Source organism: Oncorhynchus nerka, linkage group LG9a, assembly GCF_034236695.1.
Source record: "Oncorhynchus nerka isolate Pitt River linkage group LG9a, Oner_Uvic_2.0, whole genome shotgun sequence".
Taxonomy (NCBI): domain Eukaryota; kingdom Metazoa; phylum Chordata; class Actinopteri; order Salmoniformes; family Salmonidae; genus Oncorhynchus; species Oncorhynchus nerka.
In genome coordinates this window covers 3930285-4067640 of record NC_088404.1, presented here as the reverse complement: position 1 = coordinate 4067640, position 137356 = coordinate 3930285, and the positions used below count along the sequence as shown (strand labels likewise).

The window sequence follows — 137356 nt, the reverse complement described above, 5'->3', positions numbered from 1 at the left end:
TCTTCAACCTCAGGAGGCTGAAGAAATTCGGCTTGTCACCAAAAGCACTCACAAACTTCTACAGATGCACAATCGAGAGCATCCTGGCGGGCTGTATCACCGCCTGGTACGGCAACTGCTCCGCCCTCAACCGTAAGGCTCTCCAGAGGGTAGTGAGGTCTGCACAACGCATCACCGGGGGCAAACTACCTGCCCTCCAGGACACCTACACCACCCGATGTTACAGGAAGGCCATAAAGATCATCAAGGACATCAACCACCCGAACCACTGCCTGTTCACCCCGCTATCATCCAGAAGGCGAGGTCAGTACAGGTGCATCAAAGCTGGGACCGAGAGACTGAAAAACAGCTTCTATCTCAAGGCCATCAGACTGTTAAACAGCAATCACTAACATTGAGTGGCTGCTGCCAACACCTGTCATTGACACTGACCCAACTCCAGCCACTTCAATAATGGGAATTGATGGGAAATGATGTAAATATCACTAGCCACTTTAAACAATGCTACCTTATATAATGTTACTTACCCTACATTATTCATCTCATATGCATATGTATATACTGTACTCTAGATCATCGACTGCATTCTTATGTCACTAGCCACTTTAACTATGCCACTTTGTTTACTTTGTCTACATACTCATCTCATATGTATATACTGTACTCGATACCATCTACTGTATGCTGCTCTGTACCATCACTCATTCATATATCCTTATGTACATATTCCTTATCCCCTTACACTGTGTATAAGACAGTAGTTTTGGAATTGTTAGTTAGATTACTTGTTGGTTATCACTGCATTGTCGGAACTAGAAGCACTAGCATTTCGCTCCACTCGCATTAACATCTGCTAACCATGTGTATGTGACAAATAAAATTCGATTTGATTTGATTTGATTTGATATTAGGGTTAAGGTTAGGTTTAGCTGTGTATTAGGGTTAGGGTTAGATATGTATTTGGGTTAGGGTTAGCTATGTATTAGGGTTAGGGTTAGCTATGTATTAGGGTTAGGGTTAGCTATGTATTTGGGATAGGGTTAGCTATGTATTAGGGTTAGGGTTAGCTATGTATTAGGGTTAGGGTTAGCTATGTATTAGGGTTAGGGTTAGCTATGTATTAGGGTTAGGGTTAGGGTTAGGGTAAGCTATGTATTAGACTTAGGGTTAGCTATGTATTAGGGTTAAGGTTAGGGTTAGCTATGTATTAGGGTTAGGGTTAGCTATGTATTTGGGTTAGGGTTAGCTATGTATTTGGGTTAGGGTTAGCTATGTATCAGGGTTACGGTTAGTTATGTTAGTTAGGGTTAGTGTTAGATATGTATTTGGACAGTAGAATTTCAAATCATGTTATATCTGTGTACAAACTGGATTGTGTAAAACCCAACACCACCACAGTGTAAAACCCTGGATAGTGTAAAACCCAGCACCACCACAGTGTTAACCTGGGTAGTGTAAAACCCAGCACCACCACAGTGTAACCCTGGATAGTATAAAGCCCAGCACCACCACAGTGTTACCCTGGATGGTGTAAAACCCAGCACCACCACAGTGTTACCCTGGGTAGTGTAAAACCCAGCACCGACACTGTGTAAAACCCAGCACCACCACAGTGTAAAACCCAGCACCACCACAGTGTTACCCTGGGTAGTGTTAAATCCAGCACCAGCACAACACAGTGTAATAAAACCCTGGGTAGTGTTAAATCCAGCACCACCACAGTGTAAACCTGTCTACTAGTATTACATTAGCAATGAACACTTTCTGTTTCTGTCTTACAGAACAATGAGATCATACTAGCAGATGAATCTGTAAAAGTGATCAAACAAGAGAACGGGGTTGACGTACCATACCAGGTCCACTCTATCGGTCTCTATGTTGTTGTTGAGGCTGAAAATGGCCTGATCCTCATGTGGGACAAGAAGAATAGCCTGTTCATCAAACTCAGCTCTACCTTCCAGGTGAGTGACTAGAATAGGACATTTTGAACCACTGATGCCACTGTATCTTTGTTTAGCATTTGCATTGGCTTACAAAACAATGTGATGTTTGATTATCTACGGGTTATTATTTTTAAATGTTTAATTTCCTTCCAGGGCCAAGTGTGTGGTCTGTGTGGTAACTACGACGGTAATGGAAAGAACGACTTCACGTCCAGAAACCAGGAAGTGGTTGTTGAAGCTCTGGAGTTTGGGAACAGCTGGAAAGTGTCACCCAGTTGCCCCAACGCTGATGTCATAAAAAACCCATGCACTTTAAGATCATACAGGCAGTCCTGGTCTCTGAAACGCTGCAGCATCATCACCAGTAACGTTTTCTCAGCCTGCCACTCACAGGTACAGTACACAGCAGATACTATTCAATATAGATTCAATACTTTCTTGCCATACCAACCGAAGTTGTTAGGAAGTCGACGTAGTGCAGCTGATATAAACTAAGACATATAGGCACACGTATAAACACCTGCATTTCCATAACCTATACATTCAATAGAGACTACAGCAGATACATTCAATAGATACTACAGCAGATACATTCAATAGATACTACAGCAGATACATTCAATAGAGACTACAGCAGATACATTCAATAGATACTACAGCAGATACATTCAATAGAGACTACAGCAGATACATTCAATAGAGACTACAGCAGATACATTCAATAGAGACTACAGCAGATACATTCAATAGAGACTACAGCAGATACATTCAATAGAGAGTACAGCAGATACATTCAATAGACAGTACAGCAGATACATTCAATAGAGAATACAGCAGATACATTCAATAGAGACTACAGCAGATACATTCAATAGAGACTACAGCAGATACATTCAATAGACAGTACAGCAGAAACATTCAATAGACAGTACAGCAGAAACATTCAATAGACAGTACAGCAGATACATTCAATAGAGACTACAGCAGATACATTCAATAGACAGTACAGCAGATACATTCAATAGACAGTACAGCAGATACATTCAATAGAGACTACAGCAGATACATTCAATAGAGAGTACAGCAGATACATTCAATAGAGAATACAGCAGATACATTCAATAGAGACTACAGCAGATACATTCAATAGAGACTACAGCAGATACATTCAATAGAGACTACAGCAGATACATTCAATAGATACTACAGCAGATACATTCAATAGACAGTACAGCAGATACATTCAGTAGACAGTACAGCAGATACATTCAATAGACAGTACAGCAGATACATTCAATAGATACTACAGCAGATACATTCAATAGAGAGTACAGCAGATACATTCAGTAGACAGTACAGCAGATACATTCAATAGATAGTACAGCAGATACATTCAATAGATACTACAGCAGATACATTCAATAGACAGTACAGCAGATACATTCAATAGACAGTACAGCAGATACATTCAATAGATACTACAGCAGATACATTCAATAGACAGTACAGCAGATACATTCAATAGATACTACAGCAGATACATTCAATAGACAGTACAGCAGATACATTCAATAGACAGTACAGCAGATACATTCAATAGACAGTACAGCAGATACATTCAATAGACAGTACAGCAGATACATTCAATAGACAGTACAGCAGATACATGCAGTCGGCAGGTTAAAACAAGCTGTCTGTACAAAGGCTATGACTTGTGCATCTTGGCTACATTGGTATTTACATTTGGTGAAAATTGTAATTTTCTGTTAAAAGTCTACACCGTTGGGGGGAGGGGGGGGTTACATATGGAATTGTTTTAAAATAGTAATACTATGGATCATTTAGATATTTCATTTTGAATTGTAGGACCCCTTTATGTTTCAAAAATATATATTTCGAAAGAAAACATTTAAAATATTAAATTTGGCCTTTACTACTACAAACCTTAACAACACATTCATGAATGGCAAAAACAGACAGTCAACAATAAATCATAAGGAATAAGATGTTGAAGTGTCTGTTGTATATTTAGGAGATTTAAGAAAGCTCAGGAATAAAACCATTTTTTTTGGGGGGGGATGCATATTTTTTAACCCCTTATTTTTAGTTAGTTTTAGTTACCACAAAAACAACCTCCATACTTCCATTCGTTTGTGTGGCTTACCTTCACCATCTTGTTCACAGGAGTCTCCCCTTTCCATAGAGTCGTTTCTTTGGCATCATTAAAACTGAAGATTTATTTATCAAATATCTCTCTGTAATTATTATTACGCGATTAAACTGATTAATCATGGAACTGTAATTAACTAGGAAGTCGGGGCACCAAGGAAAATATTCAGATTACAAAGTTATAATTTTCCTAATATAACTTTCAGATATTTTTATATCTGATCAGTCTTCAAATTGATTAATTATTCTTTACCTCGTGTTAGTCTCATTCCAAACGTCATAAATTGTTGGTTATCTGCAGGAACCCAGTCTTCTCTCTGAGTCATTATTACATCAATTGTCTTAAATAATTTATTTACAAACTAAGTAATTCACAGAAATGCACAAACAAACAGTAGATATGGTTACAAGGAAACAACAGTGTAATGTGCCTAGTGGGCTAAACCGGCATCGCAGCTTGGTGGACAAAGGGAAGTGGGGTCGACTGAGATGAGAAACTACAAGGTTGATAATTATAACAATTGAAATGCTAATCCTTTGCACCTGAACGCTCACTCATTCGGGAATGATTGCAATCAATATATATATATTTACGCTCAGTATGTTGTCAGGATCTCTGTTGAAAAGTTTGTTTCTGTTGGAGAGTTAGTCCGCCCCTCTCTCTCGCTCTGCCGTGGTTAGAAAGGATAGTTCAGAGTAACATTCATTCGTTATAGATTAGATGTGTCGGCAGTTGTCGGTCTTCGTATTCAATGATACCGAATTCTAGCTGCAGACTAGTAATTAGTATCAAAGACTTGTTCTTATTCTGTCAGTATCGATAGTCTTAGAGTTTCAACAACCATTACAGCTTATACTCAGGTTTTATGGAAAAATCTTTCCAATAAAATTGGTTTGTCAATAATCGTGTGAATGTCCACACAGTCACCATAATAGACAACAACAAAAGTAGTACAAAACAGATAACAAAAACATAAAGTCAGCCATCCAACCCAATAATAATCATCGTCAATAGTTCATCTGTAGTCTCTTCAACAAGCTGAGCAATGCATGAATAAATAAATGATGGCTTAATGCATCTTCCTAAAAGGTGGACCCCACGCCATTCCATGATGCCTGTGTGAGGGACTCGTGTGCCTGTGACACTGGGGGAGACTGCGAGTGTTTCTGTACAGCTGTAGCAGCCTACGCCCAGGCCTGTAACGAGGCAGGGGCTTGTATCAAGTGGAGGACACCAGATATCTGCCGTGAGTCATTTGCTTTGAGTGGGACAATTGATTGATGGATAGGTGGGATTGTTTAGCTATCGGGACAAAATACCAATTTATGATTTCAATGTGTAACTGTTCAATCAATCTTTTAGGACCCTGGTTCAGTTAAAATGTGACATGTTTTTATTTCACCAGCTCTGTTCTGTGATTTCTACAACCCTATTGGTGAGTGTGAGTGGCATTATAATCCGTGTGGATACCCCTGTATGAAGACCTGCAAGAATCCCTCAGGAACATGCTCCAGTCAGATCCCTGCACTGGAAGGTAACTAAGAGCCCTTCATAACAGCTTGGCCGTTTGATTTGGACAATTTACATTCCAAGTTGTTAAACAAATGTACAGTATAAAATATGTAATAACTCCTCCCTCCCTTGTTCATCTATACTGAAAACTAAATACAAATATTGAAATATCATATCCATTACAGCTTTGGTGTTAGAACTAGATACCATGAGGATGATCTAATCTGTGCAGGTGTCCTGGATTAAATCGACTGTTTTTATCTTAAAGGTTGCTATCCAAAATGTCCTTCGCCCAGCCTTATTTGGAAGAAAGTACCATGAAGTGTGTCAGTAAGAAGGACTGTGGTTGCTACGATGGAGATGGAACTCATTACAACGATGGAGAGGTTATACCTTCCAAGGAGAACTGTCAGACATGGTATGCTTTCAGATCAACATTTTGATAAATACATAGATACTGTATTTACATTACATAGGATTTAATACAGTTGGTATAAGCCTTAAGGTAACCTGTATCTCTGGTCAGATAAGGCAATGTCAATAGTCCACCTACAAAGAGGCTTTCCTACTATTTAATTGATTATGATTTTCAAAGATTGGGATTTGTCCTGTTAATACCTTATTGGGATTTAGACCTGTTAATACCTTATTGGGATTTGACCTGTTAATACCTTATTGGGATTTGACCTGTTAATACCTTATTGTGATTTGACCTGTTAATACCTTATTGTGAATATAACATATAACATTGTTTTGTACTTCATAACAAATAGCTCTTCATATTTTATTCGACTTTGAAAGGTACTGTAACCTCCCTCTTTCTTTTTCAAGTCGTTGTTCATCAACTGAGGTCAGTTGCAGCTATGATGTCCAAGGTAAGGAAAACCACTACAAACTGAAACATCAACCTACATTATTACCAAGAAGTAACATGACAAGATGATTACATGATAATAACTGAAACATTAGCCTACATTATTACCAAGAAGGTAATATGACAAGATGATTACATGATAATAACTGAAACATTGGCCTACATTATTACCAAGAAGGTAACATGACAAGATAATTACATGATAATAACTTGTGTTCCTTGTGAAAATCCTATTGCAGCTTGTTATTGTTTCTACGACGGCAGAACATACCCGTATGGAGCGACCGTATATCACACATCTGACGGTGACGGGACCTGTATTACTGCCACCTGCAAAGAGAATGGAACTATTGTCCGGATTATGAACCCCTGTCCCAGCACCCCAACTCCAACAACTACACCAAGTGTTACAACAACACAGATATTCACTCAAGCACCGACCACAACAGTATTTGTTTTCTCATCTCCTACCACAACCACAACCCATACCCCTACCCCCACAACAACCCCGACTTCACCAACACCCACTTCACCCACTACTACTCCACACTGCCTGACCAAGACTGTCTGTGAATGGTCAGACTGGATTAGCAAATACTATCCCTCTGTTGGACCAGAAGGAGGAGATTTTGAAACCATAGAAAATATAAGGAAATCTGGAATTAATATTTGTAGCCAACCGAAGGAAGTAGAATGCAGAGCCAAAGACAACATCTATGTTCCTTTGGCCGAACTAGGTCAAAATGTTGAATGCAATCCCTCAATTGGACTGATATGCCGCAACAAGGATCAAGGCATCCCACCAATATGCTACAACTATGAGATCAGAGTCAGATGTTGTGTTGATGTTTGTGGCAATGAGACACCTCCCACCGCAGAAAGGCCCACAACAACCATTATAACATCAACAACTACCCCAACAACAAGAACAACAACAGAAAGTCAAACAACAACAGAACGTCCAACAACAACAACAGAAATTCCAACAACCACAACTAAGTCAACAACTCCATCCATAACAACAATAGTAACAGACGAAGTTACAACTGGTCCAGAATCAACAACACCTACCACCACAACAACAACAACAACCACCACAGAAAGTCCATCAACCACAACTACCCCAACAACAAGAACAACAACAGAAAGTCAAACAACAACAGAACGTCCAACAACAACAACAGAAATTCCAACAACAACCACCACAGAAAGTCCATCAACCACAACAACAACTAAGACAACAACATATTCTCCAACAGGTGAAACAACAGAGGAAATTACGACTGGTCCTGAATCAACAACACCTACAACAACCCCTACTACTACCCAAATAACAACCCCTACCATTACCCCAATGACAACCCCTACCATTACCCCAACTACTACCACAACAACAATTCAGACGAGGACTACCTCTGAGGTTACAACAACAGCAACCACCAAAGCATCTACCACAACAACAGCCTTCACTGTAGTCACAAATCCACCATACACAAAACCAACAGAAAAGCAAATCTCAAACTTGACAACACAGACAGAAGAAACTACTACATCAAACCCAACCACCACCCCTACCATTACCCCAACAACAACCCCTACCATTACCCCAATGACAACCCCCTACCATTACCCCAACGACAACCCCTACCATTACCCCAACAACAACAACAACAACAGAAAGTCCAACAACAACAACAGAAAGTCCAACAACAACAACAGAAAGTCCAACATCAACAACAACAACTATGTCAACAAAATATACCACAACAAGTGAAACAACAGAGGAAATTACAACTGGTCCAGAACCAACAACAACCACAACAACCACTACACCACCACCAACAACAACCACAACAACCACTACACCACCACCAACAACAACCACAACAACCATTACTTTGACAACAACCCCTTCCACTACGCCCTCAACAACCCCTACTTCACCAACACCCACTTCACCCACTACTACTCCACACTGCCTGACCAAGACTGTCTGTGAATGGTCAGACTGGATTAGCAAATACTATCCCTCTGTTGGACCAGAAGGAGGAGATTTTGAAACCATAGAAAATATAAGGAAATCTGGAATTAATATTTGTAGCCAACTGAAGGAAGTAGAATGCAGAGCCAAAGACAACATCTATGTTCCTTTGGCCGAACTAGGTCAAAATGTTGAATGCAATCCCTCAATTGGACTGATATGCCGCAACAAGGATCAAGGCATCCCACCAATATGCTACAACTATGAGATCAGAGTCAGATGTTGTGTTGATGTTTGTAGCAATGAGACACCTCCCACCGCAGAAAGGCCCACAACAACCATTATAACATCAACAACTACCCCAACAACAAGAACAACAACAGAAAGTCAAACAACAACAGAACGTCCAACAACAACAACAGAAATTCCAACAACCACAACTAAGTCAACAACTCCATCCATAACAACAATAGTAACAGACGAAGTTACAACTGGTCCAGAATCAACAACACCTACCACCACAACAACAACAACAAACACCACAGAAAGTCCATCAACCACAACTACCCCAACAACAAGAACAACAACAGAAAGTCAAACAACAACAGAACGTCCAACAACAACAACAGAAATTCCAACAACAACCACCACAGAAAGTCCATCAACCACAACAACAACTAAGACAACAACATATTCTCCAACAGGTGAAACAACAGAGGAAATTACGACTGGTCCTGAATCAACAACACCTACAACAACCCCTACTACTACCCAAATAACAACCCCTACCATTACCCCAATGACAACCCCTACCATTACCCCAACTACTACCACAACAACAATTCAGACGAGGACTACCTCTGAGGTTACAACAACAGCAACCACCAAAGCATCTACCACAACAACAGCCTTCACTGTAGTCACAAATCCACCATACACAAAACCAACAGAAAAGCAAATCTCAAACTTGACAACACAGACAGAAGAAACTACTACATCAAACCCAACCACCACCCTACCATTACCCCAACAACAACCCCTACCATTACCCCAATGACAACCCCTACCATTACCCCAATGACAACCCCTACCATTACCCCAACGACAACCCCTACCATTACCCCAACAACAACCCCTACCATTACCCCAACAACAACCCCTACCATTACCCCAATGGCAACCCCTACCATTACAACGACATCCCCTACCATTACAACGACAACCCCTACCATTACCCCAATGACAACCCCTACCATTACCCCAACGACAACCCCTACCATTACCCCAACAACAACCCCTACCATTACCCCAACAACAACCCCTACCATTACCCCAACAACAACCCCTACCATTACCCCAACAACAACCCCTACCATTACCCCAATGGCAAGCCCCTACCAACCCCAGACAACCCCTACCATTACCCCAACAACAACCCCTACCATTACCCCAACAACAACCCCTACCATTACCCCAATGGCAACCCCTACCATTACCCCAACGACAACCCCTACCATTACCCCAACAACAACAACAACAACAGAAAGTCCAACAACAACAACAGAAAGTCCAACAACAACAACTGAAAGTCCAACATCAACAACAACAACTATGTCAACAAAATATACCACAACAAGTGAAACAACAGAGGAAATTACAACTGGTCCAGAACCAACAACAACCACAACAACCACTACACCACCACCAACAACAACCACAACAACCACTACACCACCATCAACAACAACCACAACAACCATTACTTTGACAACAACCCCTTCCACTACGCCCTCAACAACCCCTACTTCACCAACACCCACTTCACCCACTACTACTCCACACTGCCTGACCAAGACTGTCTGTGAATGGTCAGACTGGATTAGCAAATACTATCCCTCTGTTGGACCAGAAGGAGGAGATTTTGAAACCATAGAAAATATAAGGAAATCTGGAATTAATATTTGTAGCCAACCGAAGGAAGTAGAATGCAGAGCCAAAGACAACATCTATGTTCCTTTGGCCGAACTAGGTCAAAATGTTGAATGCAATCCCTCAATTGGACTGATATGCCGCAACAAGGATCAAGGCATCCCACCAATATGCTACAACTATGAGATCAGAGTCAGATGTTGTGTTGATGTTTGTAGCAATGAGACACCTCCCACCGCAGAAAGGCCCACAACAACCATTATAACATCAACAACTACCCCAACAACAAGAACAACAACAGAAAGTCAAACAACAACTACCCCAACAACAACAACAACAACAGAAAGTCCAACAACAACAACTACCCCAACAACAACAACAACAACAGAAAGTCAAACAACAACAACTACCCCAACAACAACAACAACAACAACAGAAAGTCAAACAACAACAACTACCCCAACAACAACAACAACAACAACAGAAAGTCAAACAACAACAACTACCCCAACAACAAGAACAACAACAGAAAGTCCAACAACAACAACTACCCCAACAACAAGAACAACAACAGAAAGTCAAACAACAACAGAACGTCCAACAACAACAACAGAAATTCCAACAACCACAACTAAGTCAACAACTCCATCCATAACAACAATAGTAACAGAGGAAGTTACAACTGGTCCAGAATCAACAACACCTACCACCACAACCACAACAACAACCACCACAGAAAGCCCATCAACCACAACTACCCCAACAACAAGAACAACAACAGAAAGTCAAACAACAACAGAACGTCCAACTACAACAACAGAAATTCCAACAACCACAACTAAGTCAACAACTCCATCCATAACAACAATAGTAACAGAGGAAGTTACAACTGGTCCAGAATCAACAACACCTACCACCACAACCACAACAACAACAACAACCACCACAGAAAGCCCATCAACCACAACTACCCCAACAACAAGAACAACAACAGAAAGTCCAACAACAACAACCACCACAGAAAGCCCATCAACCACAACAACAACTAAGACAACAACATATTCTCCAACAGGTGAAACAACAGAGGAAATTACAACTGGTCCTGAATCAACAACACCTACAACAACCCCTACTACTACCCAAATAACAACCCCTACCATTACCCCAATGACAACCCCAACTCCACCAACAACAACCCCTACTACTACCCCAACTACTACCACAACAACAACTCAGACGAGGACTACCTCTGAGGTTACAACAACAGCAACCACCAAAGCATCTACCACAACAACAGCCTTCACTGTAGTCACAAATCCACCATACACAAAACCAACAGAAAAGCAAATCTCAAACTTGACAACACAGACAGAAGAAACTACTACATCAAACCCAACCACCACCCCTACCATTACCCCAACAACAACCCCTACCATTACCCCAATGACAACCCCTACCATTACCCCAACGACAACCCCTACCATTACCCCAACGACAACCCCTACCATTACCCCAACAACAACCCCTACCATTACCCCAACAACAACAACAGAAAGTCCAACAACAACAACAGAAAGTCCAACATCAACAACAACAACTATGTCAACAAAATATACCACAACAAGTGAAACAACGGAGGAAATTACAACTGGTCCAGAACCAACAACAACCACAACAACCACTACACCACCACCAACAACAACCACAACAACCACTACACCACCACCAACAACAACCACAACAACCATTACTCTGACAACAACCCCTTCCACTACGCCCTCAACAACCCCTACTTCACCAACACCCACTTCACCCACTACTACTCCACACTGCCTGACCAAGACTGTCTGTGAATGGTCAGACTGGATTAGCAAATACTATCCCTCTGTTGGACCAGAAGGAGGAGATTTTGAAACCATAGAAAATATAAGGAAATCTGGAATTAATATTTGTAGCCAACCGAAGGAAGTAGAATGCAGAGCCAAAGACAACATCTATGTTCCTTTGGCGAACTAGGTCAAAATGTTGAATGCAATCCCTCAGTTGGACTGATATGCCGCAACAAGGATCAAGGCATCCCACCAATATGCTACAACTATGAGATCAGAGTCAGATGTTGTGTTGATGTTTGTAGCAATGAGACACCTCCCACCGCAGAAAGGCCCACAACAACCATTATAACATCAACAACTACCCCAACAACAAGAACAACAACAGAAAGTCAAACAACAACTACCCCAACAACAACAACAACAGAAAGTCCAACAACAACAACTACCCCAACAACAACAACAACAACAACAACAGAAAGTCAAACAACAACAACTACCCCAACAACAAGAACAACAACAGAAAGTCAAACAACAACTACCCCAACAACAAGAACAACAACAGAAAGTCAAACAACAACTACCCCAACAACAACAACAACAACAGAAATTCCAACAACCACAACTAAGTCAACGACTCCATCCATAACAACAATAGTAACAGAGGAAGTTACAACTGGTCCAGAATCAACAACACCTACCACCAAAACAACAACAACAACCACCACAGAAAGTCCATCAACCACAACAACATCTAAGACAACAACATATTCTCCAACAAGTGAAACAACAGAGGAAATTACAACTGGTCCAGAATCAACAACTCCCACAACAACCACTACACCAACAACCACCACAGAAATCCCATCAACCACAACAACAACTAAGTCAACGACTCCATCCATAACAACAAAAGTAACAGAGGAAGTTACAACTGGTCCAGAATCAACTGCACCTACTTCCACGACAACAACAACAACAACCACCACCACAGAAAATCCAACAACAACTACTGCAACAACAACAACCACAACAACAGAACCTCCAACAACAACAACAGAAAGTCCAACAACCACAACTACACCAACAATTCCATCCACAACAACAAAAGTAACAGAGGAAGTTACAACTGGTCCAGAATCAACAGCACCTACTACCACAACAACAACAACAACAACAACAACCACCACAGAAAGTCCAACAACAACTACAGCAACAAAATCAAACCCAACCACAACTCCTACCATTACCCCAGGCACTCTCCCTACCATTACCCCAACAACAACCCCTACCATTACCCCAACAACAACCCCTACCTTTACCCCAACAACAACCCCTACCATTACCCCAACAACAACCCCTACCATTACCCCAACAACAACCCCTACCATTACCCCAACAACAACCCCTACCATTACCCCAACAACAACCTCTACCATTACAACCCAACCCCAACAACCCCTACCATTACCCCAACAACAACCTCTACCATTACCCCAACAACAACCCCTACCTTTACCCCAACAACAACCCCTATCATTACCCCAACAACAACCCCTACCATTACCCCAACAACAACCCCTACCATTACCCCAACAACAACCTCTACCATTACCCCAACAACAACCCCTACCATTACCCCAACAACAACCATTACCCCAACAACAACCTCTACCATTACCCCAACAACCACCCCTACCATTACCCCAACAACAACCCCTACCATTACCCCAACAACAACCCCTACCATTACCCCAACAACAACCCCTATCATTACCCCAACAACAACCCCTATCATTACCCCAACGACAACCCCTACCACGACCACAAGCCCTACCACGTTATGTTTTTGCACATATAAAAATCTAAATTTCCCTGCTGGTAAGTGAAAGCTTCCTTCATTAAAATGATTAATTCTGACTACATATTGCATTCATACACTTCATTTAATATCTATTTATTACTAATATTATGTTTATGTTTAGGTTCCTTGATATATAATGAGACTGATGGGGCAGGCTGGTGTTTCACATCCTACTGTAACTCAAGTTGTGTTGTTGAGAAACAAGCCAGACCATGTCCCTCTACGACCCCAGCTACAGTCAGCACTGTCTCAGCTACAGTCAGCACTGTCTCAACTACAGTCAGCACTGTCTCAACAACAACAGAAGCTACACATTCTACAACATCTACATTGTCCCCGACTACACCTTACAAGGGCTGTGAATATGTCATTCCACCAAGAAAGGTAATGAAATAAAATAAACAGAATTATTGTGTTTCTTAGTTCATAGTGTTGTCTAGTTCATAGTGTTGTAGTTCATAGTGTTGTGTAGTTCATAGTGTTGTGTAGTTCATAGTGTTGTCTAGTTCATAGTGTTGTCTAGTTCATAGTGTTGTGTAGTTCATAGTGTTGTGTAGTTCATAGTGTTGTGTAGTTTATAGTGTTGTGTAGTTCATAGTGTTGTCTAGTTCATAGTGTTGTGTAGTTCATAGTGTTGTTCTAGTTCATAGTGTTGTGTAGTTCATAGTGTTGTGTAGTTTATAGTGTTGTGTAGTTCATAGTGTTGTGTAGTTTATAGTGTTGTGTAGTTCATAGTGTTGTGTAGTTCATAGTGTTGTGTAGTTTATAGTGTTGTGTAGTTCATAGTGTTGTGTAGTTTATAGTGTTGTGTAGTTTATAGTGTTGTGTAGTTCATAGTGTTGTGTAGTTCATAGTGTTGTGTAGCTCATAGTATTGTGTAGTTCATAGTGTTGTATAGTACGTAGTGTGTTTACTTTCAGGACTAAAACACACATTTTCAACTTTAGGATGGTGAGACTTGGAAGACAGACAACTGCACTACTCAGACTTGCCACAGGGGTGTAATTACCACAAAGTTTGTGGTTTGTGAGTCTGTCGAAAAGCCTGTGTGTGAAAATGGATACCCACCAGTGAAAGTCTATGACGAATCAGGTTGCTGCTATCACTACGAATGTGAATGTAAGTTCAAAACGTAATGTTTTTAATTATCTTCTGTTCCCACCTTCTACAAATACGTATTACTCCAAGTGTACTTGTTTTTCCTCCAAAACATTTCCTGTTGGAAAGTGATATCCCAAGTATAAAACTTCAAGGAGTTGGTCTGATCCAGTGACGCAACTTTGGTTTTAGAAGTGGGGGGGGGGAGGCATAATCATTATCATTATTATTTGTCTCCAGTCGGATAAACACTCCAAACACCCTACTCGACCACTCAGAGGTGTCCGCATGGTCCTAAAGCGCAGCGTTGCCTTGTTTTGTATCACATTACAATGATTAAACTGGGGGGGAACAAAAATGAAATTTCAGAAAGTGGGGAGACATGCCCCGTCCACCCCCGTCCCCAGTGAAAGTTGCACCCTTGGTCTGATCTGATAGTGACATTGTGATGTTATCAGCTTGTGCCATTTCATGAGGATACCTCGACCAGCTGCTGTGTTCAGTAAATCAGGTGTTAAATGAGGTGAAAAGGAGACTGGAGTAGGACTTTAAACTCTTGTATTGATGAGAGATCTATCTATTTGTTTCCTTCTTCTGTTCTATCTCTCAGGTATATGCTATGGATGGGGAGACCCTCATTACGTCACATTTGATGGCCAATATTACAGTTTCCAGGAAAACTGCACCTACGTTTGGTTAAAGAAATAGTTCCTCGACAGAACTTCAGTGTCATCATCGACAACTATAACTGCGATCCGTCTGGACATGCGACCTGCCCTCAGTCTCTGATTGTCAATTACAAGTCTTACAAAATCGTTCTTACTCCGAAGAGATTAAACGTGACAACAAATATGGTAATTATAACTGTGCTATTATTCACATTTATACACTTTAAAAAGTGCAATTTGATATAGATATTCTTTGATGTAGACATTCTTTGATACAGACATTCTTTGATACAGGCATTCTTTGATACAGGCATTCGTTGATACAGGCATTCTTTGATACAGACATTCTTTGATACAGGCATTCTTTGATACAGGCATTCTTTGATACAGACATTCTTTGATACAGACATTCTTTGATACAGGCATTCTTTGATACAGGCATTCTTTGATACAGACATTCTTTGATACAGACATTCTTTGATACAGGCATTCTTTGATACAGACATTCTTTGATACAGACATTCTTAGATACAGGCATTCTTTGATACAGACATTCTTAGATACAGGCATTCTTTGATACAGACATTATTTGATACAGACATTCTTTGAAATAGACATTCTTTGATATAGACATTATCATACCACTTTAAGACTTAAAATAATCTAGCTTCATATTTTGAAATCTATTATTTACTTATTTACTTTTTGTAACGTGGGGGTATTGATTAATAGGGATATCTGAACTTGCCGACTACGACAAATGTAATTTGTACACTACAGTAGTTACAAATAGTTATTTAGCAACATTACATATTGGTTAACCACTTTGATGATGCCATCACATTAACTCAAGACCATCATCAAGGTATCTGAAACATTCCCATGACATTTCAAAGAATTTCATTATATTGACAAATTATTAACAGACTACCAACTCTTCTTGTGACTTCATTTAGTTCTGGAAACTGTTCATATCTTATCTACATTATTGTAATGTTATTCTGTTCTCTATTCTCATTCGTAATGTAATGTTTTCCTTATCATTCACCAGGTTTATATCAATGGAAATCAGATCTTCCCAACCTTTTCTAATGAAGACCTCATGATCACCAGCACTGGGGTAGAGTTACTGTTGAAGATCCCTGCCATTAAAGCAACAGTGATGTTTAAGTCCCTTATGTTCAGTGTAACCCTGCCAAACTCCTATTCCACAACAACACAGAGGGGCAGTGTGGTAAGTATGTAGGCTTTACTGCATCCCAAATGGGACACTGTTCCCAATGTAGTGCAATCCTTTTAACCAGGGGGATAGGGTCCCATTGTAGTGCACTCTTTTTAGGGTTCCAGGGGAATAGGGTCCCATTGTAGTGCACCCCTTTTAATCAGGTGGAATAGGGTCCCATTGTAGTGCACTCCTTTTAACCAGGGGGAATAGGGTCCCATTATAGTGCACTCCTTTTAACCAGGGGGAATAGGGTCCCATTGTAGTGCACTCCTTTTAACCAACTTTTAACCAGGGGGAATAGGGTCCCAATGTAGTTCACTCCTTTTAACCAGGGGGAATAGGGTCCCATTTGGGATGCATCCATTGTGTAGACCAAAAACACTTTAAGTATGAATCAGATGAACAGCTTGTAGTACTCTGTGAGTAAACTGAACGTTTGTTGCAATGATTTAACGTTATTTTGTTGCGTGTTATTGCATTTCTATGGCCTTAAAGAGTTCACTGTATAGTTACAATGATAGAAAAAAATATTAAAAGATACTGTAGGTAGGCTTAAAGTTATGAGCAGCTGTTTCTGACATAAAATAACTTGTGTTTTTTCTCATTCCCATATTTATTGTACCTTTATAAAGGTACCTGTGACAATATCAGGAAAAACGATTGCAGATTACCGAATGGAAAGATTGACCCATCATGTCCTGGGATGGCTCATGAATGGAAGATTCCTGATGTTAAAAAACCCTACTGTGAACGGCAACCCCCTACCCTACCTACCCCTAAGCCTCCAACCTGCCCGTCAGGAAAGACATCAATCTGTGACATCATACTTAGCCCGTAAGACGTGTAACCTTGTAATAACACAAAGAGACAGCTATATTACAAAGACAAGGGAATCTGATTGAGGTTGCTATGACACTGTTTACATACAAGTCTGTAAACTCTCCGGTAAAGCATGGGTTGTTGTTCCATAACTTAGACTGTTTATGCCGTCTAAAATATGTCATATTCATAGGAACTTCATAGATGCTTCACAAATAATTTAGCGTGTAAGGCATACAGTAATCAATATTTGTAAGAAATCTGTTGTGACATGTTAAATGCCCCATTTGGGTTAGTCCGATATAATAACTTAAATGGGTTCTTTATTTTGGAAGGGTCTTTAAGCAATGCCATGACGTTATCCCACAACAACCCTTCTTCGAGGCCTGTAAGTTTGATGTCTGCCACATGCCAAATATCTCAATCGGCTGCTCCAGCCTGGAAGCCTACGCTGTGAGGTGTGCAGGAGCTGGAGTCTGTATCGACTGGAGGAAATCAACTAATGGAACATGTGGTAGGGAAGGACTTTCATATCCAATAAGGATCTGTGTCCCCAATGGGATCCTATTCCCTACATAGTGCACTGCATTTGACCAGGCTCCTGCCATAAGTAGTGATCTAAGTAGGGAATAGTTTCCCATTTCGGATGCAGGATAGATGTTAATACGATTTTAAATAATTCTAATAACTTTACGATTTACATTAATTATTTGTATTTTGACAACCTGCATTTACAAATTGTGTACATACTGTTTTGCCTTTCATTCCATCTTGACCATAATATAGATCTGACATGCCCTAAGACCAAAGTGTATAAGGCATGTGGCTCTACTATCCAGCCAACATGCAATTCAAGGTATCCATCTCATTTCCATCTCATCTCATTCCCATCTAATCTGATACTCATCACATTCTCATTCCCATTCTCATCTCATTCCCATCTCATCTCATTCCCATCTTATCTCATGCCCATTTCATTCTCATCTCATTCCCATCTCATCTGATTCTCATTACATTCTAATTCCCATCTCATGTCATTGCCATCACATTTCATTCCCATCTCATTCCCATTCTCATCTCATTCCCATCTCATCTCATTCCAATCTCATCTCATCTCATTCTCATCTAATTTCCATCTCATTCTCATTCCCATTTCATTCTCATTCCCATCTCATTCCCATCTCATCTCATTCTCTTTCTCATTTCCATATCATCTCATTCTCATCTCATTCCCATCTCATCTCATTCTCATCTCATTCTCATTTCCATCTCATCTCATTCCCATTTCATTCCCATCTCGTCTCATTCCCATCTCATTATTTTATACCTCTACCTAATGAACATGCATTCTTAAAGGTTTCCATTCTATACCAAGGTTTCTAGTCTGTAAAAAAATGTTTTTTCTTGTCTTAGATACAATGAAAAATATGTGCATCCATGTCAAGGAGCACAAATGGCCCGTGACGTTGTATGTGACTCATTCATGGAGGGCTGTTTCTGCCCTGAGGGTACCATCTTGTTCAACACATTCTCTGACACCTGTGTTCGTGACTGTGGTAAGGATGTGTCAGTTTAAGGAATACATTGTTTAATTGTGTCTCAAAGTACCAGCATGTATGACCTAAGATCTTATTTTCCCTTCAAGGATGCACAGGACCTGATGGAAAACCCAAACAGGTAATAATGTGGATGTATACCACAATGAATCTGTCAGAAGAAATGGTTCAACAGCTCACTTCACATTATGGCCCACAAAAAGGTTCTGTATAGAACCCCCATTATTTTAATCAGTTTACTAGTTTCATTGGGGATTGTAAGTTGTCCAGCCCTGAAGAGGCTGGAGCCCTATTGTTATAATAATCAATCAAATGTATTTGATAAAGCCCTTTTTTCATCAGCAGCAGCAACAAAGCCTTTACACATACTCAGCCTAAAACCTCAAAGAGCAAGAAATGCAGAGGCAGAAAGACAGTGGCTAGGAAAAACTCCCTAGAAGGCAGAAACCTAGGAATAAACCAAGAGAGGAACCAGGCTCTGACGGGTGGCCAGTCCTCGTCTTAATAAATTTGAAGTCTCTGCTAACAGTGTTTGTTTTGTCCCAACACAGTTTGGTGAGACTTGGTACAGTAACTGCCAGAAGTGCACGTGTAATGCTGACACACTGAGTGTCCAGTGTGAACCAGTGAAATGTCCGCCCCAAGAAATTGTTACCTGTAAGAAGTACGGTGAGGTGTTGGTCAACGAGACGGTGGACTGCTGTCAGAAAAATACATGTGGTGAGTAGAGGCAGGATAGAGAGGCACCTTAACGTGCTACCAGGTAACCCGGGTACAAGTCTGCTTGTGCTAAATGTTTGGCATATGACAAGGAGTGTAATGTTAGCACCAAACAGCTCTTCATTCTAGCTACTTCATAAAGCCTTCATAGGCACTACATAAAGGTGTTACAAAGCATCTATAACGTGCTTTATAAAGGGTTCATAAATGTGCCATAACTCTGTGACATAATCACCAGACTGTGATTAGTGTAGCTTGTCCCTGAGCTGGTGGACCAATGGTTTCTTACCTCTCTTTCTGCTGGAGGTTCTGCATGTTGATTCCAACCTTAAAAGTAACAACAAAGAAAACTCATAACCATGTCAATGGACCATGTTATTGGACCCTGTCACTGGACCATGTTATTGGACCATGTCAATGGACCATGTCAGTGGACCATGTCAATGGACCATGTTATTGGACCATGTCAATGGACCATGTCATTGGACCATGTCATTGGACCATGTCATTGGACCATGTTATTGGACCATGTTATTGGACCATGTCATTGGACCATGTCATTGGACCATGTCATTGGACCATGTCAATGGACCATGTCATTGGACCATGTCATTGGACCATGTCATTGGACCATGTCATTGGACCATGTCATTGGACCATGTCATTGGACCATTATTGGACCATGTTATTGGACTTTGTTATTGATAACAGTGACTTCATATTTCCATTCCATGTTAATGGACCATGTCATTGGACCAAACATTGGACCATGTTATTGGACCATGTTATTGGACCATGTTATTGGACCCTGTCATTGGACTATGTCATTGGACCATGAATTGGACCATGTCATTGGACATGGTAGGTGTCATTGGACCATGGTTATTGACCATGTCATTGGTGCAGGTGTCATTGGACCATCATGCACCATAATTTAAAAACTTTGTAAAGTGATAAAACAGTGACTTCATATTTCTATTCCATGAATGGAAATGGCACAGGTGTCTCAAACATATCAGGTGTACTTTGACTTTAACATTCAACCTGGAGCTAATGATTACATGGCCCAGGATTAATGTAAATAGGTTATCATGGAACATGGAGCAGGTGTCATGATGGCAACATGGTGCAGGTGTCATGATGGTAACATGGTGCAGGTGTCATGATGGTAACATGGTGCAGGTGTCATGATGGTAACATGGTGCAGGTGTCATGATGGTAACATGGTGCAGGTGTCATGATGGTAACATGGTGCAGGTGTCATGATGGTAACATGGTGCAGGTGTCATGATGGTAACATGGTGCAGGTGTCATGATGGTAACATGGTGCAGGTGTCATGATGGTAACATGGTGCAGGTGTCATGATGGTAACATGGTGCAGGTGTCATGATGGTAACATGGTGCAGGTGTCATGATGGCAACATGGTGCAGGTGTCATGATGGTAACATGGTGCAGGTGTCATGATGGCAACATGGTGCAGGTGTCATGATGGTAACATGGTGCAGGTGTCATGATGGTAACATGGTGCAGGTGTCATGATGGTAACATGGTGCAGGTGTCATGATGGTAACATGGTGCAGGTGTCATGATGGTAACATGGTGCAGGAATTGTGACTAACTTAACCGTTCAACAACTGTTATGTCTCAACCATTTTCTGACCCTTTTATTGTGTGTTCTTTCAGTGGCCAAACCTGTTTGTGTCCACAACAATACTGAATACACGGTGAGAAGTGAAACTTCTTTGATATCACTCAGAGCCATATGACAATAAATAATTTGTAAATGTTGTATAAAATAAACCTAAATATTGATGTACCAATTACAGATTGCCCCTTTAAGTAATCCTGAGAGCCACTGTGGCCCCAGGCTGAATTGTTGCTTCAGTGCATGACACTAACTCTCATTCTCCAGCTTGGTGAAAATGTTCCCAACGGCACCTGTGAGGAGTGCAAGTGTGGTCCTAAAAAGGATCCAGTCTCCAAGCTATATGTTGTTGAGTGTGCCCAAATCAACTGTTACACCACCTGCCCAACGGTACTGTACTCAGGATAATTGCGAACTCGGTTTAACATAAGTGAACCATTTTACATGGTTGGCTATACAGTATAATATTCCAGGTTTATATGAAGGAAATCCCCTAATGATGTCACCATGTTGATTCTCCTCCAGGGTTATGAGTATGAAGTCGCACCTGAGAAATGTTGTGGAACGTGTGTACAGAAGGACTGTGTTGTCGGTCTCCCAGATGCCACATCTCACATCATTCAGGTGACATTGATGAGATAATGCACCCAAATCAGATTATTTTTAATATCAGATATCTTTGTGAAATGTCAAAGGGACGAATGACATCAATAATGAGAACCTATAATTGCTTAGAAATTCTCATAAATGTTAAAGGTGTAAATGCTTAAGAAGTTAATGTTTGTTTACATTTTTGAATAATGATGTAGATATTTCTGAAAAGTTTATAAATTATTTATCAACTCTTATTCATTTATGTTTTTATAACGTACAGTATTAAATTACCAACATTTATTTTTTTGCTACTTGACAGCTTGGGAAGTTTTGGTCGCCCCCTAGTGACCGCTGTGTGAAGTATGAATGCACAAAGACAAACAGCCAGTTCATCGTTGTGGAATCCAAATTGAAATGCCCAGTGTTCCGTCCAGAGGACTGTGTCCCTGTAAGTAGATGAGGAAACTGGTTGAATGTGTTTGTTTGAAGTAAAGTAACTATACCTAAATATACTGCTTGCTTCATTTGATAGTAACTTGGAGGTTATATTGAATTTACACCCGAGTAACATATTCATAGATGATCATAGTTTTCCATTATAACATCTATACTGTGTTCTCTAGCTCAATAGACTGTAACTAGTCATATCCAAATTGAGCTGTACACTATTCTTTTTCACAGGGAACTGAGAAAACTGATGCAAATGGATGTTGCACAACCTGTAAGTTAAAACAATATAATGATTCATTTATAAATATTCATGATTTGTTGTATTTTTCGTTTATATGTCAGATCTACTAGTCAAACATAACCTCTTATGAACCTGAACTCTTATGAACCTGACCTCTTATGAACCTGACCTCTTATGAACCTGAACTCTTATGAACCTGAACTCTTATGAACCTGACCTCTTATGAACCTGACCTCTTATGAACCTGAACTCTTATGAACCTGACCTCTTATGAACCTGACCTCTTATGAACCTGACCTCTTATGAACCTGACCACTTATGAACCTGACCACTTATGAACCTGACCTCTTATGAACATAACCTCTTATGAACCTGACCTCTTATGAACCTGACCACTTATGAACTTAACCTCTTATGAACATAACCTCTTATGAATATAACCTCTTATGAACATAACCTCTTATTAACATAACCTCTTATGAACCTGACCACTTATGAACTTAACCTCTTATGAACATAACCTCTTATGAATATAACCTCTTATGAACATAACCTCTTATGAACCTGACCTCTTATGAACCTGACCTCTTATGAGCCTGACCTCTTATGAACATAACCTCTTATGAACCTGACCTCTTTTTGAACCTGACCTCTTATGAACCTGACCTCTTATGAGCCTGACCTCTTATGAGCCTGACCTCTTATGAACATAACCTCTTATGAACATAACCTCTTATGAGCCTGACCTCTTATGACACAATAAATCAATGTTGAGTTACTGTAGATGAAACTGAATACAGATGTGATGTACTTTTTCAAGTTGCTCATCTTTAGTCCATCTTTACATAGTAAGGGGGAAACTCACCACTTTAAAATGTCCTCCTTAACTCTGTCTACCTCCACAGGCACTTTAATCAGTCACTGTGATGTGAAGAACACCACCACCTACCTAGAGGTGAATAACTGCAGGTCCTCTGTGCCGGTGGAAATCTCAGCCTGCGGGGGATCCTGTGGAACATCTTCTATGTGAGTACAAACTCTAAATAAGAACACACACACACACGCCAAAAAAGCAAACAGAAACAAACGCAACATGCATTTGGGTTTTGCAGAAATGTGTACGTGGGAATTGGATTGAAGAGTAAGATTTCAATGGGAGGTGACCTATGTTTCTAACAGTGTTGTTTGTGTGTCCTGTTTGCTAGGTACTCTGCAGAGAAAAACACCCTGATGCACTCCTGCTCCTGCTGTCAAGAGATGTCTACCAGTGAGAGGAAGGTGGAGATGGTCTGCCCTGATGGGAAGAAGATCATGCAGTCCTACATTTACATTGATAAGTGTGGCTGCCATGACTCTGAGTGTGACAAGAAGAACCACTTAGATTAGGCCTTGACGAATTAAGTCTTTTAAAATGTTCTTATTTACCTTAACTGCATGGAATATGAAATAGTTTTATCTAGGGGAACCAATAGGGTCTGTCTCATTATCATATAGGCTACTTTCACGAACTGCATGTCCTTTCTCTCTACACTATCATAGACATTATGCAAACCTATTAAACTGATGAAGAAGCATGAAGTCATTATCTTTCTTGTTTTATTTCATATTGTCAAGTGCGTCATTGTGTGACTAGGGAAACAGTACACATAGTATTTAATAAAGAACGTATTCATTACATAACGGTTACTATTAAAAGGGGCAATCTGCAATTCAAACAATAACAAAGTGGTCACCCTGCCAGTGTTTTGGCAAAAAGCTGAAGAATGGGGCTGGAGAAATGTAACCACTCTCAGGTTCATAGACAGGCCATGGATTTAAGAACTGACCATCCATGATATCAAAATGATAGTTTTAATTATGTTTTGAGGCAATAGAGTTTTTGTTAACAATTATGTCGTTTACCAACAATGGAATAAAACAATCTTAAATTCTGGGTTCTGATGGGCTACGACAGTTGAACTCAGTTGATTAGTCATTTATAAGTTATATTCTTCAAAAAACAATGGGTATCATCAATTTAGAAGTCAAAAGGACATGGAGCAGAGAGATGGGAGCTTGTTGGTGTTCTATAAGGACATGGAGCAGAGAGATGGGAGCTTGTTGGTGTTCTATAAGGACATTGTGCAGAGAGATGGTAGCTTGTTGGTGTTATATAAGGACATGGTGCAGAGAGATGGTAGCTTGTTGGTGTTCTATTAGGACATGATGCAGAGAGATGGTAGCTTGTTGGTGTTCTATAAGGACATTGTGCAGAGAGATGGGAGCTTGTTGGTGTTCTGTAAGGACATGGAGCAGAGAGATGGGAGCTTGTTGGTGTTATATAAGGACATGGTTCAGAGAGATGGGAGCTTGTTGGTGTTCTATAAGGACATGGTTCAGAGAGATGGGAGCTTGTTGGTGTTCTATAAGGACATTGTGCAGAGAGATGGTAGCTTGTTGGTGTTATATAAGGACATGGTGCAGAGAGATGGTAGCTTGTTGGTGTTCTATTAGGACATGATGCAGAGAGATGGTAGCTTGTTGGTGTTCTATAAGGACATTGTGCAGAGAGATGGGAGCTTGTTGGTGTTCTATAATGACATTGTGCAGAGAGATGGTAGCTTGTTGGTGTTCTATAAGGACATGGTGCAGAGAGATGGTAGCTTGTTGGTTTTCTGTAAGGACATGGAGCAGAGAGATAGGAGCTTGTTGGTGTTCTGTAAGGACATGGAGCAGAGAGATAACGCATGCATGCTCCTGGCCCACCAAAAAGATTCGCTAGACCGCGATGGGACAAGGACATCCCGGCCGGCCAAACCCTCCTCTAACCCAGATGACACTAGGCCAATTGTGCGGCACCTCAATGGTCTACCGGTCGCAGCCGGATACGACACCGCCTGGGATCGAACCAGGATCTGTAGTGACGTCTCTTGCCCTGCGATGCAGTGCCTTAGACTGCTGCGCCACTCAGGAGGCCAATTTTGCATTTCTATTGGGATATTGAATTTGAATTTTAAAAAATTGCATTTGTAACGCACTAATTGAAGTCATAAACTTAACTTGTATTTCATGATTTGAAACGGAATTTAGTGAAAATTGGATTTAGTTTTCAAATTTACTTTCAATATAATTGAATATTCAAATTCAATACTTGAATTCATTTTGAATATGGTAGATATTGCGTTAGAAGGGAGTGTCACAATTAGCCCTGTCATAGCTCTTCTAAGGATAGCCTTTCTGATCTATTTCATCTTGTTCTCGTGACTGACTGGGTTCGAACCAGGTCTCCTGCATCTCATAAGACTGTGCTTAGAATTAGAGGTTAGTAAGGCCCAGGTGAACAAGGAGACGGTTGTGGCTGTCTGTTTTGATGTGGAGAAAGCGTACGATATGATGTGGAAGGAGGGGTTGCTAATCAAGCTTGGTTTAATGGGGGTAGTTGGTAGAACGTATAACTGGATAAAGGACTTCCTGTTTGGAAGGTCTATCCAGGTGAGGGTGGGGAAGTCTATACGAGGCAGCTACCTGGCGGATACACTGCAGGGGAGCGTGATTGGCCTTCTTTAGTTTTTAATCATGATCAATGATATTTACTCTCAGGTACAGATGGATATTGGGAGGTGTTCATTTGCCTCAGATCCTCCAAAAGTCCTACAGCTGCACCGTTGAGAGCATCTTGACTGGCTGCATCACCGCTTGGTATGGCAACTGCTTGGCATCCGACCGCAAGGCACTACAGAGGGTAGTGCGTACGGCCCAGTCCATCGCTGGTGTCGAGCTGCCTGCCATCCAGGACCTCTGTACCAGGTGGTGTTGGTGGTGTCAGAGGAAGGCCCTAAAAATGGTCAAAGACTCCAGCCACACTAGTCATAGACTGTTCTCTCTGCTACCGTCTGGCAAGCGGTGCCGATGCAACAAGCCCCAAGCCATAAGACTGATAAATAGTTTGTTAAATAGCTACCTGGACTATCTGCATTTACCCTTAATGAACAAATTATTTTGACTCATCATATACACTGCTGTTACTGTTTATTATCTATCTTGTTGCCTAGTCACTTTATCCTTACCTAGACAATATACAAAGTATGTGGACACCCCTTCAAATTTGTGGATTCAGCTATTTCAGCCACACCCGTTGCTGACAGGTGTATAAAATCGAGCACACAGCCATGCAATCTCCATAGACAAACATTGGCAGTTAAACGGCCTTACTGAAAAGCTCAGTGACTTTTAACGTGGCACCGTCATCACATGCCACTTTTCCAACAAGTCAGTTTATTAATGCATGGAATAGGTCATTGGACCGAACAGTGTGTGTACCTCAAAACCTCCTCTAACTGGCTGAGAAAGAGCGACAAATGCATTCAATACGGCACCACTTCTACCGAGAGACCTGAGTCCTGAGCCAGCAGCCTGTATGCAGCGTCCAATCAGAGCTATCGACTGCTTTTCCCTCACATCTTTTCTTTCAGGAGTGTGACAGGAGTCCACGTGGAGTGAGAATGGGGAGAAATCTATTCCAAACTTCTCTTATGTTGCTGGTATACTAGTTGATAAGTGGACAAGACATAATGGGTGAAAGAAAGTTAATACTAGAATTATAGGATAATTATACTGTATGTTAATATAAATGTACATTCTACCAATGTCAAAGTGTGTTAAATTGAGGGTTTTGAGTGATATTACCAATTTGAATCACTGAGCAATGTCATTCTACATTTTGGTTGGATAATTAATAGGGTTATGATTATGATTTCGAATCGGAAGGATTTTGAAAACTGATGGATTGATTTGAGTTTAGTATGCTAATAACACTTTGAGTGAAGCAATTCATGTATTATTGTCACGACTTCCGCCGAAGTCGGTCCCTCTCCTTGTTCGGGCGGCGTTCGGCGGTCCATTTGTTTTGTCTTAGTCTTACACACTTGGTTTCACTCACCCAATGACCTGTTTAGTATTTAACCCTCTGTTCCCCATGTTTGTTTGTGAGGGATTGTTCTTTGTAAATCGGTTTGTTATTGTGGGCTCGTATATTTGCCTTGTATTTTTGTATTTTGAGTAAAGTACGTAGATTACTCATCTCTGCTGTCCTGCACCTGACTGTCTACAACAGCTACACACAGGACCCCATTACTATTATGGATTGATTGTGTAACGCGGAATGACGCTGTTGAGAAGAAGCAGGTACGGGGAGTAAAACATATAATTATAATGGACAGAGGAGAGACAGGAACAGCGTCAAACAAATTCAAAGAGACACAAACAATGCAGCAGGGTTGGAACAGAGCTGGGGAACTGACAAATATAGGGGAGGACCTAACATGTGATAAGTGAGTCAAGGTGAGTCCAATAACACTGATGCGAGTGACGAGGGAGGGCAGGTGCAAAGATATTGTCTGTGAGTGCAACAGAACTGACGTTACAGGCGAAACCCAGATAAAAATCCAATCAGGAAGTGCCGCATTTTTTTAAACCGCCTCATGCCAATGACTCCTTATATGGCTGTGAATGAGCTACGAATGAGCTTACGTTTTCTACGTATTCCCCAAGGTGTCTACAGTATTGTGACGTCTTTTTACGCATTTATGTTGAAGAATAGCCATAAGGGATGACATTTAGCAAGTGGTCACATGATGGCTCCGGCAGAAAATCTTGCATAAAGTACACAAGTAGCCATTTTTCCAATCGCTTCTTATGAGAAACCAATTGTCCCGACGGATCTATTATCGAATTGTTACGTGAAAAATACCTTGAGGATTGATTCTAAACCACGTTTGCCATGTTTCTGTCGATATTATGGAGCAAATTTGGAAAAAAGTTTGGCGTTGTAGTGACTGCATTTTCCGGTCGATTTCTCAGCCAAACGTGAAGAACAAATGGAGCTATTTCGCCTACAAAAATAATATTTTTGGAAAAAAGGAACATTTGCTATCTAACTGGGAGTCTCCTGAGTGAAAATATCTGAAGTTCTTCAAAGGTAAATTATTTAATTTGATTGCTTTTCTTATTTTCGTGAAAATGTTGCCTGCTGGTAGCAGAGCCTAGCCATAGCATTATGCCATGATAAACTTACACAAATGCTTGTCTAGCGTTGGCTGTAAAGCATATTTTGAAAATCTGAGATGACAGTGTGATTAACAAAAGGCTAAGCTGTGTCTCAATATATTTCATTTGTGATTTTCATGAATAGGAAGATTTTCTAGGAAGATTTATGTCCGCTGCGTTATGCTAATTAGTTTGAGGCTATGGTTACGCTCCCGGATGCGGGTTTGAGAGTCATGAGAAGTTAAGAAACACCAGTCTGTTTAAGTATGTATCAAACTATGGAAGGAAATTAGGAGTAGTGACTTATGTGTTATGGGTTAGAAAAACTGTGACTATATTGGGGATATGAGGGAGCTCATAAATTAAGGTTATGGGAGTGAAGGGGTGTTATTTCTAGAAATGATGTATATTATTAGAGGAGATAACTCACAGAAAAGGAAGGAAAGTTGGCCTTGTAAAAATATAGGGATATAAAATATAGGGACAATTATAAAGTAAATAGAACATTACACATACCTTGATTATGGTAAAAGTAATAAGTGGTGGCATTTTGAACACTAGAGCAAAAGTTTAAGAAACTTATGAGTTAGTTGTGTTAGGATTGTATATTCTTCCAACTGGAAGACACTTGGCTGATTACATGTTATTCTTACAGCAGTTGCTGTAGGGACCATAATTTGGCTATCATTATGAATATTACTGTGGCAGGAGGCCAGGTATTTGAGACAGAATGTTTACATAGGGCTGTTATTTAAAAATTAAGATTTAGTGATCTTGCTATAAGAAGAAAGTCTGTTGTCAGGAAATAACCCATGTGTTAGTGTGTATGTCCTCAGGAAATAACAGCACATAAGAGGCCGGATGGGAAGGGCATGGGCTGAATTCTGGAGACTGAGTGTACATCAAGATACACCAGGCTGGGGTATACTTCTTACAGCACCTGCAGTGGTAAAGATGGTAAAGATCGTCATGTCTCTCTTTGGTGGGTGCATAAGTCTCACAAGAAGTAAGGTCCAGCTGAATAATGGGTGAGCTTGAAAACACCATGACAGAGGACGTGAAACAAAACAAAAGAGAGAAAGACTAGATTCCACTGTAGACATACTGGGTTGAGTTTGGGGGCTACTTGTTTTATTTGTTAATGCATCATGTGAAAAAGTATAGATGTTAGGGTAATTGTACTCTAAACAACATGTTGAAGGCTTGATGTGAAAGCATATACAGTGTTGAATTATTCGAGAAGAGATAATGTTGATTAAGGTTATGCACATGCTTATCAGTTGAAATAGAGCAGATGGGAAACTAAGTAAAAAATCACATGATTTGGGAACTCCTCTCAGAACCTGGGGCCGAAAGGGGAAGACTGGGTGGAAGCACGAGGAAGCTTTTTAGGGCTTTTATTTTTGTGGAGTCCAGCAGAAAAGTATCCTGGAGGCATAGAGTCAGGTGAAGAGAGTGGGAATTATCATGGTGTCAGATTTCAGTTTTCATGAATATATTCATGCATAACACATAACATCGTCAATACTGTTATGTTTTGTCTTTTGCTTTCCAAGTCTTATGTTTAGGAAACCAGAAGGAGAAGGGTTTGCCAGCTTCAACTGGAATGTCAGTTTGTTGAGTGATGGAAGTAAGAGGATGTATGGTGTAACCATAGAACAGAGGCCATAAGTCTCTAAGTCTGAATGCCTCACAGAAAGAAGGCAGAACCCTGAAACAGGACGAGAGGTTCCACATCTGATGATCCAAGGGGACCAGATCTAGTCTATGTTGGAGTGTTCCGGAGGAAGTGGGATCAACCGAGGAGAGAAGGACCCCTACGAGGTGGCCGCAGCAACAAACACGGCCGTCCAAGTGAAAGGAAGCAAGACGTGGTACCATCTGAACCACTGCACCTGAGTCCCAACAGAAAGAAGGACACAACCATATAAAGATGAGGACACAGAGGATGCTGATTCATCAGGAGGGAGCCCGGAGGGAGCCGGAACAGCGAAAGCAATCGAGATGCCAGGGAGGAGCCAAGAGAACAGTAGACCAAGTGAAAGCCAAAATATGACAGGTGAATCGCCTAATGCACCCAGAAGAAGACGAAGGAGAGACAACACTGGAGAGAGAACCTGCAGAACAACCAGTATTCTCTCCTGAACATCCAGAAACTCTGGGGTTGGGGGAGAGTGACATGCCTGGTGTGGCAGACCTCCCTGACGGAAGCCCTCCACAGAGGGACCCCGAAGTACCACCTACAGAATGGGAACATCTCTCCCCTAAAATTGACACCCTTCCAGATGGAAGCCCAGTCCGGCCTGAGGAGGGAGCCTCGGGGGAAGAAAGAGGAGGAGAGGCCTCACAAGGAACAGAAGAAGAGACCCCACAAAGAGGAGGAAAAGTCCCGCAAGCTGAAGAAAATTGAGATTTCCCCACAATTGACTTTTCAGCTCTTGAATGGTCTCCTTAAGTTAAGAATTGACTGATCTACACAGGGTTGAATGCACTATGTCTATCAAACTGCAGGCAGTGTATGGATCAACACTGATAAGGTGATTTCAACCACTTCCGGTTGCTTCAGGAAGCTTAGAATTGGCACAGGTAGACCTCATAGTGGTCTGATGGACTGTCATAGAAGACAGGTTCATAAGGCATTCATAACCCACATAGGCTTCAGGTTGAATTTAGAGGTGCAGGCAATGTATTCCTATGGGGAGAGAAGTCAATGCAAACTCTTTGAAGTAAACACCTTCTTTTAACTATTAAGGGTTAATGCCACACGGTCAAGGTTAAGCTTGCACGGATCGGGAGGACCTTAGGAACGTACCTGAGGTCGAATTGTGCTTCTCACCCTAACAGTTCTCTCACTGTCACCCAAAAGCAAATGACATTGAGGGCCAGGCCCAAACCCACTTTTTCAACTCATTTAGAAGACAAATATCACATATGTCAGAGCAGGCCCATAATTCACAGCGCCTTTAGTTTAAAACATAATAAAAACGTAAAACACATAGTTACGTTCTAGCTGCGGGTCCAGGTCGGACATTATGTGAAGGCCTATGTGAGGCGACCCCGAATCCCGAGTTTCGGCTCGATAGGTCCTTCGGTGCCCGAGTAAAACCCTAATTGGTGCTGAAAATCCAATTTTTTCCATGCCTTGCTATGGGGTCCTTGAATGAGCTATCGGACAGAAACGTTGGGGTCCGTCTCTATGGGCCGAGCCGGTTTCAATGCACCTAGTCTTGTTTCTCTGAGACTTTTCTAAATGTCGTCATTTTCGTAATGGTCAAAATGAATTGAAGTCATTGCAAATGTACGAGGCTGTTTCTCGGTTCGAGAACCTTCTAGAGCCACCTAACTCACCACGCACTATCGACCTGAGGTCAAGGACAGGTTTCTAAAGTTTCGGAACTCTAGGTCTGACGGTTCTTTTTTAGCTCGAACAAAGCTAACTATTGGAGGCACTGGCTGTCTCTACATACCCCAATACGTCCCTCCTTCCAAGTTGTGTGTCTGTGTGATTTAGTTTTCCTTTGAAATGTTATCGGAAAAATGACTGATTTACAGTTCATGGGGGTTGCCTAATCACACATATGAAGTTTTGGACAGATCTGACTTTTTTAACCCCTCGAAACAGCCCCTGAGACACCAATTATGGCACTTCCGGTTGGCACAGGAAGCTATAAGTCAACACATATCCTCACTGGGGTATGCTTTTACAGAATCCTGAGTTTTAAGTCCTTACGTTAAGAACTGACTGATTTACACAGGGTTGAATGCACTATGTCTATCAAACTGCAGGCAGGGTATGGATAAACACTTTTAGGGTGATTTTAACCACTTCCGGTTGGTCCAGGAAGCTTAGAATCAACACAGGTAGACCTCGTACTGGCCTGATGGACTGTTACCAAAGACAGGTTCATACGTCATTCATAACCCATATAGGCTTCAGGTTGAATTTAGGGGTGCAGGCAATGTATTCCTATGGGGAGAGAAGTCAATGCAAACTCTTTGAAGTAAACACCTTCTTTGAACTATTAAGGGTTAATGCCACACGGTCAACGTTAGGCTTGCACGGATCGGGAGGACCTTAGGAACGTACCTGAGGTCGAATTGTGCTTCTCACCCTAACGGTTCTCTCACTGTCACCCAAAAGCAAATGACGTTGTGGGGCAGGCTTCGTTTTGGGCCTACTTTTCTAATGGTCGCTGCGCTTAGACCGAGCGAGCTACGGTCAAGCGGGGCATCTTGTTGAACTTCGGCACGGCCTAGAGAATATGGAAATGCCATTGTAGGCTTTGTGTGTCTTTAAGCACCGCACTTTGTCACTCCATCCTTGCTCTGTGTGTGTTTCTATGTGTGTGTGTGTGTGTGAGAAAGAGCTTTTCTTTGACATCTGTTGGGAGAAATGACTGACTTACAGTTTATGGGGGTTGCCTAATCACACATATGAAGTTTTGAAAAGATCTGACCTTTTTAACCCTTGGAAACTGCCACTGTGACACCATTTAAGGCACTTCCGGTTGGCACAGGAAGCTATAAATAAACTCATATCATGATTGGGGTATGCCTTTACAGAATCCTGAGTTTTAAGTCTTTACGTTAAGAACTGATTTATTTACGGAGGGTTTTAGTGAGTGTGTGTTATTTCAGAAAATCATAGAAAATCACAGAAATCTCGCAGAGCTCCGCAGCACACTTTAAAAAGATTCGTAAGAACACACTGCAACTGGATCTGTAACCGTTGAAAAAAAAAACACCTATCCGTGAACATCACCAATCTGTCGTTGTACGATTTCTCTTAAATGACTATAGATAAATGGCTGGTTCTTTTTTTATTGACACCGGAGGCTCCTTGACTTTGACGTGAAGGGGAAAAATAATTTCTCTATTTTCATTTTGGACCTTTAATCCCAGAGAAATGGCCATAACTCAAAAACCGTTGAGGCCTAGACGCCATCTTCTTAGGGGCCAACTGCCCATTATGCCAAACCTACGCTCACCGAGTTTAGGCTTCGAAATATTTTCAGTTTTTGAGATAAGGCCCCGTCGTGAATCGTGATGTTTTGTCCAATAGCAATATGATTGCTTATGCCCTCTTGTGGGAATTTCCGGGACAGCGGAAAAATGACCAAAATCTTGCGTCCCATCTAGAGCTCTGGAAATGCAAATGCGCTACGCTAAATGCTAATAGTATTAGTTAAAACTCAAACGTTCATTAAAATACACATGCAGGGTATTGAATTAAAGCTACACTCGTTGTGAATCCAGGCAACAAGTCAGATTTTTTAAATGCTTTTCGGCGAAAGCATGAGAAGCTATTATCTGATAGCATGTAACACCACAAAAGACCCGCAGGGGACGTAAACAAAATAATTAGCATATTCGGCGCTACACAAACCGCACAATAAAATAGAAAACATTCATTACCTTTGACCATCTTCTTTGTTGGCACTCCTAGATGTCCCATAATCACTATTGGGTCTTTTTTTCGATTAAATCGGTCCATATATAGCCTAGATATCGTTATATGTAGACTGTGTGATCAACGGAAAAAAACAGCGTTTCATAACGTAACGTCATTTTTTAAAATTCAAAAAGTCGATGATAAACTTTCACAAAACACTTCGAAATACTTTTGTAATGCAACTTTAGGTATTAGTAAACGTTAATAAGCGATCAAATTAATCACAAGACGAAGTATATTCTATAGCTGTCCGTCTGGAAAAATGTCCGGCTAGAAACTCAACCAAAATATCCGGTCCTAGACCTGAAGAACTGCGCTGCCTTGCATCTGTTTGACCAAGAAACAAATCGTAGGCAAATGACAAGACTCTAGACACCGTGTGGAAGCTGTAGGTACTGCAACCTCAGCCTCATTAATTGTGGTTCACCTTTATCAATGGGTTCAAGTCGCGCAGCAATATATTTTTCCATTTTCAGTGATCAGGTTTTCCTGCGCTTTTCGATGAAACTCCCGTTCTGGTAAAGCCACATCCGTGATTTAAACAGTTTTATAAACGTCTGAGTGTTTTCTATCCACACATACTAATCATATGCATACTATATACTATATTCCTGGCATGAGTAGCAGGGCGCTGAAATGTTGCGTGATTTTTAACAGAATGTTCGAAAAAGTAGAGGGTAGGAGTAACAGGTTAAATTGAGTAGGTAAAATTTGAGTTAAAGTAAACACTAAGGACTGTTATCCTGAATATTGGATTGGACAATTTATAAACAACATTTAGTTATGTTTTGAATATAGGACTGTTTACATTTACTAGGCTTAGGAAAACTCTGGAAACTAATCCTGAGACAGGTTGATTGACAGAACTTGCAGAATATTAGATTAAAGGTTTTTTAAAATTTTATTTGACAATATCATTGTAATTGGAGTGATACATTGGAATGACATAAGTAATTGAATAAAAAGTATAGTCTGTTGTGTGATAACACCCAAGGATGAAGAAGACATTACAAATAGTGGTAATTTATTGCAAATATGCAGTTATTATAATTTACTTTACTATTTTTCTTGTTTGGTCAATTTATTTTTGTTTTGAGGAAAATCTGAGGTGAGACTGATATAAATGGACTAAAAATGATTTGAGAATATTTAAGTATGTATCAAACTATGGAAGGAAATTAGGAGTTGTGACTTATGTGTTATGGGTTAGAAAAACGGTAACTACATCGGGGGCTCATATGAAGGTTATGGTAACAAGGGGGGGTGTTATTTCTAGAAACAATGTATATTGATAGACAAGATAATTCACAGAAAAGGAAGGACAGTTGGTCTTGTAAAAATATAGGGACAATTCTAAAAGTAGATAGAACATTACACACACCTAGATCATGGTAAAAGTAATAAGTAGTGGCATTTTGAAGAAGCTTAGGACTTAGTTTTGTTAGGATTGGATATTCTTTCAACTGGAAGACACTTGACTGATTACATGTTATTCTTACAGCAGTTGCTGTAGGGACCATAATTTGGCTATCATTATGAATATTTTTGTGGCAAGAGGCCAGGTATTTGAAACAGAATGTTTACATAACAGAATGTTTACATAGGGCTGTTATTTAAAAATTTAAATTTAGTGATCCTGCTATAAGGAGAAAGTCTGTTGTCAGGAAATAACCCATGTGTTAGTTGTGTATGTCCTCAGGAAAAGACAGCACATAAGACGCCAGATGGAAGGGCATGGGCTGAATTCTGGAGACTGAGTGTACGTCAAGATACACCGGGCTGGGGACATACTTCTTACAGCACCTGCAGTGGTAAAGATCGTCATGTCTCTCTTTGATGGGTGCATAAGTTTCACAAGAAGTAAGGTCCAGCTGAATAATGGGTGAGCTTGAAAATACCATGACAGAGGACGTGAAACAAAACAAGAGAGAGAGAGAGAGAGAGAGAGAGAGAGAGAGAGACTAGATTCCAGATTCCACTGTAGACATACTGGGTTGAGTTTGGGGGTTATTTGTTTTATTTGATAATGTATCGTGAATAAGGATAGATGTTATGGTAGTTATACTCTAAACCACATGTTGAAGGCTCGATGTGGAAGCCCATTCAGTGTTGAATTACTTCAAGAGGAAATAATGTTGATTAAGGTTATGCACATGCTTATCAGTTGAAATAGAGCGAATGGGGAACTAAGTAAAAAATTACATAATTTGGGAACACCTCTCAGAACCTGCGGCCGAAAGGGGAAGACTGGATAAAAGCACGAGGAAGCTAATTAGGGCTTCCATTTTTGTGGAGTCCAGCAGAAAAGAATCCTGGAGGCATAGAGTCAGGTGAAGAGAGAGTGGGAATTGTCATGGTGTTAGATTTCAGTATTTATGAATACAGTCATGCATAACACATAACATTGTCAATACTGTTATGTTTTGTCTTTTGTTTTCCAAGTCTTGTGTTTAGGAAACCAGATGGAGAAGGGTTCGCCAGCTTCAGCTGGAATGTCAGTTTGTGTGATAAGTGATGGAAGTAAGAGAATGTATGGTGTAGTAGTCATAGAACAGAGGCCATATGTCTCTAAGTCTGAATGCCCCACAGAAAGAAGGCAGAAATCTGAACCAGGACGAGAGGTTCCACATCTGATGATCCAAGGGGACCAGAAGGACCTCTCCCAGTGATACCAGGAGATCCAGTCTACGTTTGAGTGTTCCGAAGGAAGTGGGATCAGCCGAGGAGGGAAGGACCCCACGAGGTGGCAACAGCTACAAACACGGCCGTCCAAGTGAAAGGAAGCAAGACGTGGTATCATCTAAACCACTGTACCCAAGTCCCTGACGGAGAGAAGGACACAATCATACAGAGATGAGGACACAGAGGATGCTGATTCACCAGAGGGGACCCCGGAGGGAGCAGGAGCAGCGGAAACGATCAAAGCGCCGGGGAGGAATCAAGAAAATGGCAGACCAGTTACAAGCCAAGATACGACGAGTGCGCCAACTAACGCACTCAGAAGAAGCACCCGGGGAAAAAAGCCTGAAAAGAAAAGAGACAAACAACCAAAGCCTCCTCCAGTACCGCCAGAAAGCCCAGAAGTGGGGGGGTAACATGTCTGCTACTCCTGATGATATACCTGTTGGGGCAGACCTTGTTGACGGAAGCCCTCTACAGTGGGACCCAGAGGTATCGCCTAAAGTATGGGAACATCTCTTCCCTGAAATGGACGCCTTCCCAGATGGAAGCCCAGTTCGGCCTGAGGAGGGAACAACAAGTGAAGAAAGCGGAGGAGAAGCCTTACCAAGAGCAGAAGGAGAAATCTTGCAAGATGAAAAAAAATGGGGATTTCCCCACAATTGACTTTTCAGCTCTTACCTGGTCTCCATAATGAACCATTGAAATTAGGACCACAAAAGAACCGTGACAATGACAGAGTAAGAACAACCAAGAACAATATGAAGATGATGCAAGCACTCACGGTCAAAATGTATGATAAAAACAGGAAGAAAAGAGAGGAACCTGCCGAACGAGGTAAAAAGATTGACAAGTTAACATTTTTGGTTCCGCCACAAATTCCAACAGAACCAGGGGAACAAAGGACAGTTTCTGTATGGAAGAAGAAACCTCTACCGGAGGAGCCACTCTGTGGATGGACACATCATATAACAAAGGGAGAAGTTATTTGGGACCCCAAAGGATGTGACCTGAGATTAACCAAATATGTGGAAGGCTGGGAGATTATCATGAACAAGATAACACCAGCAGAAGGTGAAGAATTTGTAGTTGAAATAACAAGAACAGGACTGAGTGAAGGAAACAGTTACAAATATGTTAAATTGGGTCCTACGCCAGCACCTGAACAAAAACAGCTGGTGACAACCAAAGCAATGGCAACAACGTGCCATTGTGACGACCACAGTAACTACCACTAAGATGACATCAACTGCTCTTACCAAGCAGACCACGGTAATCACAAAGACACCTGACACATCAGAATCAAAAGGGTTCTTTAATGAGATTTTGATTTTTTTTACAAACTCTAATGACCTACCTCAAGACGAGAACATTGCAAAGATGACAGACATAGACATATCGGCCTCAGAACCACTCAAGGACTTCACACAGGAAGAAGAGGTGAAAAACAAATGGTACAAATGGGCGAAGTATACGGCAAACAAACACAGAATGGACAATTGTATATTATGTAGTAAATCACCTTTGTCGGATCCCATAATAGTTCCTGAACCAGCATCATTTAAAAGACTGTGCAAATTGGAAAAATGATCATTGTACCAACAGAAAGTATTCTATTCCCTTGTGTGACATAGAATGTAGGATTGCCCAAGGGAGCACTAGAGGAAGAACCATGTTGAACGTGACTGGGTTGGGAGACAAGGATTGTGCTGCCTATAACATTAAAACTGACTTAAATGGACCTCAATTAGACAGAAGTACTGTGATTAAAGGAAAATATGAATGTTTTTACAGTCACAACACCGAAGGGATTAATGTAGGAAACACCACTGTAGAATGTGATACTATTTGGGTACTAGAGACTGCAGGGGTTAGTAGAGATAAAGGGTCGATAACGAATAGTTTCTGGATGTGTGGTAAAAACAAACTGTTGAATGTACTGCCAGATGGATGGATAGTTTTTTTGTGCCTTAGTTAGAGCAATTCAACAGGTAACCATTATTAAATCACCACATGATGACTATGTTAACTCTATAGTTAAGAGGGCGTATGAGAAAGACACTGAGGTATACCTTGATGTAATTGGACAGCCTAGAGGAGTATCTTGGGAGTTCAAGGCAAGAGATGAAGTTAAATCTGGATTTGAATCTATATTTTTGTGGATAACACCAAATAAGAACTTAGAGTGGATTAATTATATATACTATAACCAACAGAGATTCATTAACTATACTGACTCGGCTCTAACGGTGTTGGGGGAACAGGTACAGGCTACCAGTAAAATGTCTTGGCAAAATAGACAGGCGCTCAATTGGCTTTTGGCAGAGAAGGGTGGAGTTTGTGTTATGTTCGGGGATGATTGTTGCACCTTTATTCCTAATAACGCTGCGCCTAATGGATCCTTTGCAATCGCTATGGCTAAACTTAAAGGGTTACGAGCAGAGGTTAAGGCAAATGCTGGGGTTGACTCTCATGTTTGGGATTGGTTGGACTTAGCATTGGGGAAATGGGGAGCTATGTTTGCTAGGATGGCCATTATGCTGGGCGGGGGGTTATTGGCTCTGGGTATTGTATTTTGTTGTGTTTTACCCTGGGTGAAATCACTTGTGATCCAGACAACGGTTAAACAGATGTCCATGAGTAGAGCTGACCCTCCGGTGATAGTTAATCCTGTGCCGGGTAGTCCAGGCCATTATACTGATGTAAATGGACAGTTATGCAATGCGGTTGGTGGACCCCTTGACTGCCCCTTTGGTAATCCAAACTGCCTGTATGGAGTGGTCCCTGGAGGTGGTTACGCTTGCCATGGTTTTCATAGGGATGATTTACCTATATATACTGCCATTCCGAATTTATAAGAAAGTCTACTGATACATATCTACAAAAAGGGTATTTTCGTTAGTAAATACAGGGGTACTATGTATGGTTTTAATATATCTATTTTTGCTTATGGCCTTGTGTTTGTGTATGTTTTGTTAAATGTTTTTGATAGGTATATCAATGAATATATCTGGTTTCTTTTAATTGAAAGTTGGTTTTGCCTTCTAAAGATTAGGTTAATTTCAAAACATGAAGGTAACAGTGGGATATCCCGGTTACAAGTGTCTATGGACCATGTCCTTAATCTTCTAACAGAGGTTGGTATCATGTTTGTTGGAGAGGTGTCTGAGAGGGAGGATCATGTTGACAGCTTAAATTTAGAATGATGTTGTGTCAATTTTATTTTGAATTATTTTTTCTTTTTCACATAACTGAGATAGCCTTGCATAAGACCATGTACTTACGTGCTCATGCTTCAACAAAATGTAATGTATTATTTTTATTGTTTCTATACTTAACTGGATCTTTTACTCTTATGAAATACTAGAGATGTTTGGTCTAGTTGGTATTATATATTTGACTCTTTTTATATTTTATTGTCTATCACAGGTATTCTCATTCACCGTCCTAGGGTTATATTTGTATTATTATGGGGCTATTTAGCCCCAGAGGGGGGATTTGTGGGTGCAAATATAACACATAGACAAATGCATAAGATGTATAGAATAGCTGAACACTAAAAACAGACTACATGAAGGAAAGGTGACATAGCTGCCAGGATAGCTGGACATACCAAGGCCAGAGGGATATACAAAGGAGGGGGTCAGTCAAATGACTAACTGATGACCAATTGACATAGTTCGCATATGTTTGAGCTAAGTGCAGAGCCAAAACATAGGGCTGTAAAATAGAGGAATGTATAGTATTTTTAGTATAGCTGGACACGCTAGAAACTGAGGAGACACATAGTCTGCTGATCCTAGATAATACACAAACAAAAGAATGCATTTAGCTAAGTGCAGGAACAGCAAGGGTCTTGTCATCATTATAATCTGACGGAAAGCAGGTATGGGCGTTATTGAGCTGAACAAGCAGGATGCACGGATTGGAATGTAAACTCATTTTGCATGTGGGATGGGCTCATATGCAATATGTGGATAAGTACTGGAGCCAGGGCTCTGGAAAAGGTGTGTGCTCCGCGGAGCACTCCGGCTTGCTATACTCTTGTATTAAAAGTCTATAATTGAATTCAAAGTTCTTCATTGTGTCATATTTGAACCGATTTTCTACTACACTCACAGATAATATCTTTGCAGTTCTGGAAACGTCAGAGTGTTTTCTTTCCAAAGCTGCCAATTATATGCATAGTCGAGCATCTTTTCGTGACAAAATATTGCGCTTAAAACGGGCACGTTTTTTTATCCAATAATGACATAGCGCCCCCATAGGTTGAAGAGGCACTATATCTATCAAACTGCAGGCAGGGTATGGATATACACTTTTAGGGTGATTTTAACCACTTCCGGTTGGTACAGGCAGCTTAGAATCAACACAGGTAGACCTCGTAGTGGCCTGATGGACTCTCACCGAAGACAGGTTAATACGACATTCATAACCCACATAGGCTTCAGGTTGAATTTAGGGGTGCAGGCAATGTTATGGGGAGAGAAGTCAATGCAAACTGTTTGATGTAAACACCTTCTTTTAACTGTTAAGGGTTATAGCCACACAGTCAAGGTTAGGCTTGCACGGATCAGGAGGATGTTAGGAACGTACCTGAGGTCCAATTGTGCTTCTCACCCTAACGGTTCTCTCACTGTCACCCAAAAGCAAATGACGTTGTGGGGCAGGCTTAATTTTGGGCCTACTATTCTAATGGTCGCTGCGCTTAGACCGAGCGAGCTGCGGTCAAGCGGGATATCTCGTTGAACTAGGCACGGCCTAGGGATTATGGTAATGCCATTGCCTGCTCTCTGTGTCTTTAAGCACCACACTTTGTCACTCCATCCTTCCTGTGTGTGTGTGAGGGAGCTTTTCTTTGAGATCTGTTGGGAGAAATGACTGATTTACAGTTCAGGAGGGTTACCTAGTCACACGTATGAAGTTTTAAATATATGTGACTTTTTTAACCCTTCAAAACAGACAGTGTGACCCAATTAAAGGAACTTCCGGTTGGCACAGGAAGCTTTAAGTAAACACATGTCTTGATTGAGATAGCCACTTACAGAATCCTGAGTTTTATGTCTTTAAGTTAAGAATTGACTGATGTACACAGGTTTGAATACAGTGATTTTCATGATGACAGGTTATGTGTTTCAAAACACTTTTAGGGTGATTTTAACCACTTCCGGTTGCTTCAGGAAGCTTAGAATTGACACAGGTAGACCTCATAGTGGTCTGATGCACTGTCATAGAAGACAGGTTCATAAGGCATTCATAACCCACATAGGCTTCAGGTTGAATTTAGAGGAGCAGACAATGTATTCCTATGGGGAGAGAAGTCAATGCAAACTCTTTGAAGTAAACACCTTCTTTTAACTATTAAGGGTTAATGCCACACGGTCAAGGTTAGGCTTGCACGGATCGGGGGACCTTAGGAACGTACCTGAGGTCGAATTGTGCTTCTCACGGTTCTCTCACTGTCACCCAAAAGCAAATGACATTTAGGGCCAGGCTTCATTTTGGGCCTACTTTTTTTCACGGTTGCTGCACTCAGAGCGAGCTACGGTCAAGCGCGGCGTCTCGTTGAACTCGGCACAGTCTGGAGTCTATGGTGATGCCATTTTTTGTGTTGATTTCAGACTGACATTTTGGTGATGGTCCCTCTCCGTTTAAACATATTGCAAATGTACAAAAGTCAACTAGCAAGTCAGTGTCCATCAGAGCGAGCTACGGTCAAGCGGGGCATCTCGTTGAACTCAGCACGGCCTAGAGAATATGGAAATGCCATTGCAGGCTCTGTGTGTCTTTAAGCACCGCACTTTGTCAATCCATCCTTGCTGTGTGTGTGTGTCTATGTGTGTGTGTGATAGAGAGCTTTTCTTTGACATCTGTTGGGAGATAAAACTGACTTAGAGTTCATGGGGGTTGCCTAATCACACATATGAAGTTTTGAAAAGATCTGAACTTTTTAACCCTTGGAAACAGCCACTATGACACCATTTAAAGCACTTGCGGTTGGCACAGGAAGCTATAAATAAACTCATATCCTGATTGGGGTATGCCTTTACATAATCCTGAGTTTTAAGTCTTTACGTGAAGAACTGAGTTATTTACAGAGGGTTTAGTGAGTGTGTGTTATTTCAGAAAATCATAGAAAATCACAGAAATCTCGCAGAGCTCCGCAGCACACTTTAATAAGTAACGTATGAGCACCCTGCAACTGGATCTGTAACTGTTAAAAAAAAAAAACTATTTTTGAACATCACCAATTTGTCGTATGATTTCTCTTAAATGACGATAGATAAATGGCTGGTTCTTTTTTTATTGACACCGGAGGCTCATTGACTTTGACGTGAAGCGGAAAAATTATTTCTCTATTTTCTTTTTGGACCTTTAATCCCAGAGAAATGGCCATAACTCAAAAACCGTTGAGGCCTAGATGCCATCTTGTTCGGGGCCAACTGCCCATTATGCCAAACCTATGCTCACCAAGTTTCGGCTTGAAATATTTTCAGTTTTGGAGATAAGGCCACGTCGTGATTCATGATGTTTTGTACAATTGCAATATGATTGCTTATGCCCTCTTGTGGGATTTTCCGGGACAGCGGAAAAATGACCAAAATTTGATTATTTTATAAAACGGAAACCGGATGTCCGAGAAAGTTCATTTGATGACTTCCCGGTAGGTCCGGCCATGCCGCTCGGCCCGACGCCGTCCGCGAATTTTTGAAACGTTTTCGGACGTCTAGTAAGGGACCGTACATTTGCAATATGGACTTTCTCACTAACCATACGGCAAATGTCAAAATGTTCCCTTAAGGTATGGAATGGACTCATATGCTGTGTGTATAAATACAGAGCCAGTGCTCTGGGAAAGTGTGTGTTCCGCGGACCATCTAGGCTTCTAATATGTTTGTATTAAAAGCCTATATTGAATTTACAAGTTCTTGTAAGTGTTATAGTTTGTAATGATTCTCACGACACTAGTCACACATTGACGCACTTGACAATATGAAATAAAACAAGAAAGATAATGACTTCATGCTTCTTCATCAGTTTAATAGGTTTGCATAATGTCTATGATAGTGTAGAGAGAAAGGACATGCTGTTCGTGAAAGTAGCCTATATGATAATGAGACAGACCCTATTGGTTCCCTTTAGATAAAACTATTTCATATTCCATGCAGTTAAGGTAAATAAGAACATTTTAAAAGACTTAATTCGTCAAGGCCTAATCTAAGTGGTTCTTCTTGTCACACTCAGAGTCATGGCAGCCACACTTATCAATGTAAATGTAGGACTGCATGATCTTCTTCCCATCAGGGCAGACCATCTCCACCTTCCTCTCACTGGTAGACATCTCTCGACAGCAGGAGCAGGAGTGCATCAGGGTGTTTTTCTCTACAGAGTATCTAGCAAACAGGACACACAAACAACACTGTTAGAAACAGTATCACATTTATTCTGCTATAGGTCAACTCCCATTGAGTTCTCACCCTTCATTTCAATTCCCCACTTACAAATTTCTAAAAAGACCCAAATGCATGTTGCGTTTGTTTCTGTTTCCTTTTTCGGCGTGTGTGTGTGTGTTCTTATTTAGAGTTTGTACTCACATAGAAGATGTTCCACAGGATCCCCCGCAGGCTGAGATTTCCACCGGCACAGAGGACCTGCAGTTATTCACCTCTAGGTAGGTGGTGGTGTTCTTCACATCACAGTGACTGATTAAAGTGCCTGTGGAGGTAGACAGAGGTGAGTTTCCCCCCTACTATGTAAAGATGGACTTGAGCTACTTGAAAAAGTATATCACATCATATCTGTATTCAGTTTCATGTACAGTAACTCAACATTGATTTATTGTGTCATAAGATTTTAGGTTCATAAGAGGTTATGTTCATAAGAGGTCAGGTTCATAAGAGGTTATGTTCATAAGAGGTTATGTTCATAAGAGGTCATGTTCAGAAGTGGTCATGTTCATAAGAGGTCAGGTTCATAAGAGGTTATGTTCATAAGAGGTCATGTTCATAAGAGGTCAGATTCATAAGCCTTGGTTTCAAGTTTGTTTTACTTACTGCTTTAGCACACTCTGCCAACCAAGATGTCTTAGCCGTGTCTGAATACTGGCTTAGGAAAACCACCAAAAACCCTGAAATATCCATTGCTAACTATAACGTTTTCCGCCAAGATAGAACTGCCAAAGGGGACGGTGTTGCAATCTACTGCAAAGATAGAAAGTAATACAGAACTCTGCAGGCTAAGTCTGTACCCAAACAATTTGAGCTTCTACTTCTAAAAATGTACCTTTCCAGAAACAAGTCTCTCACTGTTGCCGCTTGCTTATAGACCTCCCTCTGCCCCCAGCTGTGCCCTCGATACTATATGTGAACTGATTGCCCTCCCCATCTATCTTCTGAGCTCGTGCTACTAGGTGACCTAAAATGGGATAGTTATGCATTAGGGGCGCTATAAAAATTTTGGGATGAAAAACGTTCCCGTTTTAAACAAGATATTTTGTCACGAAAAGATGTTCGACTATGCATATAATTGACAGCTTTGGATGGAAAACACTCTGACGTTTCCAAAACTGCAAGGATATTGTCTGTGAGTGCCACAGAACTGATGTTACAGCCGTAACCCAGATAGAAATCCAACCAGGAAGTGCCGCAGTTTTTGAAACCGCCTCATGCTAATGATTCCTTATATGGCTGTGAATGAGCTACGAATGAGCTTACGTTTTCCACGTATTCCCCGAGGTGTCAACAGCATTGTGACGTCTGTTTACGCATTTCCATTGTAGAATAGCCGTAAGGGACCATATATTGCAAGTTGTCACATGGTGTCTCCCGCAGAAAATCTTGCGTAAAATACTGAGGTAGCCATTTTTCCAATCGATTCTTATGAGAAACCAATTGCCTCGACGGATATATTATCGAATGTATATGTTAGAAACACCTTGAGGATGGATCCTAAACAACGTTTGCCATGTTTCTGTCGATATTATGGAGCAAATTTTGAAAAAAGTTTGGCGTTATAGTTGTAGCATTTTCCGGTCAATTTCTCAGCCAAGCATGATGAACAAACGGGAGCTATTTCGCCTACAAAAATAATATTTTTGAAAAAAGGAACATTTGCTATCTAACTGGGAGTCTCCTGAGTGAAAGCATCTGAAGTTCTTCAAAGGTAAATTATTTTATTTGGTTGCTTTTCTTATTTTCGTGAAAATGTTGCCTGCTGCCAGCAGAGCCTAGCATAGCATTATGCCATGATAAACTTACACAAATGTTTGTCTAGCGTTGGCTGTAACGCATATTTTGAAAATCTGAGAAGACAGTGTTGTTAACAAAAGGCTAAGCTTGTGTTTGAATATATGTATTTCATTTAATTTGCGATTTTCATGAATAGGAAAAGTTTCTAGGGGTATTTATGTCCGCTGCGTTATGCTAATTTGTTTGAGTTTGTTTGATTGTTGACTACGATCCCGGATCCGGGATTGCTCATCGCAAGAGGTTCTGTCAGAAGAAATGGTTCAACAGCTCACTTCACATTAAGCTCAATTTGAGCTTCTATTTCTAAACATTCATCTTTCCAGAAACAAGTCTCTCACTGTTGCCGCTTGTTATAGACCTCCCTCTGCCCCCAGCTGTGCCCTCGATACCATATGTGAATTGATTGCCCCCCATCTATCTTCTGTGCTCGTGCCACGAGGTGACCTAAACTGGGACATGCTTAACACCCATCCTACAAACTAAGCTTGATGCCCTCAATCTCACACAAATGATGTGTGAACCTACCAGCTACAACCCCAAATCAGTAAACACGGGCACCCTCATAGATGTCATCCTAACTAATTCGCCCTCCAAATACACCTCTGCTGTTTTCAATCAAGATCTCAGCGATCACTGCCTCATTGCCTGCATCTGTAATGGGTCTGCGACCAAACGACCAACCCTCATCACTGTCAAACGCTCCCTGAAACACTTCTGCGAGCAGGCCTTTCTAATCAACCTGGCCGGGGTATCCTGGAATGACATTAACCTCATCCCGTCAGTAGACGATGCCTGGCTATTCTTTAAAAGTGCCTTCCTCACCAGCTTAAATAAGCATGCCCCTCTCAAAAAATGTAGAACTAGGAATAGATATAGTCCTTGGTTCACTCCAGACCTGTCTGCCCTTGACCAACACAAAAACATCCTGTGGTGTTCTGCATTAGCATCAAATAGCCCCGTGATATGCAACTTTTCAGGGAAGTTAGGAACAAATATACACAGGCAGTTAGAAAAGCTAAGGCAAGCTTTTTCAAACAGAAATTTGCATCCTGTAGTACTAACTCAAAAAAGTTCTGGGACACTGTAAAGTCCATGGAGAATAAGAGCACCTGCTCCCAGCTGCCCACTGCTCTGAGGCTAGGAAACATTGTCACCACTGATAAATCCGCTATAATTGAGAATTTCAATAAGCCTTTCTCTATGGCTGGCCATGCTTTCCACATCGCTACCCCTACCCCGGTCAACTGCCCGGCACCCTCCACAGCAACCCGCCAAAGCCCTCACCATTTCTCCTTTACCCAAATCCAGATAGCCGATGTTCTGAAAGAGCTGCAAAATCTGGACCCCTACAAATCAGCCGGGCTAGACAATCTGGACCCTCTCTTTCTAAACTTATCTGCCGAAATTGTTGCAACCCCTATTACAAGCCTGTTCAACCTCTCTTTCGTATCGTCTGAGATTCCCAAAGATTGGAAAGCTGCCGCGGTCATCCCCCTCTTCAAAGGAGGTGACACTCTAGACCCAAACTGCTACAGACCTATATCTATCCTACCCTGTCTTTCTAAGGTCTTCGAAAGCCAAGTTAACAAACAGATTACTCACCATTTCGAATCCCACCATACCTTCTCCGCTATGCAATCTGGTTTCAGAGCTGGGTGCATCTCAGCCACACTCAACGTTCTAAACGACATAATAACCGCCATCGATAAGAGACATTACTCTGCAGCCATATTCATCGACCTGGCCAAGGCTTTCGACTCTGTCAATCACAACATTCTTATTGGCAGACTCGACAGCCTTGGATTCTCAAATGATTGCCTCGCCTGTTTTACCAACTACTTCTCTGATAGAGTTCAGTTTGTCAAATCGGAGGGCCTGTTGTCTGGACCTCGGACAGTCTCTATGGGTGTGCCACAGGGTTCAATTCTCGGGACGACTCCCTTTTCTGTATACATCAATGATGTTGCTCTTGATGCTGGTGATTCTCTGATCCACCTCTATGCAGACGACACCATTCTGTATACTTCTGGCCCCTCCTTGGACACTGTGTTAACTAACCTCCAGACGAGCTTCAATGCCATACAACTCTCCTTCCGTGGCCTCCAACTGCTCTTAAAAGCAAGTCAAACTAAATGCATGCTTTTCAACAGATCGCTGCCCGCACCTGTTCGCCCGTCCAGCATCACTAGTCTGGACGGCTCTGACTTAGAATACGTGGACAACTACAAATACCTGGGTGTCTGGTTAGACTGTAAACTCTCCTTCCAGAACACATTAAGCATCTCCAATCCAAAATTACATCTAGAATCGGCTTCCTTTTTCACAACAAAGCATCCTTCACTAATGCTGCCAAACATACCCTCGTAAAACTGACCATCCCTACCGATCCTCGACTTCGGTGATGTCATCTATAAAATAGCCTCTAACACTCGACTCAACAAACTGGATGCAGTCTATCACAGTGCCATCTGTTTTGTCACCAAAGCCCCATACACTACCCACCATTGTGACCTGTATGCTCTCGTTGGTTGGCCCTCGCTTCATACTCGTCGCCAAACCCACTGGCTACAGGTTATCTACAAGTCTCTGCTAGGTAAAGCCCCGCCTTATCTCAGCTCACTGGTCACCATAGCAGCACCCACTCGTAGCACGCGCTCCAGCAGGTATATCTCTCTGGTCACCCACAAAGCCAATTCCTCCTTTGGTCGTCTTTCCTTCCAGTTCTCTGCTGCCCATGACTGGAACGAATTGCAAAACTCTCTGAAGCTGGAGACTCACATCTCCCTCACTAGCTTTAAGCACCAGCTGTCAGAGCATTTTACAGATCACTGCACCTGTACTTAGCCTATCTGTAAACAGCCCATCTATCTACCTACCTCATCCCCATACTGGTATTTATTTATTTATTTTGCTCCTTTGCACCCCAGTATCTCTACCTACACATTCATCTTCTGCCGATCTACCATTCCAGTGTTTAATTGCTATATTGTAATTACTTCGCCACCATGGCCTATTTATTTCCTTAACTTACCTCATTTGGACTCACTGTATATAGACTTTTTGTTTTCTTTTGTTCTACTGTATTATTGACTGTATGTTTTGTTTATTCCATATGTAACTCTGTGTTGTTGTATGTGTCGAATTGCTATGCTTTATCTTGGCCAGGTCGCAGTTGCAAATGAGAACTTGTTCTCAACTAGCCTACCTATTTAAATAAAGGTCAAATAAGAAAAAAATAAAAATAAGAGGTCAGGTTCATAAGAGGTCAAGTTCATTAAAGGTCAGGTTCATAAGAGGTTATGTTCATAAGTGGTCACGTTCATAAGAGGTCAGGTTCAGAAGAGGTCAGGTTAAAGAGGTTATGCTCATTAGAGGTCAGGTTCATAAGAGGTCATGTTCATAAGAGGTCATGTTCATAAGAGGTCAGGTTCATAAGAGGTCGGGTTCATAAGAGGTCGGGTTCATAAGAGGTCAAGTTCATAAGAGGTCGGGTTCATAAGAGGTCAGGTTCATAAGAAGTTATGTTCATAAGAGGTCAGGTTCATAAGAGGTCATGTTCATAAGAAGTTATGCTCATAAGAGGTCAGGTTCATAAGAGGTCAGGTTCATAAGAAGTTATGTTCATAAGAGGTCAAGATATGGAATGACCTTGGTCGTTACCCCCTTGCCTTGTTTTCTTTTTTCATTCAACTTTTTCACTCCGGAAGCTTTATCTGGACATGGTTCATCAGGACCTCCAACAGCCGAAGATAAGTAGTAACATTAACATGATGCCTTCTAATTGCAGTCGCTGTGCTCATAATATACAGGAGAACGATCGCCTCGTGAGGATGTGCTGCAAGCCCAGCTTCAGATGCAATTGTTAGGCAAGGGTAAGTTCATTGTAGGAAAGGATGTAACAGTGTTTGTGACACCAGTAAGTACAGATAGTAACGTTAGTATAAATCCCCTCGCACGGTCCCCGCAGCCGGACTTTCCCATGGCTTCTGGAGGCAAATGCTGTAGGAATGCGCAACCGGTGTCGCTCATTCAGCCGACAGAAACTTTCAACCGGTTTTCCCCATTAAGCAAGGGGTCGGAGTCTGAGGCCGAGCATCTCTTGTCTCTACTCCTCCCGTTACGGGGTCTGAGACACCGAAGCCTCCCACCATTAGCTCTGACAAATTGAAAACCCTAGTCATTGGAGACTCCTTTACCCGCACGCAGTATTAGACTTAAAACGAATCATCCAGCGATCATACACTGTTTCCCAGGGGGCAGGGCTACCGACGTGAAGGCTAATCTGAAGATGGTGCTGGCTAAAGCTAAAACTGGCGTGTGTAGTGAATATAGAGATATTGTTATCCACCTCGGTACCAACAATGTTAGGATGAAAAGTCAGAGGTCACCAAGAGCAACATAGCTTCAGCGTGTAAATCAGCTAGAAAGATGTGTCGGCATCGAGTAATTGTCTCTGGTCCCCTCCCAGTTAGGGGGAGTGATGAGCTCTACAGCAGTCTCACAACTCAATCGCTGGTTGAAAACTGTTTTCTGCCCCTCCCAAAAGATAGAATTTGTAGATAATTGGCCCTCTTTCTGGGACTCACCCACAAACAGGACCAGGCCTGGCCTGCTGAGGAGTGACAGACTCCATCCTAGCTGGAGGGTGCTCTCATCTTATCTTCCAACATAGACAGGGCTCTAACTCCTCTAGCTCCACAATGAAATAGGGTGTAGGCCAGGCAGCAGGCTGTTAGCCAGCCTGCCAGCTTAGTGGAGTCTGCCACTAGCACAGTCAGTGCAGTCAGCTCAGCTATCCCCATTGAGACCGTGTCTGTGCCTCAATCTAGGTTGAGCAAAACTAAACATGGCTGTGTTCGCCTTAGCAATCTCATTAGAATAAAGACTCTTCCATTCAAGACAGCAGCATACCACCCTGCATACCACTCCTGGCTTGCTTCTGAAACTAAGCAGGGTTGGTCCTGGTCAGTTCCTGGATGGGACACCAGATGCTGCTGGAAGTGGTGTTGGAGGGCCAGTAGGAGGCACTCTTTCCTCTGGTTTACAAAAATTGTGTTTTCATCTTTTGAGCGTCTAGTCATGAAATCTATGCGGCCTACTCAATCACTTTTATAGCTACTGTTTACAGACCTCCTGGGCCATATACAGCGTTCCTCACCAAGTTCCCTGAATTCCTATCGAACCTTGTAGTCATAGCAGATAATATTCAAATGTTTGGTGATTTTAATATTCAGATGGGAAAGTCCACAGACCCACTACAAAAAGGCATTCGGAGCCATCATCGACTCAGTGGGTTTTGTCCAACATGTCTCTGGACCTACTCACTGTCACAGTCATACTCTGGACCTAGTTTTGTCCCATGGAATAAATGGTGGATCTTAATGTTTTTCCTCATAATCCTGGACTATCGGACCACCATTTTATTATGTTTGCAATCGCAACAAATAATCTGCTCAGACCTCAACCAAGGAGCATCAAAAGTCATGCTATAAATTCTCAGACAACACAAAGATTCCTTGATGCCCTTCCAGATTCCCTCTGCCTACCCAAGGACGTCAGAGGACAAAAATCAGTTAACCACTTAACTGAGGAACTCAAGTTAACCTTGCGCAATACCCTAGATGCAGTTGCACCCCTAAAAACGAAAAACATTTGTCATAAGAAACTAGCTCCCTGCTATATACAAAATACCCGAGCTCTGAAGCAAGCTTCCAGAAAATTGGAACGGAAATGGCGCAACACCAAACTGGAAGTCTTCCAACTAGCTTGGAAAGACAGTACCGTGTATCGAAGAGCCCTCACTGCTGCTCGATCATCCTATTTTTCCAACTAAATTGAGGGAAATAAGAACAATCCAAAATGTATTTTTGATACTGTCGCAAAGCTAACTAAAAAGCAGCATTCCCCAAGAGAGGATGGCTATCACTTCAGCAGTAATAAATTCATGACTTTCTTTGAGGAAAAGATCATGATCATTAGAAAGGAAATTACGGACTCCTCTTTAAACCTGCGTATTCCTCCAAAGCTCAGTTGTCCTGAGTCTGCACAACTCTGCCAGGACCTAGGATCAAGAGTCACTCAAGAGACACTCGGCCTATATCGAATCTTCCATTCTTCTCAAAAAATTTAGAAAAAGCTGTTGCGCAGCAACTCACTGCCTTCCTGAAGACAAACAATGTATACAAAATGCTTCAGTCTGGTTTTAGACCCCATTATAGCACTGAGACTGCACTTGTGAAGGTGGTAAATGACCTTTTAATGGCTTCAGACCATCTGCATCTGTCCTCGTGCTCATAGACCTTAGTGCTGCTTTTGATACCATTGATCCCCACATTCTTTTGGAGAGATTGGAAACCCAAATTGGTCTACACGGACAAGTTCTGGCCTGGTTTAGATCTTATCTGTCGGAAATATATCAGTTTGTCTCTGTGAATGGTTTGTCCTCTGACAAATCAACTGAACATTTTGGTGGTCCTCAAGGTTCCGTTTAGGACCACTATTGTTTTCACTATATATTTGACCTCTTGGGGATGTCATTCAAAAACATAATGTTAACTTTCACTGCTATGCGGATGACACACAGCTGTACATTTCAATGAAACATGGTGAAGACCCAACAATGCCCTCACTAGAAGCCTGTGTTTCAGACATAAGGAAGTGGGCGGCTGCAAACGTTCTACTTTTAAACTCGGACAAAACAGAGATGCTTGTTCTAGGTCCCAAGAAAAAAAGAGATTGACGGTTGTACAGTCGTCTCAAATAAAACTGTGAAGGACCTCGGCTTTTCTCTGGACCCTGATCTCTCTTTTGAGGATAATATCAAGACTGTTTCAAGGACAGCTTTTCTCCATCTACGTAACATTACAAAAATTTGAAACTTTCTGTCCAAAAATTATGCAGTAAAAGGTATCCATGCTTTTGTTACTTCTAGGTTAGACTACTGCAATGCTCTACTTTCCGGCTACCTGGATAAAGCACTAAATAAACTTCATTTAGTGCTAAATACGGCTGCTAGAATCCTGACTAGAAGCAAAACATTTGTTCATACTACTCCAGTGCTAGCCTCCCTACACTGGCTTCCTGTTAAGGCAACGACTGATTTCAAGGTTTTACTGCTAACCTACAAAGCATTACATGGGCTTGCTCCTACCTATCTTTCCGGTTGGGTAGTGCCGTACATACCTACACGTACGCTACGGTCACAAGATGCAGGCTTCCTAATTGGCCCTAGAATTTCTAAACAAACAGCTGGAGGCAGGGCTTTCTCCTATAGAGCTCGGTCTCAACCTTTAAGTCTTTACTGAAGACTCATCTCTTCAGGAGGTCATATAATTGAGTGTAGTCTGGCCCAGGAGTGTGAAGGTGAACGGAAAGCCTCTGGAGCAACGAACCGCCCTTGCTGTCTCTGCCTGGCCGGTTCCCCTCTCTCCACTGGGATTCTCTGCCTCTAACCCTATTACAGGGGGTGAGTCACTGGCTTACTGGTGCTCTACCATGCCGTCCCTAGGAGAGGTGCGTCACTTGAGTGGGTTGAGTCACTGACGTGATCTTCCTTGGCACCCCCCTCTTGGGTTGTGCCATGGCGGAGATCTTTGTGGGCAAAACACGACCTTGTCTCAGGATGGTAAGTTGGTGGTTGACGATATCCCTCTAGTGGTGTGGGGTCTGTGCTTTGGCAAAGTGGAGGGGGTTATATCCTGCCTGTTTAGCCCTGTCTGAGCGTATCATTGGATGGGGCCACAGTGTCTCCTGACCCCTCCTGCCTCAGCCTTCAGTATTTATGCTGCAGTAGTTTGTGTGTCGTGTGTGTTATGTTCTCTTACAAATGATTTATTGTAATATTGCTCTATTCTGCCAGAGTGTCAAAGAAGTGTCACTTCTCACCGTGTATTCAGTATTGTTGTGGACACAAACAGGTTTGGCCACTGAAAGAACACACAATAAAAGGGTCAGACAATGGTTGAGGCATAACAGTTGTTGAACGGTTAAGTTAGTCACAATTCCTGCACCAGGTTACCATCATGACACCTGCACCATGTTACCATCATGACACCTGCACCATGTTGCCATCATGACACCTGCTCCATGTTCATGATAATATTTACATTAATCCTGGGCTTAATAATTACCTCCAGGTTGAAGTTAAAGTCTAAGTACATGATATGTTTGAGCGAGCGCTGTGCCTTTCCACGTTCTTGGAATAGAAATATGAAGTCACTGTTTTATCACGTTACAAAGTTTTTAAATTATGGTGCATGATGGTCCAATGACAGGGTCCAATGACATGATCCAATGACAGGGTCCAATATTTAGGTCCAATGACATGGTCCAATGACATGGTACAATGACATGGTACAATGACATGGTCCAATGACAGGGTCCAATAACATGGTCCAATGACATGGTCCAATGACATGGTCCAATAACAAGGTCCAGTGACATGGTCCAATAACAGGGTCCAATAACATGGTCCAATAACAAGGTCCAATGACATGGTCCAATGACAGGGTCCAATAACATGGTCCAGTGACATGGTCAGTATAAAGGCTTCATAAACACTACAGAAATGTGTTACAAATAATCTATAACCATGTCAAATTAGACGAACCTGTGCTTTATAATTGGTGTGACAAAGGCATTTCCTAAAACACCTGCTAAATGTCTTTGTTGTTACTTTTAAGGTTGCAATCAACATGCAGAACCTCCAGCAGAAAGAGAGGTAAGAACCCATTGGTCCACCAGCTCAGGGACAAGCTACACTATTCACAGTCAGGTGATTATGTCACAGAGTTATGGCACATTTATGAACCCTTTATAAAGCACGTTATAGATGCTTTGTAACACATTTATGTAGTGCCTATGAAGGCTTTATGAAGTAGCTAGAATGAAGAGCTGTTTGGTGCTAACATTACACTCCTTGTCATATGCCAAACATTTAGCACAAGCAGACTTGTACCCGGGTTACCTGGTACCACGTTAAGGTGCCTCTCTATCCTGCCTCTACTCACCACATGTATTTTTCTGACAGCAGTCCACCGTCTCGTTGACCAACACCTCACCGTACTTCTTACAGGTAACAATTTCTTGGGGCGGACATTTCACTGGTTCACACTGGACACTCAGTGTGTCAGCATTACACGTGCACTTCTGGCAGTTACTGTACCAAGTCTCACCAAACTGTGTTGGGACAAAACAAACACTGTTAGCAGAGACTTCAAATTTATTAAGACGAGGACTGGCCACCCGTCAGAGCCTGGTTCCTCTCTTGGTTTATTCCTAGGTTTCTGCCTTTCTGCCTTTGCATTGCTTGCTCTTTGAGGTTTAGGCTGGGTATGTGTAAAGGCTTTGTTGCTGCTGTTGATGAAAAAAGGGCTTTATCAAATACATTTGATTGATTATTATAACAATAGGGCTCCAGCCTCTTCAGGGCTGGACAACTTACAAGCCCCAATGAAACTAGTAAACTGATTCAAATAATGGGGGTTCTATACAGAACCTTTTTGTGGGCCATAATGTGAAGTGAACCATTTCTTCTGACAGATTCATTGTGGTATACATCCACATTATTACCTGTTTGGGTTTTCCAACAGGTCCTGTGCATCCTTGAAGGGAAAATAAGATCTTAGGTCATACATGCTGGTACTTTGAGACACAATTAAACAATGTATTCCTCAAACTGACACATCCTTACCACAGTCACGAACACAGGTGTCAGAGAATGTGTTGAACAAGATGGTACCCTCAGGGCAGAAACAGCCCTCCATGAATGAGTCACATACAAAGTCACGGGTCATTTGTGCTCCCTGACATGAATGCACATATTTGTCATTGTATCTATGATTAAAAAAAACAATTAATTACAGACTAGAAACTTTGGAATAGAATGGAAACCTTTAAGAATGCATGTACTTTAGGTAGTGGTGTAAAATAATGAGATGGGAATTAAACGAGATGAGATGAGAATGAGATGAGATGAGATGGGAATGAGATGAGAATGAAATGGGAATGAGATGAGAATGAGAGTGAGATGGGAATGAGATGAGAATGAGATGAGAATGAGATGAGATGGGAATGAGATGAGAATGAGAATGAGAATGAGATGGGAATGAGATGAGATGAGAATGAGATGAGATGGGAATGAGATGAGATGAGATGGGAATGAGATGGATACCTTGAATTGCATGTTGGCTGGATAGTAGAGCCACCCGCCTTATACACTTTGGTATTAGGGCATGACAGTTCTGTAATATGGTCAAGATGGAATGAAAGACAAAACAGTAACTATACAATTTGTAAATGCAGATTGTCAAAATACAATTCATTACGATAAATCGTTAAGTTATTGGAATGATTTAAAATCGTATTAACATCTATCCTGCATCCGAAATTGGATCCTATTCCCTACTTAGATCACTACTTATGGCCGGAGCCTGGTCAAAAGCAGTGCACTATGTAGGGAATAGGATCCCATTGGGGACACAGATCCTTATTGGATATGAAAGTCCTTCCCTACCACATGTTCCATTAGTTGATTTCCTCCAGTCGATACAGACTCCAGCTGCTGCACACCTCACGGCGTAGGCTTCCAGGCTGGAGCAGCCGATTGAGATATTTGGCATGTGGCAGACATCAAACTTACAGGCCTCGAAGAAGGGTTGTTGTGGGATAACGTCATGGCATTGCTTAAAGACCCTTCCAAAATAAAGAACCCTTTTAAGTTATAATATCGGCCTAACCCAAAAGGGGAATATAACATGTCACAACAGATTTCTTACAAATATTGATTACTGTATGCCTTACACGCTAAATTATTTGTGAAGCATCTATGAAGTTCCTATGAATATGACATATTTTATACGGCATAAACAGTCTGTAAGATAAGTTTGGTTCTAAGTTATGGAACAACAACCCTTGCCTTTACCGGAGAGTTTACAGACTTGTATGTAAACAGTGTCACAGCAACCTCAATCAGATTCCCTTGTCTTTGTAATATAGCTGTCTCTTTGTGTTATTACAAGGTTACACGTCTTACGGGCTAAGTATGATGTCACAGATTGATGTGTTTCCTGACGGGCAGGTAGGAGGCGTAGGGGTAGGTAGGTGGGGTAGGGGGTTGCCATTCACAGTAGGGTTTTTTAACATCAGGAATCTTCCATTCATGAGCCATCCCAGGACATGATGGGTTAATCTTTCCATTCGGTAATCTGCAATCGTTTTTCCTGATATTGTCACAGGTACCTTTATAAAGGTACAATAAATATGGGAATGAGAAAAAACACAAGTTATTTTATGTCAGAAACAGCTGCTCATAACTTTAAGCCTACCTACAGTATATTTTAATTGGTAATGCTATCATTGTAACTGTACAGTGAACTCTTTAATGTCATAAAAATGCAAAAACACGAAACAAAATAACATTAAATCATTGCAACAAATGTTTGGTTTACTCACAGAGTACTACAAGCTGTTCATCTGAATCATACTTAGTGTTTTTGATCTACATAATTCCTGCATCCCAAATGGGACCCTATTCCCCCTGGTAAAAAGGAGTGCACTACAATGGGACCCTATTCCCCCTGGTTAAAAGGAGTGAACTACAATGGGACCCTATTCCCCCTGGTTAAAAGGAGTGAACTACAATGGGACCCTATTCCCCCAGGTTAAAAGGAGTGAACTACAATGGGACCCTATTCCCCCTGGTTAAAATGAGTGCACTACAATGGGAACCTATTCCCCTTGGTTAAAAGGAGTGCACTACAATGGGACCCTATTCCCCCTGGTTAAAAGGAGTTCACTACAATGGAACCTATTCCTCCTAGTTAAAAGGAGTGCACTACAATGGGACCCTATTCCCCCTGAGTTAATTACAAGGAGTGCACTACAATGGGACCCTATTCCCCCTGGTTAAAAGGAGTGCACTACAATGGGACCCTATTCCCCCTGGTTAAAAGGAGTGCACTACAATGGGACCCTATTCCCCCTGGTTAAAAGGAGTGAACTACAATGGGACCCTATTCCTCCTAGTTAAAAGGAGTGCACTACAATGGGACCCTATTCCCCCTGGTTAAAAAGAGTGCACTACAATGGGACCCTATTCCCCCTGGTTAAAAGGAGTGCACTACAATGGGACCCTATTCCCCCTGGTTAAAAGGAGTGCACTACAATGGGACCCTATTCCCCCTGGTTAAAAGGAGTGCACTACAATGGGATCCTATCCCCCCTGGTTAAAAGGATTGCACTACATTGGGAACAGTGTGCCATTTGGAATGCAGTAAAGCCTACATACTTACCACACTGCCCCTCTGTGTTGTTGTGGAATAGGGAGTTTGGCAGGGTTACACTGAACATAAGGGACTTAAACATCACTGTTGCTTTAATGGCAGAAATCTTCAACAGTAACTCTACCCCAGTGCTGGTGATCATGAGGTCTTCATTAGAAAAGGTCGGGAAGATCTGATTTCCATTGATATAAACCTGGTGAATGATAAGGAAAAACATTACATTACGAATGAGAGTAGAGAACAGAATAACATTACAATAATGTAACTAAGATATGAACAGTTTCCAGAACTAAATGAAGTCACAAGGAGAGTTGGTAGTCTGTTAATAATTTGTCAATATAATTGAAATTCTTTGAAATGTCATGGGAATGTTTCAGATACCTTGATGATGGTGTTGAGTTAATGTGATGGCATCATCAAAGTGGTTAACCAATATGTAATGTTGCTAAATAACTATTTGTAACTACTGTAGTGTAGTACTGCAAATTACATTTGTCGTAGTCGGCAAGATCAGATATCCCTATTAATCAATACCACCACATTACAAAAAGTAAATAAGTAAATAATAGATTTCAAAATATATTATTTTAAGTCTTAAAGTGGTGTGATAATGTCTATCTCAAATACTGTCTGTATCAAAGAATGTCTGTATCAAAGAATGTCTATCTCAAATAATTTCTATCTCAAAGTGTACTTTTTACAATAGCACAGTTATAATTACCATATTTGTTGTCACATTTAATCTCTTCGGAGTAAGAACGATTTTGTAAGACTTGTAATAGACAATCAGAGACTGAGGGCAGGTCGCATGTCCAGACGGATCGCAGTTATAGTTGTCGATGATGACACTGAAGTTCTGTCGAGGAACTATTTCTTTAATCAAAACGTAGGTGCAGTTTTCCTGGAAACTGTAATATTCGCCATCAAATGTGACGTAATGAGGGTCTCCCCATCCATAGCATATACCTGAGAGATAGAACAGAAGAAGGCAACAAATAGATAGATCTCTCATCAATACAAGAGTTTAAAGTCCTACTCCAGTCTCCTTTTCACCTCATTTAACACCTGATTTACTGAACACAGCAGCTGGTCGAGGTATCCTCATGAAATGGCACAATCTGATAACATCACAATGTCACCATCAGATCAGACCAAGGGTGCAACTTTCACCGGGGACGGGGGGTGGACGGGGGCATGTCTCCCCCACTTTCTGAAATGTCATTTTTGTTCCCCCCCAGTTGTATCATTGTAATGTGATACAAAACAAGGCAACGCCGCGCTTTAGGACCATGCGGACACCTCTGAGTGGTCGAGTAGGGTGTTTGGAGTGTTTATCCAACTGGATACAAATAATAATGATAATGATTATGCCCCCCACACACTTCTAAAACCAAAGTTGCGCCACTGGATCAGACCAACTCCTTGAAGTGTTATACTTGGGATATCACTTTCCAACAGGAAATGTTCAGAAATCACTGGAGGACGTCTTTAAAACAAGTACACTTGGAGTAATACGTATTTGTAGAAGGTGGGAACAGAAGATAATTAAAAACATTACCTTTTGAACTTACATTCACATTCGTAGTGATAGCAGCAACCTGATTCGTCATAGACTTTCACTGGTGGGAATCCATTTTCACACACAGGCTTTTCAACAGACTCACAAACCACAAACTTTGTGGTAATTACACCCCTGTGGCAAGTCTGAGTAGTGCAGTTGTCTGTCTTCCAAGTCTCACCATCCTAAAGTTGAAAATGTGTGTTTTAGTCCTGAAAGTAAACACACTACGTACTATACAACACTATAAACTACACAATACTATGAACTACACAACACTATAAACTACACAACGAACTACACAACACTATAAACTACACAACACTATGAGCTACACAACACTATGAACTACACAACGAACTACACAACACTATAAACTACACAACACTATAAACTACACAACACTATAAACTACACAACACTATGAACTACACAACACTATGAACTACACAACACTATAAACTACACAACACTATGAACTACACAACACTATGAACTACACAACACTATAAACTACACAACACTATGAACTACACAACACTATGAACTACACAACACTATGAAGTACACAACACTACGAACTACACAACACTATGAACTACACAACACTATAAACTACACAACACTATGAACTACACAACACTACAAAGTACACATGACTATGAACTAAGAAACACAATAATTCTGTTTAGTTTATTTCATTACCTTTCTTGGTGGAAAGACATATTCACAGCCCGTGTAAGGTGTAGTCGGGGACAATGTAGATGTTGTAGTATGTGTAGCTTATTTTGTTGCTGAAACAGTGCTGACTGTAGCTGAAACAGTGCTGACTAGCTGAGACAGTGCTGACTGTAGTTGAGACAGTGCTGACTAGCTGAGACAGTGCTGACTGTAGTTGAGACAGTGCTGACTGTAGTTGAGACAGTGCTGACTGTAGTTGAGACAGTGCTGACTAGCTGAGACAGTGCTGACTGTAGCTGAGACAGTGCTGACTAACTGAGACAGTGCTGACTGTAGCTGAGACAGTGCTGACTAGCTGAGACAGTGCTGACTGTAGTTGAGACAGTGCTGACTGTAGTTGAGACAGTGCTGACTGTAGCTGAGACAGTGCTGACTGTAGTTGAGACAGTGCTGACTGTAGTTGAGACAGTGCTGACTGTAGTTGAGACAGTGCTGACTGTAGTTGAGACAGTGCTGACTAGCTGAGACAGTGCTGACTGTAGTTGAGACAGTGCTGACTCAAATCAAATCAAATCAAATCAAATTTATTTATATAGCCCTTCGTACATCAGCTGATATCTCAAAGTGCTTTACAGAAACCCAGCCTAAAACCCCAAACAGCAAACAATGCAGGTGTAAAAGCACGGTGGCTAGGAAAAACTCCCTAGAAAGGCCAAAACCTAGGAAGAAACCTAGAGAGGAACCAGGCTATGTGGGGTGGCCAGTCCTCTTCTGGCTGTGCCGGGTAGAGATTATAACAGAACATGACCAAGATGTTGACAATCTGGACCCTCTATTTCTGAAACTATCTGCCGCCATTGTCGCAACCCCTATTACCAGCCTGTTCAACCTCTCTTTCATATCGTCTGAGATCCCCAAGGATTGGAAAGCTGCCGCAGTCATCCCCCTCTTCAAAGGGGGAGACACCCTGGACCCAAACTGCTATAGACCTATATCCATCCTGCCCTGCCTATCTAAGGTCTTCGAAAGCCAAGTCAACAAACAGGTCACTGACCATCTCGAATCCCACCGTACCTTCTCCGCTGTGCAATCTGGTTTCCGAGCCGGTCACGGGTGCACCTCAGCCACGCTCAAGGTACTAAACGATATCATAACCGCCATCGATAAAAGACAGTACTGAGCAGCCGTCTTCATCGACCTCGCCAAGGCTTTCGACTCTGTCAATCACCATATTCTTATTGGCAGACTCAATAGCCTCGGTTTCTCGGATGACTGCCTTGCCTGGTTCACCAATTACTTTGCAGACAGAGTTCAGTGTGTCAAATCGGAGGGCATGCTGTCCGGTCCTCTGGCAGTCTCTATGGGGGTGCCACAGGGTTCAATTCTCAGGCCGACTCTTTTCTCTGTATATATCAATGATGTTGCTCTTGCTGCGGGCGATTCCCTGATCCACCTCTACGCAGACGACACCATTCTATATACTTTCGGCCCGTCATTGGACACTGTGCTATCTAACCTCCAAACGAGCTTCAATGCCATACAGCACTCCTTCCGTGGCCTCCAACTGCTCTTAAACGCGAGTAAAACCAAATGCATGCTTTTCAACCGATCGCTGCCTGCACCCGCATGCCCGACTAGCATCACCACCCTGGATGGTTCCGACCTTGAATATGTGGACATCTATAAGTACCTAGGTGTCTGGCTAGACTGCAAACTCTCCTTCCAGACTCACATCAAACATCTCCAATCGAAAATCAAATCAAGAGTCGGCTTTCTATTCCGCAACAAAGCCTCCTTCACTCACGCCGCCAAGCTTACCCTAGTAAAACTGACTATCCTACCGATCCTCGACTTCGGCGATGTCATCTACAAAATGGCTTCCAACACTCTTCTCAGCAAACTGGATGCAGTCTATCACAGTGCCATCCGTTTTGTCACCAAAGCACCTTATACCACCCACCACTGCGACTTGTATGCTCTAGTCGGCTGGCCCTCGCTACATATTCGTCGCCAGACCCACTGGCTCCAGGTCATCTACAAGTCCATGCTAGGTAAAGCTCCGCCTTATCTCAGTTCACTGGTCACGATGGCAACACCCATCCGTAGCACGCGCTCCAGCAGGTGTATCTCACTGATCATCCCTAAAGCCAACACCTCATTTGGCCGCCTTTCGTTCCAGTACTCTGCTGCCTGTGACTGGAACGAACTGCAAAAATCGCTGAAGTTGGAGACTTTTATCTCCTCACCAACTTCAAACATCAGCTATCCGAGCAGCTAACCGATCGCTGCAGCTGTACATAGTCTATTGGTAAATAGCCCACCCATTTTCACCTACCTCATTCCCATACTGTTTTTATACTGTTTTTTATTTTTTATTTATTTACTTTTCTGCTCTTTTGCACACCAATATCTCTACCTGTACATGACCATCTGATCATTTATCACTCCAGTGTTAATCTGCAAAATTGTATTATTCGCCTACCTCCTCATGCCTTTTGCACACATTGTATATAGACTGCCCATTTTTTTTTCTACTGTGTTATTGACTTGTTAATTGTTTACTCCATGTGTAACTCTGTGTTGTCTGTTCACACTGCTATGCTTTATCTTGGCCAGGTCGCAGTTGCAAATGAGAACTTGTTCTCAACTAGCCTACCTGGTTAAATAAAGGTGAAATAAAATAAAAAAAAATAAAAATGTTCAAATGTTCATAAATGACCAGCATGGTCGAATAATAATAAGGCAGAACAGTTGAAACTGGAGCAGCAGCACAGTCAGGTGGACTGGGGACAGCAAGGAGTCATCATGTCAGGTAGTCCTGGGGCACGGTCCTAGGGCTCAGGTCCTCCGAGAGAGAGAAAGAAAGAGAGAATTAGAGAGAGCATATGTGGGGTGGCCAGTCCTCTTCTGGCTGTGCCGGGTGGAGATTATAACAGAACGTGGCCAAGATGTTCAAATGTTCATAAATGACCAGCATGGTTGAATAATAGTAAGGCAGAACAGTTGAAACTGGAGCAGCAGCATGGCCAGGTGGACTGGGGACAGCAAGGAGTCATCATGTCAGGTAGTCCTGGGACATGGTCCTAGGGCCCAGGACAGTTGAAACTGGAGCAGCAGCATGGCCAGGTGGACTGGGGACAGCAAGGAGTCATCATGTCAGGTAGTCCTGGGGCATGGTCCTAGGGCTCAGGTCCTCCGAGAGAGAGAAAGAAAGAGAGAAGGAGAGAATTAGAGAACGCACACTTAGATTCACACAGGACACCGAATAGGACAGGAGAAGTACTCCAGATATAACAAACTGACCCTAGCCCCCCGACACATAAACTACTGCAGCATAAATACTGGAGGCTGAGACAGGAGGGTGACTGTAGTTGAGACAGTGCTGACTGTAGTTGAGACAGTGCTGACTGTAGCTGAGACAGTGCTGACTGTAGTTGAGACAGTGCTGACTGTAGTTGAGACAGTGCTGACTGTAGTTGAGACAGTGCTGACTAGCTGAGACAGTGCTGACTGTAGTTGAGACAGTGCTGACTAGCTGAGACAGTGCTGACTGTAGTTGAGACAGTGCTGACTGTAGTTGAGACAGTGCTGACTGTAGTTGAGACAGTGCTGACTAGCTGAGACAGTGCTGACTGTAGTTGAGACAGTGCTGACTGTAGTTGAGACAGTGCTGACTGTAGCTGAGACAGTGCTGACTGTAGCTGAGACAGTGCTGACTGTAGCTGGGGTCGTAGAGGGACATGGTCTGGCTTGTCTCTCAACAACACAACTTGAGTTACAGTAGGAGGTGAAACACCAGCCTGCCCCATCAGTCTCATTATATATCAAGGAACCTAAACAAAAACTTATTATTATTAACAAATAGATATTAAATTAAGTGCATGAACGCAATATGTTTATCATTTTAATGAAGGAAGCTTATCAGCAGGGAAAGGTAGATTTTTATATGTGCAAAAAAATAATGTGGTAGGATTTGTGGAGGTGGTAAAGGTAGGGGTTGTGATAGGGGTTGTGGTAGTGGTAGAGGTTGGGGTAGTGGTAGAGATTGTGGTAGCGGTAGGGGTAGAGGTAGCGGTAGGGGTAGAGGTTGGGGTAGTGGTAGAGATTGTGGTAGTGGTAGGGGTTGTACTGGCGGTAGGGGTAGAGGTAGTGGTAGGGGTAGAGGTTGGGGTAGTGGTAGAGATTGTGGTAGTGGTAGGGGTTGTGGTAGTGGTACAGATTGTGGTAGTGGTAGAGGTTGTGGTAGCGGTAGGGGTTGTGGTAGCGGTAGGGGTAGAGGTTGTGGTAGCGGTAGGGGTTGTGGTAGTGGTAGAGGTAGAGGTTGTGGTTGTGGTAGTGGTAGAGGTAGAGGTTGGGGTTGTGGTAGTGGTAGAGGTAGAGGTAGAGGTTGTGGTAGTGGTAGGGGTAGAGGTTGGGGTAGTGGTAGAGGTTGTGGTAGCGGTAGGGGTTGTGGTAGTGGTAGGGGTAGAGGTTGGGGTAGTGGTAGTGGTAGAGGTTGTGGTAGCGGTAGGGGTATAGGTTGGGGTAGTGGTAGAGATTGTGGTAGTGGTAGGGGTTGTGGTAGTGGTACGGATTGTGGTAGTGGTAGAGGTTGTGATAGCGGTAGGGGTTGTGGTAGTGGTAGGGGTTGTGGTAGCGGTAGGGGTAGAGGTTGGGGAAGTGGTAGAGGTTGTGGTAGCGGTAGGGTTTGTGGTAGTGGTAGAGGTAGAGGTTGTGGTAGTGGTAGGGGTTGTGGTAGGGGTAGAGGTTGTGGTAGGGGTAGAGGTTGGGGTAGTGGTAGAGGTTGTGGTAGCGGTAGGGGTTGTGGTAGTGGTACGGATTGTGGTAGTGGTAGAGGTTGTGGTAGCGGTAGGGGTTGTGGTAGTGGTACGGATTGTGGTAGTGGTAGAGGTTGTGGTAGCGGTAGGGGTTGTGGTAGTGGTACGGGTTGTGGTAGTGGTAGGGGTAGAGGTTGGGGTAGTGGTAGAGGTTGTGATAGCGGTAGGGGTAGAGGATGGGGTAGTGGTAGAGGTTGTGGTAGCGGTAGGGGTTGTGGTAGTGGTAGGGGTTGTGGTAGTGGTAGTGGTAGAGGTTGGGGTAGTGGTAGAGGTTGTGGTAGCGGTAGGGGTTGTGGTAGTGGTAGGGTTGTGGTAGTGGTAGGGGTAGAGGTTGGGGTAGTGGTAGTGGTAGAGGTTGTGGTAGCGGTAGGGGTTGTGGTAGTGGTAGGGGTTGTGGTAGTGGTAGGGGTTGATGATGTTGGGGTAATGATATGGGTTGTTGTTGGGGTAATGGTAGTGGTTGTGGAGGTGGTAGGCGTAGTGGTAGTGGTAATGATAGGGGTTGTTGTTGGGGTAGTGATATTAGTTGGGGTTGGGGTAATGTTAGTGGAATTTCTAAATTCCTGTATGTTTTGTAGCCAAAACCAAATTCGCACTCAATTCTAATTCATTAATGATTTGTAAGTTCATTAATTATGCATGAAGTAGATTGAGACCAGTCTTAAAAGCCAAGGTAACAGCGTTTAATTCCAGAGAGTACTGCCACATACACATATTTCCACAGGTTATAAACTGAAAATGACGTCAGCATTTTCTAAACGTTCTATCTATTTCACAAGTAGAGGGGCCCCCTAGCTCTCAAGCCTTCGCGTTATCAGCACGAAGTCAGGGTCAGTCAGTATAAATCAGCATTCTTAGACAGTCTGGAGATCGGCCATTCCTGCCACCTGGAGATTGTACAATGAATGAACTAAGGAACAGACCTCCATTGTTACTAAACTCCTGACTACATTATATACAATTGGAAATGGGAGCAAGAGAGAAAATTCATATGTACAGTACATTATAGCATTTGGACTAGTCAGTTCTGATTGGAATGTATACATAATTAGTCATTTCAACCATAATTTCCTCCAACAATCCTCCCTTTGATCAAATATTATACATTCAAATCTACATCGAGTTGTATCAAACATAAAAAATAAAAATATTAACCTTATTATAGTAAATCCTAAAAAAAAAATTTAAAAATTAAAAAATTCTGTGTGTGGCGAAATCTGCTCGGAGCCTTCACCATGCGCTGCCACTTTAAGAGCGCATAAGCAGTAAGGAAGGAGGAGATAAAGAGAGCTCGTTCAGCTCTTTGGGGAGGAGCTATTGGGTGGCGCGACAGTTAGATTGTGTGTGCTGTGCTGCAGAAGTTTTGTTTGTTTTCAGCGTTTGTAGTTTATAAAGTATTTAACTCAATCATCGGTGTGATCGCTTTAGATCGTGGTTGTTTTTGTTTGGGACCGCGCCCGTTATGGATCGCATGGATTAGTAGCAACATTGTTGCGAAGCTTTAACAAACAAACCAACAAACCCTCGGACAGTCCGACACCGGCAGGCCTGAAGACCACAGCTAAGATTTATCTTTTTCTCTCTCTTTCTCTTCCCTCTCATTCCAGTGCTTTACCCTGCAACAGACTCTCTATTTTTTAAATGCACTTCCCATTGAAGTTCATTAGAGCTGGACTATTATTTCCCTGCCAGAAGTATTTGGATGGACATTTTAGTAGGTTGCTTGCAAGTTGTATATTATGTGAACTGTATTGAGGTGGGGTGTACTAATGACATGTGGCCGAGAAGACTGTGGACATTTTTAAGGCCTTTGTTGTGTCGATGAACAACCCCCACATTCATACCCTCTGCACTCATCCACTAGAAAATAATACAGATTATTGTAAATCCTATGTTGATGACTGGGTTCGTTCTTGTATGAAGTTGCTGTTGAATTGCTCTGCCATTATTAGTATTAGTATTATTGTACGAGGTATTCTTATTTGGGTTACCCCTGTGCTGTGATGTGGGTTTTATATGGTGTGTATTCTCTTTTCTCTCCACTGGCTATCTGGTAAACAGGCTACACTCTAGGCAGTCTCTTCTGCTGATGTGTGTGGGTCTGGTAGTGGTACTCTCTCTATTCTACTCTTTTCCTTTCGGCATGGTTAATACCTGCCTGGCGCCCGAACAAAATCTTTCTTTACCCCTCTCTAATAAATACCGCTACAAGGTTTATCCGACTCTTCACCCATCATTAATCAAATCTAACCTTAACTCCAACTGTTTTTAAACCTACATCAGAATCATAACTCTTCTTTCAGGATTTTCGTTACAATCTTTATTAAAAAACAGTAATATTGAAACAAAGTACAATCTAATTCTCCTTCATCTCAACACTAGTCTCATCAAACATAAATTCCCCACAAATGAAAGAACCAGATTCGTCCACTTCCTCTGTAGACATGCCTTCAGTCCTCCACGGGTCAGAACCTGGAATCGTCCCACACCGCATCATCTATTGTCATAGATTACTCCAGAGTCCTGGAAATAATAACTTTCATACATACACGCAATCAACCACGTCCATACAAAACTAACACAGTCACACAGGTGAAGGTAGCCCATAACACAACATTTTTCCATACACACTGTCAACCCAATTTAGTTCAGAGAAGTATCCACCCCAGAGTTTCTGCCAACCCGTGAGCCAGGGTGGTCAAACCAGCTGAGGCTTCGGGCACTGATTCGTCCGGAGCTGTGTTATTTGGGATGTAAGCACAAACATGGTCCTGATAATCACGCATACTTCTCCCTTTTCCGCCATTAACATATCGAATGCAATTCTATTCTGCCAAGCCATCCAGCTGGTTGCTTCAGTCTGTTCTGCAAAACCTTTAATAGCATCTCTGGTATACTTGTTAAAGCGCTGTTGATTATCATGAATATAATTAATCCAGTCCACGTTCTTATTGAGAGTAGACCCCCCGGAAATGCTTAACTCTAATCCTGCTAGGATCTGATTTCTTGCTTTGACTTACCTGGCATCCCCCTTGGAACCCCAATGTTATCAATGTGTACTTAGTCAATAAGAGACCCGGATGGATTAGCTCTTTTCTCCCATTTGGCTATACTTCATGCCTTGGTGTTGAATGAGTGTCAAAGGCATTACAATGGAGCATAATCCTGTCCAATCTGTTGGTAAAACCTCGCCCTGACATCAATTCCCAAGAGTACTGTACCGGGCCAAACGGTAATAATCTCCTCCGGTCACTGTAAAGAGAGGAACCTGGGGATTTAAATAGTGCAAATCAATACAACTGTCATTATCTGGCATTCCTGCTTTCGTGAACAGCTTTACCATACCGACCCAAACTCCTCTACCCAGAACCGTACTAGGGTGTCGACCAAGACCTGGTCATCTCCCTACCACAACCCTTGATCCTCCTTCATTTCTATTTAAAGGGTTAAGCGTATCTTTATGCCACTCTACTCTACCTTCTTCCATACTGGGTGAGTGGATTCATATAGCCCTCTCTCCCAATGAGCTATGACCTGTGTCCACGATCAATATGGGAACCTGCACCGATATCTCTTTTATTTTGGAACAAAATCCTCATCGTCTAAACCATGGGTCAAATTACCACTCTCCGCATACTCGAGTAGGACGTGCTATATCAGGAATATGTCACCCACGATAAGACAGCTCAGACGAACAGCTTCCATGTGAAGCCCCACCCTCTCCCCTAGAACACATCGCTTAGCAAGAGCCAGACACATCTTCACTTCTATGAACAACAACAGTGAGGAAATGACAGGTAAGGTATTTTTCATTCGAGAGATGGCCCCCAGAATTCTGTTAATTCCAGTTCTCCTCTCGAACTCTGTTATTGTTCGACAGTGTAAGGGTGCCTTACCCTCCCGCAGTGCGATATGAATCCGGGTAGCTCTTTCAGCTAGCTGTCACCAGGAGTCCTTGGTATGGTCCCCCCAACAGGCCTATGGGACTGGATTGAGTGACTTCACCTGTAGTGCATAAAATCTTGGACATACAGGTTTGATTAACAAACAGTTTCTCATTTGTTCTGTTTATTAGCTAAAAAAAGATCAGTTAATTATCCCGTAGGTCACATCCTAATCTAGAACACAATTTACCCATCCCCTCTTTGTTACCTGGCTCTGCCCAGGTAACAACCTTGCCTTATTCTTAAACAATGACTTAGGTAAGATTTAGTGAATTATCCTTATGTCTGACATCATCATGTAGGAGCCCCCTTTAATTTTCCACATGTCCAATTCTCCCTTGGGCGTTTCTTATATACTTTTATGAACTATCTGCGCTACCTATATATTTTCTTAAATATATATTTTTACCAATTTAAACCTTTTCTCTCATACCTCTCAAATAGCACTAAGCTTCCAAACGTTTGACTTAATCTAAAATAATTGATTTTTAGAAAAAACATGTCTATGCGCGGCTTTTCTCTAAAGGCCTTACATTTCCTTACATACATCTCAAACCTAACAATAATCCTAAATCATCACAGATGTCCCATATTCCTGTTAAATGTAATACTATTTAAAAAACTTATAATAATCAAACAAGGTCTACTAAATGCTAACCATATTAAAAATCCTTCCTACACTAACAAGCCCTCTCCTTCGGGGACCCTCAGTATTCTATCTGACAATAACATGGATTTAATATGTGTTGCAAAGTGTGGAATACCTTATCTACAGTAATTTATCACCCTTAAAAACTGCAACTTATTTTTCTATGTAATTCCCTGCCCTATTGGCTTAATCTATCTTATCTTCCCCTATTTATTCTCAATGATAAATATGACTTTTTCTCTGTTACAATACCAAATCATTAATAGCCCATTCAAAAACTTCACAGCTAATGTTGTAAAACAGAATCCTGAACCACTTTCTCATTTGCGGTTCAAACAGTAATTCTAACCCCTCAACCAAAACTCCATTATAACTAATTTACCTTAAAATTAGTAACCCAACTGACCACAATTCATTATACAAATGGCTCTCCCCCGGGGCTGATCAGACCCCAAAAGATAGCCACGATAAGGTCAAAAGGTCATACCATATTAGACATAAAGAACCCTTTATCCTTAAAATAGAAATAGTCACCTGTGTAATTAAAACCCATAAAATAAAAACTCATAAGGTTCCATATGTGAGCGTGCCTCTTTAAAATACCTTTGCACTAAAACAAATAGTTCTAACAATTGTTTTATGTGTATATATTTGCAGACCTTTTTCAATTTGGTCGTTTATGGCTGCTCTCTCCCCCAGGTTATAATCCCAGGAAACATCTAAAATTGAGACACTTTAAACATACATTTTTCCAGAAAAACAACACTCCTAACTAGCATTCACTATGCTAATTCCGATTCAGAAACTCAAAAGTGAACTATAAACTAAACCTAATGATGATTCCCCTTGAACTAAAATCATTATTCATAAGTTTTAAACACCGTCAATGTATATATTTACTTAAATGAACATGTTACCCTTAGATACAATTAACCCGATACATTTCTCAGTGTAAGAAATCTGTCATTTAACCCCCGATATTTAATAAATATGCATTCGCTTTCTTCCCATGGCTCCTTTAATTGACTTATTTTAGATAACTTCCGTCCCGGAGTAAAGAACCTACTTAAACACGCCAGAACACAACGTTTAACTAAGTTAAATCAAACCCTAAAATTGACCATAACCAGTAAACAAATAAACAAAACACTTTTACCAGCAAAAAAACAAACTATACGGAAACTCACTACTATAATGCTTCAGGTGGCAAACTTACTCAGAGACTCACGTTTACATCTGTTAGTTCCTCAAGAAAAAAACCACTTGCCCCTGTTACGGATGTCTACGTATCAGGGGAAAAGCTCGAATAACCAAATTCGACCTAGCTAATTTCCCGAAACATATGCCATTATGTTTTTCTATAGAGGTTGCTTTTCAACTTTAAATACCCTAACATGGTTCCACACAATTGAAAGTGCTCAAATTCACTGGTGTTACGTAAACAATCAACCCTGGAATCCCAACCATGGAATCCATTACCACGATGTTTTACGAATCATACATCCAGTCTCTCCCTCTCTAACTAAATAATTCTTGTTCGATTAACCAAACCTAATTTATCACATCTGTTCAAATCCTGAATTATAATTTACCACCCCAACCAACATCTCTAAATTCGCTAATTTTATAAAAACCTTTCGATGGGCACAAATCGTAATTGTCTCTTTGTTATCATTTAGAATCCATTTTGCTCTAATTAACTGTCTCGTCTTTGACTTAGTATTTTAATTACAACTCTATTCCCAATACGTTATTCACTTGTCTAATTAAAAACTCATACTAGCATTAGTGAGTGTACACCTTTAAAATACCTTGTCTCTGGGAACACGGAAATCCCCTTAACCCAAACTTTTACTCCTACAACGACACCCAATAATTCTGATGATCCCTTCACATCGTTTGTTTTAAATCTCTTGATGTCTCATGTAACTTATTCAGTCTGGAGATCGGCCGTTCCTGCCAGCTGGAGATTGTACAATGAACAGACCTCCATTGTTACTAAACTCCTGACTACATTATATACAATTGGAAATGGGAGCAAGAGAGAAAATTCATATGTACAGTACATTATAGCATTTGGACTAGTCAGTTCTGATTGGAATGTATACATAATTAGTCATTTCAACCATAATTTCCTCCAACAGGTAATGATAGAGGTTGTTGTTGGGGTAGTGGTAGGGGTTGTTATTGGGGTAATGGTAGGGGTTGTTGTTGGGGTAATGGTAGGGGTTGTTGTTGGGGTAATGGTAGGGGTTGTTGTTGGGGTAATGATAGGGGTTGTCGTTGGGGTAATGGTAGGGGTTGTGGTTGGGTTTGATATAGTAGTTTCTTCTGTCTGTATTGTCAAAGTTGAGATTCGTTTTTTCAGTTGGTTTTGTGTATGGTGGATTTGTGACTACAGTGAAGGCTGTTGTTGTGGTAGATGCTTTGGTGGTTGCTGTTGTTATAACCTCAGAGGTAGTCCTCGTCTGAGTTGTTGTTGTGGTAGTAGTTGGGGTAGTAGTAGGGGTTGTTGTTGGTGGAGTTGACTCAGGGCCAGTTGTAATTTCCTCTGTTGTTTCTCTTGTTGTGGAATAGGTTGTTGTCTTAGATGTTGTTGTGGTTGTTGGACTTTCTGTGGTGGGTGTTGTTGTTGTTGGTGGTGTAATGGTTGTTGTGGGTGTTGTTGATTCTGGACCAGTTGTAACTTCCTCTGTTTCACTTGTGGAATATGTTGTTGTCTTAGATGTTGTTGTGGTTGATGGACATTCTGTGGTGGTTGTTGTTGTTGTTGTGGTAGTAGGTGCAGTTGATTCTGGACAGTTGTAACGTCCTCTGTTACTTTTATTTTTGTGGATGGAGTTGTTGACTTAGTTGTGGATGTTGGAAGTTCTGTTGTTGTTGTTGTTGGACTTTCTGTTGTTGTTCTTGTTGTTGGGGTAGTTGTTGTTGTTGGACTTTCTGTTGTTGTTGTAGTTGTTGATGTTATAATGGTTGTTGTGTTTCTTTCTGAGATGGTAGGTGTCTCATTGCTACAAACATCAACACAACATCTGGATCTGATCTCGTAGTTGTAGCATATTGGTGGGATGCCTTGATCCTTGTTGCGGCATATCAGTCCAACTGAGGGATTGCATTCAACATTTTGACCTAGTTCGTCCAAAGGAACATAGATGTTGTCTTTGGCTCTGCATTCTACATCCTTCGGTTGGCTACAAATATCCATACCAGATTTCCTTATATTTTCTATGGTTTCATAATCTCCTCCTTCTGGTCCAACAGAGGGATAGTTTTATTTTTATTTAACCTTTATTTAACCAGGAAGGGCTCATTGAGATTTAAAATCTCTTTTTGAAGAGCGTCCTGGCCAAGATAGGCAGCGCCAAGTCATTACAAATATTAGACAGACAACATGAAAAACTACAAGTAATCTAGTAAAAACCATTGAATTCACAAGAGTATAACAAAATCAAAAACAGCAAATTAAAAACATTGACAGGTCAGGGAATCAGTCTCAGGATCCTTCATCAGTGATTTAAAAACATTGACAGGTCAGGGAATCAGTCTCAGGATCCTTCATCAGTGATTTAAAAACATTGACAGGTCAGGGAATCAGCCTCAAAATCCTTCATCTCAGGATCCTTCATCAGTGATTTAAAAACATTGACAGGTCAGGGAATCAGTCTCAGGATCCTTCATCAGTGATTTAAAAACATTTGACAGGTCAGGGAATCAGTCTCAGGATCCTTCATCAGTGATTTAAAAACATTGACAGGTCAGGGAATCAGTCTCAGGATCCTTCATCAGTGATTTAAAAACATTGACAGGTCAGGGAATCAGCCTCAAAATCCTTCATCGGTGATTTAAAAACATTGACAGGTCAGGGAATCAGCCTCAAAATCCTTCATCAGTGATTTAAAAACACCAATCGGGACAAGTTCTTCCAGTTTAAAAGTATTTTGTAAGGCGTTCCAAGACGATGGCGCAGAGGACATAAAATCCCTTTGACCAAATTCAGTTCGGACATTTGGAACAGTTAGCAGGATAAAGTCCAGCGAACGAAGAGAGTGCCCACCACATTTCTGAACAATAAAAATGCCCAAATAAAAAGGTAGTAAACCCAAAATGGCTTTGTAAATAAAAGTATACCAGTGACTGAGCCTATGAGAGACTAGAGAAGGCCAGCCAACCCTGGTATACAAAGTGCAGTGGTGCGTAAGGGTTTTACAGTTTAAAATACATTTCAATGCCATGGTAAAGACTGTCAATTGGTCTCAAACACTGAGTGGAAGCATTAATATATAAAATATCCCCACAGTCTAGTAAAGGCATAAATGTAGCTGATAATAGCCTCTTTCTGGCTTCAAAAGAAAAACAGGCCTTATTCCTAAAATAAAATCCCAATTTCAGCTTCAATTTATATGCAATTTTAAAGAGGGGCCGTCATCAATTTAAATTCCAAGATATTTACATGAGGTTACAACCTCAATCCCTTTGCCCTGACGGGTAGTAATAGGTGAAGGGTTCAGAGGTCTATTTCTTGCTTTAGAAAACACCATTAGTTTAGTTTTGTCAGTATTGAGGATAAGCTTCAATTGACACAAGGTATGTTGAACAGTATAAAAAGCAGTTTGCAAGTTCTGGTAAGCTTTTGTAAGAGACGAGGTACAAAAGTAAATAACAGTATCATCAGCATAAAAATGAAGTTGAGCATTTTGGACATTTTTGTCTAAATCATTTATATAAATAGTGAATAAGAGAGGACAAAGTACAGAGCCTTGGGGCACACCATTAAAGACAGACAATTTAACAGACATACGCCCATCAAATTGAGTGCACTGAGTTCTATCAGACAGATAGTTAGCAAACCATGCAACTGCATAGTATTTGCTAATCCAGTCTGACCAATCAGACAGTCTTGGTCAGGCAGTGTGGAGTAGTAGTGGGTGAAGTGCTTGATGGTGAAGTGGTGGTTGTTATGGGAGTAGTGATAGGGGTTGTTGAAGGTGTAATGTTTGTTGTCGATGTTGTTGGTTTTGTCCCAGTTGTAATTTCCTCAGTTGTTTCACTTGTAGAACATGTTCTTGTCTTGTTGTTGTGGTTGATGGGCTTTCTGTGGTGGTTGTTGTTGTTGTGGGGGTAGTGGTGGTAGGTGTGGTAGATTCTGGACCAGTTGTAACTTCATCTGTTACTATTGTCATTCTGGATGGGGTGGTTGACTTCGTTGTGGTTGTTGGACTTTCTGTGGTGGACTTTGTTGTGGTTGTTGGACATTTTGTTGTTAGGGTTGTTGTTAGGGTTGTTGTTGGCCTTTCTGTTACTGTTGTTTTTGTTGTTGGGGTAGTTGTTGGTGTTGGACTTTCTGTTACTGTTGTTTTTGTTGTTGGGGTAGTTGTTGATGTTGTAATGGTTGTGTGCCTTTCTGAGGTGGTAGTTGTCCCATTGCTACAAACATCAACACAACATCTGACTCTGATCTCATAGTTGTAGCATATTGGTGGGATGCCTTGATCCTTGTTGCGGCATATCAGTCCAACTGAGGGATTGCATTCAACATTTTGACCTAGTTCGGCCAAAGGAACATAGATGTTGTTTTTGGCTCTGCATTCTACTTCCTTAGGTTTGCTACAAATATCAATACCAGATTTCCTTATATTTTCTATGGTTTCATAATGTCCTCCTTCTGGTCCAACAGAGGGATAGTATTTGCTAATCTAGTCTGACCAATCACAGACAGTCTTGGTCAGGCAGTGTGGAGTAGTAGTGGGTGAAGTGGTTGTTGGTGAAGGAGGGGATGTTCTGGGGGTAGTGGTAGCGGTTGTTGAAGGTGTAATCGTTGTGGTCGATGTTGTTGGTTTTGTTCCAGTTGTAATTACCTCTGTTTTTATACTTGTTGTGGAATAGGTTGTTGTCGTAGATGTTGTTGTGGTTTTTGGACTTTCTGTGGTGGTTGTTGTTGTTGTTGGTGGTGTAATGGTTGTTGTGGGTGTTGTTCATTCTGTACCAGTTCTAGTTTCCTCTGTTGTTTCACTTGTTGTGGAATATGTTGTTGTCTAAGACGTTACCATGGTTGATGAACTTTCTGTGGTGGTTGTTGTTGTTGTTGTGGTAGAGGTTGTAGGTGTTGTTGATTTTGGACCAGTTCTAATTTCCTCTGTTACTTTTGTCATTCTGGATGGGGTTGTTGACTTAGTTGTGGTTGTTGGACTTTCTGTTGTTGTGGTTGTTGTTGCGGTAGTTGTTGTTGGACTTTCTGTTGTTGTTCTTGTTGTTGGACTTTCTGTTGTTGTTCTTGTTGTTGGGGTAGTTGTTGTTGTTGGACTTTCTGTTGTTGTTCTTGTTGTTGGGGTAGTTGTTGATGTTGTAATGGTTGTTGTGTGCCTTTCTGAGTTGGTAGGTGTCTCATTGCTACAAACATCAACACAACATCTGACTCTGATCTCGTAGTTGTAGCATATTGGTGGGATGCCTTGATCCTTGTTGCGGCATATCAGTCCAACTGAGGGATTGCATTCAACATTTTGACCTAGTTCGGCCAAAGGAACATAGATGTTGTCTTTGGCTCTGCATTCTACATCTTTAGGTTGGCTACAAATATCAATACCAGATTTCCTTATATTTTCTATGGTTTCATAATCTCCTCCTTCTGGTCCAACAGAGGGATAGTATTTGCTAATCCAGTCTGACCAAGCACAGACAGTCTTGGTCAGGCATTGTGGAGAAGTAGTGGTTGAAGAGGTTGTTGGTGAATTGGTGGTTGTTGTTGGCGTAGTGGAAGGGGTTGTTGTCGATGTTGATTCTGGACCAGTTGTAATTTCCTCTGTTTCACTTGTTGTGGAATATGTTGTTGTCTTAGATGTTGTTGTGGTTGATGGACTTTCTCTGTTGGTTGTCGGTATTGTTGTTGTGGTAGAGGTAGTAGGTGTTGTTGATTCTGGACCAGTTGTAACTTCCTCTGTTACTTTTGTTGTGGATGGAGTTGTTGATTTAGTTGTGGGTGTTGGACTTTCTGTTGTTGTTGGGGTAGTTGTTGATGTTACAATGGTTGTTGTGTTTCTTTCTGAGGTGGTAGGTGTCTCATTGCTACAAACATCAACACAACATCTGACTCTGATCTCGTAGTTGTAGCATATTGGTGGGATGCCTTGATCCTTGTTGTGGCATATCAGTCCAACTGAGGGATTGCATTCAACATTTTGACCTAGTTCGGCCAAAGGAACATAGATGTTGTCTTTGGCTCTGCATTCTACATCCTTAGGTTGGCTACAAATATCATTTCTATATTTCTTTATATTTTCTATGGTTTCATAATCTCCTCCTTCTGGTCCAACAGAGGGATAGTATTTGCTAATCCAGTCTGACCAATCACAGACAGTCTTGGTCAGGCAGTGTGGAGTAGTAGTGGGTAAAGTGGGTGTTGGTGAAGTAGAGGTTGTTGTGGGGGTAGTAGAAGGGGTTGTTGTCGGTGTAATGGTTGTTGTGGGGGTAGTGGTAGGGGTTGTTGTGGGGTAGTGGTAAGGGTTGTTGTGGGGGTAGAGGTAGGGGTTGTTGTTGGGGTAGTGGCAGGAGTTGAGAAAACAAATGTGGCCGGTGCTTGAGTGAATATCTGTGTTGTTGTAACACTTGGTGTAGTTGTTGGAGTTGGGGTGCTGGGACAGGGGTTCATAATCCGGACAATAGTTCCATTCTCTTTGCAGGTGGCAGTAATACAAGTCCCATCACCGTCAGATGTGTGATATATGGTCGCTCCATAAGGGTATGTTCTGCCGTCGTAGAAACAATAACAAGCTGCAATAGGATTTTCACAAGGAACACAAGTTATTATCATGTAATTATCTTGTCATGTCACCTTCTTGGTAATAATGTAGGCAAATGTTTCAGTTATTATCATGTAATCATCTTGTCATGTTACCTTCTTGGTAATAATGTAGGCTGATGTTTCAGTTATTATCATGTAATCATCTTGTCATGTTACTTCTTGGCAATAATGTAGGCTAATGTTTCAGTTATTATCATGTAATCATCTTATCATGTTACTTCTTGGTAATAATGTAGGCTGATGTTTCAGTTTGTAGTGGTTTTCCTTACCTTGGACATCATAGCTGCAACTGACCTCAGTTGATGAGCAACGACTTGAAAAAGAAAGGAGGTTACAGTACCTTTCAAAGTCAAATAAAATATGAAGAGCTATTTGTTATGAAGTACAAAACAATGTTATATGTTATATTCACAATAAGGTATTAACAGGTCAAATCACAATAAGGTATTAACAGGTCAAATCCCAATAAGGTATTAACAGGTCAAATCCCAATAAGGTATTAACAGGTCAAATCCCAATAAGGTATTAACAGGTCAAATCCCAATAAGGTATTAACAGGTCAAATCCCAATAAGGTATTAACAGGTCAAATCCCAATAAGGTATTAACAGGTCAAATCCCAATAAGGTATTAACAGGTCAAATCCCAATAAGGTATTAACAGGTCAAATCCCAATAAGGTATTAACAGGTCAAATCACAATAAGGTATTAACAGGTCAAATCCCAATAAGGTATTAACAGGTCAAATCACAATAAGGTATTAACAGGTCAAATCCCAATAAGGTATTAACAGGTCAAATCCCAATAAGGTATTAACAGGACAAATCCCAATCTTTGAAAATCATAATCAATTAAATAGTAGGAAAACCTCTTTGTAGGTGGACTATTGCCTTATCTGACCAGAGATACAGGTTACCTTAAGGCTTATACCAACCGTATTAAATCCTATGTAATGTAAATACAGTATCTATGTATTTATCAAAATGTTGATCTGAAAACATACCATGTCTGACAGTTCTCCTTGGAAGGTATAATCTCTCCATCGTTGTAATGAGTTCCATCTCCATCGTAGCAACCACAGTCCTTCTTACTGACACACTTCATGGTACTTTCTTCCAAATAAGGCTGGGCCGAAGGACATTTTGGATAGCAACCTTTAAGATAAAAAGAGTCGATTTAATCCAGGACACCTGCACAGATTAGATCATCCTCATGGTATCTAGTTCTAACACCAAAGCTGTAATGGATATGATATTTCAATATTTGTATTTAGTTTTCAGTGTAGATGAACAAGGAGGGAGGAGTTATTACATATTTTATACTGTACATTTGTAACAACTTGGATTGTAAATTGTCCAAATCAAACGGCCAAGCTGTTATGAAGGGCTCTTAGTTACCTTCCAGTGCAGGGATCTGACTGGAGCATGTTCCTGAGGGATTCTTGCAGGTCTTCATACAGGGGTATCCACACGGATTATAATGCCACTCACACTCACCAATAGGGTTGTAGAAATCACAGAACAGAGCTGGTGAAATAAAAACATGTCACATTTTAACTGAACCAGGGTCCTAAAAGATTGATTGAACAGTTACACATTGAAATCATAAATTGGTATTTTGTCCCGATAGCTAAACAATCCCACCTATCCATCAATCAATTGTCCCACTCAAAGCAAATGACTCACGGCAGATATCTGGTGTCCTCCACTTGATACAAGCCCCTGCCTCGTTACAGGCCTGGGCGTAGGCTGCTACAGCTGTACAGAAACACTCGCAGTCTCCCCCAGTGTCACAGGCACACGAGTCCCTCACACAGGCATCATGGAATGGCGTGGGGTCCACCTTTTAGGAAGATGCATTAAGCCATCATTTATTTATTCATGCATTGCTCAGCTTGTTGTAGAGACTACAGATGAATTATTGACAATGATTATTATTGGGTTGGATGGCTGACTTCATGTTTTTGTTATCTGTTTAGTACTACTTTTGTTTTTTGTCCATTATGGTGACTGTGTGGACATTCACATGATTATTGACAAACCAATTTTATTGGAAAGATTGCCATGTACCATCATGCAACTCTGCTTGTCATTGTGTGACCTTATAGGAAACCTGTTAGCGTAAGACTTGTGCTACAAAATGAATGTTCGTTATAAATTCCACCATATGATTGTTATTATGACCCTGAAGCTGTGAGGGAAATGAACTCTTGTTGAAGCCTTAACCTTATTGACCCTGAGGCTGTGAGGTAAATGAACTCTTGTTGAAGCCTTAACCTTATTGACCCTGAGGCTGTGAGGTAAATGAACTCTTGTTGAAGCCTTAACCTTATTGACCCTGAGGCTGTGAGGTAAATGAACTCTTGTTGAAGCCTTAACCTTATTGACCCTGAGGCTGTGAGGTAAATGAACTCTTGTTGAAGCCTTAACCTTATTGACCCTGAAGCTGTGAGGTAAATTAACTCTTGTTGAAGCCTTAACCTTATTGACTCTGAGGCTGTGAGGTACTGTATATTAAAACTTCTTCTTCTTTATTTTTCTCCACTTCCTGTCTGACTGACATGCCCAAAGTAAACTGCATGTTACTCAGGCCCCGAAGCCATGATATGCATATAATTGGTACTATTGGATATGAAACACTTTGAAGTTTGTGGAAATGTTAAAATAATGTATGAGACAATAACACAATTGATATGGTAGAAGAAAATCCAAAGAAAAACCAACCGGAATTTAAAAAATTTGAGAGCCCATGCTCTTCCAATGGAACGTATAGGGTCATATCCAAATCTAGCTCTCAGATTGCAATTCCTATTGTTTACCACGAGATGTCAACAGTCATTGTTCAAGGTTTCAGGCTTGTTTCTTCCCAAATGAGGATCAATTTAGAGTTTTAGAACTGGGAGTCAGAGTAGGAAATTATTCAAATGAATGTATCTGCTGTACTGTCTAATGAATGTATCTGCTGTACTGTCTATTGAATGTATCTGCTGTAGTGTCTATTGAATGTATCTGCTGTAGTCTCTATTGAATGTATCTGCTGTAGTCTCTATTGAATGTATCTGCTGTACTGTCTATTGAATGTATCTGCTGTACTGTCTACTGAATGTATCTGCTGTAGTGTCTATTGAATGTATCTGCTGTACTGTCTACTGAATGTATCTGCTGTAGTGTCTATTGAATGTATCTGCTGTACTGTCTACTGAATGTATCTGCTGTAGTATCTATTGAATGTATCTGCTGTAGTGTCTACTGAATGTATCTGCTGTAGTATCTATTGAATGTATCTGCTGTACTGTCTACTGAATGTATCTGCTGTAGTATCTATTGAATGTATCTGCTGTAGTGTCTATTGAATGTATCTGCTGTACTGTCTACTGAATGTATCTGCTGTAGTATCTATTGAATGTATCTGCTGTACTGTCTACTGAATGTATCTGCTGTAGTGTCTACTGAATGTATCTGCTGTAGTATCTATTGAATGTATCTGCTGTACTGTCTACTGAATGTATCTGCTGTAGTATCTATTGAATGTATCTGCTGTAGTGTCTACTGAATGTATCTGCTGTAGTATCTATTGAATGTATCTGCTGTACTGTCTACTGAATGTATCTGCTGTAGTATCTATTGAATGTATCTGCTGTACTGTCTATTGAATGTATCTGCTGTAGTGTCTATTGAATGTATCTGCTGTACTGTCTACTGAATGTATCTGCTGTAGTATCTATTGAATGTATCTGCTGTACTGTCTACTGAATGTATCTGCTGTACTGTCTACTGAATGTATCTGCTGTAGTATCTATTGAATGTATCTGCTGTACTGTCTATTGAATGTATCTGCTGTAGTGTCTAATGAATGTATCTGCTGTAGTCTCTATTGAATGTATCTGCTGTAGTATCTATTGAATGTATCTGCTGTAGTCTCTATTGAATGTATCTGCTGTAGTCTCTATTGAATGTATCTGCTGTAGTCTCTATTGAATGTATCTGCTGTAGTCTCTATTGAATGTATCTGCTGTAGTCTCTATTGAATGTATCTGCTGTAGTCTCTATTGAATGTATCTGCTGTAGTCTCTATTGAATGTATCTGCTGTAGTCTCTATTGAATGTATCTGCTGTAGTCTCTATTGAATGTATCTGCTGTAGTCTCTATTGAATGTATCGGCTGTAGTCTCTATTGAATGTATCTGCTGTAGTCTCTATTGAATGTATCTGCTGTAGTCTCTATTGAATGTATCTGCTGTAGTATCTATTGAATGTATCTGCTGTAGTCTCTATTGAATGTATCTGCTGTAGTCTCTATTGAATGTATCTGCTGTAGTCTCTATTGAATGTATCTGCTGTAGTCTCTACTGAATGTATCTGCTGTACTGTCTATTGAATGTATAGGTTATGGAAATGCAGGTATTTATACGTGTGCCTATATGTCTTAGTTTATATCAGCTGCACTACGTCGACTTCCTAACAACTTCGGTTGGTATGGCAATAAAGTATTGAATCTATATTGAATAGTATCTGCTGTGTACTGTACCTGTGAGTGGCAGGCTGAGAAAACGTTACTGGTGATGATGCTGCAGCGTTTCAGAGACCAGGACTGCCTGTATGATCTTAAAGTGCATGGGTTTTTTATGACATCAGCGTTGGGGCAACTGGGTGACACTTTCCAGCTGTTCCCAAACTCCAGAGCTTCAACAACCACTTCCTGGTTTCTGGACGTGAAGTCGTTCTTTCCATTACCGTCGTAGTTACCACACAGACCACACACTTGGCCCTGGAAGGAAATTAAACATTTAAAAATAATAACCCGAAGTAGATAATCAAACATCACATTGTTTTGTAAGCCAATGCAAATGCTAAACAAAGATACAGTGCCATCAGTGGTTCAAAATGTCCTATTCTAGTCACTCACCTGGAAGGTAGAGCTGAGTTTGATGAACAGGCTATTCTTCTTGTCCCACATGAGGATCAGGCCATTTTCAGCCTCAACAACAACATAGAGACCGATAGAGTGGACCTGGTATGGTACGTCAACCCCGTTCTCTTGTTTGATCACTTTTACAGATTCATCTGCTAGTATGATCTCATTGTTCTGTAAGACAGAAACAGAAAGTGTTCATTGCTAATGTAATACTAGTAGACATGTTTACACTGTGTTGGTGCTGGGTTTTACACCATCCAGGGTTACACTGTGGTGGTGCTGGGTTTAACACTACCCAGGGTTACACTGTGGTGGTGCTGGGTTTAACACTACCCAGGGTTACACTGTGGTGGTGCTGGGTTTAACACTACCCAGGGTTACACTGTGGTGGTGCTGGGTTTAACACTACCCAGGGTTACACTGTGGTGGTGCTGGGTTTAACACTACCCAGGGTTACACTGTGGTGGTCCTGGGTTTTACACTACCCCCACTACCCCTACTAACCCTAAACCAAATACATAGCTAACCCTAACCCTAATACATAGGTAACCCTAACCCTAATACATAGCTAACCCTAACCCTAAAACATAGCTAACACTTACCCTAATACATAACTATCCCTAACCCAAATAAATAGCTAAACCTAACCCTAACCCAAATACATAGCTAACCCAAATACATAGCTAACCATAACCCTAATACATAGCTAACCCTAACCTTAACCCTAATACATAGCTAACCCTAATACATAGCTAACCCTAACCTTAACCCTAATACATAGCTAACCCTAACCCTAATACATAGGTAACCCTAACCCTAATACATAGGTAACCCTAACCCAAATACATAGCTAACCCTAACCCTAATACATAGCTAACCCTAACCCAAATACATAGCTAAGCCTAACCCTAATGCATAGCTAACCCTAACCCTAATACATAGCTAACCCTAACACAAATACATAGCTAACCCTAACCCTAATACATAGCAAACCCTATTACATAGCTAACCCTAACCAAAATACATAGCTTACCCTAACCAAAATACATAGTTAACCCTAACACATAGCTAACCCAAACACATAGCTAACCCTAATACATAGCTAATCCTTACCCAAACACATAGCTAACCCTTACCCAAACACATAGCTAACACTAACTCTAATACATAGCTAACCCTAACTCTAATACATAGCTACCCCTAACCCAAACACATAGGGGTGATTTTTGTGCTGCTATCAAATCTGCCCGACAATAATTCTAAGCAGACACTCCATTAGACAGACCTGTCAATCTAGTGTGCTAACAAAACACATAGAGGGGACGAGATAAGTGCATCCAGAGTTCAGCATGCAATTACACTCACAGTCACCGGTGTCGACATTGAGTCAAATGTTCGGACTTGTCTATCGTACCTTTAATGCATGTCTGAAGCCATTTATGAACAGTAGTTCCTACCCCCAAGAAGAGCTTGATGGCCTTGGAACAGGTGGTGCCGGTGGTTCCACAGGGAATGTTCTCTGTGATCAGTCTAAAGGTACCGTTTGGATTGTTGCTGCAGTAGTCCTGCAGGATGTATTCAAATACACAATCAGAAAACCTCTTAGTTATAATCATTACTTCAATTTAATCATAATTAGAAAATATGTGCATCATACATAAAGTAGGGGATTTAATAAAAATACAGAGAAAATCCTAAATACAAATGATTATTGCCCTACCTGAGTAAGAATGTATTCACAATCTCCATTGAAAGTAAACCTTTCCTCATCAAAAGTGATGAAATGCCCATCTCCATATATGGCACACATCCCATCACACTGCTTATTGGTACACTGCCATTTTCTGCCTTCGCAAGTGCTACAATGATGCAAACATAATCACATGGGAAGATTTTAGAGGGAAGCATTTGACATATCCAAAGAAGAAGAAGAAGAGGGATAGAATTGATTTTACCAGGTATTGCAGTCTACTTTGAGCAGATGTCCAGGTTGGTAATAGACTCCATTGTGAGAACAGGGACATAGGTCTTCCTTGATGCATCCTCCGTTTCCATCAGACAGCAGACCATCAGGACATACACAGCCTGACACACACTCTGCACTGATCTATAACACAATGAATCAGGGAAGGACTGACATTAATTTAAGTTGGACTTTATGTGCCTGAATGTCCCTCCACCCTCCAGGGTATAAGATGTGGACATTATGTGCCTGAATGTCCCTCCACCCTCCAGTGTATAAGATGTGGACATTATGTGCCTGAATGTCCCTCCACCCTCCAGTGTATAAGATGTAGACATTTACATTTACATTTAAGTCATTTAGCAGACGCTCTTATCCAGAGCGACTTACAAATTGGCGCTTTCACCTTATGACATCCAGTGGAACAGCCACTTTACAATAGTGCATCTAGGTCTTTTAAGGGGGGGGGAGGTGAGAAGGATTACTTTATCCTATCCTAGGTATTCCTTAAAGAGGTGGGGTTTCAGGTGTCTCCGGAAGGTGGTGATTGACTCCGCTGTCCTGGCGTCGTGAGGGAGTTTGTTCCACCATTGGGGGGCCAGAGCAGCGAACAGTTTTGACTGGGCTGAGCGGGAACTGTACTTCCTCAGTGGTAGGGAGGCGAGCAGGCCAGAGGTGGATGAACGCAGTGCCCTTGTTTGGGTGTAGGGCCTGATCAGAGCCTGGAGGTACTGAGGTGCCGTTCCCCTCACAGCTCCGTAGGCAAGCACCATGGTCTTGTAGCGGATGCGAGCTTCAACTGGAAGCCAGTGGAGAGAGCGGAGGAGCGGGGTGACGTGAGAGAACTTGGGAAGGTTGAACACCAGACGGGCTGCGGCGTTCTGGATGAGTTGTAGGGGTTTAATGGCACAGGCAGGGAGCCCAGCCAACAGCGAGTTGCAGTAATCCAGACGGGAGATGACAAGTGCCTGGATTAGGACCTGCGCCGCTTCCTGTGTGAGGCAGGGTCGTACTCTGCGGATGTTGTAGAGCATGAACCTACAGGAACGGGCCACCGCCTTGATGTTATTTGAGAACGACAGGGTGTTGTCCAGGATCACGCCAAGGTTCTTAGCGCTCTGGGACGAGGACACAATGGAGTTGTCAACCGTGATGGCGAGATCATGGAACGGGCAGTCCTTCCCCGGGAGGAAGAGCAGCTCCGTCTTGCCGAGGTTCAGCTTGAGGTGATGGTCCGTCATCCACACTGATATGTCTGCCAGACATGCAGAGATGCGATTCGCCACCTGGTCGTCAGAAGGGGGAAAGGAGAAGATTAATTGTGTGTCGTCTGCATAGCAATGATAGGAGAGACCATGTGAGGTTATGACAGAGCCAAGTGACTTGGTGTATAGCGAGAATAGGAGAGGGCCTAGAACAGAGCCCTGGGGACACCAGTGGTGAGAGCACGTGGTGAGGAGACGGATTCTCGCCACGCCACCTGGTAGGAGCGACCTGTCAGGTAGGACGCAATCCAAGCGTGGGCCGCGCCGGAGATGCCCAACTCGGAGAGGGTGGAGAGGAGGATCTGATGGTTCACAGTATCGATGGCAGCCGATAGGTCTAGAAGGATGAGAGCAGAGGAGAGAGAGTTAGCTTTAGCAGTGCGGAGCGCCTCCGTGATACAGAGAAGAGCAGTCTCAGTTGAATGACTAGTCTTGAAACCTGACTGATTTGGATCAAGAAGGTCATTCTGAGAGAGATAGCGGGAGAGCTGGCCAAGGACGGCACGTTCAAGAGTTTTGGAGAGAAAAGAAAGAAGGGATACTGGTCTGTAGTTGTTGACATCGGAGGGATCGAGTGTAGGTTTTTTCAGAAGGGGTGCAACTCTCGCTCTCTTGAAGACGGAGGGACGTAGCCAGCGGTCAGGGATGAGTTGATGAGCGAGGTGAGGTAAGGGAGAAGGTCACCGGAGATGGTCTGAGAAGAGAGGAGGGATAGGGTCAAGCGGGCAGGTTGTTGGGCGGCCGGCCGTCACAAGACGCGAGATTTCATCTGGAGAGAGAGGGGAGAAAGAGGTCAGAGCACAGGGTAGGGCAGTGTGAGCAGAACCAGCGGTGTCGTTTGACTTAGCAAACGAGGATCGGATGTCGTCGACCTTCTTTTCAAAATGGTTGACGAAGTCATCTGCAGAGAGGGAGGAGGGGGGAGGGGGAGGAGGATTCAAGAGGGAGGAGAAGGTGGCAAAGAGCTTCCTAGGGTTAGAGGCAGATGCTTGGAATTTAGAGTGGTAGAAAGTGGCTTTAGCAGCAGAGACAGAGGAGGAAAATGTAGAGAGGAGGGAGTGAAAGGATGCCAGGTCCGCAGGGAGGCGAGTTTTCCTCCATTTCCGCTCGGCTGCCCGGAGCCCCTGTTCTGTGAGCTCGCAATGAGTCGTCGAGCCACGGAGCGGGAGGGGAGGACCGAGCCGGCCTGGAGGATAGGGGACATAGAGAGTCAAAGGATGCAGAAAGGGAGGAGAGGAGGGTTGAGGAGGCAGAATCAGGAGATAGGTTGAGAAGGTTTGAGCAGAGGGAAGAGATGATAGGATGGAAGAGGAGAGAGAAGCGAGGGGGGAGAGAGAGCGAAGGTTGGGACGGCGCGATACCATCCGAGTAGGGGCAGTGTGGGAAGTGTTGGATGAGAGCGAGAGGGAAAAGGATACAAGGTAGTGGTCGGAGACTTGGAGGGGAGTTGCAATGAGGTTAGTGGAGGAACAGCATCTAGTAAAGATGAGGTCGAGCGTATTGCCTGCCTTGTGAGTAGGGGGAAGGTGAGAGGGTGAGGTCAAAAGAGGAGAGGAGTGGAAAGAAGGAGGCAGAGAGGAATGAGTCAAAGGTAGACGTGGGGAGGTTAAAGTCGCCCAGAACTGTGAGAGGTGAGCCGTCCTCAGGAAAGGAGCTTATCAAGGCATCAAGCTCATTGATGAACTCTCCGAGGAACCTGGAGGGCGATAAATGATAAGGATGTTAAGCTTGAAAGGGCTGGTAACTGTGACAGCATGGAATTCAAAGGAGGCGATAGACAGATGGGTAAGGGGAGAAAGAGAGAATGACCACTTGGGAGAGATGAGGATCCCGGTGCCACCACCCCGCTGACCAGAAGCTCTCGGGGTGTGCGAGAGCACGTGGGCGGACGAAGAGAGAGCAGTAGGAGTAGCGGTGTTGTCTGTGGTGATCCATGTTTCCGTCAGAGCCAAGAAGTCGAGGGACTAGAGGGAGGCATAGGCTGAGATGAACTCTGCCTTGTTGGCCGCAGATCGGCAGTTCCAGAGGCTACCGGAGACCTGGAACTCCACGTGGGTCGTGCGCGCTGGGACCACCAGATTAGAGGAGGGACATTATGTGCCTGAATGTCCCTCCACCCTCCAGTGTATAAGATGTGGACATTATGTGCCTGAATGTCCCTCCACCCTCCAGGGTATAAGATGTGGACATTATGTGCCTGTTTGTCCCTCCACCCTCCAGTGTATAAGATGTGGACATTATGTGCCTGAATGTCCCTCCACCCTCCAGTGTATAAGATGTAGACATTATGTGCCTGAATGTCCCTCCACCCTCCAGTGTATAAGATGTGGACATTATGTGCCTGAATGTCCCTCCACCCTCCAGTGTATAAGATGTGGACATTATGTGCCTGAATGTCCCTCCACCCTCCAGGGTATAAGATGTGGACATTATGTGCCTGAATGTCCCTCCTCCCTCCAGGGTATAAGATGTGGACATTATGTGCCAGTTTGTCACTGCACCCTCCAGTGTATAAGATGTGGACATTATGTGCCTGTTTGTCCCTCCACCCTCCAGTGTATAAGATGTGGACATTATGTGCCTGAATGTCCCTCCACTGTATAAGATGTGGACATTATGTGCCTGAATGTCCCTCCAACCTCCAGGGTGTAAGATGTGGACATTATGTGCCTGTTTGTCCCTCCACCCTCCAGTGTATAAGATGTGGACATTATGTGCCTGTTTGTCCCTCCACCCTCCAGTGTATAAGATGTGGACATTATGTGCCTGAATGTCCCTCCACCCTCCAGTGTATAAGATGTGGACATTATGTGCCTGTTTGTCCCTCCACCCTCCAGTGTATAAGATGTGGACATTATGTGCCTGAATGTCCCTCCACCCTCCAGTGTATAAGATGTGGACATTATGTGCCTGAATGTCCCTCCACCCTCCAGTGTATAAGATGTGGACATTATGTGCCTGAATGTCCCTCCACCCTCCAGGGTATAAGATGTGGACATTATGTGCCTGAATGTCCCTCCTCCCTCCAGGGTATAAGATGTGGACATTATGTGCCAGTTTGTCACTGCACCCTCCAGTGTATAAGATGTGGACATTATGTGCCTGTTTGTCCCTCCACCCTCCAGTGTATAAGATGTGGACATTATGTGCCTGAATGTCCCTCCACTGTATAAGATGTGGACATTATGTGCCTGAATGTCCCTCCAACCTCCAGGGTGTAAGATGTGGACATTATGTGCCTGTTTGTCACTGCACCCTCCAGTGTATAAGATGTGGACATTATGTGCCTGTTTGTCCCTCCACCCTCCAGTGTATAAGATGTGGACATTATGTGCCTGAATGTCCCTCCACCCTCCAGTGTATAAGATGTGGACATTATGTGCCTGAATGTCCCTCCACCCTCCAGTGTATAAGATCATTTGACATTATGTGCCTGAATGTTTTTATCCACTGTATAAGATGTTTTTATTATGTGCCTGAATGTTTCCAACCTCCAGGGTGTAAGATGTTGTAAGACATGTTTTTATGTGCCTGTTTGTCACTGCACCCTCCAGTGTATAAGATGTGTAAGACATTATGTGCCTGTTTGTCCCTCCACCTCCAGTGTATAAGATGTGGACATTATGTGCCTGAATGTCCCTCCACCCTCCAGTGTATAAGATGTGGACATTATGTGCCTGAATGTCCCTCCACCCTCCAGTGTATAAGATGTGGACATTATCATCAATCTCATCGGAGGATATCGTTTGGATCCTGGGCCTAGCTATGTCCAAGGTAGTAAATCATTTGATCAATCTGTCACTGTGTTAACATTGTCCTTGTATGTTTTTATTAAAACGTGTTGTAAGGCATGTTTTTATTAACGTGTTGTAAGGCATGTTTTTATTAACGTGTTGTAAGGCATGTTTTTATTAACGTGTTGTAAGGCATGTTTTTATTAACGTGTTGTAAGGCATGTTTTATTAACGTGTTGTAAGGCATGTTTTTATTAACGTGTTGTAAGGCATGTCCCATTGTAGACTTACACAGTGACTGTCTAGTGTTTGACAGCTCTTCTGGCACTCTGAGCCCTTGGCTCCGGGCCCTGCACTAGAACAGTTGAAGAAACCCATTGGTTCTTCACAGGCTGTTGGGAACAAAAGTAGGCTTTATAGGTTAGTAGGGATTAAACTACAGAGTCTTGGTTGTGAAGTGATTTGTTTGGCAATTAAAGATGTGTTCTGAATTTCAGAGGACTCACATAAATGTTGTTGTTCTCCAGTACAGCTTAATTTCCCTTGTCTGCAAGAGCTGGGTGGTTAAGAGGGGTATAAGAGGGGGGTTAAGCATGGTTTAGCATGCCTCTTGCAGTAAAACAAGATTTCAGAAGAAGACAGTCGATTTATAAATATTTTAATAGAGCCACAACAGAGAAGACCATCAGATTTTCAGAGATTTTCTTTCACATGCCAACCAAGTCCTCACCATGTAGCCCCATAGATCCTGGTGACCTCTCCAGGGGGTACTACTGTGCCTCCATTGTAGCAGGAGCAGCGTGAGGCAGGGACACACTCTCCCTGGTCATTCAGGTAGGTTCCCTCGGCACAGCCACAGCCGTCCACAGACACATGGTCTAACTGTTCAATTCAATTAAAAATGTCCACGAGGGGAAATTACTTTGGGCATGTCTGCAACAGCAACAACATCCACAACAACAAGAAGATACACAACAACAAGACAACAACAACAAGACGACATTAATAAAATGAATAATACTAATAAAAATAATATTAAATAAGTAACGTGAATAGAAATGAGATGTCCATGTAAATGTACCTGGCAGGTGAAGTCTGTCTGGCTCAGTGAACGACAGGTGCGGTCACAGCTGGTCATGGTGTAGTCATAGACCATCGTGTCAGGGCAGCTGGAGGAGTACTTCCCTGTGGAAAACAGTATGGCGATTCAACATTTAATTACATGTTTCGGGGTATTTTGTTTTTAAATAAGAAGGTTAACCCTGAACACTGTGGGTTAATAGGAGGATAAACCCTGGACACCGTGGGTTAATAGGTGGGTAAACCCTGGACACCGAGGGTTAATAGGTGGGTGAACCCTGGACACCGTGGGTTAATGGAGGGGAAACACTGGACACTGTGGGTTAATAGGAGGGTAAACCCTGGACACCGTGGGTTAATAGGAGGGTAAACCCTGAACACCGTGGGTTAATAGGAGGGGAACCCTTCATTAATTAATTAATAAATACATTCAGTATCTCTGATGTTTATCTTACCACAGGTGGTGTTTCTCCATCCACTGAGCAGGACGCCTGCAGCAGCACATGCATGGACGTAGGAGGAGACCGCAGCACACATGCACTCCTCACTCCTCTCACAGTTACAACTGTCAAATAGGCAGATCTACAGGGAGAGAAGAAGAAACAGTAGAAGAAGAAGTTATGAGATGTGTTAATGAAGAAAACTTCTGTTTTCTGAAATCACACACGAGCACAGGACAATAGTACTACAAAAAATCTGATTAGATGTTTTGAGATAAATTAAATTAAAATTAAAATTAGATCATTTTGATATTGAACTTCTTAAAATTATTGTTTAAATATATTCTTAGAGCTTTGGGATAACTCTGTAATTAAAGAGCATTTTAACATCACCATACTTACTTCCTTGTAGTAATTTGGGTTGATCTCAGTGTGGCATTGGGAAAATATTCCTGCACGATCTGACAGCATCAAGCACCAGTACTTGGCATATCTCTCTGTAAAACATATGAGATATTCGCAACATTTCACAAAGTACAAAGTGTTTTTATCTAGGCTTTACTGTGCATCTAATTTACTGTGTAATCCCCAAGAAGTATTCCAAGGCTTTGATAAAGGCTCTCTACGGTTAGTTAGATAATAAACTCAGATCTATGCACAGAGTGATCCTTTTTCTACTACTAGTAAGGAATCGTCCGTCAGTCGAGCTTATTCTCATTTTGCTCAACCTGGGCTGAAGCGCGTTTTGGTTTGTTTCATTAGACCAGCGGTTCCCAAACTTTTTTTGTTCCACGACACCATTTAGAAAATTCTCACGACGGCAAAAATTCTCACGCCAGCAACAATGTGAAAAAAAATATGTCTGTAGCTTATGCCCATACCATAACCCACTCACAACGTCAGCAAACCGCTCGCCCACACAACGCCATAAATGGATGGACGTACTGCAAAATTCTCTAAAATTATTTTGGAGCTGCGGCTTATGGTAGAGAAATGAACATTCAATTCTCTGACAACAACTCTGATGGACATTCCTGTAGTTATCATGCCAATTGTCAAAACCTCACATTTTAGAGTGACATTTTTTCTGACCCCCAGCACCTGTATAATTGTCATGTTGTTCAATCAGCTTCTTGATCTTAAAAGTTTTGTGCTAATGGAAAATGTGGATCTGTTATTTAAGCTCATGAAACATAGGGACCAACACTTTCATGTTACGTTAATTTTTTGTTCAGTGTGTATATTTTTTTGTGTTTTGGAAATTCTCCAGAGACCCCATTTTCATATAAGGTGATCCCACATGGGGTCGTGACCCCTAGTTTGAGAACCGCTGCATAAGAGACACGTTAGTGTTTTTAAAGAGGTCGAAGGAGTACCGTTCTCTACACTCAGACTGCATGGGATCTCAAAGTTCTGTGCCACATCAGGACAGCTTGCTTTGGTCTTCCAAGTGTTGGCGAACGTCACAGCGGTTCCTTCCACCAGTCCATTGATGGTTCTGAAGTCGTCAGTGCGGACGCTGTTAAAGTCTCCACAAAGACCTGGATAAGATGTACAAAACATTATAACAGGTGTTTTGAACTAACATTGACTGAAGATGCAATGCATCAAGTATCATTAGTTTATTAATAATTGTTTCAGGTGAGGTTTGACCGAACCCCTCAAACAAGTGGTATAGTGACACATGTTACATTAACAGTAGTTTGATAACCAATCATCTTTTATAATAACAATGCATGAGATTTATATAGCGCTTCTCAACAACCCAAAAATGATTATCTTTCCACAAAGACTTTAAATGAGCAGAGAGAAACATACCCTGGGTTTTTTCTTTGTGTGAACTGCTAGCTACGATGTAGACCTGCATTATAGGTGTTAGCTGGACCTCTAGACGGAGCCCATAAGAGGTATGCACAATGATGTAGAACGTAGAGGGCTGAAAGACCCTTACATCAGCTGTGGAAAATATACACAAGTTCTAGTTACAATCTGGTTTACCATGAACTTTTAGCTCCCACTTCCCTATTGTGGGATGCTTATGGTGTTACATGCTGCTAGACAAGGAAAGAAAGAGGAAAGAAAGAGACAACTTCTGGTACAGAATGTACTGCATGGGAAGGGTTTCAAACATACATTTATACTGATCAACGACTACAAAAATAGACTGATATCACATCTCTGTATCTCTTTTCTCAAGCAGCCATCAATCAGTCACTCACCCATGAAAAGCGGCATCTGAGAAAACATCATGTTGACAAAGACCCTTCCACTGGCATCGATGACGATCATCTGCAAGTGACAAAATACAACTTGAGTTAAAGCGACTCCCGTGGTGATAAGGAGTGTGGAACAGGGTTGGAGTCAATTCCAGTCAATTCAGAAAGAAAACCTAATTCCAATTCCAAATGTTCCTCACTGAAAAACAATGAAGAGCATTGGAATTGGAATTCAGTGGACTGCCTGAATTAACTGGAAATGAAATGTAATTTACTCCAACCCTGAAGTGGTGATACGAGTCACTGACTGGCTAACTTACCGTGGACTCTGGAGTCACCAGGGTTACAGATCTTAGGCAGGTCTCAATGTCCGTCTTCCCACATTTCACTATGTCACCCAGGACTGTGAAAGTAGTCTTGTTGGTTTGCTGGGAACAATCGGCAACAGGTATGACAGTAACATTAAGGTATGACAGTAAAGTTATGGTTTGATAGTTGTTGCGTCAAAAAACAGAACACTCAAAACATGAGCACAATGGCAGCTCTTCTTTAAAGAACTCCAGGCCTCAAGAGGGCAGATAACCCAAAAACATGGGTGGAACTAAAAAAATCGAGCCAGGATTTCTGGAGGGACTACTTTTACATGCGCACCTGGCAGATAAGCATGGGTATAAAATGTTTGGGCTTAGCTTTGCTTGGGTCCTCAACATACAAACAGCTCATTGTTCAACCCTAAAGATGCAACTGTTGTTTGGAATGATTTATTATGTTGTATCCAGTGCTTAGCACAATATACATGTTTACCTCTGGTAGGAGTGGTGACTTCTTTTTGTGGATATTTTCTGACTGCAGAAATAATTGCTTGAAGTGCTAGATTAAATTATTTAAACGGTTACTTTATTCAAAGCCATGCTTTGTTGCTGTGTCAATTTATTGTGTAAAATAATGCATGTTTATTCTCTGTTTTAAGGTTATCAACCTATTCCTATACCTATTCCTTATTCCTCTGTCATTCAACTACTCTATTCAACAAATCAACAAATGACATCAAAACCATAACAAAACACTAAAAAGGAATTGAGTTGGTCCCTTTGCATCCTTCACGTGTTGAGCAAGCCGTTTCACAAGTTTGTGCAGAGTTGAAATAATTACCTAGACAACTTGACAATAGTAAAGTTAAGGTATGACAGTAAAGTCAAGGGAACACATGCATACAAAACGAAGTCTTCAGTTTAATGAGAGTGAAGACACGACAACAGTTTTTTATTTGACCTTTATTTTACTAGGCAAGTCAGTTAAAGAACAAATTCTTATTTACAATGACGGCCTAGGAACAGTGGGTTAACTGCCTGTTCAGGGGCAGAACAACAGATTTGTACCTTGTCGGCTCGGGTTTGAACTTAACCTTCCGGTTACTAGTCCAACGATCTAACCACTAGGCTACCCTGCCGCCAAGACCGTAAAGTTAAGATATGACAGTAAGGTTAAGGGAACACATTTTTTGTAACACACTACTTACTTCTTGCCTACTTTTGGTCCTAGGGAATTACATTTCCTTCAGGAAGTATTCATTCCCCTTGACTTATTCCACATATTGTTGTGTTACAGCCTGAATTTAAAATGGATTCAATATTGTTTTTTCACACAATAATGACAACGTGAAAACATGTTTTTAGAAACGTTTGCTAATTTATTGAAAATGAAATACAGAAATATCTTATTTACATTAGTATTCACACCCCTGAGTCAATACATGTTAGAATCACCTTTGGCAGCGATTACAGCTGTGAGTGTTTCTGGGTAAGTTTCTAAGAGATTTGCACACCTGGATTGTACTATATTTGCACTTATTGTTGTACATTCTTCGAGCTCTGTCAAGTTGGATGTTGATCATTGATAGACAGCCATTTTCCATAGATTTTAAAACCGATTTTAAGTCAACTGTAATTAGGCCACTCAGGAACATTCAATGTCATCTTGGTAAGCAACTCCAGTGTATACTTGGCCTTGTGTTTTATCATCCAGCTGAATGGTGAATTTGTCTCCCAGTGTCTGGTGGAAAGCAGACTGAACCAGGTTATCCACTAGAATTGTTCCTGTGCTCAGCTCCATTCTGTTTACCTTTTATCCTGAGAAATTCCTCAGTCCTTAACGATTACAAGCATACCCATAACATGATGCAGCCATAACATGGTGCAGTCACCACTATGCTTGAAAATATGAAGAGTGGTACTCAGTAATGTATTGTATTTTCCCCAAACATAACACTTTCTATTGATGACAAAAAGTGAATTGCTTTGCCACATTTTTTGCAGTATTACTTTAGTGCCTTGTTGCAAACAGGATGTGTGTTTTGGAACCTTTTTTCTTCTGTACAGGATTCCTTCTTTTCACTTGTCAATTAGGTTAATATTGTGGAGTAACTACAATGTTGTTGATCCAGCCTCAGTTTTCTCCTATCACAGCCATTATTGGGTGTAAATACCTTATGAAGGCACTGTATATTATGGTTCAACTTGATTGAAAAGTATTTATGAGATTAATATGGATAGTGATGCTAATGGTATGTATAAGCACTTCCAATGCAAGCTGTCGGCAGCAATCTATGCTGGATGTGGCCGGTTCGTGGGCCAGTACATGTTCGCTAGCGAGTTAGGAGTTAAATCTACTAAACATACAGTCATCATGGAGGCATCATGGAGATATTAGTGCCAACTGACATGGAATCTGAATTGATTCACTTTGAATTTGTATGAACAAAAAAATGCGTTATTCAATATTTTCTGTTGGCACTAATATCACTCCATAAAGTAGGTTAGATCCCTACCTTGGACAGGACATATGAGCAGTCTCCATACAGTAGGTTAGATCCCTACCTTGGACAGGACATATGAGCAGTCTCCATAGGCTTTCCCAGTAGGTGGTTTGATCCCTACCTTGGAGCAGGACAGGGCATAGATCCAGCACTCCACTGGCCTTGGATACAGGTACTAAGGAGAGAGACAGAGTTCAGCCTCAACCATCTGGCTCCACTGGCCTTGGACAGGTATGACAGCAGTTTCTCCATGGAAGGTGTATTTAAAGCATTGCAGCTCTTACCATTTGTGGCATGTTCTTGAGAATGATTGTCCAGGCTGGTAAGATGTGGAGACAAGAGCACTGGTTCACAGCTACACAGCCAGTCTGAGTGATGTCATCAAACACAGTTCCTATGAGAAAGACATTCAAAACATTTAGCCAGCTGATCCCATGACTTACATTCTACATTACATTTAGTCCTTGATCCCATGAATTACATTCAGGGACAAATTACATTTAGTCACCTGGTTCCATAATGACATTCAATACATTTAGTCATCTGGCTCCACTGGCTTCCTGATCTCATAAATGACATTTGCAGCTCTTACCATTTAGTGCTGTTCCATAATGACATGTCCTTCCTGAAAATGCATTGATCCAGTAGATCAGTATCTTAGATTACTAAACATCTGTTGCAGAACTTTGATCAAATAATGAAATCTCCAGTCCCACAATAAGGCTACTCTTCCAGTCACAATAAGGCTACTCATCCAGTCCCACAATAAGGCTACTCTTCCAGTCCTATAATAAGGCTACTCTTCCAGTCAAATAAGGCTACTCTTCCAGTCCCAGAAAGGCTACATTCAAAACATTTAGTCCCACAATAAACTGATCCCAATAATGACTCTTTACAATCAATACATTACATTTAGTCACACTGCTATCTTCCAGTCCCACAATAAGGCTACTCATCCAGTCCCACAATTACATTTCCAGTCCCACCTAAGGCTTCCAGTCCCACAATGCTACTCTTCCATTCAATACATTTCCAGTCATCTAAGGCTATCTTCCATAAAGTCCCACATTCAAGGCTACATTAACGAAATCTTCCAGTCCCACAATAAAAGGCACTCTTCCAGTCCCACAATAAGGCTACTCTTCCAGTCCCACAATTAAGGCTACTCTTCCAGTCCCACAGTAAGGCTACTCTTCCAGTCCCACAATAAATGCTACTCTTCCAGTCCCACAATTAAGGCTACTCTTCCAGTCCCACAATTAAGGCTACTCTTCCAGTCCCACAATTAAGGCTACTCTTCCAGTCCCACAATAAGGCTACTCATCCAGTCCCACAATAAGGCTACTCTTCCAGTCCCACAATAAGGCTACTCTTCCAGTCCCACAATAAGGCTACTCTTCCAGTCCCACAATAAGGCTACTCTGCCAGTCCCACAATAAGGCTACTCTTCCATTCTATGTAATCTTGAACCTTTTCCTGGTTTAAATAGCCACATAACTGATATGAGTTTTAATACAGTCTTCCAGGTTTAAATAGCCACATAACTGATATGAGTTTTAATACAGTCTTCCTGGTTTGAGCATCTGTGATTTAACTTGGACTTGAGCATCTATGACTCGTGATTTAACTTGGACTAACTTAACTTGAATTTGTTCTTAACTGACTTGCCTAGTTAAAAAAAAATGAAAATAACCTATCTGGTATTTGAGCTGTGACTCGATTTCTCATCTTGTGCATGTAAACCTATCTGGTATATAAATCGCAGGCCAGGTGCAAATCACATAATCTAGCAAAACGCACTCTGCTCCACTTTCCTCCGGTATGTGTTTAGCAAACATGATAACACATCACTCCCTACATACCCAAATGTATCAGCAGCCTACACTTAAACTGTATGGGAAGAAAACGAGGTCAATGGTTTGAATACCCGAACTGACTTGGTGAAAACTGTGTCAGTGTTCCCTTGAGCAAGACTCTTACCCTAACTGTTCCTGTAAGTCTCTCTGGATAAGAGCATCTGCTGAAAATGTCAATCTGGTCCCACTTCCATCATTGCCCATAAAAATGACCTTTTCACAACTACTTATTAATCACTGTCAGATCCTATAGGGTCCTGATGTATACCTGGGTTAGGTTACCAGATTAGGAAAAGCTCCGGGCCCCAGGATTTTTTTTTTGCCCCACCACTCTGGGACCTGTGGTGCACCTCTGCATCAGGGCATCATCGGTCCCAAAAACCACTTGGTTTCAAAGACTATGTGGTAGTAGGGAGGGGGGGGGGGTTGTAGTAGGGAGGGGGGGTTGTAAAAACATGTGGGGACAAAAATCACTGATGTAGTTGCAATGAAATTGGCATAGAACACTTAACCATTAACTTGAGGACTCAAAACCCAAAATAAGGGACTTGTAACTTGACTCGACCTGAGCTGTCGAACTTTACTTGGGACAGACTTGATTAGGACTTGCAAAATTGAGACTTGGTCCCATCTCTGTTATAATCAGTGAGTGTGCAGTAGGCAGAGCAGAATCTCTGTCGGTGAGATTGCATTGTACAGTGCCTTGCGAAAGTATTCGGCCCCCTTGAAGTTTGCAAACTTTTGCCACATTTCAGGCTTCAAACATAAAGATATAAAACTGTGTTTTTTGTGAAGAATCAACAACAAGTGGGACACAATCATGAAGTGGAATGACATTTATTGAATATTTCAAACTTTTTTAACAAATCAAAAACTGAAAAATTAGGGGTGCAAAATTATTCAGCCCCCTTAAGTTAATACTTTGTAGCGCCACCTTTTGCTGCGATTACAGCTGTAAGTCGCTTGGGGTATGTCTCTATCATTTTGCACATCGAGAGACTGAAATATTTTCCCATTCCTCCTTGCAAAACAGCTCGAGCTCAGTGAGGTTGGATGGAGAGCATTTGAACAGCAGTTTTCAGTTCTTTCCACAGATTCTCGATTAGATTCAGGTCTGGACTTTGACTTGGCCATTCTAACACCTGGTTATGTTTATTTTTGAACCATTCCATTGTAGATTTTGCTTTATGTTTTGGATCATTGTCTTGTTGGAAGACAAATCTCCGTCCCAGTCTCAGGTCTTTTGCAGACTCCATCAGGTTTTCTTCCAGAATGGTCCTGTATTTGGCTCCATCCATCTTCCCATCAATTTTAACCATCTTCCCTGTCCCTGCTGAAGAAAAGCAGGCCCAAACCATGATGCTGCCACCACCATGTTTGACAGTGGGGATGGTGTGCTCAGGGTGATGAGCTGTGTTGCTTTTACGCCAAACATAACGTTTTGCATTGTTGCCAAAAAGTTCAATTTTGGTTTCATCTGACCAGAGCACCTTCTTCCACATGTTTGGTGTGTCTCCCAGGTGGCTTGTGGCAAACTTTAAACAACACTTTTTATGGATATCTTTAAGAAATGGCTTTCTTCTTGCCACTCTTCCATAAAGGCCAGATTTGTGCAATATACGACTGATTGTTGTCCTATGGACAGAGTCTCCCACCTCAGCTGTAGATCTCTGCAGTTCATCCAGAGTGATCATGGGCCTCTTGGCTGCATCTCTGATCAGTCTTCTCCTTGTATGAGCTGAAAGTTTAGAGGGACGGCCAGGTCTTGGTAGATTTGCAGTGGTCTGATACTCCTTCCATTTCAATATTATCGCTTGCACAGTGCTCCTTGGGATGTTTAAAGCTTGGGAAATCTTTTTGTATCCAAATCCGGCTTTAAACTTCACAACAGTATCTCTGACCTGCCTGGTGTGTTCCTTGTTCTTCATGATGCTCTCTGCGCTTTTAACGGACCTCTGAGACTATCACAGCGCAGGTGCATTTATACAGAGACTTGATTACACACAGGTGGATTGTATTTATCATCATTAGTCATTTAGGTCAACATTGGATCATTCAGAGATCCTCACTGAACTTCTGGAGAGTTTGCTGCACTGAAAGTAAAGGGGCTGAATAATTTTGCACGCCCAATTTTTCAGTTTTTGATTTGTTAAAAGAGTTTGAAATAAATAAATGTCGTTCCACTTCATGATTGTGTCCCACTTGTTGTTGATTCTTCACAAAAAAATACAGTTTTATATCTTTATGTTTGAAGCCTGAAATGTGGCAAAAGGTCGCAAAGTTCAAGGGGGCCGAATACTTTCGCAAGGCACTGTATATTTTAAATGCTACTTTAAATAGTTACATAGCTGACATATGATATTGCAGTCAGCTACTTTAAAATTGTTACATAGCTGACATGTTGTATTCAGCTACTTTAAAATAGTTACATAGCTGACATATGATGTCAGCTACTTTAAAAAAGTTACATAGCTGATATATGATGTTGTATTCAGCTACTTTAAAATGGTTACATAGCTGATATATGATGTTGTATTCAGCTACTTTAAAATGGTTACATAGCTGATATATGATGTTGTATTCAGCTACTTTAAAATAGTTACATAGCTGATATATGATGTTGTATTCAGCTACTTTAAAATGGTTACATAGCTGATATACGTTGTATTCAGCTACTTTAAAATGGTTACATAGCTGATATATGATGTTGTATTCAGTAATGAGTGCATGTACCAGCAGGGCAGAAGCATCCATCGGTGCAGTGTTCCTCACAATGCTGGTTCCTCTTTGGGTTGGAGCAGGTATCAGTGCAGGGACTACCACACTCCTGGTACTGCATGCTTAAAGGACACGTCTCCACTGCTCAACACAAATAACCAGAGTCACAGATCTGTTTCTGAGGCTTCATTACTTCACATTTTCACATATTCTTCTATTCATATCATTGGAAGTGAAAATTGGGATTTACTCCTCAGTTTTCAGTCACATAAATGTAAATACAAGCATGTCAAAGAACAAGACACTATAGATTACCTAAGGCAAAGCATTATTGCATATCAAAAGTGTTTACTTTGAGTTACAACATAACTGTGGCTGAGGTTGTTTTTACCCACATCCAAACTACCAACAGAGCAATACAAACAAACAATCCAGTATCAAAACAAAAAGGATGTGTAATGCAAATAATGTTCCCTTACAGCAGAACTGGTCGGTCTTCCACTCCTGGGGTTTCCCCCCTGCGTGAGCACACTGGCGGGAGTACTCTGACATGGTGGGACAGGCGCAGGTGACACTGCTGCTGCTGTTGCCACAGTGACACATGTCTTCTGCACAGGCCTTGATGAAGGAGTCTGTGGCAATCAGGTCCTTACAATTACTGAAGGCAAGACTGGTGAGAAGCTGCTCACAAAGTTTGGTCTGAAAGGATGAAGAAGAAGAAGAAGAAGAAGAAGATTTACTAGAGGCAACAGACTGTTTGATTCTCTGATCCACCTCTACGCAGACGACACCATTCTGTATACTTCTGGCCCTTCTTTGGACACTGTGTTAACTAACCTCCAGATGAGCTTCAATGCCATACAACTCTCCTTCCGTGGCCTCCAACTGCTATTAAATGCAAATGAAACTAAATGCATGCTCTTCAACCGATCGCTGCCTGCACCTCCCCACCCGTCCAGCATCACTACTCTGGACGGTTCTGACTTAGAATATGTGGACGACTACAAATACCTAGGTGTCTCGCTAGACTCAACTCTCCTTCCAGACTCACATTAAGCATCTTCAATTCAAAATTAAATCTAGAATCTGCTTCCTATTTCGCAACAAAGCATCATTTACTCATCCTGCCAAACATACCTTCGTAAAACTGACTATCCTACCAATCCTGGACTTTGGCGATGTCATTTACAAAATAGCCTCCAACACTCAGCAAATTGGATGCAGTCTATCACAGTGCCATCCATTGTGTCACCAAAGCCCCATATACTACCCACCACCGTGATCTGTACATAGCCAATCTGTAAATAGCCCATCCAACTACCTCATCCCCATACTGTTATTTAAATGTTTTTCTCCTTTGCACCCCAGTATCTCTACTTGCACATTCATCTTCTGCACATCTATCACTCCATTGTTTAATTGCTAAATTGTAATTATTTCACCACTATGGCCTATTTATTGCCTGTATATAAACTTTTTTATTTATTGTGTTATTGACTGTATGTTTCTTTACTCCATGTGTAACTCTGTGTTGGTGTTTGTGTCACACTGCTTTGCTTTATCTTGTCCAGGTCGCAGTTGTAAATGAGAACTTGTTCTCAACTAACCTACCTGGTTAAATAAAGGTGTTCTCAACTAACCTACCTGGTTAAATAAAGGTGAAATACAAATACAAAATTAAAATAAAATGATGTACTGATCAAATGTCAGCCATGATGATGATGATATTGGTATTTTAAACTAACAGTCATGTTAAAATGTAATGAATAAGACATCTTAAATGTTCAGCTCAGCTCTAGACTTGTAAATACCTGGTCTTCACACTGCTCAGTGTGAACAGGGATTTCTGTACAGGTTTCTGTTGGACCATTCATCTTCCAAATATCAGCATAGTCGATTATCTTCAGATAATCATCTGTGGGAAAAGAAACATAGTTTTATCTTACCTGTTTATTTCCCCTTACAAATCATTTCCCCTTATCATGTGTTTTGTGTTTTTGATAACCCTTTCTTAAAATGGTACCTAGAAAAATACTTTATAACCCCTTCCTAACCCATAGATTGAACCCACACATTCATAAACAGAACAGGAGCGTAATCCGCCCCTCTAAGACATTTGGTGATTTTGTTTACCATTCCTATTGAACTCGTTCTGGACTCCGTTGAAGTCTCCACACAGCCCACATGTCTGATTCTGGAACTTTGAGTCCAGCTCCACCTATAAAACCAATGGAAGATGACTGAGGGTTAATGCATTGCAAGCTAGCTGTTGAGGCGCCTACAGCAGTTCATATATATGTACATTTCACATACAGCTAGCTGGCCATGCACCTACAGCAGTTCATATATATGTACATTTCACATACAGCTAGCTGGCCATGCACCTACAGCCGTTCATATGTACTGACATTTCAACTGCTTCTTCTGTTCCAGCCTGGGTACCAGTTTTTTTTTATGCTAACATTCCACTCCTTGTTCTAGCCTGGATACCAGTATGTTTATGGTAACATTCCACTCCTTGTTCTAGCCTGGGTACCAGTGTGTTTATGCTAACATTCCACTCCTTGTTCTAGCCTGGGTACCAGTGTGTTTATGCTAACATTCCACTCCTTGTTCTAGCCTGGATACCAGTATGTTTATGCTAACATTCCACTCCTTGTTCTAGCCTGGATACCAGTATGTTTATGCTAACATTCAACTATTTGTTCTAGCCTGGGTACCAGTTTGTTTACGCTAACATTCAACTCTTTGTTCCTGCCTGGGTACCAGTGTGTTTATGCTAACATTCCACTCATTGTACCTGTGCTACAAGCATTTCCTTACTTCCTCAATATGCTAATATGTGTATGCGACCAATAGAATTTGATATCCCTATGTTTGGCATATGACGCTGAGAACAAGAAGTGGGAGGCTAACACAAAACAGGCGCTGTACTTCAGGTTGGGTACATACAAATCGGATCAATACAGAGCATTAGGCCTCCTAGAAAAACACAAAAGTGTGCACAGGACTTTGCTAATATTGTTTATTGTTTAATTTACTGTATACCCAAGTGGTTATTCATTAATGTGAATTATGCGGATTAGGGATCATGTCTACAATATATCTACAATAGTAAACTTTTTCACTGTAGTTTTATTCTGGTCTTATATGAAATGGATTGGATCTGAACAACAATACCAAATACATTCACTGTATGACTCCTCTCAACTAATTGTTTCTCTGTATTAATAATCAGGATTCTATTTTTTGTTGGTTTGTGTTTTATAAACATCTCACAGGGGGAGGTGTCTTACAATCCCCTCTGTTTTTTACCTCTCCTGCACATGCACTCTTTCCTTTAAAACCTTTTAAACTCTCATCGTGTTGTTAAAACCTTTTAAACTCTCACCATGTTGTTTAAATCTTTTAAACTCTCACCATGTTGTTTAAATCTTTTAAACTCTCATCGTATTGTTAAAACCGTTTAAACTCTCATCGTATTGTTAAAACCGTTTAAACTCTCATCATGTTGTTAAAACCTTTCAATCTCTCATCATGTTGTTAAAACCTTTCAATCTCTCATCATGTTGTTAAAACCTTTTAATCTCTCATCATGTTGTTAAAACCTTTTAATCTCTCATCATGTTGTTAAAACCTTTTAATCTCTCATCATGTTGTTAAAACCTTTTAATCTCTCATCATGTTGTTAAAACCTTTTAATCTCTCATCATGTTGTTAAAACCTTTTAATCTCTCATCATGTTGTTAAAACCTTTTAATCTCTCATGATGTTTTGTATTTTCTTCCGTGCATTTAAAAAAAATAAGAAATAAAGCAAAACATTCATGATGTTTTCGTCATTAAATTGAATGGGAGTTGTCTGAAAACTGGTCTGTCTGCTTTGTAAATTAGTTTAAGTCTGAGGTTTGTCTGAGTACACTGGGATTATTTATGTACACACGAAGGGGAACGATGATACATACAGTATTTACTCTCTACAATGTCAATAGATATTGAGACAATATTGTGTCTTCTGATCTAACCACAGTCCAGCTCCACCTATAAAACCAATGGAAGATGACTGAGGGTTAATGCATTGCAAGCTAGCTGGCCATACACCTACAGCAGTTCATATATATATGTACATTTCACATACAGCTAGCTGGCCATGCACCTACAGCAGTTCATATATATGTACATTTCACATACAGCTAGCTGGCCATACACCTACAGCAGTTCATATATATGTACATTTCACATACAGCTAGCTGTTGAGGCGCCTACAGCAGTTCATATATATGTACATTTCACATACAGCTAGCTGGCCATACACCTACCTCTCCTGCACATGCACTCTTTCCTTTAAAACCGTTTAATCTCTCACCATGTTGTTAAAACCTTTTAAACTCTCACCATGCTGTTAAAACCTTTTAATCTCTCACCATGCTGTTAAAACCTTTTAATCTCTCACCATGTTGTTAAAACCTTTTAATCTCTCACCATGTTGTTAAAACCTTTTAATCTCTCACCATGTTGTTAAAACCTTTTAATCTCTCACCATGTTGTTAAAACCTTTTAACCTCTCATCGTGTTGTTAAAACCATTTAAAACCATTTAAACCTTATGTTTTTCTTTCGTGCATTTTAAATTAATAATAAAATGAAGCATCATATTCATGACTTTTTCGTCATTAAATTGAGTGTGAGTTGTCTGAACTGTTCTTTCTGCTTTGCAAATTAGTTTCAGTCTCAGGTTATGATGTATGAGTACACTGAGATTTTTTACGGGATTATTATTATTGAGACAATATTGTGACTTCTGATCTAATCACACTGTGAACTGATTAACATGTTTGGGATAGGGGGCAGCAATTTTATGTTTGGATGAATAGCATGCCCAGAGTAAGCTGCCTGCTACTCAGTCCCAGTTGCTAATATATGCATAGTATTAGTCAATTTTGATAGGAAACACTCTGAAGTTTCTAAAACTGTTTGAATGATGTCTGTGAGTACAACACAACTCATATGGCAGCTGGAAACCTGAGAAAAATCCAACCAGGAACTGGGAAATCTGAGGTTTGTATTTTTTCAACTCTTGGCCAATTGAATACACAGTGTCTATGGGGTCATATTGCACTTCCTACGGCTTCCACTAGATGTCACCATCTTTAGAACCTTGTTTGATGCTTCTACTGTGAAGTGGGGGCAAATGAGAGGGGATTGAGTAAGGTCTCTCCCAGAGCGCAATGAGCTGACCATGAGCGTTAATTATTTGACATTTCGTCTGCTCCTTGTGATCGCATGTCATGAATTTGAAATACTGGGCTAAAAGCCCCCCAAAAAAGGAGGTGTTTGGACATAAATGATGAACAAATCAAACATTTATTGTGGAACTGGGATTCCTGGGAGTGCATTCTGATGAAGATCATCAAAGGTAAGTGAATATTTATAATGCTATTTCTGACTTCTGTTGACTCCAACATGGCGAATATCTGTTTAGATTGTGTTGGTCTCTGAGCGCCGTACTCAGATTATTGCATGGTTTGCTTTTTCCGTAAAGTTTTTAAAAAATCTGACACAACGGTTGCATTAAGGAGAATTATATCTCTAATTCTCTGAATTACACTTGTATCTTCTATCAATGTTTATTATGAGTATTTATGTAAATTGATGTGGCTCTGTGCAAATTCACGGGATGTTTTGGAGGCAAAGCCAAAAGGTAAACTGAGGTTTTTGGAAATAAATATGAACTTTATCAAACAAAACAGACATGTATTGTGTAACATGGAAGTGTCATCTGATGAAGAATATCAAAGGTCAGTTATTCATTTTATTTCTATTTCTGCTCTTTGTGACTCCTCTCTTTGTTTGAAAAATCGCTGTATGCTTTCTGTGACTAGTTGCTGACCTAACATAACAATATATTCTGCTGTATGCTTTCTGTGACTAGTTGCTGACCTAACATAATGATATATTCTGCTTTCTGTGACTAGTTGCTGACCTAACATAACGATATATTCTGCTTTCTGTGACTAGTTGCTGACCTAACATAACGATATATTCTGCTTTCTGTGACTAGTTGCTGACCTAACATAACGATATATTCTGCTTTCTGTGACTAGTTGCTGACCTAACATAATGATATATTCTGCTTTCTGTGACTAGTTGCTGACCTAACATAACGATATATTCTGCTGTATGCTTTCTGTGACTAGTTGCTGACCTAACATAACGATATGTTCTGCTTTCTGTGACTAGTTGCTGACCTAACATAACGATATATTCTGCTGTATGCTTTCTGTGACTAGTTGCTGACCTAACATAACGATATGTTCTGCTTTCTGTGACTAGTTGCTGACCTAACATAACGATATATTCTGCTGTCTGCTTTCTGTGACTAGTTGCTGACCTAACATAACGATATATTCTGCTTTCTGTGACTAGTTGCTGACCTAACATAACGATATATTCTGCTTTCTGTGACTAGTTGCTGACCTAACATAACGATATATTCTGCTTTATGCTTTCTGTGACTAGTTGCTGACCTAACATAACGATATATTCTGCTTTATGCTTTCTGTGACTAGTTGCTGACCTAACATAACGATATATTCTGCTTTATGCTTTCTATGACTAGTTGCTGACCTAACATAACGATATATTCTGCTTTCTGTGACTAGTTGCTGACCTAACATAACGATATATTCTGTGACTAGTTGCTGACCTAACATAACGATATATTCTGCTTTCTGTGAGTAGTTGCTGACCTAACATAACGATATATTCTGCTTTCTGTGACTAGTTGCTGACCTAACATAACGATATGTTCTGCTTTCTGTGACTAGTTGCTGACCTAACATAACGATATATTCTGCTGTCTGCTTTCTGTGACTAGTTGCTGACCTAACATAACGATATATTCTGCTTTCTGTGACTAGTTGCTGACCTAACATAACGATATATTCTGCTTTCTGTGACTAGTTGCTGACCTAACATAACGATATATTCTGCTTTATGCTTTCTGTGACTAGTTGCTGACCTAACATAACGATATATTCTGCTTTATGCTTTCTGTGACTAGTTGCTGACCTAACATAACGATATATTCTGCTTTATGCTTTCTATGACTAGTTGCTGACCTAACATAACGATATATTCTGCTTTCTGTGACTAGTTGCTGACCTAACATAACGATATATTCTGTGACTAGTTGCTGACCTAACATAACGATATATTCTGCTTTCTGTGAGTAGTTGCTGACCTAACATAACGATATATTCTGCTTTCTGTGACTAGTTGCTGACCTAACATAACGATATATTCTGCTTTATGCTTTCTGTGACTAGTTGCTTTCCTAAAATAACGATATATTCTGCTTTCTGTGAGTAGTTGCTGACCTAACATAACGATATATTCTGCTTTCTGTGACTAGTTGCTGACCTAACATAACGATATATTCTGCTTTATGCTTTCTGTGACTAGTTGCTTTCCTAAAATAACGATATATTCTGCTTTTATGCTTTCTGACCTGACTAGATATATTCTGCTTTTTCCTAAAATAACGATATATTCTGCTTTCTGTGAGTAGTTGCTGACCTAACATAACGATATATTCTGCTTTCTGTGACTAGGTGCTGACCTAACATAACGATATATTCTGCTTTCTGTGACTAGTTGCTGACCTAACATAATGATATATTCTGCTTTCTGTGACTAGTTGCTGACCTAACATAACGATATATTATGCTTTCTGTGACTAGGTGCTGACCTAACATAACGATATATTATGCTTTATTGAAATCAGACACTGTGGTCGCATTAACGAAAATGTTATCTTTAAAATGGTGTCTAATACTTGTATGTTTGAGAAAATTGAATTATGAGATTTCTGTTGATTGAATTTGGCACCCTGCACTTTCATTGGCTGTTGGCGAGGCGCTCCGCTAGCGGAAACCCGGTCCTAGACACGTTAAACTAATAAGCTCTTCCATACTGTCCCCCCCAAATGGCACCCCATTCCCTATATAGTACACGACTTTCAACAAGAGCCTTATGTGCCCTAATCCAAAGTAGTGCACTATAAAGGGAATAGGGTGCCAGTTTTTTCACTGAAGACTGATGAAAGGGGTTGTTGGAGGTAGTAGATGGTCCACATCCTTGATTGGAGCAAAGCCTATTGTAATGTCACTTCACCTGCCAGTCTGTGGCCCTACTAAAGTGACCATAACTGTTGGTATGACTGTTAGACTGAATAAAACAACTTTTAATGTAAGAATGCTGTATGTTACCGTGCAGAAATATAGATTGATTATTAGTCTGTCCTGTCCCATCAGATGTTAACACTCTGTTCCCACTCTTATCCCAACAGTTCCCCTAACACTGATGTTCCCATTCTAATCCCATCAGAGGTTAACACTGATGTTCCCATTCTAATCCCAACAGTTCCCCTAACACTGATGTTTCCACTCTTATCCCAATACTTCCCCTAACACTGATGTTCCCACTCCTATCCCAACAGTTCCCCTAACACTGATGTTCCCACTCTAATCCCAACAGTTCCCCTAACACTGATGTTCCCACTCTTATCCCAACAGTTCCCCTAACACTGATGTTCACACTCTTATCCCATCAGAGGTTAACACTGATTTTCCCACTCTTATCCCAACAGTTCCCCTAACACTGATGTTCCCACTCTTATCCCATCAGAGGTTAACACTGATGTTCCCACTCTTATGCCAACAGAGGTTAACACTGATGTTCCCACTCTTATCCCAACAGTTCCCCTAACACTGATGTTCCCACTCTTATCCCATCAGAGGTTAACACTGATGTTCCCACTCTTATCCCAACAGTTCCCCTAACACTGATGTTCCCACTCTTATCCCATCAGAGGTTAACACTGATGTTCCCACTCTTATGCCAACAGTTCCCCTAACACTGATGTTTCCACTCTCATCCCACAGTTCCCATAACACTGGTGTTTCCACTCTCATCCCACAGTTCCACTAACACTGATGCTCCCACTCTTATCCCAACAGTTCCACTAACACTGATGTTCCCACTCTTATCCCATCAGAGGTTAACACTGATGTTCCCACTCTTATCCCAACAGTTCCCCTAACACTGATGTTCCCACTCTTATCCCAACAGTTCCCTTAACACTGGTGTTCCCACTCTTATCCCAACAGTTCCACTAACACTGATGTTCCCACTCTTATCCCATCAGAGGTTAACACTGATGTTCCCACTCTCATCCCATCAGAGGTTAACACTGATGTTCCCACTCTTATCCCAACAGTTCCCATAACACTGATGTTCCACTCTTATCCCAACAGTTCCCCTAACACTGATGTTCCCACTCTTATCCCAACTGTTCCCTTAACACTGGTGTTCCCACTCTTATCCCAACAGTTCCCCTAACACTGACGTTCCCACTCTTATCCCATCAGAGGTTAACACTGATGTTCCCACTCTCATCCCACAGTTCCCCTAACACTGATGTTCCCACTCTTATCCCAACAGTTCCCATAACACTGATGTTCCACTCTTATCCCAACAGTTCCCCTAACACTGATGTTCCCACTCTTATCCCAACTGTTCCCTTAACACTGGTGTTCCCACTCTTATCCCAACAGTTCCCCTAACACTGATGTTCCCACTCTTATCCCAACAGTTCCCCTATTCCCCCAGAGTGATTTACAATCAGTGTATTGAGCCAAAGTAGGTGAAACAACCACATATCACTGTAGTGTAACAGAAGACGTATGGAAATGAGTAAGCAAACTAAACACATACCCAGAGGGAGTCATCTTCATTCCACATGATGACTAACCCCAGCTTGGCTGTGATCTTCACATAGGAAACAGTCCTCTCAATGAAGACGTTAGACTGACCAAACGGTATGGTGACCCTAGAGGGACAAAACAATAGTGTTCATCAGAGAGGAGAGTCTGTATTCCAACAAGGGTCAAAATGGTCCTTTACAGTATTTTCTTTGTATTTTTCTTCCTCCCCTGTTGAGACTGTACCAGGTAATAATGTCTGTATAGGATTTCATCAAATGGCATTTCAGCTTGGTAACTTTCATCTGTAAATGCACATCAACTGAACTTCAGAATAAGAGTTTGACCTCTCAATGCTTTTAGATCACTGATGAACTCACTGTTGCCCGTTGAAACTGACATCATGTAGATTATGTTAAAACAGCAAAAGATTGATCTCAATATGAGATAAATGATGAATTTTTCCTCAAGTCTTGGCACAAAAGTAGCAACTGAATGCAGGTGAAGTGAAAATAAAATTTGTTCCAATCTTTTTTTTTAACTAAACTAAAAAAAAGTGATCTCTGAATAAAATGAATCCCATTGGATGTAGTTAAGTGATTACAAACCCCCGTATCATTTACTTCCTGTATTACTATGTATTTTACACATCTAAGAGCCAATGGTTTTCCACATCTGAGATCCATTGTTGACTAGACTGGGAACTCACTGTAATCCGTTGACACTGACGTTACCGTTGGCCAGCTCCACGAAGGTTCCATCCAGCTTCAAAGAAACCTTCATAATAATAATAGTAGTTTTATTTGACAGACGCCTTTCAGGACCCTCAAGGTCACCTTACATTAAGATCATAGAGCAATAAAAACTATTAATCAATACTGCAATTTAAGAACAATTAATCAATAGTGAAATTTAAAGCAATTCATCAATAGTGAAATTTAAAAACAATCAAAGGACTGATCACAAAGGAATACCTTGGTGATGGTGGGCAGCCCATCTACCTCCCCGCGCTGCAGCTTTATGTTAAATGCCTCGTAGCCGCTGCTGCTCTTACACAATGACGACAGCACGTAGTTACAGGTGTAGGGCAGCTGGAAGAGGTCTCCATCGTAGGTTTTGTAGTGGTAGTTACCCCATGTGCTGCAGACCTGCCCGTTATGAGTGGGACTCACTCCTGCTGCATGGGGGGAAATGTACAGTATAGTTGCACCATTCATGTCTGAATATAAGATGTATAATATAACAGTAGAGTAGAATATAGATATTTGAGTATTTGGTGACATATATTCAACAACACAAATGACCTGAATACGATTTGCAGTTTGGAATCATTTAGACTCCCAATGGAAGTCATGTCTGGAATCATAACTGGAAATAGACAGGGAACAAGTCTTATTTTCCTTCTAACCCAGCTCCTCTTTAGTTCCTCAACTAGGCTACATGACTTATCCTAAAGTGATATTAAAATGTATTTCATCATATCTTTTCTTACCAGTCTCAGAATGTGCAGCAGATAGTCCGAAGACCAGAGCGATCCACGGCTTCACCCATTGGAGTGCCATGATGGTTCTAGTAACGAGTCGTCCTGGTCCACCTGAACAGGTACTCTTCCTGTTCCTACTGATACCGTGAGGCAACAGGTGCCTGCTTTTAAACTAATACACGCCAGGACATCCCTTGATGATGCTGGGATAATTGATTCTGTATCTAAGGAGGGGACTGATCAAACTTTAGGTGTTACCATTTTTCTGTTTGTCTGTCTGTCAGAGGTAGGATTACCTTTACTGTAATTGACATTGTGTAATGTATTAATTATAATAATCCCTCGGTAACTATCGATATTCCTGATATGTAGGGTACGTCCCAAAAGTTTCCATATTCCCTATACAATGAGTGTACAGAAAATTAAGACCCAGGTGAAAGCTGTGATCCCTGATTGATGTCACCTGTTAAATCCACTTCAATCAGTGTAGATGAAGGGGAGGAGACAGTTTAAATAAGGATTTTTAAGTCTTGAGACAGTTGAGTCATGAATTGTGTGTGTGTGCCTTTCAGAGGGTGAATGTGCAAGACAAAATATTGAAGTGCCTTTGAACAAGGTATGGTAGTAGGTGCCAGGGCACCGGCTTGTGTCAAGAACTGCAACGCTGCTGGGTTTTTCACACTTAACAGTTTCCCGTGTGTATCAAGAATTGTCCATCACCCAAAGGACATCCAGCCAATTTGACACAACTGTTGGAAGCATTGGGATCGACATGGGCCAGCATCCCTGTGGAACGCTTTCAACACCCTGTAGAGTCCATGGCCTGACGAATTGAGGCTGTTCTGAAAGCGAAAGGGTGACAGGCAACTCAATATTAGGAATGTTTTGTACATTCAGTGTATAGTGAACAGAGTCCTCGTGTATGGTATAGGGTATAGGGAGCCATTTGGGCACATATTGATTACAGTAAACCCTTATCTAAACGGTGATGAATGGACAGACTCATCAACATTCTACAGAATCTTAGATTGTTTCATTAATCTTTAAAGGGCCAGTCTGTGATATTTACAGCCATTTATGCCACAGACGTGTTTGTGTGGTTACATTTCTCGAGCCCTATCCCTCAGCTTTTATAGCAAACCAAGTGACGGGGCTGCCGTTTAGTTCCTTTTCAAATGAAGGAGTGGGCCTTTTAATGAATGGATGATGCGCTGGTTTTACCTGGTTTTTAATATATTGTATGACATCACATTTTATGTATGTTCTGCATATGTACAAAGATGTTCAAATAAACCTTTAAAACCTGATGATATTAACTTGTTGGAACTTCAGTGTGAAAAACTTAAATTGTCATGTTTCATTGCCTGTTATTGGAGAAGAGGGATGAAAGTTTGTGTTAGTCTTATTATGGACATAGTCTCATTCACAGCCAGGACTCACCACCAGACCACAAAGTTGTTGGAGCAATCCCAAATAGCACCCTACCTCCTAGGGCTCTGGTCAGAAGTAGTGCACTATATAGGGAAAAGGGTGCCATTTGGGACGCATTCATAGATGTCCTACAGTTGTTCAAGCTCTGGGGTGTGTCTACAGATTATTTGTTTTTGGTTGGAAGAAACCTTGTATCATCAACTCCACCACTCAATCATTTCTAAGTTCTCAGATCTCTAATGAACCATTAATAGGACGTGACCAAATATTGACTTAGCAACTTTATTTACAATTCATCATCAGCTTTTGGTGAAGCAGAAGATGTCAAGCTCAGCTCAATTATAATTCACTGAAATATTTCAGGACTATACTTGTACTAACAGGATGGCTGTTGTGTTAGAACACAGTAGTGGTACTTCAGATAGAGCAGAGTAGTGATACTTCAGATAGAGCAGAGTAGTGATACTTCAGATAGAGCAGAGTAGTGATACTTCAGATAGAGCAGAGTAGTGATACTTCAGATAGAGCAGAGTAGTTATACTTCAGATAGAGCAGAGTAGTGATACTTCAGATAGAACAGAGTAGTGATACTTCAGATAGAACAGAGTAGTGATACTTCAGATAGAACAGAGTAGTGATACTTGTTGATAATGTTTTGTACACTCAGTGTGTATCATAATGTAATGCATCACTGACTGACGGCCAACTTCAAAGCTCATAGAGGGTACATCTTATTAAAACTAAACTTTGCCAGACTTCGTACAAGCACTTCTATAATAAGCCAAACAAGGGGCATTGGTTTTTGAAAGTTGCATTTTAACAAGATAATCAAGCATAAGTTTCTACATTTCTACATTTTATATATCAGTCATTTAGTCTGTTAGCTAAATAACAGCTATTCGATGCAGGGTATCAAAAACAATTTATCCGCGGATGTCGATTAAGGCCACCAACTCTTTGATTCCGCAAAACATGCAGAAGACACTTTTTGGTTGAATCCATTCAGTTTTGCAACTGACTAGGTATCCCCTTCCCTTGCCTTTGTCCTTCTCCACACCATTATACACGATCCATCTAAAAAATACCATTAAAAATACCTGGTATTGGAGGGAGACACACCATTACACGTCATCCATCTCAAAATACCATAAGTATTTTCTATTGGAGGGAAACACACATGTGGTGTAAAGTACTTCAGTAAAAATACTTTAAAGTACTAAAGTATTTTTTGGGGGTATCTGTTCTTTACTTTATTCTTTATATTTTTAGCAACTTTTGCTTTTACTTCACTACATTACGAAATAAAATAATTTACTTTTTACTCCATACATTTTCCCTGACACCCAAAAGTACTCTAAATTTTGAAAGGAAAATTGTCCAATTAGCACACATCAACAGAACATCCCTGGTCATCCCTACTGCATCTGATCTGGCAGACTCACTATCCACAAATGCTTTACTTGTAAATTTGTGTTGGAGTGTGCCCCTGAATATCTGTAAATAAATAAAAAAGACAATTGTGCTGTCTGGTTTGCTTAATATAAGGAATTTGATAAGATATTTTCTTTTACTTTAACTTTTTGCACTCAATTTTAGCAATTCCATTTACTTTTGATACATAAGTATTTTTAAACCCAAATACTTTTAGTCTTTTACTCAAGCAGTATTTTACTGGGTGACTTTTACTTGATTCATTTTCTATTAAGGTATCTTTACTTTTACTCAAGTATGACAATGTAGTACTTTTTCTACCACTGTAGAAATCATACCAGGGTAAAACCACCAGAGGGGGACAGCAAAGATGATCAACAACCGGGACATCCCGTGGTCACTTTTAATGAAGATAAATCATACCAGGGTAAAACCACCAGAGGGGGACAGCAAAGATGATCAACAACCGGGACATCCCGTGGTCACTTTTAATGTGGGTTGCAACTTGCAGAATCTTTCCAAGGTTGAACCTGCCAGAGGGGCATGACTGTCCTGGGCGACAACTACCAGACCCTCTTAACTACAGAAGAGGAGAAGGGGGGGGTGGGCCGGTTTTGACACCTTAACACTCGGTTGAAAATTAGGCAGCAGGGGAACCTCTCCCATTTGCTCCTCAGTATTGGGACTATACCTTTGTTACAGAAGGTTTTGCTGCCCAAAAACGTCAACATCCAACAATGAACACTGGGTCAATATATTTCAACATTCTAATGGGGGAGGGAAGATGAGAGATGGAATATGGAAAAATTGTCTATTTTGTGATAAAGACATTATAATGGAAACATTGTAACCTGAAGAGCTTTCACACTGTGTATATCAGATTATATCAGATCTAGCGACTCCTTGTGGTGGGCCAGGCGCATGCACGATGACTTCAGTTGCCAGTTGTACAGTGTTTCCTCCGACACACTGGTGCAGCTGGCTTCCGGGTTTAACGAGCAAGTGTGTCTTGAAGTGTGGCTTGGTAGGGTTGTGTTTTGGAGGACGCATGGTTCTTGACCTTCACCTCTCCCAAGTCCATACGGGAGTTAGAGCAATGGGACAAGACTGTAACTACCAAGTGGATATCAGGAAATGGGGGAGAAAAGGAGGTTAAAAGTACACACATTAAAAATATATATAATAAAGGAATGCTAAATTATGGAATTCAAATACAATTTCTGTTGGCACTGAAACTGCTCCAAACTCCTACCTTAATCTCCCATGATCCTGTCTCTTCCTGGAGCTGGACCATTCTCACTGTCTTTTCCACCTTGATCCTGTATCTCTCTGGTCCTGGACCACCCTCACTGTCTTCTCTACCTTGATCCTGTCTCTCCCTGGAGCCGGACCATTCTCACTGTCTTTTCCACCTTGATCCTGTATCTCTCTGGTCCTGGACCACCCTCACTGTCTTCTCCACCTTGATCCTGTCTCTCCCTGGAGCTGGACCACCTTCACTGTCTTCTCTACCTTGATCCTGTCTCTCCCTGGAGCTGGACCATTCTCACTGTCTTCTCTACCTTGATCCTGTCTCTCCCTGGAGCTGGACCACCCTCACTGTCTTCTCTATCTTGATCCTGGCTCTCCCTGGAGCTGGACCACCCTCACTGTCTTCTCTATCTTGATCCTGGCTCTCCCTGGAGCTGGACCATTCTCACTGTCTTCTCTACCTTGATCCTGTCTCTCCCTGGAGCTGGACCATTCTCACTGTCTTGTCTACCTTGATCCTGTCTCTCCCTGGAGCTGGACCACCCTCACTGTCCTCTCTACCTTGCTCCTGTCTCTCCCTGGAGCTGGACCACCCTTACTGTCTTCTCCACCTTGATCCTGTCTCTCCCTGGAGCTGGACCACCCTTACTGTCTTCTCCACCTTGATCCTAGATCTGGACCATTCTCACTGATTTATTAAATAAACCTTTTTGAATTAAGATGGAATCACTGGGAAAAACATGGGTATTACTTATTGCAGGATACAACTGCAATGAATTGAAGTTGTGGGTAGTAAATAGCTGTAGTATTGTGCTGATAAGGCAATTTATATGCTTAACCTCTTCAGTCGACCCTCTACTTTTTTGAACATTTTGTTAAAAATCGCGCAACATTTCAGCGCCCTGCTACTCATGCCAGGAATATAGTACGTTCATATGGTTAGAATGTGTGGATAGGAAAGCCTCGGACGTTTTTAAAACTGGTTAAATCACGACTGTGGCTATTACATAACGTGCGTTACATCGGAAAGCGCAGGAAAACCTGATCACAGAAAATGGAAATAAATATCCTTGCGCCACTTCCAGCATTTGTTAACAGTGAGCCGAATTAGATAAGACCGAGCATTCAACTCCCACAGCATCCCCATGTTGTCTAGAGTCTTGTGAATTGAATCCTCTTTGATTCTTGGTTGAACCGAAAGAGGGGCACGACTTACCTCCGGTCTCCGCCCAGATCATTCCGGAAGAGCTCTCTCCTGAAATGTTTTCCAAGACGACAGCTAATGATATTTACATCGCCTACGGATGATTTTTATTGCTTATTAACGTTTACTAATACCTAAAGTAGCATTACAAACGTATTTCGAAGTGTTTTGTGAACACACTTTTTGCTACTTTTTGAATTTTAAAAAATGACGTTACGTTGTGAAATCGCTGTTTTTTTCGTTTATCACACAGTCTACATATAACGATATCTTGGCTTTATATGGCCCGATTTAATCGAAATAAAGACCCAATAGTGTTTATGGGACATCTAGGAGTGCCAACAAAGAAGATGGTGAAAGGTAATGACTGTTTTCTATTTTATTGTGCGGTTTGTGTAACGCCGAAATGCTAATTATTTTGTTTACGTCCCCTGCTGTGCTTTTCTGTTGTAGTGTATTGGTGCATGCTATCAGATAATAGCTTCTCATGCTGTCGCCGAAAAGCATTTTAAAAATCGGACTTGTTGCCTGGATTCACAACGAGTGTAGCTTTAATTTGATACCCTGCATGTGTATTTTAATGAACTTTTGAGTTTTAACTAATACTATTAGCATTTAGCGTAGTGCATTTGCATTTCCAGAGCTCTAGTTGGGACGCAAGCGTCCCAAGTAGAGGCAACAGGTTAAAGGTAATGATTAAAGAATTCCACCCTGAAACGTAACTATTAGTAATTATTAGTTTATGTAGGATATATAATGAACGTAAAGTACTAAACGCAAGTCCAATAAGGTTCGGTAGAGAAATGTGAGGGAGAGAAATGTGTGTGCGTGTGTGACTAAGAATATACCGAGAACAATTCAACTGTGTATGAACTAGAACTCTGAGAAACTTACGATAGGACAGGGAGTCCTTTCAAGGTTCCCCTAATCTCGAGGGGATGGCACTGCCAGTTTGGTAATGATGAACAGTGGTGAGAACCATGGAAAAGGATACATTCTACCTACTGTTCCTGTGTGTGTATGTATGTGTGTAGGCTATCTACTGTTTGTGTGGAGGTATGTGTGTAAGTAGGCAGTGAGTTATAAAATGGCATGTCTTTGTATTGTAGACTTTAGAACGTTCTCGTGAAGAAACTGTACGAACCTTTTGCATAAGCTGCCTTTGCCTAATTATCATTAAACCCAGGGTTTTACAAACCTCAGGAATTAATCTAAGCTTTAATAATTGTTAGTTATTATCATTAGGATTGAAAATTCTCGTGACATGTGCCCACGGAGCTTCTTATGGATTGACTGATGTATTTTATAAATTTAGCACACTACATGTTACTTTTAAAGTCTTGGACATTTCATAAGCGTGAAGCCGAAAGAGAAGAGAAAGTTGCCAAGTTTTGTTTTTTAACGATAAAGTTAACCGCAGAACGTTGTTTGAGAATGGGTTATATTATTTTTATATTTTGAACTAAGCAAGATCATGTTTTGGCGTTTCTGATGGGGTTGCGACTGTTGAACTAAGCAAGATCATGTTTTGATCATTTCTGATGTTGTTGGTTTTATAGTTTAGGTACTGTTGAACTAAGCAAGATTCTTATAATTATAATCTGTTTCATATGGGGGCGACTGTTGAACAAATGCAGACAAGATCATGGTTTTGGTCCGATATTTATGATACCAAAAGGGGTAGGCAAAAGGCTGTCGGGAACTAAGCAAGATCATAAACCAGTTCAGAGTCCAAACAGGACCAGGTGATGGGTCAAGGCAGAGTGGTCAGGCAGGCGGTTGAACAGGACAGCAAGATCATGTTACGAAAAACAGTTTCTGGGATAGGAGGGAGAAACGCTGGTTGACTTGCAAAACAAACTAACTGGCAGAGACAGCAAACACAGGGATAAATTAATGGGGAAAACTGATGGGGTGGAGCGATCACAAAGACAGGTGAAACAGATCAGGGCGTGAAGTTTCATGTTTTGGAACAGTCCTCCAGTCATTAAATGGATTGGTTAGTTTTGACTATTGAACTAAGCAAGACCAACTTTTTGAAGGTGCTTCTGATGGGGTTTATATGTTTGAACTAATGCAAAGATCATGATTTTCGAAGGTGAAACAGCATTTGTTTGATTTGTTGTTGGACATTGTTGAACTACCAGCAAGATCATGTTTTGAAATATCGATTTTCTGATGGTCATAGAATTTGATCTGATCTTCATCTAAGCAAGATCAAACGCAGCTGTTTAAACTAATAACACATAAACAATTCTGATGTTTTCATGTCTTTATTGAACACACTGTAAACAAACTAAGCTGATGAGGTGAACCCTTGATTTAATAACTGGTTATATTCTTCAGGAATATCAACCAAACATTATATATTTTGGTAGGAATAGAAGAATATTGGACCATTCCTCTTTACAAAACTGTTTGAGTTCAACAATATTCTTGGGATGTCTGGGGATGCAGTGGGACATTTGCAATCGTGTAGAGGTCTAAGGAGTTGAATCGGAAGGCGTTCTTTGATCATTTGTTGATTACTGTTGTTTTTTTATAGTTTGACATCACCCAACTTCTGTTGAGCTTCAGTTAAAGCCTATTCTCCTGCAAAATTCTTATATTCTTATAAATTATAATCTGTTTCATGATAACAAGCTGGCAGGCCCTGGGGCAGCAAAGACCCAAATGCAGACACAGGAGGCAGATGGTTGTGGTCCGATTTTTATTATACACAAAGGTTTGTGTGTTCCTTCCAAACAACTCAACTGTAGTTTCATCTGTCCACAGAATATTTTGCCAGTAGTTCTGTGGAACATCCAGGTGTCAGAGTCCAAACAGGACCAGGTGATGGGTCAAGGCAGAGTGGTCAGGCACCATTCTTGATTCGTATCGCGTCAACAGGACAGGCACTTCATACTGTCAAAACCAGGATTCTTCTCAAAAAACAGACTGGGAAAAATGGAGCTAGGGAGAGAAACGCTGGTTGACTTTCTCCATTTAAGACAACTGTCACAGTGGACAGCAAACACAGGGATAAATACACCGGGGACTAATGGGGAAAACAGGAGACACCTAGGGTGGAGACAATCACAAAGACAGGTGAAACAGATCAGGGCGTGACAGTTTCCATTACGTGGAACAGTCCTCCAGTCATTAAAGTGGATTGCATTTTCCATTTGTTTTGACTTGTTTTCCTGATAAGACAGCACCAACATTTTTGGAGGTGCTATTTAACCCTCTGGTTCAATAAACGAAGAAGGTTTATATGTTTACTAACTTAATGCAACAGATTAACAAATGACAATAATACTAAGCACTGGATATTTTGGCATCTTTTCTTTTAAGGTGAAACAGCATTTGTTTACATTTGTTGTTGGACATTGGTCTGGTAACGATACCAGGATAATATTACATGGTTATAGAAATGTGAACCCTTTGGAAATATCTGGATTTCTGCATAAATTGGTCATAGAATTTGATCTGATCTTCATCTAAGTCACAACACTAGACAAACGCAGATGCTTAAACTAATAACACATAAACAATTCTACGTTTTCATGTCTTTATTGAACACACCGTGTAAACACCGTGTAAAAAATCACAGTGCAGGGTGGGAAAAGCATGTGAACCCTTGGATTTAATAACTGGTTGACCCTCCTTTGGCAGCAATAACCTCAACCAAACATTGTCTGTGGTTGTGGATCAGACCTGCACACCGGTCAGGAAGAATATTGGACCATTCCTCTTTACAAAACTGTTTGAGTTCAACAATATTCTTGGGATGTCTGGTGTGAACTGCTCACTTGAGGTCATGCCACAGTATTTCAATCGTGTTGAGGTCAGGACTCTGACTGGGCCACTCCAGAAGGCGTATTGTCTTCTGTTGAATCCATTCTGTTGTTGATTTACTTCTGTGTTTTGTGTCATTGTCCTGTGGCATCACCCAACTTCTGTTGAGCTTCAATTGGCGGACAGATAGCCTATATTCTCCTGCAAAATGTCTTGATAAATGTCTTGATAAACTTGCGAAATTATCTGTCGATGATAACAAGCTGTCCAGGCCCTGGGGCAGCAAAGCAGTAATAATAAATATAAAACATTTAAATAACAATGATAAAACTCTTCCTCCACCATACCAATAAACAGTTGGGATGAGGTTTTGATGTTGGTGTGTTTTGCCTTTTTTCTCCACACATAGGTTTGTTGTTCCTTCCAAACAACTCACACTGCCAGTTTTCATCTGTCAAATCAAATATTTTGCCAGTAGCTCTGTGGAACATCCAGGTGTACAAACTTCAGCTGATATCTCAAAGTGCTGTACAGAAACCCAGCCTAAAACCCCAAACAGCAAGCAATGCAGGTGTAGAAGCACGGTGGCTAGGAAAAACTCCCTAGAAAGGCCAAAACCTAGGAAGAAACCTAGAGAGGAACCAGGCTATGTGGGGTGGCCATTATAACAGAACATGGCCAAGATGTTCAAATGTTCATAAATGACCAGCATGGTCGAATAATAATAAGGCAGAACAGTTGAAACATGTCAGGTAGTCCTAGGGCACGGTCCTAGGGCTCAGGTCCTCCGAGAGAGAGAAAGAAAGAGAGAATTAGAGAGAGCATATGTGGGGTGGCCAGTCCTCTTCTGGCTGTGCCGGGTGGAGATTATAACAGAACATGGCCAAGATGTTCAAATGTTCATAAATGACCAGCATGGTCGAATAATAGTAAGGCAGAACAGTTGAAACTGGAGCAGCAGCACAGTCAGGTGGACTGGGGACAGCAAGGAGTCATCATGTCAGGTAGTCCTGGGACATGGTCCTAGGGCTCAGGTCAGTTGAAACTGGAGCAGCAGCATGGCCAGGTGGACTGGGGACAGCAAGGAGTCATCATGTCAGGTAGTCCTGGGGCATGGTCCTAGGGCTCAGGTCCTCCGAGAGAGAGAAAGAGAAGGAGAGAATTAGAGAACGCACACCGAATAGAAGTACTCCAGATATAACAAACTGACCCTAGCCCCCCGACACATAAACTACTGCAGCATAAATACTGGAGGCTGAGACAGGAGGGGTCAGGAGACACTGTGGCCCCATCCGAGTTCCTTGACCTCCTCCCTGTCTCATCGTTGTCGGTGATCAGGCCTACCACTTTTGTGTCTTCAGAAAACTTAATGATGGTGTTGGAGTCGTGTTTGGCAAGTACACACCCCTGACGGCCCCCAGTGTTGAGGATCAGCGTGGTAGATGTGCTGTTGCCTACCCTTACCACCTGGGGGCGGCCCGTCAGGAAGTTCAGGATCCAGTTGCAGAGGGAGGTGCTTAGTCCCAGGTTCCTTATTTTAGTGATGCACTTCGTGGACACTATGGTGTTGAACACTGAGCTGTAGTCAATGAATTGCATTCTCACATAGGTGTTCCTTTTGTCCAGGTGTGAAAAGGCAGTGTGGAGTGCGATTGAGATTGCATCATCTGTGGATCTGTTGGGGTGGTATGCGAATTGGAGTGGGTCTAGGTTATCCAGGAGGATGCTGTTGATGTGATGACCAGCCTTTCAAAGCACGTCATGGCTACCGACGTGAGTGATACGGGGCGGTAATCATTTAGGCAGGTTACCTTCGTTTCCTTGGGCACAGGGACTATGGTGGTCTGCTTGAAACAGACTTGGTCAGGGACAGGTTGAACAGGTTGAAAATTTGGTCTGCACATGCTTTGAGTACATGTCCTGGTAATCCATCTGGCCGCGCGGCTTTATGAATGTTGACATGTTTAAAGGGCTTGCTCACATCGGCTACCGAGAGCGTTATCACACAGTCATCCAGAACAGCTGGTGCTCTCATGCCTGCTTCAGTGTTGCTTGCCTCGAAGCGAGCATAAAAGGCATTTAGCTCGCCTGGTCTGGTCTGGGTCGTCTGGGTTTCCCTTTCTAGTCCGTAATAGTTTTCAAGCCCTGCCACATCAGACGAGCGTCAGAGTGTAGTAGGATTCAATCTTAATCCTGTATTGACGCTTTCCTTGTTTGATGGTTCGTCTGAGGGCATAGTGGGATTACTTATAGGCGTCCGGATTAGTGTCCCACTCCTTGAAAGTGGCAGCTCTAGCCTTTAGCTTGATGCGGATGTTGTCTGTAATCCATGTCTTCTGGCTGGGATATGTACGTATGGTCACTGGGGACGACGTTGTCAATGAATTTATTGATGAATCCGATGACTGACGTGGTATACACCTCAATGCCATCTGATGAATCCCGGAACATATTAGAGTTTGTGCTAGCAAAACAGTCCTGAAGTGTGGCATCGGAATCATCTGACCACTTCCATATTGAGTGAGTCACTGGTACTTCCTGCTTTAGTTTTAGCTTATAAGCAAGAATCAGGAGGATTGAATTATGGTCAGATTTTCCAAATGGAGGACAGGGGAGAGCTTTGTATGCATCTCTGTGTGAGGAGTAAAGGTTGTCTAGAGTTTTTATTTTCTTCCCGTGGTTGCACATGTGACATGCTGGTAAAAATGTGGTAAAACTGATTTACGCTTGCCTGCATTAAAGTCCCCGGCCACTAGGAGCACCGCTTCAGGGTGAGCATTTTCTTGTTTGCTTATGGCCTTACAGAGTAGGTTGAGTGTGGTCTTAGTGCCAGCATCGGTCTATGGTGGGAAATAGACAGCTATGAATAATATAGATGAGAACTCACGCCTCTACCTTTTTTAAGGTATATGTGACCTAGAGATTCATATCTGTATTCCCAGTCATGTGAAATCCATAAATTAGGGCCTAATGAATTTATTTAAATGTACTGATTTCCTTATGAACATGAAACTGTTTTAAAGTCACCAAATGGTCATGGTGAAATCCCTGAGTGGTTTCCTTCCTCTCCGGCAACTGAGTTAGGAAGGACACCTGTGTCTTTGTAGTGACTGGGTGTATTGATAACTTCACCATGCTCAAGCACTTATCTTATTTCTAAAAATTAAAAAAAATCTTCCAAAAGGTGCCCTCCTTTGCTAGGCATTGTGGTTGATTCTGTGTTTGAAATGCACTGCTCGACTGAGGAACCTTTTAAAGATTTCCATTTGAGTCATTTAGCAGACACTCTTATCCAGAGTCACAGTTAGTGCATTCGCCTTCAGATGGCTAGGTGGGACAACCACATCAGTCATAGTAAGTAAATAGTAAGATGATTGTATGTGTGTTGCACAGAGAGGAGGTAGTCCATTCCAAAAAAATCATGTTTTTCATGAAAGTATTCGAAGGAAACCAGACCAAAGTATGATACATGACTGTTGATTCTTACGTTGATAAAGTCATAAAGTTACTTGTCCCTTATGTCGAACACTTGGATTCATGACTAAGGTGACATCACCTTAACAATGGTAACATGATATTCTCTTACCTAATTTAAATAATTACTGCCTTGTAACCAACATTGATGATTGGCATGTTTGCAGATGGGTGTGGTTTATATAGCCAGATACTAGCTACTCTACTGGTGCTAAGATTTGACTGCAGGTTGACAGCACATATAATTATGTTTACCCTATTAATCTATAGCCAATATACTTATGTTTGCCCTTTCATCTGTGTCTGGTGTTAGCTAGTAACTGGCTAGCTAGGTCATCATCCCAGTTGTTTTGAACGCACTGAAGTCGGAGATTCACGAGTTCCCAGTTGTCTTGAATGCACTGAAGACGGAGATTTACGAGTTCCCAGTTGTCTTGAATGCGCTGGAGTCGGAAATTTCCTAGTTCCCAGTTGTCTTGAACGCATTGAAGTTGGAGATTTATGAGTTCCCAGTTGTCTTGAATGCGCTGGAGTCAGAAATTTCAGAGTTCCCAGTCGTTTTGAACGCACTGAAGTCAGAGATTTACGAGTTCCCAGTTCTCTTGAATGCACTGAAGTCGGAGATTTACGAGTTCCCAGTTGTCTTGAATGCACTGAAGTCAGAGATTTACGAGTTCCCAGTTGTCTTGAATGCACTGGAGTCGGAAATTTCCTAGTTCCCAGTTGTCTTGAACGCATTGAAGTTGGAGATTTACGAGTTTCCAGTTGTTTAGAATGCAGCATTTAGTCATGAGAAAGTACTTTTCAGAATGACTTCAGGACCTTTATCCACTATTATCGCACACTGAGTGAGTCCATGCAACTTGTTACGTGACATTTTTACTCCTGAACTTATTTAGGCTTGCCATAAAAAACTCAAAGTTAAATACTTATTGACTCAAGACATTTCAGCTTTTCATTTTGAATTCATTTTTAACAATTTCGAAAAACATAATTACATTGTGACGACAAACACCACCGCTCAAAAGTTTGTCCTTGTTTTTAAAAGAACAATACATTTTTTGTTCATTAAAATAGCGTCAAATTGATCAGGAATCCAGTGTAGATATTGTGAATGTTGTAAATGACTATTGTAGCTGGAAACTGTAGATTTTTTAAATGAAATATCTACATAGGCGTATAGAGGCCCGTTATCAGCAACCATCGCTCCTGTGTTCCAATGGCACGTTGTGTTAACTGGCAGCTCCATTAAATAGTACCTGCTAAAGGAGGGGACTCCGGGATGCTGGCCTTCTAGGCAGAGTTGTAAAGAAAAGGCCATATCTCAGACTGGTCAATACAAATAACAGATGGGAAAAAGAACACAGACACTGGACAGAGGAACTCTGCCTAGAAGGCCAGCATGCAGGAGTCACCTCTTCACTGTTGACAATGAGACTGGTGTTTTGCGGATACTATTTAATGAAGCTGCCAGTTGAGGACTTGTGAGGCGTCTGTTTCTCAAACTAGACACTCTAATGTACTTGTCCTCTTGCTCAGTTGTGCACCGGGGCCTCCCACTCCTCTTTCTATTCTAGTTAGAGCCAGTTTGCGTTGTTCTGTGAAGGGAGTAGGACACAGCATTGTACAAGAGCTTCAGTTTCTTGGCAATTTCTCACATGGAATAGCCTTCATTTCTCAGAACAAGAATAGACTGATGAGTTTCAGAAGAAAGGTCTTTGTTTCTGGCCATTTTGAGCCTGGATTCGAACCCACAAATGCTGATGCTCCAGATACTCAACTAGTCTAAAGAAGGCCAGTTTTATTGCTTCTTTAATAAGAACAACCGTTTTCAGCTGTGCTAACATAATCACAAAAAGGTTTTCTAATGATCAATCAGACTTTTAAAATGATAAACTTGGATTAGCTAACACAACGTGCCATTGGAACACAGGATTGATGGTTGCTGATAATGGTCCTCTGTACGCCTATGTAGATATTCCATAACAAATCTGATGTTTTGATGTTATTTTAATTGACACATTTTTTTGCTTTTCTTAAAAAAAAAACGAGGACATTTCTAAGTGACCCCAAAATGTTGAATGGTAGTGTATATTTAATCAATTTTGAGTACAGGCTGTAACACAACATGGCAAAAGTCAAGAGGTGTGAATACTTTCTGAAAGCACATTCTTATCAGGTATTTTTTTTTCTAGCTAACCAATAATAGGTATATTCCCTTCCTCTCCTCTTCCTTTCCTCGCAGCCATGGCAACGTTGTTGGAGGAGGTGCTGCTGGTGGTGAAGAGGGTCCGACAGAGGAAGCAGGACGGGACCTTCTACCCGATGGCAGAGATGGGGACCAGAGGGAAAAGACTGCTCTACCGTTAGCCACCTGTATGCTGACATACACTGTGAGTAGGTTACTGGGCTACCATCCTGTCAAGGAACTTGCTTGTATATAGTCTTTGCAATTTTTTTTTTTATTATGATTTTTTTTTAAATATGCCTTTATTTTGTGACTGCTGCAAGATAAATTGCTTCTTTTGAGGACATGGGATATTTTTCTTAATCTGAAAGTTTTCTCACGCTAATGAGAGGTTTCTGCCCTTTAGGCCATTCTAACTTGAAAAACGTAGCAGGCCACTGGCTGTTCGGCGCACGGCATACACAGATTAACCAGTGCCTTTTGAAGAGGTCGTAGGTAACAGAGATCCTGCAGAGCCAAGTGCAGTACTCTCTACGTTACAAAAGGTTGAGCAGAGGCAGTGGTGCTTGCAGTACTCACCTACACCATGCTACGGTAGCATTGACGGTTGACATTATACTTCAGGGTTGTTACTTTGGATGGTCGTTGTAATCAGAATGTATAGAATGAGTAATATGTACAGCAGTGATTTAGTAGCCTATTTTCTCCCCACCCTGTGCAGGTCAGAAGATCAGCCCAGACGGCAAGGCCAAGATTCAGCTGCAGTTGGTCCTACACACGGGGGAGAGCACCAACCTCCACTTCTCCAATGAGAGCACTGCCATGAAAGACCCGCGATGCAGCCAAGAACCTCCTGCAGCAGCTGCTGCCCAAGTTCAAGAAGAGGGCTAACAAGGAACTGGAGGAGAAGAACAGGTGACGACCAAATTGCAGGATCCCCTAACAAGAACACAGACAGATGGGGAAAAGAAGACAGGGGTCTATTCACTAGGAAGCGAAGAGAATGAAACGGGGAGTAAAGCTACCTGAATGTGTACAATAGAAAATATAGTTTTCTTTGCAAAAAAAGTTCTTGCAAAAATGTTTTGCAGCAGTGTGTGACTAATGAATACACCCCAGATCTCCATCGGTTTAACCTCAGAATGATTCCAGAGCTATACCACTTAGCCCAAAACTAGATAGCAAAACTAGATTGTCTGTCTAAAATATAATATTTACTGTATGTGTCTGAAATAACATTTTGTTTTTTTGGAAAGATAAGCTTGAAATGGGTCTAATTGTGTTAGAGGAAAATATAGTTTAGATGATCAATTATGTATACACTAATGATTAGAACCATTTATGCTAATACTATTATGTTATGATTTGAAAAGTATGGGTTTTTAGTTGTACTGTTACTGAAAATGTAAGCAGAAATGAATTGTGTCTGTGTCTCCTGGGAAAGTTTAAGAAGGAGGGATAAGATAGTTTTTCAAACAGATAAGAATGTTTTGGTTGGATTCCATTAGTGGAGAGAAGTATATCCTTTAGACAGGTTGGAATGTAGTTTATGTGGGGAGTGAAACTATCTCCAGGACCGAATACTACACCATTGTAAGGCTGGGAGAGGGTGTGAAACTGATGACGTCATTTTATGTCTTCTTTCTTTAAAATGTAATGTTCTTTGTATTATGGGTCAGTGCTCTCTGGAATTAAACGCTCTTTACCTGGCTTTTAAGACTGGTCTCGATCTACTTCATGCATAATTAATGAACTTACACCTCATTAATGAATAGAAAAGAGTGTGAAATTGGTTTTGGCAATTAAAGCATAGAGGAATCCAAAATTCCTCTATCAAATTTGACAACCAAAAACACAAACTAAGTTCAGATTTCCTAGTTGTTAATCAAAATAAGCTAACTTCCTGCTAGTGTACCGTTTTGTATTTTTTATTGTATTTTGTATTTCCTCTCTAGAATGTTACAGGAAGATCCGGTGCTGTTCCAGCTGAACAAGGATCTGGTCGTAAGTCAGGTGATCAGTGCTGAAGAGTTCTGGGCCAATCGGCTGAGCATGAACAGCGTGGACCACTCCTTCTCCAACAACAAGCAGGAAGTGGGCATCTCAGCAGCCTTCCTGGTGAGCTCAGCAAGAATAATCTTTGCTTCACTTTTCCCCATGGGTCTGGTCAAAAATTGTGCATTTTAAAGGGAATTGGGTGTAACAAGTCACCGATACTCATTGGTCCCCAATTTCAAATGTTTAAGATACAAGTGCAACGGTCCGGTCCGCAGAGCCCAAACCAATCAAAATGTAGCATGCAATCGGTCAGAGAATAATTTCAAACTTACGAATTGCCGGTTCAATAAAATGTTTTGCTCATGTTAATTCTTTCTACCTTCCCGAAGATAACCTCTCATCTTTTGTGAAAACTGATGCGTCCTCTCCTTCAGTGTGGAATTGCATGGAACTGTGTTGACAGGCATTGATCTACACGTCATTATGCATGGTAAACAACCTAGGGTATATCAGTAGCTTTAGTCATAGTGGGCTCAGCATCGCATGCTGACCAACGCCTGCTACCTTCAGCATTCAAATGCTAAAATGGCTTTGTGTGATATCAGGCTTTATTAGTTGTGTAATTGGCTCGGTTAATTGTTGTTTATGCGCTGTGGAAAATGGTGTTTTATCGTAATAAAAGTAAAAGTAAGCTACCAGAGACAACTCATCTGGCTATACTTGCTGAACGGGGATTATTACTATAGATTTGATTTTACTACCATCAGCAATAGTTTTGGTGGGTTTTAAATATAAAGTTAATTAAAAGGGTAAAGTTGATCATTTCCTAACGAGGAAAACCGGTGCGCCCTGGCACCAAAACATCCCGTTCAAATGCACTTAAATATTAATATACAGCGTTGCAGTTCTTGACCCAAACCGGTGCGCCCTGGCACCAAATACCACATCCCGTTCAAATGCAATAAAATATGTTGTCTTACCCATTCACTCTCTGAATGGCACACATACACAATACATCTCTCAATTATCTCGAGGCTTAAAAAATATTATTTTATTATTTATTATTTATTATTTTTAACCTGTCTCCTCCCCTTCATCTAAGCTCTCACCTGGATTCACCTGGTCCGTCTGTGTCATGGAAAGAACAGCTGTTTCTAATGGTTAGTATACTGTGTCTTCATTGGTTACGTCATAGCTCATTTGTAAACTATAAATATTGGTACATTACTAGCTCAAACACAATCTGCAAAAATGACAAGTTAATTATTTGGTGATGGGGAGTTCAGAACAAAGGTGGGGGGACAATATGTGTATGCGATCAGTAAGATTATATTTTATTTTGACAAACTGGCTACATTGCCCCCGCCCTCCCCCCATATGATGGTGGTAGTGGGTATTAGTTGTCTAGTCTTGCTGAAAGCACTGTGGTAGATGTCTAGTCTCCCTTCTGGCTCTAATCTGATAGTGGGGTGGTAGATGTCTAGTCTCCTTTATGGCTCTAATCTGATAGTGGGGTGGTAGATGTCTAGTCTCCATTATGGCTCTAATCTGATAGTGGTAGTGGGTGGTAGATGTCTAGTCTATCTTTTGGCTCTAATCTGATAGTGGCAGATGTCTAGTCTCCTTTATGGCTCTAATCTGATAGTGATTGTGAGGTGGTAGATGTCTAGTCTCCCTTTTGGCTCTAATCTAATAGTGGTAGTGGGGTGGTAGATGTCTAGTCTCCCTTTTGGCTCTAATCTAATAGTGATAGTGGGGTGGTAGATGTCTAGTCTTCATTTTGGCTCTAATCTGATAGTGGTAGGTGTCTCCATTTTGGCTCTAATCTGATAGTGGTAGTGGTATATGTGGTATAGGTGGTGTAACTCTCCTTCCGTGGCCTCCAATTGCTCTTAAATACAAGTAAAACTAAATGCATGCTCTTCAACCGATCGCTACCTGCACCTACCCGCCTGTCCAACATCACTACTCTGGACGGCTCTGACTTAGAATACGTGGACAACTACAAATACTTAGGTGTCTGGTTAGACTGTAAACTCTCCTTCCAGACCCATATCAAACATCTCCAATCCAAAGTTAAATCTAGAATTGGCTTCCTATTTCGCAACAAAGCATCCTTCACTCATGCTGCCAAACATACCCTTGTAAAACTGACCATCCTACCAATCCTCGACTTTGGCGATGTCACTTACAAAATAGCCTCCAATACCCTACTCAACAAATTGGATGCAGTCTATCACAGTGCAATCAGTTTTGTCACCAAAGCCCCGTATACTACCCACCATTGCGACCTGTACGCTCTCGTTGGCTGGCCCTCGCTTCATACTCGTCGCCAAACCCACTGGCTCCATGTCATCTACAAGACCCTGCTAGGTAAAGTCACCCCTTATCTCAGCTCGCTGGTCACCATAGCATCTCCCACCTGTAGCACACGCTCCAGCAGGTATATCTCTCTAGTCATCCCCAAAACCAATTATTTCTTTGGCCGCCTCTCCTTCCAGTTCTCTACTGCCAATGACTGGAACGAACTACAAAAATCTCTGAAACTGGAAACACTTATCTCCCTCACTAGCTTTAAGCACCAACTGTCAGAGCAGCTCACAGATTACTGCACCTGTACATAGCCCACCTATAATTTATCCCAAACAACTACCTCTTTCCCAAATGTATTTAATTAATTAATTAATTTTGCTCATTTGCACACCATTATTTGTATTTCTACTTTGCACATTCTTCTATTGCAAAACTACCATTCCAGTGTTTTACTTGCTATATTGTATTTACTTTGCCACCATGGCCTTTTTTGCCTTTACCTCCCTTCTCACCTCATTTGCTCACATTGTATATAGACTTGTTTATACTGTATTATTGACTGTATGTTTGTTTTACTCCATATGTAACTCTGTGTTGTTGTATCTGTCGAACTGCTTTGCTTTATCTTGGCCAGGTCGCAATTGTAAATGAGAACTTGATCTCAACTTGCCTACCTGGTGAAATAAAAAAATAAAAAAATGTCTAGTCTCCCTTATGGCTCTGATCTGATAGTGGGGTGGTAGATGTCTAGTCTCCCTTATGGCTCTGATCTGATAGTGGGGTGGTAGATGTCTAGTCTCCCTTATGGCTCTAATATGATAGTGGTAGTGGGGTGGTAGATGTCTAGTCTCCTTTATGGCTCTCATCTGATAGTGGGGTGATAGATGTCTACTCTCCTTTATGGCTCTGATCTGATAGTGGGGTGGGAGATGTCTAGTCTCCCTTATGGCTCTGATCTGATAGTGGGGTGGTAGATGTCTAGTCTCCCTTATGGCTCTAATGTGATAGTGGGGTGATAGATGTCTACTCTCCTTTATGACTCTAATCTGATAGTGGGGTGGTAGATGTCTAGTCTCCCTTATGGCTCTAATCTGATAGTGGGGTGATAGATGTCTACTCTCCTTTATGGCTCTAATCTGATAGTGGGGTGATAGATGTCTAGTCTCCTTTATGGCTCTAATCTGATAGTGGGGTGGTAGATGTCTAGTCTCCCTTATGGCTGTATTCTGATAGTGGGGTGATAGATGTCTAGTCTCCCGTATGGCTCTAATCTGATAGTGGTAGATGTCTAATCTCCTTTATTGCTCTAATCTGATAGTGGTAGATTTCTAGTCTCCCTTATGGCTCTAATCTGACAGTGGGGTGGTAGATGTCTAGTGTCCCTTATGGCTCTAATCTGATAGTGGGGTGGTAGATGTCTAGTCTCCCTTATGGCTGAAGTCTGATAGTGGGGTGATAGATGTCTAGTCTCCTTTATGGCTCTTTTCTGATAGTGGCGTGATAGACGTCTAGTCTCCCTTATGGCTCTGATCTGATAGTGGGGTGGAAGATGTCTAGTCTCCTTTATGGCTCTAATCTGATAGTGGTAGATGTCTATTCCCCTTTCTAGATCTAATCTGATAGTGGTAGTGGGGTTGTAGATGTCTCGTCTCCCTTATGGCTCTAATCTGATAGATGTGTGGTAGATGTCTAGGCTCCCTATTGGCTCTAATCTAATAGTGATTTTGGGGTGGTAGATGTCTAGTCTCCTTTATGGCTCTAATCTGATAGTGGGGTGATAGATGTTTACTCTCCTTTATGACTAATCTGATAGTGGGGTGGTAGATGTCTAGTCTCTCCTTCCGTGGCCTAATGCTCTTAAGTGGGGTGGTAGATGTCATGCTCTTCATGACTAATCTGATAGTGGGGTGGTAGATGTCTAGTCTCCCTTATGGCTCTAATCTGATAGTGGGGTGGTAGATGTCTCATCTCCATTATGGCTCTAATCTGATAGTGGTAGTGGGGTGGTAAATGTATAGTCTCCTTTATGGCTCTAATCTGAGAGTGATATTGGGGTGGTAGATGTCCAGTTTCCCTTATGGCTCTAATCTGATAGTGGGTTGGTAGATGTCTAGTCTAAAATGGCTCCTAATCTGATAGTGGGATGGTAGATGTCTAGTCTCCTTTAAGGCTCTAATCTGGTATTTACAAAATAGCCTTCCAATGGCTCTAATCAACAAATTGGATGCAGTCTAGCCTCCAGTGCAATCTGATAGTTTTGTCACCAAAGTCCCATTTATGGCTCCACCATCTGATAGTGGTAGTGGGGTGGTAGATGTACGCTCTCGTTGGCTGGCCTCTGATAGTGGTAGTGGGGTATGCTTACTGATAGTGGGTGGAAGATGTCTAGTCTCCTTTATGGCCAAATAGTGGCTCCATGTCATCTACAAGACCCTGCTAGGTTGGCTCAATCTGATAGTGGTAGTGGGGTGGTAGATGTCAGTCTCCCATGGCTCTAATCTGCTCCAGTGGGGTATATGTCTAGTCATCCCCAAAACCAATTATTTCTTTGGGTGGGCCTCTCCTTCCAGTTCTCTACTGCCTAATGACTGGAGTGAACTGAAAAATGTCTGAAACTGGAAACACTTATCTCTAATCTCACTAGCTTTAAGCACCAACTGTCAGAGCAGCTCACAGATTCTGCACCTGTATGGCTCCATCTGATAATTTATCCCAAACAACTACCTCTTTCCTAAATGTAGTTTAATTAATTAATTAGATTTAGTCTCATTTTGGCACACTAATTGATTTGTATTTCTACTTTGCACATTCTTCTATTGCAAAACTACCATTCCAGTGTTCTACTTCTGATATTGTATTTAGATGTCCACCATGGCCTTTTTTGATTTTTACCTCCTTCTCACCTCATTTGCTCACATGGGGTGTATATGACTTCTTTATACTCTATTATTGACTGTATGTTTGTTTTACTCCATATGCTCTAATCTGTGTAGTTGTATGGTAGAACTGCTTTGCTTTATCTTGTCTTTATGGCTCTAATTGTGGGGTGTAGATGTCTGATCTCAACTTTTGCCTAACCTGATAGTGGTAAAAAAATAAAAAGATGTCTAGTCTCCTTATGGCTCTAATCTGATAGTGGGGTGGTAGATGTCTAGTCTCCCTTATGGCTCTAATCTGATAGTGGGGTGGTAGATGTCTAGTCTCCCTTATGGCTCTAATCTGATAGTGGTAGTGGGGTGGTAGATGTCTAGTCTCCCTTATGGCTCTAATCTGATAGTGGGGTGATAGATGTCTACTCTCCTTTATGGCTCTAATCTGATAGTGGGGTGGGAGATGTCTAGTCTCCTTATGGCTCTAATCTGATAGTGGGGTGGTAGATGTCTAGTCTCCTTATGGCTCTAATCTGATAGTGGGGTGATAGATGTCTAGTCTCCTTTATGACTCTAATCTGATAGTGGTACTGGGGTGCTAGATGTCTAGTCTCCTTTATGGCTCTAATCTGATAGTGGGGTGGTAGATGTCTAGTCTCCCTTATGGCTCTAATCTGATAGTGGTAGTGGGGAGGTAGATGTCTAGTCTCCTTTATGGCTCTAATCTGATAGTGGGGTGATAGATGTCTAGTCTCCTTTATGGCTCTAATCTGATAGTGGTAGGGGTGGGAGATGTCTAGTCTCCTTATGGCTCTAATCTGATAGTGGTGGGGTGGTAGATGTCTAGTCTCCTTTATGGCTCTAATCTGATAGTGGGGTGATAGATGTCTAGTCTCCTTTATGACTCTAATCTGATAGTGGGGTGGTAGATGTCTAGTCTCCGTTTATGGCTCTAATCTGATAGTGGGGTGATAGATGTCTAGTCTCCTTTATGGCTCTAATCTGATAGTGGGGTGATAGATGTCTAGTCTCCTTTATGGCTCTAATCTGATAGTGGGGTGGTAGATGTCTAGTCTCCTTTATGGCTCTAATCTGATAGTGGGGTGATAGATGTCTAGTCTCCTTTATGGCTCTAATCTGGTAGTGGTAGATGTCTAATCTCCTTTATTGCTCTAATCTGATAGTGGTAAATTTCTAGTCTCTTATGGCTCTAATCTGACAGTGGGGTGGTAGATGTCTAGTGTCCCTTATGGCTCTAATCTGATAGTGGGGTGGTAGATGTCTAGTCTCCTTTATGGCTCTAATCTGATAGTGGGGTGGTAGATGTCTAGTCTCCTTTATGGCTCTAATCTGATCTGATAGTGGGTGATAGATGTCTAGTCTCATTTATGGCTCTAATCTGATAGTGGGGTGGAAGATGTCTAGTCTCCTTTATGGCTCTAATCTGATAGTGGTAGATGTCTATTCCCCTTTCTAGATCTAATCTGATAGTGGTAGTGGGGTTGTAGATGTCTCGTCTCCCTTATGGCTCTAATCTGATAGATGTGTGGTAGATGTCTAGGCTCCCTATTGGCTCTAATCTAATAGTGATTTTGGGGTGGTAGATGTCTAGTCTCCTTTATGGCTCTAATCTGATAGTGGGGTGATAGATGTTTACTCTCCTTTATGACTAATCTGATAGTGGGGTGGTAGATGTCTAGTCTCCCTTATGGCTCTAATCTGATAGTGGGGTGGTAGATGTCTACTCTCCTTTATGACTAATCTGATAGTGGGGTGGTAGATGTCTAGTCTCCCTTATGGCTCTAATCTGATAGTGGGGTGGTAGATGTCTCATCTCCATTATGGCTCTAATCTGATAGTGGTAGTGGGGTGGTAAATGTCTAGTCTCCTTTATGGCTCTAATCTGAGAGTGATATTGGGGTGGTAGATGTCCAGTTTCCCTTATGGCTCTAATCTGATAGTGGGTTGGTAGATGTCTAGTCTCCCTTATGGCTCTAATCTGATAGTGGGATGGTAGATGTCTAGTCTCCTTTAAGGCTCTAATCTGGTATTGGTAGTGGGGTCGTAAATGTCTAGTCTCCTTTATGGCTCTAATCTGAGAGTAATAGTGGGGTGGTAGCTGTCTAGCCTCCCTTATGGCTCTAATCTGATAGTGGTAGTGGGGTGATAGATGTCTAGTCTCATTTATGGCTCTAATCTGATAGTGGTAGTGGGGTGGTAGATGTCTAGTCTCCCTTATGGCTCTAATCTGATAGTGGCGTGATAGACGTCTAGTCTCCCTTATGGCTCTGATCTGATAGTGGGGTGGAAGATGTCTAGTCTCCTTTATGGCTCTAATCTGATAGTGGTAGATGTCTATTCCCCTTTCTAGATCTAATCTGATAGTGGTAGTGGGGTGGTAGATGTCTCGTCTCCCTTATGGCTCTAATCTGATAGTGGTAGTGGGGTGGTAGATGTCTAGGCTCCCTTATGGCTCTAATCTGATAGTGGTAGTGGGGTGATAGATGTCTAGTCTCATTTATGGCTCTAATCTGATAGTGGTAGTGGGGTGATAGATGTCTAGTCTCATGTATGGTTCTAATCTGATAGTGGTAGTGGGGTGGTAGATGTCTAGTCTCCTTATGGCTCTAATCTGATAGTGTTGTAGATGTCTAGTCTCTTTATGGCTCTAATATGATAGTGGTAGTGGGGTGGTAAATGTCTAGTCTCCCTTATGGCTCTAATCTGAGAGTGATATTGGGGTGGTAGATGTCTAGGCTCCTTTATGGCTCTAATCTGGTATTGGTAGTGGGGTGGTAAATGTCTAGTCTCCTTTATGGCTCTAATCTGATAGTGTTAGTGGGGTGGTAGATGTCTAGTCTCCTTATGGCTCTAATCTGATAGTGGTAGTGGGGTGATAGATGTCTAGTCTCATTTATGGCTC

General features: G+C 41.5%; 4 protein-coding genes and 1 long non-coding RNA gene across 6 annotated transcripts in view; 4 read left to right on the top strand and 1 right to left on the bottom strand.

Moving 5' to 3' along the window:
- LOC135573442 (mucin-2-like) overlaps positions 1-5655 on the top strand; it is a 6221-nt gene extending 566 nt beyond the window's left edge. Inside the window, exons 2-5 of the mRNA XM_065022771.1 lie at positions 1770-1961; positions 2097-2336; positions 5203-5359; positions 5519-5655. Coding sequence (XP_064878843.1) covers positions 1770-1961; positions 2097-2336; positions 5203-5359; positions 5519-5655 — 726 coding nt within the window. The remainder of the gene's footprint in view (positions 1-1769; positions 1962-2096; positions 2337-5202; positions 5360-5518) is intronic.
- Positions 5656-5906: 251 nt separating this feature from the next.
- On the top strand, positions 5907-8498 carry LOC135573441 (mucin-2-like). The gene is made up of 4 exons (XM_065022770.1): positions 5907-6043; positions 6457-6500; positions 6739-8221; positions 8303-8498. The coding sequence occupies exons 1-4, from the start codon at positions 5907-5909 to the stop codon at positions 8496-8498; spliced, it is 1860 nt and encodes a 619-aa protein (XP_064878842.1).
- Positions 8499-17016: 8518 nt separating this feature from the next.
- LOC135573317 (intestinal mucin-like protein) lies at positions 17017-24698 on the top strand. Its single transcript, XM_065022233.1, has 14 exons — positions 17017-17102; positions 17726-17927; positions 18248-18426; positions 18699-18768; positions 19326-19468; positions 19558-19589; positions 20020-20188; positions 21874-21914; positions 22103-22225; positions 22361-22459; positions 22749-22877; positions 23111-23150; positions 24026-24146; positions 24326-24698. Exons 2-14 carry the CDS (start codon positions 17797-17799, stop codon positions 24504-24506), a joined length of 1458 nt encoding a protein of 485 aa, XP_064878305.1. The 5' UTR covers positions 17017-17102; positions 17726-17796; the 3' UTR covers positions 24507-24698.
- A 19597-nt stretch (positions 24699-44295) lies between these two features.
- On the bottom strand, positions 44296-112575 carry LOC115117247 (mucin-5AC-like). Its single transcript, XM_065022769.1, is given in 53 exon segments — positions 44296-44669; positions 44871-45022; positions 54408-54448; positions 55532-55700; positions 56094-56125; positions 56215-56357; positions 56695-56764; positions 57037-57215; positions 57556-57620; positions 57622-57761; positions 58814-58997; positions 59526-59770; positions 60376-60547; positions 64677-64887; positions 64996-66224; positions 66274-66423; positions 72580-72788; positions 73484-73702; positions 75625-75800; positions 75851-76115; positions 76641-77939; positions 77942-78220; positions 78521-78564; positions 79254-79404; positions 79648-79776; positions 79936-80092; positions 82778-83017; positions 83156-83335; positions 84622-84729; positions 84885-85023; positions 85120-85271; positions 90418-90518; positions 90633-90682; positions 90857-91008; positions 91208-91311; positions 91662-91788; positions 92049-92143; positions 93023-93187; positions 93465-93602; positions 93866-93935; positions 94183-94290; positions 96690-96852; positions 96962-97006; positions 97008-97071; positions 101267-101392; positions 101731-101950; positions 103063-103166; positions 103385-103469; positions 111027-111141; positions 111723-111790; positions 111988-112193; positions 112322-112381; positions 112506-112575. Coding segments are annotated over 53 exon segments (9546 nt in total). The 3' UTR covers positions 44296-44488.
- A 13134-nt stretch (positions 112576-125709) lies between these two features.
- On the top strand, positions 125710-132189 carry LOC115117249 (uncharacterized). Of its 2 annotated transcripts, none has more exons than XR_003861681.2 (6): positions 125710-127457; positions 127659-127747; positions 127974-128167; positions 129208-129370; positions 129640-129740; positions 130353-132189. It is a non-coding gene; the product is annotated as an uncharacterized LOC115117249 (long non-coding RNA). The 2 variants fall into 2 exon arrangements; XR_003861680.2 differs by having other exon boundaries at positions 127659-127846.
- Positions 132190-137356: the final 5167 nt, after the last annotated feature.

What these genes read in the sequence shown, in the direction of transcription:
- LOC135573441 (XM_065022770.1), top strand. Translation starts at nt 5,907, where the DNA reads ATGTCCTTCGCCCAGCCTTATTTGGAAGAAAGTACCATGAAGTGTGTC. An exon ending in AAGGAGAACTGTCAGACATG is followed by an intron (nt 6,044 to 6,456) that starts GTATGCTTTCAG and finishes TTCTTTTTCAAG; the next exon opens with TCGTTGTTCATCAACTGAGG. An exon ending in TCCAACAACAACAACAGAAA is followed by an intron (nt 8,222 to 8,302) that starts GTCCAACATCAA and finishes CAACTGGTCCAG; the next exon opens with AACCAACAACAACCACAACA.
- LOC135573317 (XM_065022233.1), top strand. Translation starts at nt 17,797, where the DNA reads ATGGCTCATGAATGGAAGATTCCTGATGTTAAAAAACCCTACTGTGAA. An exon ending in CACCTGTGTTCGTGACTGTG is followed by an intron (nt 19,469 to 19,557) that starts GTAAGGATGTGT and finishes TTTCCCTTCAAG; the next exon opens with GATGCACAGGACCTGATGGA. An exon ending in GTTACACCACCTGCCCAACG is followed by an intron (nt 22,226 to 22,360) that starts GTACTGTACTCA and finishes ATTCTCCTCCAG; the next exon opens with GGTTATGAGTATGAAGTCGC.